This window comes from Lutjanus erythropterus, chromosome 5 (genome assembly GCF_056507025.1).
Source record: "Lutjanus erythropterus isolate fLutEry1 chromosome 5, fLutEry1.hap2, whole genome shotgun sequence".
NCBI lineage: Eukaryota > Metazoa > Chordata > Actinopteri > Lutjaniformes > Lutjanidae > Lutjanus > Lutjanus erythropterus.
In genome coordinates this window covers 25,225,799-25,369,977 of record NC_139321.1, presented here as the reverse complement: position 1 = coordinate 25,369,977, position 144,179 = coordinate 25,225,799, and the positions used below count along the sequence as shown (strand labels likewise).

Sequence of the window (144,179 nt, the reverse complement as noted above, 5' to 3'; positions counted from 1 at the left end):
ATCTTTGAGGAATCTGAGTTACATTATATGTATAGTAATAATTTAACATGCAGCATAAACACAACCAGAAGAAAGTTACTTGTTAGATTTGAGGCAAAATGGTTAAATGATATTTTGTTCAAACCAAAATTGCAAACATATATTCAAATCGAGCACAATTATGGACCTAAATCTTATGTTACAGCAAATCTTACAAGGAGTCAAAGGTCTTTAGTCAGACAGTCGAGAACAGAATCCTTGAAGTTGGCAGATTTAAAAACATCCAGGAGGATGACAGGCTATGTGAACTGTGTGATTTAGGAGAAGTTGAGAATGAATTACATGTTCTTCTGTATAGTCCTTTTTATGATGAGTCAAGAAAACTTTTATTCAATGAAATGTCTGTTCAAAATCCAGAAATGTTCTGGTGCTCTGATGATGATAGAATGGAATGGCTGTTTCATTCATTTATAAGTTGGCTAATTTTGTTTCTAAAGCTTGGAAAAAGCATCAGAATGTTTTTTTTTTAAGTAACATTAATTGTGATCTATATTACGTTTTTGTTTTGTTTTGTTTTGTTTTTCTGGTTTCTGATCTGTTTTGCTAAATAATGGTGTCTTATAAGCCTGTTTGGGCTGGACACATGCTTGAGCATGACACAATAAAAAAAAACATTCATTCATTCATTCATAAACACCAATCAAATTCATTGTTTACATTCACAGGTTTATTTGGCACATGATAGCTTAAATACATACAGTAACGGTAGAAAAGTTTTCTCTTCCACCATTAAAAATAACAGGTTGTTTAATTCAGGTCAACATACAGGTTAATTTAAATTAAATATATTTATGGGATTATTAATCATTTACAGCAGTCACTTCATAAAGTTTTATATTTGTTTACCAAACTTTAAGTTCTTACAATTTTGAGTTATACAGCTGAGAAACACAAACATTTGCCAAAACCTCCAGAGTTATATACACATGTACAACCACTAAAATCCCAGCTTTCACTCAGTTTTTCTCATTTGTTCATAAACTGTCCCTGAGATTGCTGACTGGACATGAGGGAGCTGAAGAAGCCGATCTTGCAGGGGACCAGTCATGAAGAGGCTCTCAGAAGGAGAGAAACAAGCCACAAGACCATCACACCATGGTGCTCTTCACTCTCTCAAAGATCTGTCGGACTTTTACTGCAGGGACACAGCCTTCCCTCACAATGGTAATGATCCCTGTGAAAAGAGTATGACAGGCTTGAGTTACAAAGTGCCCCTTAAACACAAAAAACAGAGAATGTAGGGGGAATATTCGTGCATTTTACCTTCATCAATCTTCAGGCAGTTGACTACAGAGGAGGCAACAACTTCATTTGAGTCCCCATCACACAGAACACCTTGGAGCTTGTGTCCCAGTCGACTATGGCAAACAAGATGGTAGAAAAGGATGTGTTAGTGAATGTGCATGTTACCACCCATTAGCACTAAGCTCAGACACACTGAGATTAAGTATGAGGCTTGAGGTAGTGGGTCAGTGGAATACCAGGAAACATGCGTTAGGACTAGTGTTATGTGATGAGACACTTACTTGATGACCATGCTGTGATGGGTGCTGTCTGCCTCTCCGCTGGGATTGGCTGACGTAATAGCAAGGGGTCCGGTGATGTCACACAGGTGGCTAGTCACCGTGTGGTCAGGGACTCGGATCATGATGCTGTCCTTAGTACCGACACGGTCATAAGCTGCTCCCACTCCTACACAAGAGAAATTGAAAGGTGAGGTGAATACTGATCATTTTTATTTATCTAAGACAAGGGGGAACAGTTGTAAATGGAATACAGTATCAGTGTGGTAAGGCAGCATTTAAACTGCTATGTCCAGTTTACCTAGTCTGAACAGCCAGTCTCCTTTGCTGACAATGCAGCTGATGCCTCCTGGATACACATTCCTCATAAATTCCCACAGCAGAGGACTGAAGGGAGGCTTGGCGGCCACCAGCTGCTCCACATTAGAGATGCAAATACAGATGGGCTTCTCTGCTGGTCTATCCTGGATGAGGCCACAGATAACAGGTGCATGGCTTTCATATGAGAACAAATGTTGAAAATAAAAATAAAAAATAAATGATCTGTCTCATATTACACTTCCAAGCAATTTTTCATTCTTACTTTAATATTGTAGATTTTCTCTATAGCTTGAGGATTCTTGCAGGAGGCAGCCAGGGCGTAGACTGTGTCTGTGGGGATACCACACACTCCTCCTTCCTCCAGAAGGCTGGCAATCTTCAGGAGACCACTAGTGAGTCGTGAATTGACCGCAGGACAGGGATACTCTGGAGCAGAGTCCTGCTTCATTTTCTCCTGAGACAGGCCATAGAGGGAGAGACATTTTTATGAATTGAACACAATGGAGTATGAAGACGACTGCAGGATTGGGGGAGAAATACAAAATGAGTCTCTTAACTGGTTACCTTTATTAAGGGGGGGCCCATAGGCAGCAGTCTCTGTGAGAAGATGCAGTTCACTAGTGATGCCAGAGCTCCATATATGCAAATTATTGAAAGTAGTGCAAGCATGGCCACTGTAAAAAAAAAATGTTGTCACAATATTTCAATAACTGGATGGATTTTTTAAGACATGCGATTTTAATTTTAATTCTATTGCTAGATTTAAAGCATCCTATGTAGCATTTTACTTTAATTACGGATAATGAACAAATACAGAAATGAAGAAAAAATCCTAATCTCTTAATCTTAGTTGATTAAGTGGAGTTGTTGAGGATTGAAGACTGTAAATAATCCAAGGCAGCCTCTCTTATCTACTAGTATTATTCAATACTTATACAACTGTAATACACAATCTATCCCTCTAATCTATACTCACATGTCACATCTCCAGCTTTTTTTTAACTATTTAATTGTTGTGCAATACTGTCACTGTTTGCTGCCTCATCCAAGTGCATTATTTACAATAAATACAGTAGAGTGAGGATGGTCTCTCATCTTATTTATACTGTTTATTCTTCTTTTATTCATCTTGTTGTAACTTGCTTTTGTTTTTATCTTTTTCCTGTTGTTTTCTTATCCTTTTTTTTTGTCTTGTTTTCATTTGTTACTGGTCCAAACATAATTTCACTGTATGACTACAATGACAAATAAAGTGTGTCATGTCTTATATGTATAGACAGAAAGGTCACTTGTTTGTGGCTGGAAATCACAACTTGACTCTCTTAAAACCCCAGAAAAGCTGATCACACAGAGCAAAATTGCCTTAATGCTTGATATTTGTAGAGCATTGTACTAAAATATAGAAACAAATGCTAAAAGCAAATTATACTACGTTTAAAGAGCATAAATATGCCATAAAGTACAGATGGCAAACTGCAAAGTCCTGCAAACTCACTTAAGTCAACTTTTAGTTCAATACTCTGAGGGATTTTTCTCTGAGAGATTTTTCTTTTCTTGTCTTATTTACCTAAAGCTTAAAGGAAAGCTGAGAGTTTTTGGCTCTGCCCCACTCATAAGCTTACCTGCTCTATGACTAGAAAACAGCAGGTGTCCACACAAGTAAGTATTTTATCCCCAAATAACAGACTGATATTTAACCAAAAGACAGGAACTGTGTATGATTTTGTAAGTTGTATTTTCAGAGCTTAAAATGTGGTATTCTCTGTTAATCTCATAAATAACTTTACAGTATAATATTTTTTCTGCCATAGAGCATCTTTCAACTAACTGTATATATTAATCTAATGTGAAAAGCAGGTTATCAGCATCAGTTCATTATGTAGCATTTTAAATGGTACATGTGATAAAGTCTTTGTTTCAGCTAGTAATCAGGAAAATTTAAATAAAGTCTTACCTGGTGAAGATGTTCACACAGGTGAACTGCTGAGTTGATCTGAAGCAGAGATGAAGGTTGGACATAAATAAGGCGTGAGTGGTGAGTGTGGGAGGAGTTCATGAAATTCCCCCACGCTATCCTACATTCTGCAACCTGAGATGAAGTGACATCGTGTCTCCTTACCTTAGAAAATCAATGACCACGCCTTACTCTGGAAGAAGAAGAGAAAGGTGATGTTAATTGACCACTTTGGAAAATCCTCCCCCTCATTTCTGTAGAGACATGGCTGGACTTCCCTGTTCCTGTCGGACCAGTATCAGCCGCCACTGTGACTCCTTGACTATATAAGGCAGGTGCTCTGTCCATCTCACAAGCATCAGCATCCTTCACAACCTGTTGGCTGCAAACTTACTGCATCAAAGAGCAAGACTACAGAAGACCAACAACTGACTGAAACCATGATCTCCACACTACAGGTAATGATTTAAAAATCATTTTGCGGGCCTATTTCTTTGTTATTTAATTTTTTATTGAGTGTTCCTTTAAAGAATGACATCAGTAGGCCTATTTCTGCTAAATTACAAGGGATCTATACACCCCAGACTGTAATAAAGGGCATAAATCTTGTTCTTGCTTGAGTAAGTCAAGTAGATTAGTTTGTCTGCTTAAAACTGTTATCCACAGTGTCAACTTTAATACAATACAGTATAAAATAAGAATATAGCTTGCACTGTGTAGGTGTTTTTCTGTGAGTACATGGTTAGGAAGAATTTAACAGAGCTCTTGTTAAATGCAGAGCAGAGCACACACTGTACCACACCTGTTACCAGCAGCATAATAGCTCTCTCAAAAGAGGCACACAGGTTGAGTAATATTCATAATAGTGATCCCAGTGTCCACTAAAAGGCTGAATTAATCAGTTCTGAGTTTGACAAAGAAAAGGTAGAAAATCACTGCACATCACAGCCTGTAATGGATCTGAGATGTAAAAACCCAACTATTTTATAGTTTTACACCAAATGTTATAGGTGTCAGTAAAGAGATTCTGTAATTTTGTGTCCTGCAGAAAACCATTAGACCAGTACTGGCTGTCAGAGGGCTGCACAAGTCTGCAGTGAAAGGTAAACTTAACTTTTCAATCAATCACACAAGAAGACATATTTCTTTCTGGTTCAGTTGTTACAAACAGCATTCTTACTTGCAGACAAATAAAATAAACATTTCTACTCTGACGTCTCTCCTCCTGCAGTCTTGAAGCACCCAGACCCTGAGGACACAGTCACAGCCAGTTATGGAAAGTTCATCAGTGGAATAAAGCCTCAGCATTTGTCCTCTGTTGTGCTCCATCGCAGCAAAAGAATGGTGCTTGACAGCATTGGAGTCGGTCTGATTGGCAGCACGACAGACGTGTTTGATTTGGCCCTTGAGCACTGTCAGGTGAGGCACGGAGTAAAGAGGAAAGAATAATTTATCTGATATGAGCCAATAAGACAGATGAAAGCAACTTTGACCTTATACAAACAGTAGTGGTAAGTCAGTGAAACAGCTGAGTGCAGAGAGATGAGTGAAAAAAAAGTCATATAACTTGGGAACAGGCAGGAGTTTTATGCCTTGTGACCTTTTTTCTCCAATTTCTGTTTGACTCACAAAGAAACTTATTCAGCTTTCAACTGAGGAGTGATGCAGGAGCTTTTTAAAGTTCATGAAACGCAATCTGAGGCTGCAAAATGTATTAAAAATATCCTTCTGACAACACCTTGTGTTTACCTGTCTCCATCTTTTCCCTTTCAGCACATGTATGCTCCTGATGACATCAGCACTGTGTATGGACGCAGAGGCACAAGGCTTTCCCCGACACTGGCAGCTTTTGTCAACGGCGTAGCTGTGAGTAAAAATAAGTGGAACAGATGGGTCACTGTTGTCTCGAGTACACAAGACAATTTCAGACACACCAAACCTATTACCACAACCAAACTGCAGCTATTTTATACTCTGCTATGGCATCATCTGGCCAGCCAATCACAGGAGGGCTTGGAGAAAATACTGAACTGACCCCACACTGCCCGTCTGCAGACATATCCAACATAGTGACTGGGCTGCACCAGCAAAAATTAATTTAATTTGGGGTTAGTTCTGTTGCACAATTAAAGTAATCTCAGTTGAGTACATTCAAGTTTTGTGATGTTAACAGAAATGAACAAATCAATCATATTGTTTGCTTGCTAGCTAAAAAGTTAAAACATTAAATTGTTTGATAGTTAGCTAAAAGGTTTACAAAATGTGAACTTGTTTGCTGACCAGCTAACAAGTTTTTATAATGTGATCTATATTATTTACTAACTAGCTTTAAAAATTACATTTATTTTAATTTTTTTTAGCTACAAAGTCAGTTAGCCTACTTGTGATGGCTCTGCTGGGAAGCTCTCATTTCTCTTTTGTTTTGAAAGAAGAAAAAGACACATCATAAAACTCACCTGGATTGAGTCTGTCCATTAACCTTCTTTAAGGAACGAAATTATTTATTTCAATCCATCTCAAAAAGGCAGCCATGTTAAAAATTAACCATCCTGAAGTGCAAGTTAATACTTGATCACAGTTTAAGTTTGACGTTTTAGTGCAGAAGCACTAAATTTAGTCTAAATCTAGTTTAAAGGTTTGGTGCAACATAATTTCATAATTTGATCAGGTTTAAAAATTAATCATTGTTGGTGCAACGCAATCAATGTCTGCAAACACTGTTTGGCTTCTATTTCTAAAGAAGCCATTAAAAAGTGAAGCTCGTTCCTCCAGCCTGCATTTGCCTCCAGCATTTGAGGCCTGATATGGCAATTAAAGGGATTTTCTAATTCAATGTTAAAGAAGCTAAATTGCATCTAATTATAAAAAACTGTTTACAGCTAGCTTCTATGTTGCATTGAAGTACAGCAATGTCATGTTCTTGCTGGTAACGTGGAACTCTATGTACTATTATGAACATCATTTAATTGCTAAAAACATGTTCTTGTTTGCTGCAGACTCACTCCATGGACTTTGATGATACATGGCACCCTGCCACTCACCCCTCAGGAGCAGTCCTTCCTGCTTTGTTAGCACTGAGCGACATGATACCTGCTAACAGCAAACCAAGTGGCCTGGACTTCCTGCTGGCATTCAACGTTGGCATTGAGATCCAGGGCCGATTGATGAGGTTCTCTAATGAGGCCCGGAATATCCCCAAGAGGTGAGTACCTCGAGTTCAATTCAGTGTAGGTACTGTCATTAATAGGCTAATAGCAACATTGCAGTAGCTTTTGCTCTTTTCTGGCTCTCCCTCTGTGATCACTTAAGAGGTATAAAGCTAGCTCCTCTTTTAAGAGTTTTTATTTGTATTCTGCGTGCAGAACAAGCATCCAAACGAGGCTAAAGAGATCCATGTTTGACTCTGCTGATCTCTGCAGTGTGGTTTACAAGGAGGCCAGTGCAGTGTAATGTGTGTGTCTCTCAGTGGTGTCAATGAGCTGTGAAAGGCGTGTTATTATGTTAATCTCAGGGACAGCAGAGACTCTGTGGGAAGTGTGTGAGCACAATTAGCCATGTGGAGGTAAATATCACACAGGACTCCATTTGGCAAGTGTTTACACCAAGTCAAATGACCAACTGCATTATTTGCTTGTTTATCAAATACAGAAATGACTGAAAATCTATTTGGTTTAAGCTGCCTCCGCATGTGGAGAGTCACGTAAAAGAGTAGCTGTCAGTACAAGATGCTATATCTGTAATGATGGAGTCACAAGAGTAAATTGTTCCACCTGACCAAAGTCCTCCTCTTCACCAGGTTTCACCCTCCCAGTGTGGTGGGGACCATGGGAAGTGCAGCGGCCTGTGCTCGCCTCTTGTCCTTGGATTCCTCCCAGTGCAGTCATGCCTTGGCTATAGCTGCTTCTCTCTCTGGAGCCCCAATGGCTAATGCTGCCACTCAGTCTAAACCCCTCCACATTGGTAACGCTTCACGGTTGGGGTTAGAGGCTGCTCTGCTGGCCTCCAGAGGCCTTGAGGCGAGTCCTCTTGTCCTGGACGCTGTGGCTGGGGTGGCTGGGTTCAGTGCTTTTTATGAAGACTATGTGCCGCAGCCTTTAGAATCACCCAATGATGATGGCCATATGTTCCTGCTAGAGGAGCAGGACATGGCCTTCAAGCGCTTCCCTGCCCATCTGGGGATGCACTGGGTGGCAGATGCCGCGGCCTCGGTCCATAACCTTCTTGGGGGTTCCGGTCCTGGCACTCTCTCCCCAGCTGAAGTCCAAGACATCGTGCTCAGAGTCCCCAAATCAAAGTATATCAACAGGCCTTTCCCTGACTCCGAGCATGAGGCACGCCACTCCTTCCAGTTCAACGCCTGCAGTGCTCTCCTGGACGGCGAGGTGACCGTGCAGTCCTTCATGCCCGCCGCCATGAGCCGCCCTGAACTTCTTGCTCTGCTGAGCCGCGTTCACGTGGAGCATCCCCACGACAACCCCGCCAATTTCAACCTCATGTATGGTGAAGTCCAGGTGACACATGTTGGGGGAGACATTCTGAAGGGACGCTGTGACACCTTCTACGGCCACTGGCGCAACCCGCTGACCAATGAGAGCCTCAAGAAGAAGTTCAGGAACAACGCTGGGGTGGTCCTTCCCTCCGAGAAGGTTGAGGGGCTGATTGATGTGGTGGAGGAGCTGGACAGACTCGGGGACTGCAGGCCCCTTCTCTCACAGCTGCAATGAACACTCACAGACACACAATAACAGGAAAAACATAATTTATTGTACAGAAACAAATAAATATTTACATTAAAATGGATTTAGAATCACACATTTGTCCAAATCAATTCTGTCACAACATTTTAAACTAATGTACATTGTGCTAAATCATTTTATTGTGTTATTTTATTCTATTTTATTTTATTAAGAAATTAATGTAAAATGTGATCTAGTTATATTGCAAAGGGGAAATGAAGGAATATTTATGTGTTGACTATTTTACAGTATTGACATTATACATATATGTAAGTAGTGTGTTGAGTTTTTTGTGCCATATCATGAACTGTTAAAATGTTAATTTAAACAACATGAATGCTGGATGCTTGTAATGCAACAGGATTTCCTCTTTGACATTCTAACATCCTGTTACACAAATGTAGTGTTTTTGTTGTGTGTTTTTGTTTTAATAAAACTACTGAAAAACAAACTGCCTGAGAAATTAAATTGTTGTGAGAAAACTAGAATGAATTCTTTGTGGCTCAGAAAAATGGTGGCATCTCTTCTAGTTAACCACATGTATTTAAACACGTTAATAATTAAAGCAAGACAAAGTGTATTAGAAAAGATTCTGTTGAGGAATTTGGAGCCTAATGAAGTCATAAAGTAAATACATTAGTCTGTCATCAGGTTATCACTGTCAGTAAATTATTGAAAGCAAAGTGGATATCTGCAGTCCTGTTTTTATGACAAACATTTGTGTATCCTTCAACTGACACAAGCAGGAAGTTTGCAGAGTAATAAAAAAAAAGTTATACCAGTAATCCAATAAAGGTTCTCTTGTTTCCCAGGTTTGTACACTGGGAGTGCAAACAGATTTTACTTTTAAATGTGGAGCAGTGATGGAAAGAAGAGAGCTGTTTCTCTCATCCCAGTGTGTTTTCCTTAAGTTAATGTGTGGCAAGAAGTTTGCACAGTCTGTCTAACTTTGTCCAAGACAGGACACAGGGAAACCACCACTTGCCCTGTCTGAGTGGAGTGCTTGTTCATTCATACCTCAAATAAGTGCTTAGTTATGTTAATGTTGTTATTCTCGTTTGTCATTATTATACTCCTGCTTATCTCAGTCCCTGTATTTTATACACACCATTTCACCCTGTCTGGTGAAGTGTGGACAGACAAACATGGTGTTGTCATGCAATGCTTAAAGTGTAGTCATGCAATTGTTGACACTGTGCTGTCTTTGTAGTGCATGTTTTATCTGCATATTTTCATTGATTGTATCTTATAAGATTTTATTCTTATTGCTTTCAACTGTTGCCTGCCCAGGGACTACAGGTGAAAGTTTGCCTTTCTGACTCTATTTTCAGAAATATTAATATGAAAATAAAGTAATAAATTAGACTAAATTAATTGCAAGGTTCTTCTTTGGCAAAACATTTTGGCCCAAGTTTTGTTCTTGATACAGTTTATAGCTCATGTTGGGATTGTCACAAAATCTGTGTTTGTCACCTCAAAAATATCACTAGCATGAAACCATTTCTCTCTCTGAGTGACACAGAGAAACTGATGCACACTCTTATATGAAGCAGACTGGACTACTGTAATTCTCTCCTATCTGGTCCACCCAAAAACAGCAGCAAAGCTTTGTTGAAGCAGCTTTTAGAACTTTATGCTCCAAGCCTCTGCAACAGTCAACAGCCTGAGGATCTGAGCGCAGGAGGAAGTGTTGACATTTTTAAACACAAACTTAAAACCTACCTCTTCAGTCTTTCTTATGATTAATAATTATTTATGAACATGAACTTTGCTTTCATTTATTTTATTTTATTTATTTTTGTATTATTTTATTTTATTTTATTTTTAGTCAACATTATCTGTTATTTCAGTCAATATTATATTTTATCATTATAAGCATGATTTTCATTTTCATTTTTTGATTGATTGATTGATTGATTGATTGATTGATTGATTGATTGATTGATATAATTCAAAAGTTAATCAGGGGTATGTCTATTTTAGGTTTAAAACTAGACAAAAGGAGAATCTTTAATGCATACTAGGCACCATTTAATTTTTTGTTTATAGTGGAAATACAGCACTGGATGAACACAGGTGACCACAAATGGAGTAAAACCATATGAATTATATTGGTGTTGTGTTTGATCATGTGAACATTATGTCTAAGTTGTGTTTTACTGTAAAAGCCCATGAATGTAAAGTTTTTGCTGTCACTGAAATTTCCCAGTGTGGTAAACAAAGCAACAAAGTCTTTCACAAGTACTACGGAAACAATGCCGTCAGTGACTGATGGAATTTTGACTAAAAAGGAAAAATGGAAAAGGTACTTAAAAACACTTTAGGGTAAGAAACTGATGTCACTGTGCAGCATGGAGACAAAAACACCCCCCATGAATACAGCAATGAGGAAACACTGGCACCGTTAAACACTGCAAGACAATGAAAACAAGCAAGACATGCTACAGCAATAAATGTGAGATTTTATCAATGGTGTGTTGAAATACTGAAAAAAAAATACCTGAGAATACTTCCTGCATTGCTGTGCTTTACCATACGGAAAGGTTCCCATTGTTAATATACCTGTGCAGCTAAAAATATCCCCCCAGAGGTGAATCATATACCTGGAGACTTTTGTGTTGACATACTCAACAACAAAGGAGTGACTTCGACGATAACAATCAATTACAGGTGTATAGTTTCGACACAACAGTGATGCAACTTCAGATATCACAGAAATCCAGCCTCTAGATCAGGGGTATTCAACTAAAATTCAAAGAGGTCCAGTTAGAGAAAATTTCCTAAAGCAAAGGTCTGGAACATCATAAGGTCTAACTTGTGTTATGATTTAGAGTGATATATACTGAAGCAGTGTCGTAGTTACAGGGGTGTCAAACTCATTTTGGTTCAGGGGCCACATACAGCCCAATTTGATTTCAAGTGGGTTTTCACTTTACTTTTTACTTTTCTTTTCAAGTGCAAAAGTAAAAGTAAAGGTAGTAATGTCTGCAGAAACCACAAACAGAAGATGGAACTAAGTCTTTTAACTGAAACAGTCAGCAGAATGTTTTGTTAATATGTTAAAATCACAACATTTTTCTTCTGGATGCTCCCAGACCCTCGACAGGGGACTGATTTACCAACATGCCACCTTTTTCTCCTCTTATGAGTTTGCAGGTCTGTATTTAGTAATAAAAAAAATATCGATAAGAATACCATTAAAGTACAACGACAGCAATAAAATGTAGATTTTTCAAAAAAGGAAACAATAACATGCAAAATTTTTAAATTGTAATTAAGTAAAAACACTAATACCATGATGTAAAAATACCTAAGTAAAGAATGTGAGTATTTTTTCCATCACAGCAGGACTACTGTAATTCTCTCCTATCTGGTCCACCCAAAAACAGCATAAATCAGCTTCATCTGTTCCACAGATCTATGACCTGCATGTTTACCAGGACCAGAATGAGAGAACACCTGATTTAAACCTTAGACCTGGTTTAAAGTGTTTACACTGGTTGACTGTCAGTTTCCGTACTGATTTAAAAATCATTTTTACTTGTTTCTGAAGCCCTTATGCATATTTGTCTCTCATCCTCACAGTGAATGAACCTGTATAACTCCTCAGGTCAACAGGCTCAAGTCTGTTGGTTGTTCCAAAGTGCCGGACTAAAAGCTTTGTTGAAGCAGCTTTTACAACTTTATGCTCCGAGTCTCTGCAACAGTCTGCCTGAGGATCTGAGCGCAGGAGGAAGTGTTGACATTTTTAAACACAAACTTAAAACCTACCTCTTCAGTCTTTCTTATGATTAATAATTATTTATGAACATGAACTTTGCTTTCATTTATTTTATTTTATTTATTTTTGTATTATTTTATTTTATTTTATTTTTAGTCAACATTATCTGTTATTTCAGTCAATATTATATTTTATCATTATCAGCATGATTTTCATTTTCATTTTTTGATTGATTGATTGATTGATTGATTGATTGATTGATTGATTGATTGATTGATTGATTGATTGATTGATTGATATAATTCAAAAGTTAATCAGGGGTATGTCTATTTTAGGTTTAAAACTAAACAAAAGGAGAATCTTTAATGCATACTAGGCACCATTTAATTTTTTGTTTATAGTGGAAATACAGCACTGGATGAACACAGGTGACCACAAATGGAGTAAAACCATATGAATTATATTGGTGTTGTGTTTGATCATGTGAACATTATGTCTAAGTTGTGTTTTACTGTAAAAGCCCATGAATGTAAAGTTTTTGCTGTCACTGAAATTTCCCAGTGTGGTAAACAAAGCAACAAAGTCTTTCACAAGTACTACGGAAACAATGCCGTCAGTGACTGATGGAATTTTGACTAAAAAGGAAAAATGGAAAAGGTACTTAAAAACACTTTAGGGTAAGAAACTGATGTCACTGTGCAGCATGGAGACAAAAACACCCCCCATGAATACAGCAATGAGGAAACACTGGCACCGTTAAACACTGCAAGACAATGAAAACAAGCAAGACATGCTACAGCAATAAATGTGAGATTTTATCAATGGTGTGTTGAAATACTGAAAAAAAAATACCTGAGAAAGTTTGAGAACCACTGGTACAAAATAATAATTTAACTTATTTGTTCACCTGTGCACAAAAACATGATATATACTTAAGAGATAAAATGTGACACAGAGGAGCAAAAGGCCCACAGAGAGGCTTGATCAGGGCTCTCTCCTAAATTAAAAAGGAGAAAAATATGTTTAAAAAATGGAAAAGAAAGAAAAGGGCAAAAGAAAACAAAAGGAGGAAGACAAATGATAAGACTGTACACACTAGCAGACATTATGTTCAAGTACACTAAATAATTAAACTGAATTAGAATGACTAATTATTAGAGACCAGTTTACAAAGATAATCTATAAGGATAATATTGCATATATAAAAACAAGTGTTTAATAGCTTTCTTAAATCGTACTAATGCTAATTGTGACTAAAGTTTAAAAAAATGACATAGCGGTATTCCATGTCACTGAACCTCTGTAAATTAAACCAAAGTAATCTCAATCTCTGTACCACAAAGTTAACAAGGAAAAAGTAGGTATTTAACTGTATTTGTAATAAAAATTGGAAAATTTCATTTATCTTCAAAGTTAACAGACACTTATGGCTTTAGTTTTTCACTCAAATTGATTAGCATTTTTTTTTTCTCTTTTCATTGGGCTAATTATTGTGTTTATTATTATTATTATTATTATTATTATTTATTATAACAGAGCCTTAAATACAAGGAATGAAATTTTATTTTCAGCTGAAAAAGCGATGATTCTTATAAGTGTTTAGGTTCTCTTAACAAAGTAAAAAAAAAATAAAAATCTCCCTAAGCATCCTTTTGGTCATATACAGTTGTGCTCATAAGTTTACATACCCTGGTAGAATTTGTGCTCTTTTGGCCATTTTTCAGAGAATACGAATGATAACAAAAAACTTTTTTTTTCACTCATGGTTAGTGGTTGGGTGAAGCCATTTATTGTCAAATAACTGTGTTTATTCTTTTTAAATCATAATGACAACAGAAACTACTCAAATGACCCTGATCAAAAGCTTACATACCCTGGAGATTTTGGCCTGATAACATGCACACAAGTTGACACAAACAGGTTTGAATGGCTACTAAAAGTAACCATCCTCACCTGTGATCTGTTTGCTTGTAATCAGTGTGTGTGTATAAAAGGTCAGTGTGTTTCTGGGCTCCTGACAGACCCTTGCATCTTTCATCCAGTGCTGCACTGACATTTCTGGATTCTGAGTCATGTGGAAAGCAAAAGAATTGTCAAAGGATCTGCAGGAAAAGGTAATTGAACTGTATAAAACAGGAAAGGGAATTGAGAATACCAATCAGCAGTGATCAAGCTCTAATTAAGAAGTGGAAAATGAGGGATTCTGTTGAAACCAAACCACGGTCAGGTAGACCAACAAAACTTTCAGCCACAACTGCCAGGAAAATTGTTCGGGATGCAAAGAAAAACCCACAAATAACTTAAGGTGAAATACAGGACTCTCTGAAAAAAAGTGGTGTGGCTGTTTCAAGATGCACAATAAGGAGGCACTTGAAGAAAAATGGGCTGCATGGTCGAGTCACCAGAAGAAAGCCATTACTACGCATCCCATTTACAATACGCCAAACAGCACAGAGACAAGCCTCAAAACTTCTGGAACAAAGTCATTTGGAGTGATGAGACCAAAATTGAACTTTTTGGCCACAACCATGAACGTTACATTTGGAGAGGCGTCAACAAGGCCTATGATGAAACTGTGAAACACGGAGGTGGATGATGTTGATGTTTTGGGGACGTGTGAGCTACAAAGGCACAGGAAACTTGGTGAAAATTGATGGCAAGATGAATGTAGCCTGTTATCAGAAAATACTGGAGGAAAATTTGCAATCATGATGGAGGCATCCATCATCCTGAAACACTGTTTTCCTGACCTGTCAACAGATATGGACAATAGTCTGCTTCACACAGGCACTGAGGTGTAGTCAGCAGGGTTATATTGGTCTTATAGAGCAGGTGGAACAAGGTGGTGCTCAGTGGGAAGGGCATATGTTCTTTTTATAAACAGCCAGAACACAATCTTAGACAGAATATATTCACACTTCACTTTCTCTCTCTGTTCTTCCCCCCTAACCTCCACCTACTCCACACAGACACAGTGTCTACCTTATAAATTTTGGAAGCAGAAGGCCTGAGGCGTCAGCAGTGAAAACAATCTAATGGACATGATGACTACATCCACGGCTAAACTGCAGGAGAACTACAACCAGCAGGGCTTCCTCTCACCGCTGCCGGTGTTGAATGAGACCGAGCTGAGGGAGGCCAGGCAGGCCTTTTCTGAGCTGGAGAGGGAATTCGGTAAGTGTCACTGGAGGATGAGGAGGGGAGGGATGAAAAGAGACACAAATTAGTTAGGAACAAGAGAGAGAATGCAGAAATGAAAATAATAATTAATGAGACCCAATTTAGTTATCAGGCCTGTGGTTTTCTGTCTTTATATTATTGTAATCCTCAAAATTAATGTTAGAATTAAGGCTGTCACAATATCACATTTTCACCACATGAGAGGTTTCCAGAGTGGGAGGCGGGCCTCCTCAGGGGGACTCCAAACAGTTTCAGGGGAGGCTAAATGAATGGAGGTGAAAAATTATTACATTAGTTATGAAAAATAGACTAAATGACCAAATGTGTGACATACAGTAGTTTAGGAATTTCACAATTTTTCCCACTTTATCAGAGTCAGTATTCATGTGGTGTAGTTTTAAGCAATGTCAAACAGAAATATTAGACTAACTGGGCTCAATTGTTTTCTGTCTGTGGCATCAGACTGATCACCTACAGGTGAACAAAAATAATCAAGCCAACTAAAGGGGGCTCTGAACTTTGAAAACCAACATATCAGTCAATCAATCAATAGATCCCAGGGAACTTTTCAGATAGATCAGGTCTGGGCTGTACTTTTTATAAACCCAGTGGTTTCCACCAAGTGTAACTGAGGTGACTGTGGGAAAAACTTCCTTTTAATAAACAGGAACCTCGAGTGGATCCAGGCTCAATTCAGGCATCCATTGGTGGCTTGATAATCAATTCATGGTTTGCAAAAATGGATTCAAAAGTAATTTTAAAATATGCTATTCAATATATATGCTATCCAAATTCATCTTGGCAGAAGTGAGTAAGATGAATCCGAACTGTTTCTAAACATATCAGGACATCAAATATCAATGTATGAGCTGCACATCAAAAAACCAAAAAAACAAAGAAAAAAAAACCAAAAAAAAAAAAAACCTACACATTGTTCTCTGTAGGAAAATGTTGCAGATATTACCTTTAACTTTGTTTATTGTGCATTTGGTCTATATGAGTGTTGGAAATTGTTTTCATTGTTGTTTTTTACAAAATATTATCATAGGTATATTATTAACGTAATATCAATGTTTTGTTTTTTTAAATATCGCTGTTATCCCTGCAGATGTGATATCCCTTGTTAGGATTAGGCCTGCATGATATGGTAAAATAGTCATACTGCAATTATTTTAACAGATATTACAATTGTGATATGATTCATTACTAGTGGTGATCATTTGTTGGAGTCTGTATCAAACAAACATGTTTTCTTACATCTGAAGAAGAATATTTGTAGACCAGGGCATCTCTGCAGTCTTTGTCAGTGAATATGTATATTATGTGTTTGTATGTTTCCAGGTAAGGAGTACACTCAGTACAGCCTCCACAATGTTCACCAGCAGTATCCGTGGGTGCGCGACCTGACCAGACACCCTCAAGTCTTAGAGGTGATCAAGGCCATCCTGATGGCTCATTGCATAGAGGGTGAGGGCCTGTAGTGCACCTTTATATAGCTGAGGCTGTGTGGAGATTCAGGACAGATGTCATTTTTACAGAGAGGAAAGGGATTACAGTGAAGTGTGTTATTTCAGCACCATGGACAGGGACCTGGATTTGTCAGTAAACTGCTTTTTTATTTGAATCGACCAATAAATTTGATCAAACCTCAGTCAGATAAATGATACTAAGTGAGGCAGACTAAACTAGCGGGTCAAGCAACCAAGGATAGAAGTCAAATGAACACACAGGATGACAGTCATGTGTGGTCAACTGTTACTACAATAAACAAACAAAGCTACTTTTGAAAAACAACCGACAGCAGCATCTATGACAGATCATCACAAATACTGAATCAGAAGCATCTTACCAATGGTGTTTTGGTTCTGCTCTGCAGAAGCCACAGATGTTATTTGAGACTAATTTTATATTTTTGCCACAGTCTAGATACACAGAGAAACTTTATTCAAAATATTCAACTTAAAAATAGAAGCGCATGTTCAGTCAGGCAGACTGGGCCAGAGGTGGGTCCTTTTGTAACTGGAGAGCACCATGGCCAGCTGCACACCATCCCAGGTGGTGGTATATTCTTTGTAATTAGGGTTTTGATAATACAAATACAAAATCTTGACAACCCAACACTTGGATTTATTGAGGCATAAACACATTGTTCCAGTGTGAAATCTGTAAAATATGTTGTGTCTGCTGATGAAGTAGTTAATTAGATGACTCAAGACTTTAATGTATTAGATTTGTGACTCACTCAATCGTCATACATTCAGACTGGACTTGATAGAAGATTTAATTTTTACCCAAAGCACTTCAAGTTTGTCTGTTTGCATATTTTGACAAAAGAAAGATTTTTTGAAAAGTTGTCAAAATGTAGCATGTAGCAATGAAATGTATACTATTGAGATAATAAATGTTACTTTTAACAACTAAGAAGACTAAGTTTTCCTGTTCTTATGGGGAAATCAGTTTTACTTCATGCAAAATGATTTCAAAAATAAGAAGTACAAGTATTAATAATAACAGGAACTATAACTGTGTATGTGTTAGTTGAATCTACCATTTCAAAGGGTTGTGGGTTTAAGTCAAGTCCATTTTATTTATAGTGTCATAACATAAGTTATCTCAGGGCACTTTTCATATAGAGGAGACCAAGACTGAACTCTTTATAATATTATTTACAGAGACCCAATAGTTGGTATTTGGCCCGGTTCTGGAAAACCTTGCAGTGCCAGATATAAATCACCTAAACATTTAGTCATGTAATGTTCTGGGGGTAAAAAATGTTAATTGTTCCTTCACATAAAGGTTCCTGCCTGGCTCACACACACACACACACACACACACACACACACACACACACACACACACACACACACACATACAAATAAAGCAAAAAGGCAAAAATTGTATTTTATAGATTAACTTTTATTGAAAAATGATGAACAACACACAGAGGATAAAACATTGGATGAAAGCTGTGAGACAAGTCTTGTAACTTGATAGAGACTTTATGTTTGTCTAGAAATCACACATCATTTGCTTTAAAGTACATAAATAAACATCCGGTATGTAATTAATTGTTAAGCTAATTTCAGTGTCTCTTTGACCATGACCCCTATTCCATCAAAGACTTGATGAATGGGAGCATTGCACATGAATGCACAGGTGGAGACCACCTTATTTTTGACATCAACGTGAGCTTTCTCCACATCTGTATTGACATGTTTGCAGCCCAACTCCTTCACAACACCTGTTGTCTGAGCGTACGGCCACCTACAGACGAAAAGAGAGCAAAAGTTAGAGATCTAAATTGAGATATTTTTTAGAATCATATAAATCTGATGAAGATAAATGATTCCACACACTTTTCACACTCTTTGTCCTGCCCCATAGTGAGCTCACAGCCTGGCAGGATTTTGGCAGCGAGGATGGGGGAGATGCAGCACATGCCCAGCGGCTTTCCAGCTTTGTGGAAATCCTTGATGAGCTTCTCTACATCTGGCCGGATGGTGAAGTCCTTATTGTTCAGTGCCCAGTCACTCAGGTTCTTTCCCACGCCAAAGCCGCCTGAAGGAGAACACACAGGACTCATTCAGCATATCACCAAAGTGTAGGCGCAAAAACAAAAAGAAATGTATAATATTTTATTCTATAGCATTTATTTATGGCTGGGTCAGCCTAACCTGGAACGATGACAGCATCAAATGCTGACACATCTAACTTGGCCAGATCAGTCACGTCACCCCTGGCGATGCGGGCACTCTCCTGCAGGATGTTTCTTTTCTCCTCTGTAGGTTTCCCCTCGCAGTGATTCACAACATGCAGCTGGTCTGCATCTGGAGCAAACATCTGCACCTGAAACGAAACACCAGCATGTAAATCTTTCTATATCAGATCAGCTCTCTCCAAAACCAGCAGGACTCCATAGGTGAAATCAGTCATTTTATCTCACATAAAATTTGTTGATCTACCGCTGCCAAAATCTGTAAATTAGTTTGTGTCATTGTGTGACTTTAGTGAATCCAAATGATCCTTTTAAAACACCAAAGTCAAACTAGCAAACAAACAAACAAACAAACTACCTTATTGAGGCAGTGATAGACCAGCAACCCCCATACTCTGTGACGTAAAATTACTGTTATGTCTATGGAGTTTGGTTGCTTTGGAGAGAGTGATATTTGGCTGATAATAATGGCTGCTTCCTGTCAGAAGGTTGTCTGATGGCCAAGTAAAGCGGTGAAAATGTTCTAAATATAGCATAAACTTAAATTAATATTGCTTTTTTAAGGGTGGCTTTTTTTTAAATGACTACCTTTTGATGCTTCTCTCTGCTTCTCCAAGCTGGGTGTGTGCCAACCATCATCTGCTATAAGTACTACAGGACAATGACCTCATACAACCTTACTTCAATTAATCCAAACGATCCCTTTAAGATCAGCTGTATGTTATGAGAATGCCCATGTGTTGCTAAATCTATGGACAGAAATGTTGATGTGAAAGCTGCAACGTCTCTCTAAATGAGACTGGATTGAGACGTTTGGTGTAAAATCACATATAAATACACTGTAATAAGTTTATTTCTCTTACTTTCGCTTCAGCCCGACTGAGGTGGACAAGGATGGCGGAGGCCTCGTGGATCTCTGTGCCGTCATAGACGCCACAGCCTGAGAGGATAACTGCAACACGCTTCACCATGATTTCTATGAAATGCACACATAAAGTACAGACTGTAAGGATATGTACAACAGATTATCTAGACTGCATAAGTTTTATTTATTTTTTAAGCATTAAGGGTCTCTTAATTGTTTGCCTGACATATGTTGTTGTCTGCACATTTACATACAAAATTAATAGAGCCAGGTGTCAGAGGAGTGCCAGGAAAGCTGCTGTTGCCAAGTAACACACTTGACACCAGTACAGAGAAGGCAGGAAGTGTTTTTAAGACTCCACTCACAGTCATAATATGATTTTGAAGTACTGTCAAATGTATACACAGTGTATCACACTAATATATTTTCCAGTGCTACTTTGCATTCAAACATAACATTGCTGTGGACATGTGTTCCAAATAATATAAGGAGAAACAAATGGTTAAATTTAGAAAGCAGTGAAGTAAAGACAGTGTAGATATTTCTCACCTTGTGTGTGTAGAAGTTGCGGCTTTACACTGTGTGTGAAGGAGCTGCTCAGCAGTGGTGTGCTGTCTGAGCTCTGAGGCTGACTCTTTATAGTCCTGCCTGTCTGTCTGTCTCCTCCCACCTGCTGTCAAGCCGGCTGGCCCATCAGGCAATATAGGCAAATGCTAAGGGCGCCGTGGCCTCCAGGGGGCGCCACAAAATCAGGAAAAAATTCACCTTCAATATAATTTTATTAAAACTACTTATTACTATTAACTCTTAAAATAGAAAAGCTAATATAGATTCAAATGTAAAGCAATGCCCAATTAGTATTACTACAAATGATAATACCAAATAAGTCCCCCCTCCTCCTCCTCCTCCTCTGGTGATCGATACCTGCTCGCTCTCTGTGGGGTGAGGGGTGCATTTATTGATGTGACCCCAGAGAACTTTGTTAACATGTCAAAACGACCGAAACTGTCCGGAGCACAAGGAAGAAAAACAAAAAGAAAAGAAGAGGAGGAAAAACGGGAGAAAGAAAGAGGTAAAGTAAAAATACAGTAATGAAATGAAGCATCAGTTGTCCTGCATCAGTTCTTTAGCACAGTGTACTGTTAAATTAATAACTTGCTTCTGAGTGATTAGCCTCAACATGGTATGCTAATCAGTAAATAATCAGTTTTATATTTCTGTAGCTGGGCGGCATGGAGGGGTCTTAAAGACAATGGTAAAAACAATACTATTCGGTTTCTTTTGTAAGCGTATGTAAATCACTGATGGAGGGGGCGCCATATTGGGTGAGAGGGACCCGTCTGCAGGGAAGATGCTACCTGATCGCACTATATCTACACATTATGGGAAATATTATTTAATAACTCAATTAAAAGGAAACATAGCTATATAAAGTATAAATTACTCAATTAGTCAATAAGAATGTGCTTGAATATAATTAGTCATGAATGAGATAAATTGGTGAGTATGGATGGTCTCAGAAATAATGTTCATCATTTGCAAAGCACCTTTCTCAACAAAGTAAAAAGGTTTGTTTCAGTTGCTAACAAGCATCTGCCAATACATTTTTACCACTTTTTCAAAACTCTTGATACAGTCTGCATTACCAACATGCATCACATGGCCAAATAGTTCATCTCACTTTTATCATCATTATTCTTTCACTGTAAAACTTATCTATATTTCGATTCCAACAACCTTTTTTGAATGTTTTTGCATTTGAAAAATGTGCTGCAAAAACAGTATTTTAAAGGTGGTGTAGTAAGAATGAGAAAATAGTTCATGGAAAATGTGGTCATTGAATGCATTTTGTATGAATGCCATGAAACTGATTCACAGTTTGGTCCACACACACTTCTGTTTTACTGACTGTGTGAAGAGTTTTGACAGTGTAACTTCAGTTATGATCGATGCATGTTAGCAGTAAAAAAAAAACTGTAGTATGATCTAACAGCAGTGCAGTTAACAGTTATACTATTGTTATTGCTCTCAGTTCATATTGATATAATCAGCCAGTTTAATTAGTCAGAGTGATTGAAAACACCTGTGTGGGTGTGCAGAGTGTAAACATAGAGACCATGAAATCACACATATCTAATTTCAAGTAACACAAAAGGCATCAACCAGTGATTATTGTAAAGGTAAAATGTCAGTTAAACCAGCACTTGAGACAACTTAAAATGAAATCATTTAAGTGTTCAAAGTCTGACAAACAGTTTCTGCCTCTCTGTTATGACTTGTATCAGGAATACCAATAAAGACCTCATGATAAAATGTTCAACACCTTGTAATTTATTCAAATGTGCAATAAAAACTATCGAGCTTCTATCACCTCCAAGATGTGCACAATATATCAGTTGTTTTGAGGCAATTCAATTCAATTCTTATTAGTAGCCATGAATTGAGAAAGTATTGTGTGTGGCCAATGAACCCCAGAGATTTTCCTGTTCGGCCTACTTGCTACTGAAGTTGAATAGCACTACGTCAGAAAGAGCTGTTCGTATCTCCAGAGGGAGACGGTCCTCTTGCATGGATTCTCCCTCCATGTTTCTACAGTAGCTTAAAACAGAAACTAAACTCTGGCACTAGGGAGGGTCTTTTGCATTTTTCACAAATTTCAAGGCCACATGAGTTCATCCTACATGTTTGAAAGGGGAGGCTGAGGCCAGCCACACACACTTTTCTTTCCCAATAGAAAGATGCTCATTTCAGTTTATACTAAAAGGATGATTTTAACACATGCTGCTCACTCCTTCTCTTCTTGGATACAGTGAATTATGTTTGTTTGTCATGAGTTCACAATAATGGGGATTGTCACCTATATAAATTAAGTGAAAATCAAGATTATATTATGATGCAAATTCGTATTAAGGTTATTGATTTGAAACACCCAGATTTTTATTAAACTTAATTTCATAATGATCACACAGTAGGTCTTAATGTGAACAATGGCACCTGAATATAAAGGATACATTCACAGTTTTTCAAGTCTGTCTTATAACAGCCAAGTTCATCTCTGAATACAGTGAAACAGTTTTTTCTTGCTATAATATAATAACACCTTAACAATCTTTATAATAACACCTGAATATTGTTTGAAGACTGACTAATGGTGGTGAGTATGTTGATTAGTTGTGATTGGAGTGTAAAATGTGCCATTATAACAATAAAATCTGCACCAGTATTAACGCTGCACATACAGATGTGGAAAACAGGTGTGTTGGTCATATGACAGGTGATGTCCAGTTATCTAACCGTCAAGTGTTGTTAAGAAACAGTGATACTCCCTCTTGTTTCCTTCTGCAGAGCCCATTAAAAAATGTTGTTTCCTGCTTCTTTGCTGGTAAACGCTCCTAAATACGTGACTCTTACTGCGTTTTCTGGTTTTGTTGTCCGTGTGGGGTTGTGTCACCCAGGAAGTTATTATTTGTTATTTGTTATTATCACCTATCCTTGAGAAATGAGACAAATCATGTTCTACCAAAAAAAAGGGAAAAAAAGACTTTAAAAATGATTACAGATTCATTGAAAATTTATTTTAAGTATTTATATGTATGAAATATATGTAATTGATAACTTCTTTGGTCTGCTTTCATTTTTTTCAATTTCACACAATTTGAATGAACAAAGTCTTTAAATCTGAAACTGGCAATACCTACTGATAAAAGCAAGTTACAGGGGGGCAACAAATGTGCTATTATAATCGTCTTTCTTTTAAAATATATTTATTATGAAAATGTATGAAAAACCTAAAAAGTGAAACACACTGACTCTGACCTCCTTTTCAGGATTGCAACACCTTATCTGAACCTTGACGTCTTTCCTGTCACCTCTAAATTGTCTCTCAAAACTAAGTGGCTGTGATGGCCAAAAAAAAATGGTAGTTGCAGGGTTACTTTAAAAATGTGTTGCAATACAGCTACTAAATAACTATTAAAAATGTCATCAATAACCTGGTTGTAAGAATGCAACAGTCTGGACTGTATCTTTCACTAGTTTTCATTTTTAACACAGCGTGTGTTTGAAAAATATTCCATGGGATATTTGCTGAACTTGGTTTTCTTCATCAGTATTTCGTGAAGGAAATCAGTCCAGCCACCAGTCAGCAAATATCACCCATCAAGATATAAAGAAACAGAGGGAGGACACACAGCAAAGAGCCACTGGAATCAAAGCCATGGAAACTGCTGAGGACTTACTTTGTGGATGGGGAACATGCAACTGATCTACAGGTGTGTCCAGATGTGAACACCCTTATAAGAATGTTGAACTGAAATTACAAAGACAGTTTTATATTACACTTTATTATATTATTTTAGGAGATTTTCTAAACTTTTTGCCTGTAAGTCTGTTCTCTGTTCCTCCTGCCGCATAACCAGTATGTGGTGTCTGTACATGAACGTGCTGAACTGGTTGACTGTAGGAACTAGCTGGAAGCCAGTCTGATGTTTCTGTGGTGTCTTTGTCGTGACCAAAACAATGAAACCAACAGAACCGGCCCTACCCAATGTGGTGCCCTGGGCGAGATTTTATATGGCGCCCCCCTCCATCAGCAATTTACACGAAACCGAATAGCATTGTTTTTACCATTGTCTTTAAGACCCCTCCATGCCGCCCAGCTACAGAAATATAAAACCGGTTATTTACTGATTAGCATACCATGTTGAGGCTAATCGCTCAGAAGCAAGATAGCAACTTAACAGTATTAATATTAATATTAATTGTAAGTAATATTAATTGGGTATTGCTTTACATTTGAATCTATGTTAGCTTTTCCATTTTAATAGTTAATAGTAATAACTCAGATATCACAATCAGGCAGGGATGTCAAAGAGTCAACATGATTTAAGAAAGGTCTCCAAGTCTTTTCAAATGAGTTTAGGGAGCCATTGAGGGAGAATCTCAGTTTTTCAAGTCTAATGGACAGTAACAACTCTTTCACCCACCTGTTGTACGATGGAGGTTGAGGGTGTTTCCAATTAAGGAGTATAAGTCACCTGGCCAACAGGGTGGTAAAGGCAAGAACAGTCTGCATGACTTTAGAGGCAATAGGCTGCAGGGGGGTTACTTTAAAAATGTGTTGCAATACAGCTACTAAATAACTATTAAAAATGTCATCAATAACCTAATCCAGGTATCTCAAAATTAAAGTAATGATTACTTTCTGTTACTTTTAGGTTGCCTCAATACCAAATATGGTGAAATTGTTTAGCCTAATATAATCTTTAATTTTTGTTGAAGGTTTAAAATTAGAAAATTAGTTTTGGAAGCTGCTTTTTATCTCCCTGCTGCTTCTTTCAATTCTGGCTTCTCAAACTTACTTTCGTGCTTGTATATTGCTTGTTTCTCACTTACTTGCTATCTTGTCATTTCACTCACTAACTTTCTGTTGGTTTTCCTTCACGGCAGTATCACGCATGTCCATAACTGCAATAACCCAGAATTCCTTGTGGGCACTCTTTGTGCATTCTCAAACATGAAATCGCTAATTAATCCTTATTTAAATTTAATTTAGAAACGTGACATAGATGTATGAGTCAATAAACTATAAGCTTGTATATGTAAAACTTGTGTTATAGTAATGTTTTTTATTTGGTGAATGACAGCAACTATGTTGCACCATGTCATAAGTGTCTGGACTAAATAAACACTACAAATACAATCCACACACTATCTGAAAATTGCATTTTAGTAAGTGGTCACTGCTGTAGTGTAATATAATGTTGTCTTGTGAAGTTTAAGGTCCTGATCAGTTTGGTGAATGATTAGAGGCTTGTGCACATGGGCCCCAGTCAGTCGGGGGCCCTAATGCAACTGCATCACCTGCATACATGGTACTTCTGCCTCTGATCCCAACATGCCTAACTGATTCACCAAACTGGCTGGAAACCAATCTGATGTTTAGACACTGTCTTTCCTGTCAAACTGCAGTTTCACTGAAACAATGAATCAAATGACAAATAAAACATATCAGTGACAGTAGTACACTCAATACATTTTCCATTAAGTGAGTATAATGTGCAATACCAAATGCCAAAATCACCCAAAAGGCAAACTGACAATAATCAATCTTAACTAATTTGGCAGTTTATGCGTTTCATCATGAGCCTGTATTTATTGTTTAAATGGGTAAAATCCCAATATATTAATCATTGTGGGTTTGGTATATATATTATATATTATGATCTACTCCAGTTACAACAAGAAGGAAAATTCATTTTTAGAGAAATCACAGTCTTTGAGTTGCTCTTTAAGATCATGTGTCAGGAAAATCATTTACTATAATACAAACAAGTAATCTGATTATAGTTAAAGGGATATTTCAGGACAGTAATATATATTATTATTATTATTATTATTATTATTATTATTATAATAAAAGTTAGTCTTTTTCCTAAATTTGTAAATGATATCACTGAAGAATTCTGTTTTTAAAACAGTTTTATGATGAGAACACAAATCATTTGGACATTTTGTCAGTATTTGCTCTATCATTAAGATCTAAATAACACTTTTTACTGACTTCTTTGTGGAAACATGTTGAGCTGTAGTCGGAAGTGTCCAAAGTCAAATCTTCTCTTGAGCAAATACTTTCTATCTGGTATCTTGTGTTTGTTGTTATGCTTCATACCAACGTTTGTAATAAAATTCCTGTGGGGAAAGTCAATCATGTCTGAAACACCATCAACAATGGAAGTTTAAACAAGTCAACAATCAAAAGAAGGGGTGTGTCATGCTGTTTGCACCACCGCCTTTACACTGGAACTCAAGTGTCTTTTTATCTTCACATCTTGTTGTTGATTTTATCTTCATTATGAAAGGGAACTCATGTGTGAAAAGTCACTGAGCTTTTACAACAAACCAACCATGATGCAAGTTGAAATGATTCGACATGTGTCATGTTGCCTGCACCACCAGCATTGCCCTGGAACTCAAATGTTCAGGAAGACACTTGTATAATCACACCTTCAAACGGAAACACTGTGACCTGACTTTCAGGATTGCAGCACCTTATCTGAACCTTGACTTAGAATTAAATTCAAAATGGAATAGGCTAAAACATGAAACAAAATAAAGCCATATGTAGTGTTATTTACGTAAATATATATGTATACACACAGGAAATAATTTCTCTAGTGTGTTTTTCAAATTTGCGTCAGGTTGAATGCAAACACAAGCAGCAAGGTGGTGATGATAATATGATCTTCACATTAAAGGTTCAACAAAAGTGGGAAACAGTGTCCATCAACTGTGACTGTAAACGCAGTCCTCCACCCCTCATCCTGCACACTGTGTCCTGTTAGCTGAGGAGTAAAATCCACCCCTCAGGTGCAACAGCTTGACCCTGTGATGGAGCAGGTGTCTTTGTGTGGGCACAAGAGTCTCTGGTCTCCCATTGTTTGACCTGCCTGCATCAAATTTCAGTCCGTTTCCTTTGCTGGACATTCACCAGGAGCAGCCTTAAATCCCAGCTGCAGTATGGCTCACCTCCTCTTCTCCCGGGGTGATCCGAGATGGTGCATCCAGCTGGTCCGACTGCATGTTCGCTTTAATATGTCAGATAACAGGATCAGTAAGACGTTTTTCTTTCTGTAGTAAATTGCTCAGTTCTCCTTGGGTTAAAGAGATGTATGATATCTTTGAGGAATCTGAGTTACATTATATGTATAGTAATAATTTAACATGCAGCATAAACACAACCAGAAGAAAGTTACTTGTTAGATTTGAGGCAAAATGGTTAAATGATATTTTGTTCAAACCAAAATTGCAAACATATATTCAAATCGAGCACAATTATGGACCTAAATCTTATGTTACAGCAAATCTTACAAGGAGTCAAAGGTCTTTAGTCAGACAGTCGAGAACAGAATCCTTCCTCTGAACCTTGAAGTTGGCAGATTTAAAAACATCCAGGAGGATGACAGGCTATGTGAACTGTGTGATTTAGGAGAAGTTGAGAATAAATTACATGTTCTTCTGTATAGTGCTTTTTATGATGAGTCAAGAAAACCTTTATTCAATGAAATGTCTGTTCAAAATCCAGAAATGTTCTGGTGCTCTGATGATGATAGAATGGAATGGCTGTTTCATTCATTTATAAGTTGGCTAATTTTGTTTCTAAAGCTTGGAAAAAGCATCAGAATGGGTTTTTTAAGTAACATTAATTGTGATCTATATTACGTTTTTGTTTTGTTTTGTTTTTCTGGTTTCTGATCTGTTTTGCTAAATAATGGTGTCTTATAAGCCTGTTTGGGCTGGACACATGCTTGAGCATGACACAATAAAAAAAAAAAACATTCATTCATTCATTCATAAACACCAATCAAATTCATTGTTTACATTCACAGGTTTATTTGGCACATGATAGCTTAAATACATACAGTAACGGTAGAAAAGTTTTCTCTTCCACCATTAAAAATAACAGGTTGTTTAATTCAGGTCAACATACAGGTTAATTTAAAATAAATATATTTATGGGATTATTAATCATTTACAGCAGTCACTTCATAAAGTTTTATATTTGTTTACCAAACTTTAAGTTCTTACAATTTTGAGTTATACAGCTGAGAAACAAACATTTGCCAAAACCTCCAGAGTTATATACACATGTACAACCAGTAAAATCCCAGCTTTCACTCATTTTTTCTCATTTGTTCATAAACTGTCCCTGAGATTGCTGACTGGACATGAGGGAGCTGAAGAAGCCGATCTTGCAGGGGACCAGTCATGAAGAGGCTCTCAGAAGGAGAGAAACAAGCCACAAGACCATCACACCATGGTGCTCTTCACTCTCTCAAAGATCTGTCGGACTTTTACTGCAGGGACACAGCCTTCCCTCACAATGGTAATGATCCCTGTGAAAAGAGTATGACAGGTTTGAGTTACAAAGTGCCCCTTAAACACAAAAAACAGAGAATGTAGGGGGAATATTCTTGCATTTTACCTTCGTCAATCTTCAGGCAGTTGACTACAGTGGAGGCAACAACTTCATTTGAGTCCCCATCACACAGAACACCTTGGAGCTTGTGTCCCAGTCGACTATGGCAAACAAGATGGTAGAAAAGGGTGTGTGAGTGAATGTGCATGTTACCACCCATTAGCACTAAGCTCAGACACACTGAGATTAAGTATGAGGCTTGAGGTAGTGGGTCAGTGGAATACCAGGAAACATGCGTTAGGACTAGTGTTATGTGACGAGACACTTACTTGATGACCATGCTGTGATGGGTGCTGTCTGCCTCTCCGCTGGGATTGGCTGACGTAATAGCAAGGGGTCCGGTGATGTCACACAGGTGGCCAGTCACCGTGTGGTCAGGGACTCGGATCATGATGCTGTCCTTAGTACCGACACGGTCATAAGCTGCTCCCACTCCTACACAAGAGAAATTGAAAGGTGAGGTGAATACTGATCATTGATATTTATCTAAGACAAGGGGGAACAGTTGTAAATGGAATACAGTATCAGTGTGGTAAGGCAGCATTTAAACTGCTATGTCCAGTTTACCTAGTCTGAACAGCCAGTCTCCTTTGCTGACAATGCAGCTGATGCCTCCTGGATACACATTCCTCATAAATTCCCACAGCAGAGGACTGAAGGGAGGCTTGGCGGCCACCAGCTGCTCCACATTAGAGATGCAAATACAGATGGGCTTCTCTGCTGGTCTATCCTGGATGAGGCCACAGATAACAGGTGCATGGCTTTCATATGAGAACAAGTGTTGAAAATAAAAATAAAAAATAAATGATCTGTCTCATATTACACTTCCGAGAAATTTTTCATTCTTACTTTAATATTGTAGATTTTCTCTATAGCTTGAGGATTCTTGCAGGAGGCAGCCAGGGCGTAGACTGTGTCAGTGGGGATACCACACACTCCTCCTTCCTCCAGAAGGCTGGCAATCTTCAGGAGACCACTAGTGAGTCGTGAATTGACCGCAGGACAGGGATACTCTGGAGCAGAGTCCTGCTTCATTTTCTCCTGAGACAGGCCATAGAGGGAGAGACATTTTTATGAATTGAACACAATGGAGTGTGACAACGACTGCAGGATTGGGGGAGAAATACAAAATGAGTCTCTTAACTGGTTACCTTTATTAAGGGGGGGCCCATAGGCAGCAGTCTCTGTGAGAAGATGCAGTTCACTAGTGATGCCAGAGCTCCATATATGCAAATTATTGAAAGTAGTGCAAGCATGGCCACTGTAAAAAAAAATGTTGTCACAATGTTTTAATAACTGGATGGATTTTTTAACACATGCAATTTTAATTTTAAGTCTGTTTCTAGATTTAAAGTATCCTATGTAGCATTTTCCTAAAAAAAAAAAAAAAAAAAAAGACAATGTGGTGTCTCTAAATCATCACCTAAGACTCACTAGATGTGCTCTGCATATTCTACCTTTATAACCATAAAAATGCATTCACAATTAGGCTTTGCTCTTACTTTCTAGGTCATATGGCAGTCGCTGCAGAGTGGAAAGCAGGAAACAGACAAGGACAACCTCCATGATTGTTGTTAGAAACAGCAAAACCAAGTTCCTATAGGCAGCTGAAATGAAAAAAATGGATTGATAAAGACAAGCTCAAAAACAAATATATGAATTTATTCTTCATAAAACAATAGTCCTGTTAATCTTACCAATCAGCATAAGGAAAGCATTAATGACCAGGAGAGCGATGGCCCCCGCTGTAAAACCGTAGGCTGTGTCTGTGGATAGCTGAAGCAGGTTACCTAGTAAGAAAGAAAAACTTGGGATAAGAATTTTGTGTAATTCAGTAAGAGAAAGTCACAACGTAAACATGTTTGTATCGACATACCTGCAAACCTAAACCAGGTCCAGGTTGCCCACACTACTACATAGATGGATGAGATGACAGACCCAAAACGACCACCTCCTGTGACCTGAAGCCGGCTGACGTAGGCCTGGATAATGGCTCCAGAGATAAGCACCCAGGGCACAGTCAGATGCAGGAAGGTAGGATTTGTACTGGTTAACTTTGCATGTAGAGCTGAGAGAGCTGCGACTCCATTTGAAAGGTAGAACAAGGCATCTGAAGCCTGGTCGGTTTGAGGCAGCGCCTCCTGGTCTCTGTGCTTGGCCCTGCTACAGTTCAGAGCCTTCTTCAACTGGTCAGTGGAGATGGGCTGTGGTCCTACAGGGATTAGAGACTTCTCTGCTATGGAGTTGATAAGACGCGAGAAGGTACCATACAAGGAGGCTGCTGTGAACAGGGAGCAAGATACTCCGAAGAAGATGTAGTATCCCTGGAGAGGGATCTGGGAGATTGTTGAGACTGTGAGCAGGACAAACAGCATGTTGTGGATCAGCTCCAAGACATCGGTGTTCAGACTTCCTACACAGAGCACCAAACCTGCCATCACAAAGAACCAGTTTCCCACCATTGATTCCTTCCCTGAGACCACTTTGCTGTCCTCCACAACCAGAGCAGACACTACAAATTCATCCCAAGCCTTGATCAGCCAATATGAGGCATGAAGGCCAAACTTAGTGGTGTGGTAGCAGTCTTGGCGCAGATGGGCATAGTAGCTGGAAAACAGCTGGGCAACTGTGATGATTGAGACCCATGCAACTCCTAACCCGAAGGACTTCATGTACCCAAAGCTGTAGAATGCAAAGATGAATGGGGCAACGGTGTCACAGAAGTAACCCAACGCCATAGGCTCTGCATATTTAGTGTTTTTCTTCTTCTCTTGGCCAATGTTCTGGGCGCTTGCTGAGTTGGTGGTCCCTAGCAGGAGAACATTAAAGAGGGGGGTACCGAAGCCTTTTAGGACTAGACGCTGTGTCAGACCTTTGACGAGCAGTGCAGCCGAACCGTAGATGGCAAAAACCAAAATGAGCAACTCCAGAACCCCAGAGACCACGAGAGCCCAGGAACCCGCTACCAGACTCACTGCTTCAAAGATTAAGGTGGCTGTGATGGCTCCAAAGACAAAAGGCATAATGTAGTTGACTGTGGCAGAGCAGAAGGCTAAGAGAAAGGACATAAGGATATAGGGGACCAGACCAGCAATTGCCGACTCTTTCATGGACAGACATAAATAGCAAACTGGGACGGTGGCATTTGAGGATATGTTGCTCATCATGTTAGTGGACAGGGATGAATCGTTCATCTGATGTGGCATTAATGCTGCTGTAGAATTTTCAGCTAAAGCGCCAAAGTAGATTCTGGTAGCACCATAACTGCCCCACAGAGCAGCATAGCCAATGAAGGCAGTGCCACTCAAATGATCGTATTTTCTAAAGGAAAGCAGTCCAGCCACCAGCTGGCATATACCACCAATCAGGATGAGATGAACACCTTTAAAAAACATAGAAGTGAAATTACTAAAACAATTTTATATGACATTTTACTATATTATTTTAGCAGATTTAGCAGAAAGTTTTACCTGCAAGTATGTTCTCCACTCCCACTGGTGCATTGCCAGTGTGTGCTGTACTGAAGTTCTGTAGAAGTACAAGGAATGCACTGATCCCATTGGATAACATGCCTAACACTCCTGGTTCACCATAGAAACTGGCTGGAAACCCATCTAATGTTGCCATAGTGTTTTTGTTGTCAATCTGTAATTTCAATGAAACAATTAAAGAAATGACATAATGTATTCATGAATGTATATTCATTCTCACAGTGCAGTGTGTACATTTTACTTTCATTATGGATAATGAACAAATACAGAAATGAAGAAAAAATCCTAATCTCTTCATCTTAGTTGATTAAGTGGAGTTGTTGAGGATTGAAGACTGTAAATAATCCAAGGCAGCCTCTCTTATCTACTAGTATTATTCAATACTTATACAACTGTAATACACAATCTATCCCTCTAATCTATGCTCACATGTCACATCTCCAGCTTTTTTAACTATTTAATTGTTGTGCAATACTGTCACTGTTTGCTGCCTCATCCAAGTGCATTATTTACAATAAATACAGTAGAGTGAGGATGGTCTCTCATCTTATTTATCCTGTTTATTCTTCTTTTATTCATCTTGTTGTAACTTGCTTTTGTTTTTATCTTTTTCCTGTTGTTTTCTTATGTATTTTATTCATATTTCTTTCATTTGTTACTAGGCCAAAATAATTTCACTGTATGACTACAGTGACAAATCAAGTGTGTCATGTCTTACATGCATAGACAGAGAGGTCACTTGTTTGTGGCTGGAAATCACAACTTGACTCTCTTAAAACCCCAGAAAAGCTGATCACACAGAGCAAAATTGCCTTAATGCTTGATATTTGTAGAGCATTGTACTAAAATATAGAAACAAGTGCTAAAAGCAAATTATACTACGTTTAAAGAGCATAAATATGCCATAAAGTACAGATGGCAAACTGCAAAGTCCTGCAAACTCAGTTAAGTCAACTTTTAGTTCAATTCTCTGAGGGATTTTTCTTTTCTTGTCTTATTTACCTAAAGCTTAAAGGAAACCTGAGAGTTTTTGGCTCTGCCCCACTCATAAATTGTTCCACTCTGACAGTAAGAGACACAGCAGAGCAGCTGTATTCAACTTACCTGCTCTATGACTAGAAAACAGCAGGTGTCCACACAAGTTAGTATTTTATCCCCAAATAACAGACTGATATTTAACCAAAAGACAGGAACTGTGTATGATTTTGTAAATTGTATTATGAAGTCTTACCTGGTGAAGATGTTCACACAGGTGAACTGCTGAGTTGATCTGAAGCAGAGATGAAGGTTGGACATAAATAAGGCGTGAGTGGTGAGTGTGGGAGGAGTTCATGAAATTCTCCTTACCTTAGATAATCAATGACCACGCCTTACTCTGAAAGAAGATGAGAAAGCTGATGTAAATTATGACAATGGCGATGATGACCACTTTGGAAAATCCTCCCCCTGATTTCCGTAGAGATATGGCTGGGTTTCTCTATTCCTGTCGGACCAGTATCAGCCGCCATTGTGACTCCTTGACTATATAAGGCAGGTGCTCTGTCCATCTGACAAGCATCAGCATCCTTCACAACCTGTTGGCTGCAAACTTACTGCATCAAAGAGCAAGACTACAGAAGACCAACAACTGACTGAAACCATGATCTCCACACTACAGGTAATGATTTAAAAATCATTTTGTGGGCCTATTTCTTTGTTATTTAATTTTTTATTGAGTGTTCCTTTAAAGAATGACATCAGTAGGCCTATTTCTGCTAAATTACAAGGGATCTATACACCCCAGACTGTAATAAAGGGCATAAATCTTGTTCTTGCTTGAGTAAGTCAAGCAGATTACTTGGTCTGCTTAAAACTGTTATCCACAGTGTCAACTTTAATACAATACAGTATAAAATAAGAATATAGCTTGCACTGTGTAGGTGTTTTTCTGTGAGTACATGGTTAGGAAGAATTTAACAGAGCTCTTGTTAAATGCAGAGCAGAGCACACACTGTACCACACCTGTTACCAGCAGCATAATAGCTCTCTCAAAAGAGGCACACAGGCTGAGTAATATTCATAATAGTGATCCCAGTGTCCACTAAAAGGCTGAATTAATCAGTTCTGAGTTTGACAAAGAAAAGGTAGAAAATCACTGCACATCACAGCCTGTAATGGATCTGAGATGTAAAAACCCAACTATTTTATAGTTTTACACCAAATGTTATAGGTGTCAGTAAAGAGATTCTGTAATTTTTTGTCCTGCAGAAAACCATTAGACCAGTACTGGCTGTCAGAGGGCTGCACAAGTCTGCAGTGAAAGGTAAACTTAACTTTTCAATCAATCACACAAGAAGACATATTTCTTTCTGGTTCAGTTGTTACAAACAGCATTCTTACTTGCAGACAAATAAAATAAACATTTCTACTCTGACCTCTCTCCTCCTGCAGTCTTGAAGCACCCAGACCCTGAGGACACAGTCACAGCTAGTTATGGAAAGTTCATCAGCGGAATAAAGCCTCAGCATTTGTCCTCTGTTGTGCTCCATCGCAGCAAAAGAATGGTGCTTGACAGCATTGGAGTCGGTCTGATTGGCAGCACGACAGACGTGTTTGATTTGGCCCTTGAGCACTGTCAGGTGAGGCACGGAGTAAAGAGGAAAGAATAATTTATCTGATATGAGCCAATAAGACAGATGAAAGCAACTTTGACCTTATACAAACAGTAGTGGTAAGTCAGTGAAACAGCTGAGTGCAGAGAGATGAGTGAAAAAAAAAGTCATATAACTTGGGAACAGGCAGGAGTTTTATGCCTTGTGACCTTTTTCTCCAATTTCTGTTTGACTCACTGTAATTGTAAATTGTAATTTTAATTTCAATATCTTATTTCTTTGTATTGAAACTGCTTGAGATTCCCCACCTCCCGCTGAGTACACCAAGATACCAGATCCTTTTGTGTTTTAAATTATCATGTCTAGACCTCTTAATGATGGGAGCATCTGAATACAAAACCCTGCAGAAACCCCTTATGTGAAACACACCCTCGGGAGTCGGTGCTGGTACCTGACAAAAGAGTGTGAAACACACCTTAGGGGGCGTTCCTCTGACATGAATGTTTAGGTCTCCCCATGTTCAGGGTCTTTCTTCACTCTGACCACTAATGTGCTGATTGACCTTTGCAAAGAAAATTAAAAAAAACCTTGTCAATCAAGAAACAAAGACACTTATTCAGCTTTCACTTGAGGAGTGATGCAGGAGCTTCTTAAAGTTCATGAGACACAATCTGTGTCTGCAAAATGTATTAAAAATACCCTTCTGACAACACCCTGTGTTTACCTGTCTCCATCTTTTCCCTTTCAGCACATGTATGCTCCTGATGACATCAGCACTGTGTATGGACGCAGAGGCACAAGGCTTTCCCCGACACTGGCAGCTTTTGTCAACGGCGTAGCTGTGAGTAAAAATAAGTGGAACAGATGGGTCACTGTAGTCTCGAGTACACAAGACAATTTCAGACACACCAAACCTATTACCACAACCAAACTGCAGCTATTTTATACTCTGCTATGGCATCATCTGGCCAGCCAATCACAGGAGGGCTTGGAGAAAATACTGAACTGACCCCACACTGCCCGTCTGCAGACATATCCAACATTGTGACTGGGCTGCACCAGCAAAAATTAATTTAATTTGGGGTTAGTTCTGTTGCACAATTAAAGTAATCTCAGTTGAGTACATTAAAGTTTTGTGATGTTAACAGAAATTAACAAATCAATCATATTGTTTGCTTGCTAGCTAAAAAGTTAAAACATTAAATTGTTTGATAGTTAGCTAAAAGGTTTACAAAATGTGAACTTGTTTGCTGACCAGCTAACAAGTTTTGTATATTATTACTATATTATTTACTAACTAACTACTAAAAGGCAGCCATGTTAAAAATTAACCATCCTGAAGTGCAAGTTAATACTTGATCACAGTTTAAGTTCGACGTTTTGGTGCAGAAGCATTAAATTTAGTCTAAATCTAGTTTAAAAGTTTGGTGCAACATAATTTCAGGTTAATTTGATCAGGTTTAAAAATTAATCATTGTTGGTGCAACGCAATCAATGTCTGCAAACACTGTTTGGCTTCTATTTCAAAAGAAGCCATTAAAAAGTGAAGCTCGTTCCTCCAGCCTGCGTTTGCCTCCAGTGTTTGAGGCCTGATATGGCAATTAAAGGGATTTTCTAATTCAATGTTAAAGAAGCTAAATTGCATCTAATTATAAAAACTGTTTACAGCTAGCTTCTATGTTGAATTGAAGTACAGCAATGTCATGTTCTTGCTGGTAACGTGGAACTCTATGTACTATTATGAACATCATTTAATTGCTAAAAACATGTTCTTGTTTGCTGCAGACTCACTCCATGGACTTTGATGATACATGGCACCCTGCCACTCACCCCTCAGGAGCAGTCCTTCCTGCTTTGTTAGCACTGAGCGACATGATACCTGCTCACAGCAAACCAAGTGGCCTGGACTTCCTGCTGGCATTCAACGTTGGCATTGAGATCCAGGGCCGATTGATGAGGTTCTCTAATGAGGCCCGGAATATCCCCAAGAGGTGAGTACCTCGAGTTCAATTCAGTGTAGGTACTGTCATTAATAGGCTAATAGCAACATTGCAGTAGCTTTTGCTCTTTTCTGGCTCTCCCTCTGTGATCACTTAAGAGGTATAAAGCTAGCTCCTCTTTTAAGAGTTTTTATTTGTATTCTGCGTGCAGAACAAGCATCCAAACGAGGCTAAAGAGATCCATATTTGACTCTGCTGATCTCTGCAGTGTGGTTTACAAGGAGGCCAGTGCAGTGTAATGTGTGTGTCTCTCAGTGGTGTCAATGAGCTGTGAAAGGCGTGTTATTATGTTAATCTCAGGGACAGCAGAGACTCTGTGGGAAGTGTGTGAGCACAATTAGCCATGTGGAGGTAAATATTACACAGGACTCCATTTGGCAAGTGTTTACACCAAGTCAAATGACCAACTGCATTATTTGCTTGTTTATCAGATACAGAAATGACTGAAAATCTATTTGGTTTAAGCTGCCTCCGCATGTGGAGAGTCACGTAAAAGAGTAGCTGTCAGTACAAGATGCTATATCTGTAATGATGGAGTCACAAGAGTAAATTGTTCCACCTGACCAAAGTCCTCCTCTTCACCAGGTTTCACCCTCCCAGTGTGGTGGGGACCATGGGAAGTGCAGCGGCCTGTGCTCGCCTCTTGTCCTTGGATTCCTCCCAGTGCAGTCATGCCTTGGCTATAGCTGCTTCTCTCTCTGGAGCCCCAATGGCTAATGCTGCCACTCAGTCTAAACCCCTCCACATTGGTAACGCTTCACGGTTGGGGTTAGAGGCTGCTCTGCTGGCCTCCAGAGGCCTTGAGGCGAGTCCTCTTGTCCTGGACGCTGTGGCTGGGGTGGCTGGGTTCAGTGCTTTTTATGAAGACTATGTGCCGCAGCCTTTAGAATCACCCAATGATGATGGCCATATGTTCCTGCTAGAGGAGCAGGACATGGCCTTCAAGCGCTTCCCTGCCCATCTGGGGATGCACTGGGTGGCAGATGCCGCGGCCTCGGTCCATAACCTTCTTGGGGGTTCCGGTCCTGGCACTCTCTCCCCAGCTCAAGTCCAAGACATCGTGCTCAGAGTCCCCAAATCAAAGTATATCAACAGGCCTTTCCCTGACTCCGAGCATGAGGCACGCCACTCCTTCCAGTTCAACGCCTGCAGTGCTCTCCTGGACGGCGAGGTGACCGTGCAGTCCTTCATGCCCGCCGCCATGAGCCGCCCTGAACTTCTTGCTCTGCTGAGCCGCGTTCACGTGGAGCATCCCCACGACAACCCCGCCAATTTCAACCTCATGTATGGCGAAGTCCAGGTGACACATGTTGGGGGAGACATTCTGAAGGGACGCTGTGACACCTTCTACGGCCACTGGCGCAACCCGCTGACCAATGAGAGCCTCAAGAAGAAGTTCAGGAACAACGCTGGGGTGGTCCTTCCCTCCGAGAAGGTTGAGGGGCTGATTGATGTGGTGGAGGAGCTGGACAGACTCGTGGACTGCAGGCCCCTTCTCTCACAGCTGCAATGAACACTCACAGACACACAATAACAGGAAAAACATAATTTATTGTACAGAAACAAATAAATATTTACATTAAAATGGATTTAGAACCACACATTTGTCAAAATCAATTCTGTCACATTTTAAACTAATGTACATTGTGCTAAATCATTTTATTGTGTTATTCTATTCTATTTTATTTTATTTTATTTTATTTTATTGTATTAAGAAATTAATGTAAAATGTCATCTAGTTATATTGCAAAGGGGAAATGAAGGAATATTTATGTGTTGACTATTTTACAGTATTGACATTATACATATATGTAAGTAGTGTGTTGAGTTTTTTGTGCCATATCATGAACTGTTAAAATGTTAATTTAAACAACATGAATGCTGGATGCTTGTAATGCAACAGGATTTCCTCTTTGACATTCTAACATCCTGTTACACAAATGTAGTGTTTTTGTTGTGTGTTTTTGTTTTAATAAAACTACTGAAAAACAAACTGCCTGAGAAATTAAATTGTTGTGAGAAAACTAGAATGAATTCTTTGTGGCTCAGAAAAATGGTGGCATCTCTTCTAGTTAACCACATGTATTTAAACACGTTAATAATTAAAGCAAGACAAAGTGTATTAGAAAAGATTCTGTTGAGGAATTTGGAGCCTAATGAAGTCATAAAGTAAATACATTAGTCTGTCATCAGGTTATCACTGTCAGTAAATTATTGAAAGCAAAGTGGATATCTGCAGTCCTGTTTTTATGACAAACATTTTTTGTGTATCCTTCAACTGACATAAGCAGGAACTTTGCAGAGTAATAAAAAAAAGGTTCTCTTGTTTCCCAGGTTTGTACACTGGGAGTGCAAAAAGATTTTACTTTTAAATGTGGAGCAGTGATGGATATTTCATATTATACACATAAAAATTACAGCATAGAACAACTGATAAACTGTACAATTAAACCAGATAATGAATGCCACAATGGCATGTAAAAGAAGCCATTTGGATGAATTCCATGCAGATTATTTCCTAACAACTGATAACACTAATTCAAAGATGAGTTTTCCTCTTTCTCTCTGATGATCTGGCCAATGTTCAGTTAGCTCTGGTTATTTTAGCTGTGTACTTTTCTAATGCACAATGTGGCTGTTAAGCAGAGTGAATGCTCTGTGAATGTAGCTTGTGTTCAGGTGCCCTGTTCAGTGTCCTTATCCATTGTTTATATCTTAAGTAACAGTATAGAATAGAATAGACCTTTATTGTCCATCAGTGTGTCTCACCAAACATAAAGCAACTACACCAGTTAGTAAAACAAACACATGTGAAAGTAGAAACGTGTCAAAAATCAGAAATAACAGAGCCTTAAATACAAGGAATGATCTTTTATTTTCAGATGAAAAAGCAACGATTCTTACAAGTGTTAAGGTTCTCTTAACAAAGTAAAAAAAAAAAAAAAAAATCTCCCTCAGCATCCTTTTGGTCATACACCTCAACAGCCTTTTCTGTATATAATTAACATAGGAACCATTGGTCAGCAGCAGAACTACACATGAACTGTGTCTCTGCACAGCTAACTGATGTTATCAAGCCCAATCTGAAAATAGAGTGTGAGTTGTTTGAGTAACCGTAATTTTTGGTCTCAAAAACCTATGACTGAAACTCTAATTGTACAAAATAGGTCCATCAGACAAGCCGGGTGCAACAACTACATGAATTTACACACACAAACAAGAAGTCTCAGGAGGATCCCTCTGATGTTGACTGGTTATAGTTTGACACTTCTATTAGATTGTGGTCTGGATCTCTGAAGTAAAGGGAGGTGATGGCTCCCACAGCTCCACTCCTCTCCACCGGACCCTCCTCTATCTCTACTCCACACACCTGCAGAAGAGAAGAGACAACACAAACTGACACTGAGCATTTCAATGGCACAGTTACCCAAAAATGATAATGGTTATGAAATGTGACACACAAAATCGAGTAGAGGTGAAGAGCTTTTAAAAGAGTTGGCCGTTTACAGGATTAAGACTGACATTAGTAATTCAAGGCAATATGGATGAAAATGGATGAAAGACCTTCAGATGTGCAGCTACTGTGGCCAGAGGGGTTTTGGTGATGAGGCACAGGTCTGCAGAGCCTGAGGTCGGATGTTTGGCTTTGGGCTCAAACTCCTGACCCAGCTGGTGAAGGTTAAACTTCTGCTGCCCAAATCCCAGAGCCTTACGGTTTCCCTGGAAAATGCAGAGATGGCATGTGTGGGTATGAAATGTGTGAAAGCTCAAGATCCCTCATACATCGAGTGGAGCCCTCTCCACTCAGTCAATGTATAGCAGCTAACGTGATCAAAGTCTGCCATCTAGTGGTTGATCTCTCAAACCAAAAGCACAAGGGTAGTTTATCTTTTCTGGTCCCTGTGTAAATAATATGATATTACTGACTATGGCTGCACAAACAATCAAAATGTTATCAAAAACGATTTCCTGCAATCCTATTGAATAATTAAATAACAATACATCTTTTTCACTGCAGCTATTTTGACATGAAACATTAGGGTAAACGCACTATCAATGATAGTAATTAAGGTTGCTCCATTTAGGTCAAACAGAGCCAGAGTGCTCATTTGAAGTGGAACGCTCCGTTTCACTAAATGGAATTAGCATCATTGGTAACGCCTGTGTTTACTCTATAATTTCATATCAATATAGCTGCCGGGAAGAAAGCATTTATAAAATACATTTATTTTACAAAGCACCTTGCATACCTTGAAAGTGATCACCTCCATGCCGAGGACTGAGGTGTAGAAGTTGACAGTGTCTGGCACACTTTTCACAGTTAGAACCAAATGATCCAAATGGCTCACTTCAACTGGACAGGCTGTTTTGAATCTGACAACACCAAGTGTTTGGATGGAGACTTTCTACGAGAGATACAACAAAGAAATTATAAGGATTTAAAAAAAAAAGATGTCGATGACTTGTACAGAAAGTATTACAATTCAATTCAGTATCAACAGCGCCGCTGCGTGGTCAAAGTGTACAGTACATACTGTACGTATCTAAACGGTGGAATTCTCCTGTAGTTATGGTGATTACCTAAAACGTCGAAGTAGCTTAGCAACGACTTAGTTAACTACCCTTATTTCTCGAACGTAAACTGAATCGGGTCATGTCATATGTTTCGTGCCGGTGGTTTAGCTGCCGTAGTTACTATTCTTCTACAGGAAGGTCAAAACTGTCGTTATACTTTAGCAATTTCAGCCCGTACAAAGTAAAACTGGAGTGTGACAAAAGATTTAACGATATCGGTTAGCTAATTTTACCCGGTAAAAACACAATTTACCTGTACCCAGTTCCTTTGAAAGTGCCATAAGTGACTCCCAACCGTCCGCAGCGCCATCCTTGCCCGTAGTGTGACACCGGTACTTCCTTGTTTTTCTACCTATGTGGACTGAGAAGAGAAGTGGCTGCAACACTACACTGGCCATATCCTGTTAAAGATATGCTGTCCTAATCCCGTGAAATGGAAAATATACTTGAGGCTGAAAAAAAAAAATTTGACTTGCAAATCATCCTAGGTGAGGTAAAAGAGGTGAACGTCAAAATATTACATCATTTTTTTTAAACCAACCAAGTCATTCTCAAAGTTGAGAATAAATTTTGATGCGATAACTGTATTCTGTTAAAGGGGAATAGAATGTTAGGACTATTTTTTAATTGTGAATCAGGGCAGTCCCTCTGAAATGACCTGCAGAGTTGACAACAGCCCAAATCCATGTCACCTTTGACACTGAAGACAAGTTTGGTACTTCTGTTCTTAATATTATATTGCTGTTGGGGACGTTTTTTATACATAATTGCAGATACTTTAAGACTAAATCCTGCCTGAACCATTGGAAGAATGAGCTATGAGCTATTCTTCAGTCACTCAAAGACATTTGTTAATGCTAAGATTCTTAAGTTGTTTTCATTTTTAAATTAATGAGATAAACCCTGTTACTTTATGCACTACAGGCTTTAAAAAATAATTATGTTTTTTTTTTTGCTAAACCTGAAAAAGATCTGTGTTGAATAAGACATGGAAATGTACTGTACTGGTTTGTATTTGTGTTCAATTTAAAAAACAAAACAAAACAAAACACTGAATAATGTTTCAAGAGAGCAAAACATACATTATCTATGTAAATGAATGTCTTACTGTTACCAGACGTCTCCAGTGTCTGTAATGTTACCTTCAACATCAACAACAGTAATATTAAACACACAGATTATTTGCTGGTTGTATTCAAATTACAAATTACACTGCTTCATGCTTCAGTAACTGTAGGTTAAATCTGGTTTAACACCCTGTCAATACCTGTTGTTAAACATATTTTGTATATAGAGCAAAATGGGTGTGATCTTTAATGTTGATAACACTGACAGGAAGGGGACACCAAGCATCCTTTACTGGCACTTTGCACCATGATTATGCTCATCATTATAAGTAGCTGGGATCAGCTTTAGAGAAAAATGTAATACATACGACATTTACAAAAGACCACATATGAACTGGTAAAGACAAATGTCAACGAACAGTCCAATCAAAGCAAAGATGGACATAAAAGTATATTTGAACCGTTGAACATATATATGTCATAATAACTAGCAGTGTGTGCACCTGGATGCAGAATATAATTACCCAAAAGCACACTGACTGTACAGAATGCATACCTGCAATGCATTTTGAAGCATAACAACTTTAATTCAATAGTTCAATAGTTTAATTCAGCGGTTAGTTTCATTTAACACCCAGTTAACATACTGCACTGGGTGGGTCACAGAACAAGGCCAAAACTAAAGCATGGCCAAATAGGGAACATACATTTCATTTACATTTTTATGGTATTAACAATGAAAACGTCTTGCATTGAAATTTTTATGCCCCACAAAGGGAGGTAATAATCGTGGCAAAGACATCAAACAGTGAAACAAGAAACATGACAGGATGGCATTGATAGTGCTGCCCTTTTTTTCCTTCTGCCAGTGTTCCTGTTCATCAATAGTGCTAGTAAAATCTACAGAACTTCTAAATAAAATAAAAATGAACTTCAAAACATTTTAAAAGGTTATAAGTCTTCATTTGAGATTTTAGCCATGAACAATAGTTTTTTAATAACAGCATACATTTATATCATGGTTTGTATTTCTCTACTTTCACTTTAGCATGTATTGCACACTGATATGGAGCGTCTGCTCATGAGGCAGGTTACAGTGGGCGAGCATGTTGACTTTTCTACTGGAGCCTTTTATGAGACAGGACAATTATGTCAATTCAAACCTGGTAAATATCAGACATCCAAACCTTTGGATTAATAACTTAAATTGTCACTTGAACATTAAGGTGGACCTACATGTAAAGGAAACTTGAGTAGGCAAGTTCATATAAGGTCAATTTATGGTAATTTCACTCCATAATACCAGCTTATAGAACATAATTTATCATTCAATAGTTAAAGACACCCCAATGTGTTTGTGGAAAAACAAAGAATCAGACCAGTAGCTAATGGATGACAGGACAAAGTGATTGTGAAATCATTGTTGTACATTAAAAAATAAATGAGCTTTTTACATGTGGGGGGGGGGAAAGCAACTATAATCAAATTTTTGACATGTCATGCCTGTTAGTTTAGTATTTTTCAGGTGAGAAAATTCACATGCCAAGTACTTGATATCAACCCCATATCTACTACCAATATTGAGGCATCCCTAATTTGTGGTATGATTACTACTCAATCATTTTAATGATCAAGAAAATAAAGATGCTATATGATCACTGCAAAAGTTATCTAGTTGGATTTATCTTTCCTTTATACCTGTACATTTTTTAACAATTTAGCACACATTTTCATGGTATATGCCACATCGAAGTAGTAGTTTGTGTCTTTCAGGTGAAGAAAAAAAGGGAGAGTACAAGTCACACTTTAAATGGCAAACCAATTAATGTCCTACATCCTTTGGACATCACAATCTTTAAATAATTCTGCTTTGTACACCGATACAACCTATTAAGGGATGCTTCTATAAAGAGTAATTGCGACCAACACCACCTTAATCTTCATATGAGATCATTTACAATCCAAAACCAATTCACTGATACAAAGTATGATTCAAAATTGTTTTTACAAGCTTATTTACAGCTAATACTTTGAACTGATTTAACTAGGAACTGTCCCAATACCCAACTTCTGGTATATAAGGCGCCATTTGGAGCTAATACAAAAGAGCACATGTGCCTGAACTGCCTGCAGATGTGCAGCATTTGTAACCAGAGGACTTGTTAGGAGTTACAGGTCTGCTTGTGAGCATGGCTTGATGCAATGCAACAAACTGCCTGGCCACTACAGGTTGATTCAGCATGCATTGCTTGTGCCTAACTTTGGACTGCAATGATAAATGTCTTAATGAATATGTCCCAATGTCACTGAATGGAGCACCCCAAATCAAACCTGTGACTGCATTATGATCAAACTCACAAATGGTATGAAGAGTGAACAGTGGAGACACATTTCCTCAAAGCCTTTCATAGACTTGGGATATTAGATTATGTGGGCTGAGACAAAGGACCTGCAGTCTTTTATAAACTACACCACACTCTCTCGGTTGGCCGATACCAAGACAGCCCTGCGGCAGATAGGGCAGGTGGAGTTTTCAGACAGCCAGCGATCGATGCAGTGCACATGGTACTCATGAGAACAAGGTAGCTTGCGTAGCTTGTTACCTTCTGCATACTCAGTTATGCAGACACTGCAAGTCTTCAAGGCATCACTTTCGCCAAAGTTGCGCATGGAGAGGTTGTCAATCTGCTCTTTGGTCAGCCCTTGGGGCTGGTCCTCATCATCATCGTTGAGGAGAAAGAAGTGGGCGAGCCGCAGGAACGGCAGTGAGCTGGGCTCCTCTAGGCTAATAGGTGGTCGAGGTCGAGCCCTGCCACCAGAGGCAGGTGGACCAGTGGCAAGGCCCTCATCCACATCAGTCTCAGCTGTCCTTGCTCTGCCTCCAGCAGCCACAGGTGGTTCTTCAACATCAGCAGTAGGAGCGGCAGCAGGAGTAGTATCTGGGTTGTTGAGGGCTTCAGCCAGATCCACAGGTGTGCTGGCTCCACGGTTTGAATCTGAAGAGTCAGAGTCTGAATCCATGAGGTAGCCGAGTTCGCCAAAACCAGTCATAATCTGCCGAATCATAGACTGGAGAGCCATTGAGGTTGCCTCACCCAAACCTGCATCAGAGATTCTACGGATAGGGATGCGAATTGTGCTGACGTATGTCCTCACACCAGCACGCTCAGAGCGTGAGAAAGTCCTACGAAATCCACCACGCTCACTCTCATAAAGAAATGTGTTGTTAGAGTTCTGCGAGCGTGACCGAGTACGACTAGCAATGCTGTCTCTTTGGCGATATTCGCCTGGGCGCACACGACGCACCTGGAGATCAAGCATAATAGTAGGGGGGCGGCGCCCTGCTGCACCCACTTCCCCCCCAGCAGCTTCTCCATCCTGAGATGCAACATTTTGGACCTCTGGGACCAGTTCTGCCCCAGCCCTAGGTTGCTGAATGTCACTATCAGCAGTGCTTTGCCTAGAAAGGACATGTTGTCGAGTCCGAGAACTGCCCTCCATTTGAGGCACAGGGGGGATGTTAGTGGCAGAGTGGGGACCTTGAGAGATGTGAGCATGACGAGGATGAGGGAGACCATCCAGCTGATCCAAGTTGAGAGGGGAGCGGCTCCTGGCTGTACGGGCCCTAGTCCTGCGTGGTTCTGGGCTGCGGCTGCGGGGTCTCCTTTGTCCTCTACGTGGAGAAGTAGAAAGTGGTGATTGTACCAGCAGGGCAGCAGGTGAGCTAGGTGGTTGCCCTAAAATCTCTTGTGAAACAACCTCTTCTAGTTCAGGCTCTGGTTCCACTATGACAGCCAACTCCTCTACAACTGGTTCTTCCACCACTTCTGTCTCCATGGGGACCTGTGGTTCAGCATTTGCCACAACTTCTTGACCCTCCGGAGCCTCCTCTGGAACCTCCTCTGGAACCTCCTCTGGAACCTCCTCTGGAGCATCCTCTGGAGCATCCTCTGGAGCATCCTCTGGAGCCTCCTCCGAAGCCTCCTCTGGAGCCTCCTCCAGAGTCTCCTCTGGAGTATCCTCTGGAGCTCTCTCCGGAGCTCCCTCCGGAGCCCCCTCCGGAGCCCCCTCCGGAGCCCCCTCCGGAGCCCCCTCCGGAGCCCCCTCTGGAGGCTCCTGCTCCCCTTCAGCAGCTGCCTGTTGTTCAGCCAGGTTGCGGTTCACACTGATTTCCAGGCTGAAGCGGAAATCGCCACTGTTTGGGTTGGTCTGGCTCACGGCCCGCCATGACTGGTTTCCACGATGACCAGTTCTGGTTGTGTTGCCTGTGCGCCTCACTGTGTTCAGCCAGTCCAAGAGACTATCCCCACTGGCAGGGTCCTCAGAGCTTTCAGGTGGTTCTGAAAATCAGTAGGGATAACCAGGGATAAATCACATCTGAATTTGACAGTAAATTAAAGAGTCAGAAATAAAGAAATCGTAAGCTCACCAGCTGGATCTTCTCCACTATCATTGCTGGCAGTGTTATTCTGCTGTTCTGGACCATCTTTGATTTGCTGAAGTCTACTAAACAGCTCATCCTCTGTTACCTCTCCTGTAGGAGACATTACAAAACAATACAGTCTGTTATTAATGAATACATTTTTGGCTATCCACATATTCCTTTCTTGAAGGTTATTAAGTGTTTAGGTGACTCCCTCTTCTCTAGTCTGACCACCAACGTAGGCTGGAAGGAAAACCTTGCAGGTGGCTGAGAGGGGCAGAAAGCTTAAACTCCCTACAATAAGAATGGGACATTTAATACATAGAAAGAAGAGAAGTCAGCAGATGGACACATTGCAACAGCTATATATCTGAAATCTTGTACTATACTGCATAAGTAATGTAAATGTGTCCAAAAAAGGAGAAAAGACCTGATTTGTAATACCTAATTTTTGCAGTGTATTGGCCCATAGAGCTGTTTGGTTTTCTTTGAACACAGCAACAGGACCATACTGAAAACCTCCAGACTTACCAGGGCATGCCACTGTCCATTCAATGCCCTCTCCTTGTAGGGTGCTCCACTAAAGGATGCTCCAAAATTCCCCCTCCCACTGTCCTGGGACAGAAACGGATTGGACGTCTTCAGTAGTCCATAGGCTGTTGCATTTTGAGCATTGTGACAAATCCAAAACTATAGATCGCTACCTAAGCTTAATTTTTCTCTAAAACTTATAATTCTTTTGGGCAAGTAGGATACTTGTTGGACTGTAAACTGTCTTACAGCACTTCTTTGTAGGGCTCAGCAATGTTATATAAATTCTAATGAGCACTACCTTTAAAGTAGAGATGCACAATGTTGGATTTTCACTGATATGCTAATATTTTCCTACTCATTTTGGTTGATGCAGATATACGTATATATTTCCTTTCACCTAATTGCAGAGAACATCAAGTCTCTCTAGCAGTGGACTTTAAATATTATCCCAACTTCTTATCGTGATGGACCCCTGGCAGATGCATAAAATACAATGCTTTTCAAAATGTACACAATCACTGGGCAAGATAAGAAAACTATTGCTTTTGTTGCTGGTGCCCCTTTTTCTTTGTTCTTCATAAATGTGACATAATTATTTGGAGACGGCTATTCAGATGGTCAATTAAATTTCTAATACTGAAGGAATGCAATTTGGCTCCTTGTCACATGAGGAACTGAGTAATCATTACAAATAGCATCTTTGCTATCTATTTCAGACATCATAAAAAGCCTTCAACCACAGAAATACTTGCAATGCATGTACATAATTTAAATGTCATGAGCCTGTCCCATTTTGGGCCAATACCAATGTTGCATTTCAAAGCATTTATTAGCCAACACCATTAACGTGGCAATATTATCGTACATCCCTACTTTGAAGTAACACCAACCTAAAATAAATACTGAAAATCTTTTCAAATCTAATAGTCAAAATCTAATTTTTAGAATTTATAAATGTATAACACTGTAGTAGATAAATTGCAGGACGGCACAATATAAAAGAAGATGTCATGTGATTTAGTTGTGAGTAATTAAGTGAGTAAAGTGAGCATGTCCACTTTTTCTTTACAACTTGAGACACTGTAGCTTACTTAATAGCCTTGCTGGATTACTTTTGACTATGAAGTACAGTACTTGACACACTGCGTGCATAAAGGTTTTTAGTAAGCTATGAGGTATTCCTCAAATAAAAATGTTTTAATATAAATTAGTCTGAAGCAGTATGAGCAGTTTTTTTTTTTTTTTTTTTTACCTTTTTGTCAGCCAATCGCTTAAAACTTTAAACAAAACAAGGGAGAAATGGAATTTTGTACAGCTCAGACTAAGAATGGAAAATGGGAGCAGATAAAATAACAATGAGGATTTAATTGTTGGATGAAAAGTAATACAAAAAAGACTAACAACCTTTTGAGATGGTCAAAATTATACATCAGCATTTTCAGCCACAGATTACTGAATAAAGACTAGTGTAAAGCAATTTAAGTTGTATTACCTGGGGTGCCCAGAAGATTGTTGTCTCTCATTAGACGATAGTCCTCATCACTGAGATTGTTGACAAACTGATAGAAGGCCTCCTCCCTGCCTAGACGGTCCTGCTGTCTTCTGCGCTGTGACTCTGGCTGGTCACTGCCACTCTGCTCCAAGCTGTCAGACCCCTCCATTGATTCAGAAGGGAGGGAGGTCGAGGGATGTTCTCCAATCTTCAGCAAGATCCAGCTGCAGAAGGAAATAAAACCATAAGATATACATAATAAACGGGTAGATACGAGCTACATGTTCACTGTACATCTACTTAGTAGAGTTAGTAAGACTGTACATCGTTAGAATATCAATATGCAACAAGCACTACCAAAGCCAATGTAAACGTCTCAAGTGACACCTTTAGGTGTTTGCACTCAGCCAGCCACGTTTGGATTAATGTAATGATCGATTCGGTGTTTTACCATTAACCAGAGAATTTGTCATCTGGAAAAATTCAGGTAAAAACAGAGAATCACACTCTATATATCAGGAAAACGTCGACCCAATAGCTAATGTTAGCATGGTTCACGTCAACTGGTTACAAAGCAAACTGACATGCTAAGTTATCTTAACACAACACTGGCTAACTGAGCTACTGCGCTTATCGTTACATACAGCGTACTACTCTTGAACACATGGTAAATGTGACTGTTTAATAGTTATAACTATTGCGAATAATTTAATGGTTCGTGTGTTTGTAACTCCTGTGGGAGAGCAGTATGTTGGTCAAAGTCGAGATAAAAACAAAATGGCATCATCTGGCTAAGCTTACGTTAGCTTGCTAGCTATTAGCATTGTACACGGCTGCTAACACTGACAACTTCAGTTAGTACTAGCTTTTGAGGTTTGGCCTTTTGTGTTTACAGTAATATGTGAGGCTAATACACGTCTGATGTTTGGGTGAGTATGATATCAAACCAAGCTTCTCAGATCACCAAACAGTCCCGGTGATATTGAACTTTCACTGCGCTAGCGATAGTTAGCTTCCATATTAGCTAGCCGAGTGGCTAAAGACATACGCTATCAACGGTGTTTCCAACGTTAGCTAACGCTAAGTTACCCAGTAACTTCGTGATGAGTATCCTCATCAACGTAAATATTGAGATTAACTGAGATGTCGATGATGTAATAAAACTGAATCTGAACTGGATATTCGTTTTGTTTATTGTTACTGGACAATTGTGAAAAACAAAGAGTTAGAGAAAAATTAAATTAACAATTCGGTTAGCATCACTGCAAGCTAACTAGCTAAGCAAGCAACGTCAACCAGTGACGTTCACAGCCAGTAGCTAACCAGAGCAAACAAGCTAAAATTAGCTAGCTAATGAAAATAAAGGTAATCAGAATGAACAAACAGCCTGTCACAAAATCCTTGTTACATTACCCGTTCAATGGTGTTAGACGTAATGTAATCGTGCAACCCAGTTGTTCTTCTAACGTTCTCTAATTAACGCCTGACTGTTTAGCGAAGTGCGATTTCAGGATTCCATTTTCTTTCTTTTAGGAAGGCTACAATAATCTTCCGGAAACTGAAAAAAATTAAATGTTTCTCCCCGAGTTTAACCTCGCAGGTACACAAAGGCATGGGCTAAATGGTTAGAGTTAACGTCCGCCAATCACTACGAGCGAGGCGGGGTGAGTTGTATTGAGCCAGATAAGTGGCGCTGCCTGAAAGACTATACTCAGGGCAACAAATACTCGGGTTCTCCAGAGCATAGCATTAGAAAAAGGATGTTTGTTTTGGACAGTGTAGATCTGTTCAGCTGTAGCGTCACGATGCGGTTGTAAATGCAAATACTCCTCTGCAGTATACAGACTATAAGACAAAGATCTGCACACACACACACACACCAGTATATCACATTATTAAAAGGCTGTTGATAAAATTATATGTCTTCCGTTTATAATCATGCATGGCATCTGCCCAATAGCATCCTATGGTTATGCACAATATAATTTCAAACAACTACTATGTTTTATAGTTAGGAGTATAATACCATAATTATTGTAATAGGGCTTTTAATCCCATTTTTACCGGAGGTGTGACTGATATATCAGCTGACCAAAAATTATTGGCCCAATATTGTTCTATCTTCCTATCTGCCTATATCTGCATATAGGCCTGTGTTGTCCGTTATGCACCTAAATATGTTTTTCACATAATGTAATGCATTTTTTTTTTATTTGTTAGTATTATAGGTAGCATTTTAAGTATATTTGAATATTTTTCTTGATGATATATTTTGCTCTATTTGTGTGGGGCATTTGTTTTTGTTTTTACATTTATAGTTATATATAATTATTAAGATATCATTTTAGTGGTGCTTGGATAGCACAGCTGATGACACACGCACCCCACGTAAGAGGCTGTGAGTCCTGTGCAGCAGCCGTTGGTTCAAATCCCACCTGTGGTCCTTTGCTGCATGTCATTCCCCCATTCTCTCTCCCCATTTCCTGTCATATCTTCAGCTTTTACTGTTAATTACTTTTCAACTAGCAGTGGGAACTTGTGAAAACTCAAATTCCATTGATGAACAGGCTGTTTCTGCTCTGCCATCATGCCGGTTCATCTATGGCTAACACTGCTGACAACACATTGTCAGACGATGAGCAATTTATCACGGCAAAAAGAAAAAAAAAACTTAAAAAGTACAGTATGTTGAAGTTACATTAATCATAACCTCAAAAGTTTTGCCAAAAGTCTGGAAGATTATCTTGAAGTGTATAAAAGAAAATGTACTACCTGAATCTAGTTGTTATAAAACCAGAAAGATAAGAATATTAATTCACTTTACACAATTTGACATTGAGGATTAATTTTCTCCCTAGTTGCAATAATAAAAAATATTGCCTGAAATGTTATTTTTGCTAAGCTATTTTAATTACTATGTTCCTAACCTGATACCTTCTGTCTGTTGTTGCTTTTTGGCCCAGTAACTTGTAGTAATAATAAATATTAAATTTTAGTAATCCAATTAAATTAACTTGAGTGCACAAAGTAATGTTTAAGAATTGCAACATCAGAAAATAGTTTCTGGAAACAGAAATCTGTCGCAATTTACAGTAACTGTATGTGAAATACTGCACAATGACGTGATGATGTAAGACATAGGAGTGTTGCTATATACCGGTGTTGATGATAACTGAGATGTTTAAAAACTGAAATACTGTTGAAATACTATTGATATCGTGACAATATCATAATCATGAAAATCTGACATTGTGACAGGCCTAGTAAGACATAATATAAAAACATGAATCATAATTTTTTTTTAACTATTTAACTAAATTCAATCTACAAACATTATCCCATAATGTCACAAGGATTTTTGTTTTCACTTTTACACATTAATAAATATGCTAGGAATAAATTATTTGTGTTGTAAATCCATTGCATCGACACTCTAAATGTACTTACAATCTATCTGAGTGAAAACATAAAAAGGTCCAATAACAGAGTTAAATTCAAGGCGAATGGTATGAAATCCTCTTTATGCTTAAAATTATCATTTTAAAAAACTAGAAACACCACAGGCATACAGCAGGCACTAGACTTGTGTGTGGGTGGAGGTGGGACAGTATTGATACAGCAGCATGCCAGAGCAGACCCAGTGGTGACCCTTTGGCAGTAGGTGGCATCTACTTACAGGCCATTTTGTAAACCAGTGTGCAAAAAACTAGCTAGCAGCCACAGTTGGGAAGTTGTTGAAAGCCTCTGCAATGGCTTAAAGCTGGCTACCACACAAAACAGGATTTACCTCTCAGCAGCACTGTGCCATCCTATTGAGCTGAACTCACCAGATTAGTCTATAAAGGTTTGTATTTAAAGAAGTTGCCTTCTTTTAGAACTAATCTGCCAAACATGAGTTTGAGTAATTGTGTTGTTTGTGGGTTCTTGTGACTCAATAAGTACACGCCTACATCACGAAAACAAGCAGAAATAGACATGCTGATTATTTAAAAATATTACTCTATAGTCCTCTCAGTAATGATGAAAAAAAACACACACACAAACAGTTGCCCTAATGACAAACAATTGTCCTAATGAGAGGCTCCATGGCGGCCTATGCAGCATAAGCATGCGCTGACAAAACAACCAGGATCTCATTTAATAACCACAGGTGTACCTGATCCATTGCACTAGACATTCCATCTTATAATTTGCCCGCTCCCTTATCTGCTATGGGTGACTAAAGAACAAAAACAATGCTAATACCACCTGACAATTTTGGAGGCATACATCACAGGATCTGTTTATGGTCTCAGACAGTATCTCCAGCTCCAATTAAGCATGCCAGAATGAGTTGCAGTGTGGACCACAGCAGCCCAGCTCAGAGTTATGGATGAGCAGTCACTCTAGCAATGCCTGACCCTGTGTGCTAATTAGATATGACATTAAAATAACATGAGCTGGAGCCAGACTTGTGCAGAAATTAAAATGCCTTTCGTCCAAGAATCTTTCAATATAACGAATAAGGACAGACTAATTGGAATTATCAAGGTAGTATTTACACTTACACATTTTTTGGCAAGAACAAATAAATGTAACAGATTATATTCATACTACTGTTATTGTAGTAGTACTACAGAGATGGGGGTCGAGGGTATTTGCCTAACAGATATGTTACTTACACTTCACTCCTGACATCTCAATAGGTGTTTTCACAAAACTGCATGCCGTAAGCTTTTTTAATTATTATTATTATTTTAATAGACTGAATTTGTTTACTGAGATATTAAGAGTGTGGAGATTTTATGTTTACTGTTTATACTGTAGTTACTGGCTAAAGCAATGGGTGGGCGTTAAAAAACACAACCCAACTCTCTTCAGAAAGCAGCATTCAAAATCTTATTTTAATTTGTATATTTACTCCATAAACATTATTACAAAACTCAGCAAGTTACCAATATTACATTATCACCATACAGGCTTGATCACAAATATTTAAAACCTTTGCAACAGTTACAACAAAACAAAAAACAAAATAATACTCAAATAATTTACATGAAAATCTATAAAACAGCAAATTGTTCACAAATTATATTTTTTTCCAAGTTTTCTTTTTTTTTCTTTGCTTATTTGTGTTTTGCACAGTAACACAACACTCTCACAACAAGATCATGGTCTTATTACAAAACTCCCAACAAAATGTAAATATTTCTAGTTTTCTGTTGATACTTTCATATTTTGGTTTTTAAAACCAGAAACTTGTCATTGTATATCCTTTCCACTGCCCATAGAGGCGCATAAAAGGTTACTCACACACACAAATACTTCACAGCACTTTCTAAGAAAAATATACACTTACAAAATATGTTACAAATTGGCACACAAAAAATATACAAGATTTTGTAGTGTCAAGAGTTCATTAAGATTCCTTCTGGTAACAACTCTAGACAGTATATATAAAGCTCGGTAATCTTTTAATGAAAAGAGCAAAAGTAATTCCAATCAATGTCAAAGAATCATGAAGTGAATACATCAAACATAACATTATAATATACATTCATAAAGAGGGTTAGGTACCTAATCTATTTTGCATTTCTTTTTTTGTTAACTCTGGGAAAACAAAAAAACCAAAACCCCAAAGAAAAAGAAAACAATTGTCAGCTTTCTTAGCACCATTAACATGAGGCAGCTCAACAGTGGCACATTTTAAAAAGAAAGAGAAGAAAAAAAGAAAAGAAAAGTATGAACTCAGAGAAGTACATTCAATTTGACAATAGGCAGAAATGAGAGAAGGCAGACTAAATGGGCTTGCAGCCCATGTGGAGCTTCCCATCAGCAGCTTGTCTTGGTCCTAACCCTGATACACTGGAGAAAAGAAACAAAGGATCATGGCAGAGAGGAGAGAAAAAAGAGACAGAGAAAGATTGATTATGATTCTTGCCATATGCAAGCAATCAATTACTATCACCTGTGCGTCAGAATTACCATATCCAGTGTGACAAGGCCTGTTTTTACATCAAGCTTCAATTTGTCCGCACATCTCCATGCAGTCTCATGTAATTACTGCTACGTTTAAAAATGATATTCAACATTCAGAGAAGAGAGAAAATAGAGGCCTATTTTTTGAGTATATATTTTTAAAAGATACTCTCGTAAGCAGTTGAAGGGGCTCTTCATTTCTCCTGAAATTCATTTAAATCAAGACATTTAAGAATTGATTAAACATGATTGTATGGTTCATTTTAAGGTGGATTTATCTCAGGGTAGTGAGGGAGTGAAGGAGCCCAAATTAATTAATATAAATAGCCTAGAACTACACTGAACCAGATAGCACCTACTTTTTTTTTTCAATTTGTGCCTTTTATTTGGCCTTGATTTTCTGCCAAGTTATTGACCCATCAAAACTGAGATGAGACTTAAAGACAACTTATAAAAGAAAGCACCTTCAAAATAAAGATGTTAAATTTAGACATTATGTGAAAAAAAATAACCAAAATAATCAGACTGACTACACCTGTGGAGCAACTTAAAGCATGGCAGTGTTTAAATGTACAAATTACATGAGAATGTCAAGAAAAATTACTGTTTAAATTACCATTTCAGGTAAGATAGAAGTAAGATTCCCACGTGGAGCTAATGCAAAGACATGCTTTCCTTCATTTACAAGATTACTGATTCCATTTGTACTGAAAACTGCTTTCACATTCACATTAAATCTAACTGCAAAAGTGTAATGTCCATTCACGACTGATGCGTGCACCAGAATCTCTATGAGTAATAAACTGCCTTGATTTTTCCAGTACAAAACAGCTATTCAGCGAGGCACAGCCCCAACTGACAAATAATTTCCTTGCTTACCCTCAAACATCTGCACTACACTTTCCTTGGTCCAGAGAAAGCTCGTTTGAACATCTCTTTTTTTTTCATCTTCTTCCTCTACAATAGCCTTCAGAGCAGATCTCCCCTTTGCCTCTCTTTTGTTGCTTCTCAGTGCCAGGCGATGTTGAGGTAAATTGAATTTGGCAAACAAAGTGGGGGAAACGAGGAGAATTCAGAGTCTTTCTGATTTGGTTTAGTGAGTGGTGGTGTACCACTGCCAGCTGTTGGTGCCTTTCATCAGAGAAGAGAGAAAAGTCCCAAATAAAGAATTCCTGTAGTGGCAAGTCTCTGTACGGAGTCTCCAACCCGAGCAGCCAATACTCCAATGGATAGAAAAGAGGAACAGCCAATATTCACACATATATAAGAGGTCATTTACACAGCATTGTTACTTTTGGCACATTGATTTTAAGATTATAATCATCTTTTTTTTGCAAATATTGCATGTCCCTGTACAACAACATTGACAAAAATACTCTGAGGGTGGAGCTTTTATGAATTTGCAAGGCGTAAAAATGTAAATTTAGATAACCAGTTCCTCTTAACTCCAGAAGAAAAAGAAACGTTTGATAAAAGGAAAATGGGGAGTCATTCCAACTTTCAGGGGGAAAAAGACAACGTCTGATATGTCATCAATACAAAATGGTCCCATCTTGTGTTTTCAAGATGTCTTGGGCTTAAATAGGGCTCATTAATCGTAGGTTTCCCTCTTGAAATGAGCCAGGCAGTGTATGAAGGACAGCAACAACAGGACATCCATATTCTGCATACAAAAACAGATGAGGAGGAGGGGTGCGTAGATGTCACTCAATGCATTTGTGTATATAGCTACATCTTTAGGGAAAAAGAGGGAATAAATACATAATTCAGGGGAGCTAGTTCTGCTGAGAAAATACAAAAACAAAGTTCCTCAAAAAGGCGACAGAACTGTTTTCAAGGCTTATTCTTTCTTTTTTTTTCAGACAAAAGTAAAACAAAAACGACTATAAGAAGAACAAACAAAGCAGAAACAACAAAAGCAAGAAAAATGCAGCCATGGTCGTTTCAAATCTCAATCAAGCTTGACACAATCACTCAATAGGTAGTTTGCAAAGTACAAGAAGTTTTTCATGCAGATATTAATTTCCTCTTCAGGGGGGTTAAAAGGAAGTGGGAGTAGTCAGGGGGAACGTAGTACTCATGCAGCTCTGGCATAGCGTCAGTGTAGGTATGCTTGGGAGGGAGGGCTGAGCAGGTAGTGGGGGGAAAGTGAGAAGGGGGTGCAACAGCAGCTGATAACAAAATATTACCTCAGTTTCTCAAAAGAGGTCATCAGTGCTATGTCCTTATTTGGGTCCCTCTCAGCTCGCTTCCCCTTCAGTGTCTCAATCCGAGGGAACTTTGCACTGGTCTTGTGGCGGTACAGCTTTTTGTGTGCAGGCCCAGGGTTAATAAAGTTGGGTTTGTCAAACATGTTACAGCCCAGAGCTAGTTGTGGGAATAAGGGATGAGAGGGGTTGAATTTGGCCTGGTTCTTTCCTCCCTTGCCCCCTGCCTTTCTGCCTCTCCCAGCCCCTGTTAGCACAGCTCCTTTTTTCTTCAGGTCGGCCTCGGTGCCTGCCAAGATTTTAAGGGTCTTTAGGTTGAGGCTGTTGGCCTCAGAGGGCATGCATGCCTCAGACATGGGATTCCACAGCGGCTCAATGGAAGCCATCATGAACCTTTGGACCTCAGCCATGCCAGATACAATGTTGGACAGAATATTGGAGGGCTCCTCAAATTCTCTCTGGTCGTCCCCAACCAGGCTGTTGCTCTCCGACCAGCCTGTGCCAGACCAGTCCCCAGTGCTACTACTGTCAGTCAGGCCTGTGCCACAGCCACCTGCCTGGTTCTTTGCTGCCTTACCCTCCAACATGGCCTTTATCTTTTTGGTGGAACGTGAGTTCTGTTTGGGTGTCTTGACCTTTTCTGACTTAGGAGCTCGGGGAGCCCGGACTTTCTTTGGGCTCTGTCCTGCAGCTGTCTGCTGTTTGCAACTGCCTTTCCTCTTTGTCTTAATGCTTTTTGCACACATCTCACCAGTCTGTTCATCAAACTCTGTAACTCCCAGCTCCTTTTTATCTAAACATAACACATCCTGACTGTTAAAGTTGTGCAGTGGAAACTGGCTGTCTTCGACTGTGTATGCATTTGCTGTGTGCTCTTGTTGCTGCATAACGTCACAGTTCCACTTTACCTCCCTATTGCAGTCCATAGTCATATCATTCACATCCTGGTATTCTCCAACATTCCCCGCCATCTTCATATCACGTCCCACCACCTGCGGGGACAGGTTGGGGGTCTCAGGAGGGGAAAGCTCTGACAGTGATGAGTGTCTAAACTTGTCAGGGGTGAAGTTGGAGATGTCCAGCAGGTCTGAGGACTCCCTGAGAGGGGTAAGGGCATCCACACTCTGCTGAATCACTACTTTGGGACTGCAGTGAGCTAAGAAGCTGTCTCGGCCCTCCTCCTCACCCTCTCGCTCACAGGACTTGAGGCTGAGGGAGCTGTAATTGCTGGAGGAGGCTGACAGAGAGCCCACTGAGTCATAGCTGATGAGCCTGCCATTGTCTGTGCACAGGGACCCTCTCTGGTATTGCACCTGGCCCTCCACACAGGCAGACTGACACACTTGCAGATCTGCCCCAGGCTGCAGCCCAGCCTCAGTCAGGTAGCTCTTCTCATAAAGTAGCCTGTCAGCCTCAGGGCTCAGCTGGCTGTAGTTAGACACTGGCAGGCTGTCATTCAGGGGCACCGCAGCAGCTGGGAAGTTGTTGGGTAAGATGGGAGTCTCAGGGGTCTCTGGCCCAAAGCTCTGGTTGTGGCTTGCACAGAGCTGTGGGTGCCACATCTGGGGGAAGCTGGGGCAGTTCTGGGGGGACTGCTGGAGCTCCGACTCAGAGGGAGGAGAGAGGACACAGCTCTGAGCAAGCTGTAGAGAAGAAAACTGTTTCTCCTCTAGGGTTAGCCCCAGAGGATACTGCTGCCTAGAGGGCTGCTGGGGGAAATAGGATATAGCTGCTCCTCCGGAGGAGTCTGTGGCATCTAACAGGGTCTGCAGGTAGCCCCCCGGGATGACAGGGACACCCGCCTCCACCTCCTCTGAGGAGGGAGCTTTGTCAGGAGAGCAGGTGGACGAAACAAAGGGGAATTTCTCCTCAGACGTGTGAGCAGTGGTGGTATTGTCAGAGAAATGGGGTTTGACTGTAGTTGAGCTAATGCCTGCCTCTTCTAACCCAGCAGTAGGGTCCTCAATCTGTGCCGCAGCGACACAGGCATCCGTTTCATTTGTCACGCTCCTCCCCTCCTCTCCTTCTGCCTCTTTCATTTTCTTGCTCCTCAGCCTGGCTTCGCTTTTGAATTTCCTTATCCTGACTGTTTTATTTCCTCCCAATCTCCTCCCCTCCCTCTCCTCCCTCTCCTGGGAGCGGCTCTTGGCTGTGACTGTGTGCGTGATGGAGTTTGTGTCTAATGTCACTGGGAGGCCTGGGGCTGCTATTATTCCCCCTACCGTGGGGGTGGCCTCTTCTTTAGTGACACCTCCCTGGCCCCGATCAGAGAGAGGGGAGCCCTGTGCTGTTGCTGATTGCTCCACAGTGTGAATCCTCTGAACCTTAAGCCTGTTTGCAATCTTGTATTTCCTTTTGGGATGACTAGAATTAAAAGGGCGATGATGGCGTCCGTTTAGATGAAAACCGCGTTGTTGTTTATCTCTGGCAGCCAGCTTAAGCTGTTCCTGTCTCTCTCTTTGCCTCTCCTGCCAGAAATCCTTCAGAGGAGCCAGTGTCTCATATTTGCTTACTGTGTCTGTGTTTAAGCTCACAGTAGCATCCACAGGGTCCAACTTGCCCAGTTTCACTGACATGAGTCTCTCTCCTTTAAACCTGTTGATGATGATGTACTTGATGACCACTGGCGGCTCCTTACGACAGGATTTCCGGCGTTTCTTGGGGCACCAGTCCACATCCTCCTCCTCTTTTTGACCGGAGGGAGCTTTCTCTTTTTTCTCTGCATTCTTCTCACTCTCAAGCGAGTCAACGTCATATAAGTAATCATCACTGTATCGAACTTTTCTCTTGGAGCGCAAACCATAGTTGAGAGGGTTAGAGGGGCTGAGCAATCTCTTTGAGTGGCCCTTCTTAAACTTGCCCTCCTGCAGGGTGTCTGAGGAGGAGCCAGTGCAGGAGCTGTCATCGCTGAATTCACCTGACTCCTCTGTGGAATTGAAGTCCATTAGGTAGTTGACTTTTGGAGTGGACATGGGTGATCCTTGGGAACCATCAAGTGGGCTCCGACCACTGCAGTCCCCAGCCTTTCCATCCTGCCCTGTCTCCAGGATGAGCTCATCAGTTTTGGGCTGAAGCTCCTCAGTACTCCTCCTCAAGACTCCCGCTCCCTCCTCTTTCTTTGCACAGTTGGCCAGGACACTAGGGAAGAAGTTGAACTGTGTCTCCTCCTGGAGCACATTTGTTTTCTCCCTCATGTTGTCCTGGAAAGACTCATAACGAATCTTCAGTGAACAGACATCACTGCTTAAAGTTGAATCATCGTCCTCATCATCAAATAGATTGTCAACATCTTCCTCAGAGAAGAGGTTGACTGACAGTTCATTCTTAGAACAAAGGTCCAGCAGTTCCATCTTACTTTCACTGATGAAGGACTCAAAGTAGCCCCAGTCCTGGCCTGCATTAGCCAGCAAAACCTCCTCTCCACTCACTTTGTCCAGTAACAGTCCCTCATACAAGTTCTTAGCTGTTGCGTCATCCTCTGGGTCATCACAGTCCTCCGATGTTTTGTTTCCATCTACTCTCTTGCCCTCACCTGGGGCCTTCGGCAGAGGAAAGCTAAGTAGCTGGTCAGAGAGGAGCTGTTCTCCATAGTGACTCACTGCCTCCCCCGCATGGCTCAGGCACTGGATGCTGATGTTGTTGATGTCAGAGAAGTCCTCTCGGCTCACGTCCCCTATCCTTACACTAAGCCCAGTCTCTGTGTCAGGGTTGCTGTTGGGGTCATGGGGCGGGTTCGGGATGGAGTTATGGTCAGTAGCATCGCGGGTCTCAATGAAGCAGCCAAGGCAGGTGCGGGTGGGCTGGAGAAGACACTCCTCTGTCAGGGCAGACACAGAGCCAGGCTCCATCATTGTAGCTGACAGAGGGAGGGCAACAGGCAGCAGAAGGGAAGTCTTCTGGGTGTCTCCTGTGGGACCCCAGGAGCTTACGGGTGGGGTGGGAAGTGATGTGGGAGTGGGAGTGGGAGTGTGACGAAGGTGAGGGACTACAGTTGGAGCGTCATCAGAGGGAGGGCAGGGGGCCGCTGTCAGTCCCAGAGAGGAGTCAGTGCCAAGGGACAGAGGGAGGGTTGGTGGTGATGTAGGTGTGGTCCTCTGGTGCGTCAGGCAGGCCTGCTGTGAAGTCTCTGCGGCAGGAGGAGGTGAGGATGGAGGGAGAGTAGCATCAACAAGCCCGCACAGACTCAGATCACCACTCTGTTCACATACCCCTGCAGGGAGAAAAAAGAAAAGATTTCAGCTCTTTGAACTGTAAGTCTGAAGTTAAATTACTTTGTTTTTGCTCTGTAGTTACACTGACATTTCTTCTGGGCTGCTGAAATGCAATTAGTGTCAATTAACCCCCTAGAGCTCCAAATGTCATTTTGTGATGCCAGCCTTAAACATTAATAATTTAGTTTTGGTACTAGATTGAATAAGAGGTATTAGCGATGTCAAGTTGGGTAAGGACAACTTCTTACCCATTACTGCTTGATGTTCAAATGTAAAAGTCTAGACAAGGCAAGAGGTAATACAGCTGTAAATGAGGAAGGGTGACTCACAAATGGAGTCACCTGCCTAATGTTAAGTTAACAAGGTGGCATAAGTAAGAGTGATAAAGAGCTTCTGGAAATGCATTTGCCCTACTTAATAGAGCAGAATAAGCAATTTTATCTTATGTTTACAGGAAGCAGTCCAAAGTTATTAGAAATAAAACCTCCAGGTCTTCTGAAAGTTGGTATTAATGATCAATGGGATGATTTCTGCAATTATGAAACCTTTCATGCCACAATTATGAAATTTTTGCTAAAAAAAAAAAAAAATGAATTCATAGACAGAGAAGTCACTCCAAAATGTTAAGATGACCCTTGGCTAAACCTCTCCCCCAAACAGCAAGTGTCAAAACATAGATTAGCAACTGTAGGCACAGCAGGACTGTCAAGCTTTGCATTTTTCTACATGTTGAAACAATGTGCAAGGGAGTCTAAGATGACCAATACTCTGTGTCTTATGAGTATGGACGGTTGCATCTTTTTGGTATTTTCTCAAAGACATGAAACATAAGAGCAAAAATCTGAGGACTGGATTAAACTTCGTCTTTACCCACTCTAATGTAAACTGCAAATGTTAGCATGCCCGGCTAACTAGCTTACTAACCACAGTAATTTTAACTCCTGCCAATCTTGTGGCAGAGGGTGTGGGTGCACAATGAAAGTGGGCTGGCAACAATGCATGGAACTCCCTAAAATCTTAATATTTCGTCTGGATGGGTGTGATTTTGCAGGATGTAGCAGTGCAGGCTTCTGTGAGCTTATGGATGAGCTCCCTAACCATCTCAGCCCCTGCTCTGAGTACACAAAAAAAGTTGGACTGAGTAGCAAAGTATAGGCTAATTTTATTTCTAAAACTTGAAAAATTAGGCAAGCAAGACAGAATAATACACACATACAATATGAGATCAGTTTATTTGGTGTCTTTAAATTTTGTTTGCCCGTTTGGGCAAGACACTACACTGATGTCAGAATACAAATCCCACATCCTTGTATATTTTTGTTGTTGGACATAATTTAGTTCATGTTGTGGATATATTTTAGCATTGATTAGTTCAGGGGCATTATGGGGGGTAAATCCAAATAAACTCTTATACATCTCTTTGAAATGAAGCTGAGAGTTTACTCATCAATTTACAAATCAACTGTATCAGTAAATGAGGGGAAACACAATTATTGTATTCTTGTTAGTTTAGCTCTCAAACTGGCCCTCTTCCTGGGGCGATAACAATCTGGCTAGTCTGTCTGGATGACATTTAATGGTCCTCTGCACTTAATCCAGTCCCTGCGCTTTCTTTTCCGACTTTAGTGAGTGTATTTCTATCGTCTATCGATATGCGTGACATATTTCACTATCTGAACAGTGTTTGCAAGGATGTAGCTTTAGTGTCTCAGCTGACTCAAGCAATTTCAGCATTAGCATTAACTTACATTAGCTACATTTATTAAATCAGCTAGCAAGAATCATCATTTCAGTCAACAAAATCCATGGTCGTCAGCTTGAAATGAGAAGTCTGTTTTGTTTACTACATTGTGGAATCGAAGACCACATGTTTAAACAATTACTCCTAGTTTCAGTGTTAAATCTTCCACTGTTATCCCCGTAAAGTGCATATGTGCGGTGTGAGAATGGAGAGCTTGGCAGACGTAGCAACAGTAACTCAGGAGGGCGGGGCTTAGCAAAGGATCAATTGGCTTACTGAAAATAATGTTCTCTCAGAAATCACCTACTTTAACATAATAACGTACAATAATAATACTATGGTATTATTTGCCTTCCTTTCCCAACCCAAGAGCAATATATGAGATCAAATTAGTGCAGTCATCTTGCATTGCCTGCCCTTCCCTCTAGCATTTCATCTGTATAGATACAGATCTAACTTAGCTCTAAGGTAACACGATACCATAAAATTGCACAGATTGGCAGCAACAATAGCAGTAATGACTAAATTGAAAGTAGGTTTTAGTGATTTTCTTCAGGTCGATTGTGACAATGTCTTAATCACTTGAAGACATCCATCTGATGAGTAACAATCAAAACCCACAGAAGCGGGCTTGTAGCAGCAGGCAGATAGCTTTGTTTGCTCTGCATAATTAGATGACAGCAGCGGAGGCAGGTACGTACACATGGGACACGACAGGCCCATATGTTGGAGACTGTATAACCAATATCATCTACACCTGCCTCCCTCTACAATCCCAAGCTGCTACCTCACACATTTTCTTTAAAATCATGCCAGAAAAAAATTAAAACTGAAAAACATACCGCAGCAATTAATGTGTTCACAGAGGTTAACTAGCAACGTCCCCCATTTTAGAATGGATGCACCTAATCATTATTGAGGTACTGATAAATGCTTGAGGGGAAGACTGCTTAACAAACAGTATTCAACATGGCTGTATTGATGGTGAGTAAATCTCTGAATATGGATATGATTTGAGAGTGATTTCAACGAGGTAATGAAATTTGTGAGCAGGTCTCTCTGGGTCTGCGGCCTGCAGACACACTGGAGCAACCACAACGCCTACTAAAAGCATACAACTGCGCTACTGTCATCCTTAATGAAGAAATCCTCAGGAGAAATAATGCATCTTCTCTCAGAAAACTGTTATAGCAGCAACTCGTCAGAGGCTGCAGAAGCGTTGCAGCAAGGCGTTTGCCATCAGTTCCCTTCAATCTGTGAGCAAAAATGACCTCAGAGCAAAAACATGTTACTGGCACATGCCCTCTGCGGAGAGTCAGAAATTATATCCATTTCTGCATTTAAAGGGTAAAGTCGCCACTTTTCATGTGGATGTTCAGTTAGTGTTGATGATAAAAGCAATTGAAGCAATGAATTCCTCAATGTGTGTGCTGTATTGGCCAAGAACAAATACAAATACAGTGTGTTTCACTACAAAATCAACTGTAACTGGCGTAATCCTGAACTGATTTTCATTAAATTGGGTTTGGTATAAACCCGAATAATTAAAAATGATACTGGCTACTTTAAATTCAGTCACTGGGGGGGGGGGGGGCAAACAAATCAGCTATATGCCAAAACATTAACCCTCTAAATAACAACAATAACAACTTCCACTGGGAGTTGAAGGCTCTGGCCTAGGAATAGGCATCATCAAAGGTAAAGTGTTATTATATTTCTCTGAAAAATAAATAAATAAATAAATAAATAAATAAATAATAATAATAATAATAATAATAATAATAATAATAATAATAATAATAATAATAATAATTAATATATACATATACACACACACACACATATATATATATAAATCAACATTTTTTGGAGAAACTTGGCTGGTTGGAGCCTACATGTCCCAGTGGAAGTTATGGCTATTTAGATGGTTAATGTTTTGTCATAGAGCTGATTAGATCGCCCCCGGTAACTGGATTTAATTCCAACAAGTAACCAGTATCATGTTCAATTTCTCACGTTTATAACAAAGCAAATTTCATGAAAATCAGTTCAGAATTAAGCGAGTTAGAGTCTATTTTGTGGTGAAATTTGAATCTGTCAGTACACGCTGTATTGTTTACTAGGAGAACTCTGCTTTCTCTGTCAATGGAGCACACACTAAGGAATTTTTTTGCTTTAACTGACTACATTTATCATCAACAGTGACTGGACATCTGTTCAATGTATGGTGAGACTGAAAAGTGAAGAGAGGAGCCTAGGAGGACTGCAACAATGTTTTTTTCCGATCGTGGACACAATTCATTTGTATTTATTTGGAATTATATGTAAACAGTGCCAGTGCTTGAAATCTACCAAGTAATTTTCCAGCACTCACAGATAAGGCAAATATAAAGAAATGATTACTTATCTCTTTCATTAGCCCCACAAAGAAGCAAATCCACCAAGGGAGGGAAATTACAAAAAAGGGGAGAAATTAACTTCCTTTATCCCCCCGTGCTCGCATGAAACCTAAGCTGCCACCTAATATTGCCAAAAGATTGTTCAAAATTGCTGTGAAACATTAAACTCATATTGAAAAATGTGTTTCCTCAGGGTTTATAATGGATTAACAATCTATTCTATCCAATGTGTGTGTGTGCATGCGCGGATGCATGCGTGTGTTCATGCATGTGTGTGTGTGTGTGTGTGTGTGTCTGTGTGTATGAGAGGGAGAGTGATAGAGTGTGAGTATTGGCTTGGGGGTATAGTGTTATCGAGAGGCCATCTGTCTCCAGCTGGACCATTAGCTCTTCAGCTGTTCAGAATGTGCCACAGATCAGTCAGTCAGACAGGTACACAAACACACACACACTCTCACACACATGCAGGGTCTCACAGCGATGACTGTAGATGACAAATCAAGTTTGACATTAGAGGTCAAAGGGGGCTCAGCAGCCTCATATTCACTGATACGGTACAGCATAATGTTACTACTGCATCTGAGCTGGCAAATGTAAACAAGATAAAGATCCAAAATACTCACTGCTGCCAGAATTCAATATCTAGCAAGAGGAAGAGCAGCTCATATATGAATAAAAAACAAGCTGAGATCATCCTAGCAGCACGGTTGTAGTTTTGTAATTGTGTTATCAGGAGAGGTCCTCCTTGAATAGAAACCGAGGCTGGATGTGACACAGCTCATGCAAGCTGGCATGGACGTTCACCACTGAGCATATGGAAGGACCCCGGCTGCTGGCAGGAGGTGGTGATCTTCTGATCCCCGGCCCTGCCAAGCCCAGCCATGCTAGACAGCCCGACCACCGCCAAACTAGCCCAGACCAGACCAGACCAGTTAGCACTCAGAGCTCTCAGAGTCTCGCCTATCTTCGTAGCCATGACATTCAGAGCTTCGTCCACCTGAGGTAAGCCTGAGCTGCTCGGTGCCAGGCGGCTCTGTGGGGAGATGAGCCCATGCCGAGGGACATGGTCACGGACATGAGGAGAGAGACAAGTTGGCGTCTGTGGCCTCATCTATTAGTGTGTCAGATGCCACACATGCACACACGGCCACACATGCACACACATACATCCGTGCTTTGTCTCTCTTCACTTACAATACACTTTCAGTCACTTTATTAACAAAAACAGAAAATGGTGCCCCATTCTATGACACCCGTGCCACTAATGCATTATAAACATACTTATAATGTGTGTACTGTGCTTATAGCAACATAAAGCTATAGTTATAAGTGATCAGAAATATTCATAATGATTTTAAACAATATTAAGAAAATATTACAAAAGACTTTATAATAACTCATATCATAATACCTTTAACTGCTGCTCAGTCACTGATTGCTATAAGATATACTTATAATGTGTTATGCTGTGCCTATAGCAATGTATAATTATAGTTGTAAGCATAATCATATAAGTCATAAATATTAATAATGCTTTATAACAAGCATTTAATGACGACTTGAGGTCAAGTATCATGATACTTTAGATTTAGTCTGTCATTTGGCAAATATCACAGTGAATCATAATTCTCATAGTTGTAATACATAACCATAACCATTGTATAATGGTTTGTAATTACTGTTATAATGCAGTATAACATGATTATTAGTTATTTTAAGTAAATCACTGGGTGCTTTAAGTAAAGTGATGAAATTCCTGAGGTATAGATACAATGCAATAAAAAGTGGTTCTAAGTCACTATAAGGGATGATTGTTTGCAATAAAGTAAAGTGAAAGTTAGTAAAGTGGGGAAAAAAAACTGTGCAAGAACAACACACAAATGTTGTAATGGATCATAACAGAAATTGAGAACAGATACTCCATAAATATTCATAAGGCTTCATACCAAGCATTTTATTATGACTTCAAGTATGAGGTCAAGTGTCATATTACTTAATAATTGTTGGTCACTTGCTGAGTGTGTATGTAAGTCTCATTCTTATAATCCATTACAATCATTTTATAATGTATTATAATCACTGCTATAATGCTTTATAATGTGATTATATGTTACTCAATGTGCTTTAAGTAATATAATGTGTAAAATATAAAGTAGTCATTGTAAGCCTTACATGAAGTGAAAAAACTCTATGCAAGGACACAAAATGTTGTAGAATTAATGTATTTGTTTAATGGAGCATAACAGAAATTGAGTACTGCAATTTGAAACAACTTTTTAATGATGACCAAATGAATGACGGCCATTTACATTTCATTAATGTAATGTTTCCCTTAAGAAAACATTGCTGTAATACATTATAATCATGTCATAATTCATTATAACCACATTGTACTGCATTATAATCATTGTTTTGGTTATAATGTGTTACAACTATAAGAATTATAATCCACTATTATCCTTTCCAAAACAGGAATAGATAGCAATTATGATGTATTATGATACTTGTTCTTAAAAATCATTCTAAAATGCATATAATAAAGCATTATGAATATGTATGACTTATATGATGACCATCTGTTATACATACATCCATGTGGCAGAGGGAGTAAAACAGCTCAAATATCACAATACGATGTACAATGCAAATGAAAACAGCTGACATGGCCTTTTCTTCCTTTTAATGGCTTTTCGAAATCATTTCTCACTCCCATCCCCCTTTTCCATCCCCTTTTTACTCCCTTTCCTGCTCGCTATCTTCTTCCCCTCCAACTTCCCTGCTCCTTATCCCTGTTATATGGAGGCTTTTACATTTGTAAAATGCCGAGCTAGCCGTTCTGCAGCTCAGCCACCCGGGGCGTTCACTCATCCAGCTGGTAGGCCAGCCACAGAAGCTGCTCACTACCTCTTGCTCTATCTTCACTATATGACATTTTGTGAATGGTGGGGGGGAAATCAATCCAGCCAGTACAGGATGTTCATAATAAGTGGTGAGTAACTGCAGCATGATTCATGGCCATCCTCCTCAGAGAGCTGCCCGATTCCTGCTCAATGGAGCCGCTTTCACCCTTTCCTCTACCGCTCTTTTTCCTACTCTCATTCTCCATCCTGTCTGTCTTCCTCTTTTCCTCTTGGAGCCTACCAAGGAACAGGCCAGTGCTACGGATAATCTGTGTGATTCTCACAGTGGGGGCCAGTCAGTCCCCACTGAGCCTGACCAGAGCTGAAACACTAAGATAAACCTCATCTGAGGATCAGTGGTGCTTGGTAGAGGTAGACTTTAGGGGGCAGCAGGTAGTGGCTGAATGAATCTTGGAAAACACTGGTAAGGCCAGTTACTGGTCCAGTAAAAAGAAAGGATTACACTGCAGGTGTAGATAGATTAACTTGAATTAAGAGTTAAGAGTTTACATCATGGAAATATCATTATTATGCATGGTATATTACTTGTACAAAATATTCACGTTTTGCCCTTACTCCAAAAAAGACAATATTCCTACCAAGTTCTTTACATGACTACTGAAAATTAATATTCCACCAATACTGTCTTACACATACAGCTGTGCATACTCTGATTACCATTACATCATATCATATTGACATACGATTGACATTATATAACAAATATCATATTGCTATAATATACAATATGTGTGCATATCCAAAAACCTGTTGATATCGTAGGTATGCTCCTTCTTCTGACCAGAAATTTGGGCTTTTGTTTATGCATGCACCTCTACTCCAGCTCATAGACAGCAGAATAACTTGAGGACGGAGCCACCATTATGTCATCTATTGGTTTGTGGACTACCATTTTTAAGCCTCAAATTTGGCATTATGGGGGGTCACCATCTTGGGTTTTTTGCAGCTAGAGCATGTGCAGTACTGTCCAACAGCAAGTAATGGCAAACTGCCTGCAATCTTTCTCGTAATACAACTAAACAGCACACTATAATATCTATAATAAATGGATCCTATTGTATCAATAATGTCTAGTTTGACAGTTTAATCTGAGTTTCACAAGCCCTGTGTGTTGCACTGGACAGGCTAACTAAGACTGAATTGTGACACGGTAGCCCCACCCTAAAGCATAAACTGCTTCATCATCTATTTTACTCTAAATAGGACCATTATTTGCTAAATGAACATCATACTGTATAGATGAAGACTTGAAACTAACAATTAGTATCTTAATCAGAAAATTCTACAATCAGAGTAAGACCTAATTTGGATAACCAAACGGAATATCCTCATCAAATTATAATATTATAATATATATAACAAATATTGGCATTTTCTGAAGAAAAGTAGAAAATTAGTGTGCATGTAAATGTAGTCACTGAGAATTCAGAAAGACAGCAGGTACGATCCAAAATAAAAACTTCATAAATACACAAATAAGGCTGAATAAACAGTATTTTACACACACACACACACACACACACACACACACACACACACACACACACCGTCTTTTGCTTATGTTAATGAATGTGAATGAGTGTGAGAGAATTAATGGCTGCGCCCTCTTTCACATTTGCACCTTTTTATGAGAAAAGGTAGATGTCATATTTCAGAGTTGTGGAAGCATTGGGGAAGAGGATTAACAATAGCTTAAAAAGCTTCATTTAATGTTTCTTTTCCACTTTTCATTTAAAAAAGACAGGGTGTGTTTCACGTTCCCCGTATCTTGTCAAGGAGCTTAGAACCGAGGGTGAAAAGCTAATTTGAGAAAGTTAGTTCCATGGTGGTATGTCCTAATACTAATTGTCTTTTCAAAGTTTTTAAGATGTTGTGAGAGAAACTGTTGTCATTAAGCTTTCATTTATTCTAACAAATGCTTCATTATTCTTGGGAAAATTTCAATTTCTGCTCTTAGGTCAACAACCAAGTATCTCTAAATGTTCAAAGCAGAGTTCAAAGAATTACGAAACAGAATTAACATTTTTATGTGCATTTCTTATTTAAAAAAATACATTTAATGAATACTATGTTTACAGACTATGAAAATGAAAAAAGTGAATAGTTTTCACCTGTGCTCTCCACTACATTTGCATTCTCTGGTCCTGAAGTCTTCACGATCAATGTGAGACTGCTGTCTGTTAACACATCCATCAATACGGCTCAACGCTTCACCTCCTACGCATCATTTTGACTGTCCCACCTGTTGAAAGAGATAGCCAGAGAGAAACAGAGAGGACACAGAGAGAAATAAAAAGAGACGTGAGAATACGGAAGGGATCGTTAAAGGGTGACTGCCATGTGCCTAATGCAGAATAACAGCTGTATATATTAGATTTCATTACAACAAAGATGAGACAAACACCAAGTTGCAGTAATTATAGAAAAAGCACCACATGTGATAGAGACATCAAAGAAACCCTTGGGGCACCAAACAATCACTCAATTCTTCTCTGTATCACAGATTCGTGTCTAAGATTAATTTAAACTTTACCAACCAACAAAGTACACAAAGAATCACAGCTGAAATCACTATGGCAACTGTATGCCATACTATCCTATTTTAAGCTTCATTTAACATTTATAGCAGAGTTGTTAACCTATGCGAACCTTACATAGGCGGCTCTGAGCATATTTGTTTATTGTAATTAGCTGACTCCCTCCCTTCTGTGTGCCTCGGCAGCATGAAAACCAACCCGGCTCAAAGAGGACAGATTAAAGAGATGTGATTGAGGCGGTGACAGCAAACTGTGAACACTGACAATACTTTTTACTGTAGCGAGTGATGGTGAAAGTGGGGGTGGGGATGACTGAGTGTTTATGTGTGTAGCAGGATGCAGTGTGCTGGGTGCAATGTAAAAACAAGCACTACATAGTATGGGGGGGGGGGATATTTGTCTGCCTGGGTGCATTCTCAGGAACAAGGGTTCCAAAAGGGTTCTTCTTGAAGGGCTAAAGTTCTACCCAGAACCATTTGCTTCTGAAGAACTGTTTTTTTTTTTGGAAGAAAGGGTTCATCAAAGGTTCTTTGTAATACAAAAGGTTAAGAACCTTTTTCACCCAAGGAACCCATTTTAGAAAAAGCATGGATGTTAAAAGATCCGCCTTAAAATCTTTCAAATGTAACTCATGTTCAAAGTGTTATATTAAGCCTAGATTTAGATTTTCCTGAGTTGGTTCTTGATAGAACCCTTGGAATACGTAAGTGATTTGGTTGAACCCTATGGGTGGGTTCCTATTAGGAACCCTTGGAATGTGGAAAGCCTATAGGGACTCTGGGAAGAAGATTTCGCAGATGGTTCCAGATGTAACCTTTTGTGTTGGGCTCTAGATAGAACCCACTGAAATGGTTTCGGGTGGAACTTGTCTAAAAGGCTCTACCATGAACCCAGTAGGGTTCTCTTATAGGGACAAGTGTGTGGGGTGGCACGGAGAAGAAACAGCACATTAACCTGGTGTGATTCCTGAAAGACTAATGATGATATGAGAGACTCAGGGCCAGTAAATGATGAACATTTGATGTTGTGGCCTCCTGCTTGTTTATATTGTTTTCTTTTTTCAGCTCCTGCAGTCCTCCTCAGGAGGAGTGGTGCTGCAGGATGACAAATGAGCCAGGGGAGGGGATCTAATAACATGATCTCCTTGTGGTGTGAAAACGGTGGCTGGGAGATTAAGACAGACGGCAGACAATAAGACAAAGGTAGTGTGTGGCTGACTACAAACAACTGCCATCTCTTTCATCCTATTGCTTCTAAATGTCATTAGCTGTTCACTGACCTGAGCAGGAGAGCTACCTGAAGGGAACCCCTGCTTCAGCTTACAGTTGCATACACACCCGGCTCAGTGGGTAATTATCTCATGAGCCATCACATCTGCTCATGTGTGCAGCAGGTACAAGGACCCTGTAGGTAGACTCAGCCGGACCCCGTCCTCCTCTTCATAGGGAAACGCTATTACGCCTAAAGCCGAGGCTTAAGTGCACATGGCATTTACAGAGCTAAGAGATGTTTTTGAGGTCATCTTGTATCAATTCGGCACACTGAGAAATTGAAATTCTACATCTGGCAATAAAAACATCCCCTTCGACAAAGCATGAATTGGAATTGGATACCCCCTCCTGAACTGTCTGACCCAGATGAGCTAAGCCCATACTTATCAAACGCAACAATCCCAGAGACACAGAAAAAGTGAAGTCACTGCAGCACCCTATTAGACATCAGCTATAGCCACCGAGCAATGTGTCTCCAGAGTGGCAGTGACAAAACACACAGCTGGGACACTGGTGAGGCTACAGAGGTCCTGCCAGAGCTCAGCGCCTGGAGCTGCTTGTGTATGTGTAGCAGGGGAGATGCATGTGTGTGTGTGTGTGTGTATTTATGGCCAATTGCATGTGTGTTAGACAAAGCCCCAAGGCTGAGGATCCACAGCATCAGCATCCACTGGCAGAAGCTGCACATACAATCACAGGAAGAGAGAAAGAGGGGCATTTCACAACACTCCCAACACCCCTAATGCCAGCCAGCTCCAGTGCCTCGAATGTGTTTATTTTCCACATTATTCATGATTCTCCTGTACGCTCCCCCTCTCCCTCCTTTTACCGTCTCCACTACTCTGTCAAGACCTGACGAGAGGCCATTTCAATAATGAAGATGGACTAACTGCAATAGAGAGTGCACATAAATTGGAGCTACAGCCAACAAGCATGTCCAATTTGCCAAGCGGTTAAGCCTGATGTCTGGGTGCAGCTTTAAGAGAGCGCCGCGGCAGCCGTCAACAGGTTTGTGCCGACCTGATTCATCCATCCACATCATTAATACTTCACAGAGGGCACCATCATTTAACTCTCCTGCAGGAAACCGCTCTTTAAACACCACACATTAGGGCACGTAATCACGGTGCACTCATTTCTGGAGCATTCAGCAGGTGCGGGAAAATCGCTCGTACTTCTGACCCCGCCATTGTTCTTGCATGTGTGCCGAGGTTCTTTGCACGATGAGAAACAGAAACAGAGACAAAGAGCGGAGAGTGGGAAAAGCCAAACAGAATGATTAGGATTTGATTTATCCTTTTAAGCCCTCCTCCACCTCCTCCACACACCATGTGTTAATGTGCAAGCTGGATAACAAGATAAGAACATGTTTACTCGCTCTATATGGAACTTATCAGCACCACAATCTAATTCCTGCAAGCCTCTTCCCGCATCCCCGTTTCACTGCATTTCCCCTCGATTCGATTGCATTTCTCTCCAATGAAGCAGCAACAAGAGGCATGGCTGGAGTGGGATTGCGCATAATTGCCGAAAATACGAAGCAAGGTCCCACAGCAGCAGTATATGTTGGTACAAAGGGCCCATTGTGACAACAGAGGGAAAGAGTCAGGGGCCAGGGAATAGATCCCCAACAGAGGAGCTCTCAAAGAGGGCATAGCGCCACAGGGAACACTGATCCAAACAGACAGCGCTGAAATGGCGACTCCTCTTTTCAGCACAGGTATATGGTTTCAGAGCAGGTTCACTGCCTGGCTGCAGACAGGCTGAGTAACCTGCCTCACACGCAACTCATGGCAATACTCTTGAGCTTGTAAGCTCGCAGCAATACGTGGTAGGAGTACAGAGAAACACAAATCCAATACAGACGCATGCACACTGTTTTGACTGACAGACACACGTTAGAAGCTATGAATGTATCTTAAAGGCCAGAATTTCTAAATCTGGGAAGAAAGCCATCACTCAGGACTACAGTACGAGTGGTAGTGAGGGTGTAGGATCCTTTAAATAGAAGTGGAGACTCTCTCGTGTCAAGTGCATGAATTTAACCTGTCCTACTATTGTGAAAAGGGCAAATATTCTTCAACAATCAGAGACGAGCTGCAGAATTAAAATTACAGAGCAGTACTCTGATTGAGGGAGAACATGCATACTCCACACTCCATTCATACCTGAACCAATACGGTACTGTACTGTTATATACAGTACCTTTTATCGGTACTTAATGAAAAGGAGTAGACAAAAATGTAATTTCAATTTGAAAAAAAAGTCCAAACTTCACAATTTCAATGTTGTTACATATTTAGAACATTTTGTTATTTATTTATCGAAAATGTTAAACACTGCAGGAAATAAAATTCCTCCCTGCCTCCTGCCTGACAGTCCATCACTGGGGCATTTAACACTGTTGTTTATGTCTCAGAGGAAGCACATGCAATATCCTTCCTGTTATGTTGTGGTTGTTACTATTGTAGTGCTTGCATACTGTAATACCTCCCTGTCATTGGTATGCAGTTCATGAATTTTGGTTTCATCCTAAAGTTTCAGACATACTGACAAATCTCATCTATTGTTGTAAAATAGTAAATATCATGTTGGTAAGGAATTTTGGACACAGCCAGTTGCTGAGTGTTGGCCAACACGAGTAAAAATACTAAGCCAACGGTAGAAAAACGCCCAGTCCAACAACAACTTATCCAACTAGCTCATGTCCATGGAGGGTTAAGTTAAACTTTTTTGTTTTTAGGGGCTAGCTGCAGAAGCATGCTAACATTAGCTGCAGCTACTGTGGCAGTGAGCACTACTTGGCTTTCACGTAGGCTGAAGAGGATGAAGAGGACCATGGTACTGTAAAATATGATTTTCTGACGTGGTTTACAAAGTTATGCTACTTAGTATCCAATTTTAGAATTTGTATGAATGGTCAAAATACAAGAAACGGGAATTGTCCCTCTTTTTATTTCATTATCGGATATTTTAATAATATACTGACAGCCAAATTGAAAATGTCCCTGCTTCTCATTTCAGAAAACTGGTTGTCTTACTTTCAGGCTGTCAAATACAGTAAACTCTTCAGCTTTTAGATATATTTTGTTTTCAAATTTCATATTACAAATATTGCAGTGAGTGTTGTCTTCAGCTCCCTATTGCCCCGTGACTTGAACAAGTTGCAAGGGTAACATCAATTTATCTCTCTTTTTCTCTATATATTTTAAGTTACTCACTCCCCCAGATGTGCTCCCGGGTACCAAAATGTAGCACCGATTGAATTAACCTGAATTAGTACTCAGTAGTACCAACATAAGTTGGTCAGTACCCTTGAACGTACTGATTTTGGTACCCAACCATTCTTCATACACAGGCCCCCTGCTGTCTTGATATCTGACAACAGTGCTAGCCACTAATCCATCATGTCACTTCATCTGTTTCTCTATCCCTGTCATTAACTAGTTGTTGACATTCTGTTGTTAACTGATAGGTGGACTGTAGAGCTCTCCTCATAGTGCTGCTATTGTCTGTATTGTGTACACCATCATGTCTCTGTTCCTTCTATGTTGGAGTAGAAGCAGTAACTCTCTGGTTCTCCCCCCTCCATCTCTTTTCACTTCTCCCTCACAAACATGAGCATTGTTCTGCCCAAGGTCAACTGGCCTCGTCACAGCTGATATGTCAGAGCTTTCCTCTTCTGAGGGCACCGATGGTCTGAGCCCACCTCAAAGATGCAACACTGGCAGATCAAACACTTTGCATCACCTCACGTCTATTAAATGTTTCGCTTGAACATCTCGCACAGACCACAGCGGACAGCCAACATGCTTATGTGCCTGCATGTGTGAAAATAACAAGTGAGTTGTCAGTTTTTGTAATTATACCTGGTTGATATGGTTGAAATCAATAGCAAAATATTAGTAACAGTTTTTTTCTGTATCAATACACGCAGACAAATCTCTTCACACATGTAAAACAAGAACCCCAACCTGTATTAACTAATTATCTTTGGCCACTTATGGGCTGTGCAACAACCACCTTATGAAAACCTGTGATAGTAAACTTTAACACATCCAGTTGACATGAAACAGAAACAGCGGTCATTTGGAGTTGTGTCTGTGGTTACCAAAATCCAAGTCCAATACTCATTATCCTTTTAGCTCTGTTTTGGTCTTCACCAGCTCCTGAGGGAAATATCTGTCTCTTTTGCTACTAAATGCCCCAGTATGTTAACCAGCTAGTCATTAACGTTGTCTGCTATTCAGTGTTTGTCTGAATAGCATACAATGATTTTATCAGAGCATTTTTTTTTCTGTGAATAAAGTCAACCAAAACACCTAAGTAATGAGCCATGAAACCAAAACAACGAGTTAAAGGTAATATGAAGCTCTATCAAGCTTTAGTAATAGTTGATCATTGTTATTAATATTTCATACTGAATTATTTGTATCCCTATTTATAATTACAAAAAACATTCCAGGAAGATTTTTACAAAAATGGCCACACATGCTCAGCAACATATTAACACCTGCCTCAATTGGTGACTAATGTGTAAGGACCAGAGTTGGGTCAGATTATTTTGAAATTTAGCCAGTGACTGAATACAAATGGAAATTTTTGTTATTTGTAACATAATCCATTGGCTTATATAAAACTGTAATTAATCCAAATACTTTTGGATTACATTGTTTTGAAAATACTGCATCTTATACTTAAAAGTGGATGCAGCTACAAAAATTTGAGTTCCACAAATATTCTTTTTTTTCTCTATAAACATCTCAAAAGACGGGGTGAGCATGGTTCTTTTTTCTCCTGCCAGGTCCACCATGAAGTGGAGCACTTAAAAAACACGGTTTGTCAGATGCACTTTTCATAAGATAATCGAGCACTGGTTATCATGAAAAAAGTTTCAGAATTTTAGAAATACTAAATATTAAAGACGTAATCAAAAAAAGTACTCAAGTAATCCTTGACAATGTAACTATCATCTAATTACACTTTATTTTTTTTAGAATGTATTCTGTGCTGATTATAGTTACTTATTTTTTGTAATCTGGTTACATAATCCATTACTGTGCAACCCTGGTCAGGACTATTAATGATCTAAAGTATTTACAGGTAGGTGTTTCCTGAGTCATGCCTATGTTTTTGTTTCAAACAAAGCTCTGATTGGCTGACTCTGCCGTGCAGCTTGCTTGTCAGGTAGTATTTGTGCAGCAGCTGAAGACAAATCTCAATAATTTTGTCTCTGACACATGAGGAGAGAGAGAAAAAAAACATTCTTTATCTGTATATCTTAATTCAATGGTGCTTTCTACATGTGCTTCTGCTGCTGTGCGTCTCCTCTGTCAGCTGTTTGGTGCTGTATTTGATCAAACACCCTCACCTAAAATCCCTGACATGGCCACGGCGATGGCAGAGATATGGTATCCGCTTGAGATAATCATCGTCAATCACAGGCTGCTGAAGAGCCCACGAAGCATCTGATAGGCAGAGATTCACCATGAATCAGGATTATAGAGCTGGATCTTTATCAGCACAGCACAACCTGCAGAGCCAGATCTTGACAAATGTAACCACTGTTACCTCTGAGGACTCAGTCTGCCTCTGAATACAGGTGCAGGCCTTTTAATGTATGTCAAAATCCAGCTTCTTCAGCACACCGTACAGTCAATTAGTCTTTTGTTCTTAATGAGATCATAGTTCTGCTGAGGTGCATTATATGACAGACACTTCTGGTAGGATTTAATCCTAGCTAAGTATGTGGCCTCAGAGATGAGTGGATTTTAATTTTCATTTACCTTTTATCTTATATTTGCTTTTGGTCATTAACTTACAGCAAATAGTTGCACAGCATGTACTGTAATGTTGTTCAGGTTATAACATCAAACTTTCCCAAATTTTCCATGAGTCATTTGCCTTTAATACATCTTTTGAAATCACAGACTTCGGTCAGGTGACAACAACTAAATCATCATCTCCATGACAACGAAGCCATGCCCTGAGACGTGGAAGCAACAATGAAGTTGGACCTTGGAACTGTATTGTCCAGTTTATATGACACTAAGAGTGCCAGCATTCATTTTATTCTATTCTCCACTATGGACAAAATGCACCAACATTAACATCTTCTTGTTGAATTGTGTTGTACTGTATTGCATGACATTGCAGGCTGTTTGCTACTCTGTCTTCATAGGGGCATTACTGATGACACATAGTAACTATTGCATTAGATTGCATTGCATTTTTCAAATGTATTTTTGAGGTGTTTGTGGTATTGTGTCAATCATTCTAATTTAATGGAGGGAAACCTTTACAGATTAATCTTCATGTGTATGTAGGCCTTTAAATATTTAACAGGTAAGAACTTGAAGGGATACTATGCAGGATTTTCCTAAAAAAAACAATGTATAGACTAAAAATAATCCCTCTCACACATCACCAGAGGTGAGCGGTGGTGTATTTTCTTATTTTAGAAGGTAATATTAAAGTTTTATTCCTAATATGGTTTGTCACTTTTTGACTTATTTGACGTAACCTGTCTTTTCATGGAAATCAAAGCAACTGGCGACTAGCAGGAAATGCACCATTACCTTGAAATCTTACATATTAGAGTTTTAATTTAGTTTTCATGTACATAATGCCTTAAGAGACGCATGCTGTATGTGAGATATAATTTTTAAATTGTTATATATAACTGCTAACTCTGTCTGTTTCTCTGTTTATCATTTGTGCAACCTGGACTCTTCAACAGTGAGGAGAAGAGGACAGAGCGAGATAAGGAGAGCAGAGAAATAAGCAGAGGGAAGGTCAAGAGTGTGGAAAGAGACAGCCGATTACAATGCATCACATGTATGCACGCCTCCAGAGACTGCTCCATGTACTGCTGCATGTGTTTACAATGCTGCTTCATTCATACACGTACCAGTGATCAGTAAAAACAAGGGTCCTGCTTAAAACAAAAAAGTGATAGAGTCTAAATGGGGATGAGGCCCTTGCTGTGGGTGAATGGCAGAGAGAAGAATGGCAATAAGGCAGGCAGTAGGCGAGGTGTTAAAAGTTGATTAGGTTGTTAAAGGTCACATAGTCAGGCCTCATCAGCTGTCCCAATGGAGCACAAGAAGCAGCTCAGGGCCTCAGCACTGCTGCTAATGAGACAAGCAATGCAATGGCATCCTCACTAACATATGGATATATCCCGCTTCCATGTACAGCAATCTACTTATGGTACATGAGAGTGCACGCCAGTACCCGGTTAATGTGATGACGATAACAAAAACCATCTTGACTAGCCCGAGGTTGCTGTAACAAGAACGCACAGTGCAGAGGAAGACTTGGTGAGGCATGTAAAGCTAAATTATTCGATCACAGAAATTTTATGTTTTTCACATGTCTTCGTACACACACTGGACACACACACGGGCTAACACACCATAAACTTTCACATTACAGATTCATTTGCAAATCTATGTTTGGTCCACCCACTGCTCTTGAAGGGTCAGTCTTATGAAACGATTGCGTATTTAATGAGGCTCTGCATACAAGCTCGTTCACACACACACACACACATACACACACACACACACACACACACACACACACACACACACACACACACACACACACACACATTCCCTTACACACTCATTACATACACACACTGCTCCCACTCACAACAGTTAAAAAGATGCTGATGTATGAGTAACTGCTGATAAAAACAGAAGATGCATCCACCGCCCAGAAACACACAGAGCCAAAAACTACCAATCATGACGAACCCTGCAAACTCGTGAGTGATACACACACATATGCACACATATTTGCATGGCATGCATCAAATAATCTTTACTGCAACAGCGTGAAAAAAAGGTCTGCCATCAGAGATGCAATTATCATATTTCTAACAGGTGCATTTATTAGAGCTACGCTTGGTTTGCTTTGCTGAATCTAAATCAGGCTGGGGGGGGCGGGGGGGATCAGGGGCGCAGTGATCAGTGATAATACAGTGACATAATGTCCTGCAGGTTTACATCCCTGTGAAGGCACTCTGTCAATGCCTGTTTCTGCCACAACAATGCCTGTCAGACACATTATGGGTTGAAGTGATCAATATTTTTTATTACCACCACTTTGTTCTACCTCTCTCTCACATAAGCTGCAGAATAATTGACATTTATGCAATTTTCAGGGCCACTGCCTTTCTTTTCTTCACAAATGAGCATATGTGTGTGTTTGTGCATGTGTCGAACAAGCACGTGGTAGCTTCTGGCTCCCCTTAGTGTGTTTGTGTACTGATCTGTGTGTGTCTGTGTGCTTGTCTTTGTGTCATATATACATGTTAGATATTGTAAAAGGAGGCAAATATCGGAACGGCCTACCTCTTGCAATAAGGCAGTGCCCTACATGTAGTTTCCCTACCCATTTCAAACAATGGCTTAAAGCAAACCAAAACTGTGTTCACCTGTGTTTTGTGTTTTTGTACATTGTCATCGTAATGTCTGTTTTTTACCTGCCTATCAATGAAAATGAGCTTATTTGCTATGATCCGCATATTTATGTCTTCTAATTTTATACTGATGTTCATTAATGTGTGCGGTCTCTATCAAATAAACAAATAAAGTAAAGATATTATTTGTACGCTGTCTGCACATGTGCACACTGCATGCACAGCTGTTCGTGTAAGGAGTTAAAGTTAGAGCCCTTCATAATGAGAAGCCCTTAAAGGTGAGGCTGGATCACAGAGAAAGGGCATCAGAAGAAGAAGTGATGATGGTCGCTATGGTTGCTGGCCTCCATGGTAGCCAATCACAACTGAGAAAGAAAAAAGAAACAGCAGCACATGTAGAGACACATTTATACTGTATCCATTTTAATTTAACCTCTGCAAGAACAGACCTGCCTATTACGGAGGCACTGGAAAAAAAGGCAAGATCACACTCAATATCAGTGTTGGCTACAACTGCCATCAATGGCTAATCAATAGAGTGGTACACCTTTGGGAGACATGTTCCATTAAGTGTGCGGGTCAGTGTGTTTGCCAGCAGATAGCACTGGTTTATTTTATCCCCAGCCCTATGTAGCCCACATGCTTTATTAGCTTGCCCCTGCTTGGCTCCATTGATGTGTATCAGCGGTCACCCCTGGAGGCCTATCAGTCAGTGACTCCCAGAAGGCAGAGGGTGAACACATGTGACTCCTGATCTCTGCCCTCTGACCTGGCATGACCCTCAGTTAATTAGGTGTGTGTGTTTACCAAGCATCTGCTCTACTAGAAAGTCTGAAAAAAAAAACAGAATCACATCTACAACACAGACACAAATACTATAAATGAGTTATGATGCAGAGGTGGGCTAAATATTGAGCGAGATAACTAACAGAGGAAAAACTGCAGCCAAATTTCAAATATGTTATTGGCTGCTCGAATGAAACAGTGAAAATGTGGGTTTAATTTCCACATCAGGTCCTTTTTTTCATTCTCTCTTCTCTTTTGTCAGCACACACATGTCATCACTACACAGACTGACAAACAGAATGTGAGAACACGTACGTAACACAAGAGCTAGTAATTAATGAAATGACCTCTGAATGCTGCACCTACAGCAGCAGCCCCCCTTCTTTTCACAGCTACACACACACACACACAAACACACACACACACACACAAGTACTAGAATAGAAGGTCTGCCTGTAGCCGGTGGAACCTGCCAATTATTCTGTACTTTACTGGACCCTCGCTGCATCGGAGGTGTGATTGGAATAACAACCATCCTCTGAACCACGCAATTCTCCATTCCCTGTAGGGCAGCACACTGAACCAGCAGGGGAGGGAGGAAGGAAGCGTGACGAGATGCTGGCGACGATGAGGAAGAGGATAGGTACGAGACAGAGGAAGAGGAGAAAGCAAAAAAAAAAAAGCCAAGGATTACATGATGAAGCAGAGGAAGGAGGAGGAGAGAGGGGTAGAAGTCAAAGCCGGGGCTCCCTGGCAACATGCAGAGGCAGAGGCAGTGTGAGAGTGAGTGCTGTCTGAGTGACACTCACTCTCATATCCCCCCCTCTGGGGAAATAACCCCCTTAATCCAGCATGCTCTTTCAGATAGACAAGATCACCCTTCTTCTCCCAGCAAGGATATGAAACGCTCCCCCTTGTGATTCAAATACCAGGGATGAGGGCTGGAAATCGAATAGACAACAATGTGACGTGGCGCAGCTAGAGAAAGACATCAACGTCCCCATCCCCTCCTCTCTGGCTGCTGACTCGCTGCCACGCGAGGAGACACCAAGTCATTGGTTAATGCTGGAGGAAATGGCCTGCCATTGGCTCGTTTGTTGGGAGGTGGCATAACATTGGTAGAGAGAGGCACAGTTCTTGATGGTGAGGTGCTTTTTACCAGCTTCTTATAAGGCAAAGAAATCTTATTTTATGAAGAAAAAAATCTTATATCACTCTCACAGTGCTGCATGTTTTGTTGTTGTCATGACATTTCAACTCTGTATTTTGACCAATTTAAGGGTGATTCATCATGAGCTCTGTCATATTGCAGGGTGCTATTTATATTATTGTTATCTTATAGCAGCAACTCTCAACCTGAGGTGTATGGATCTACATTTTTTCAGTAGCACTGAATACAGTTCAATATCTAAATTTGAATATCTGCTGATACAGATACCAGAGCATTTTCCTCTTGATGTTTGTTATCATTATTATTATTATTATTATTATTATTATTATTATAAGTATTAGTAGTAGTAGTAGTAGTAAGACTACATGAGGCTGAAAGCTTCAATCTGGAAAGCTTGTGTCATTTGTATAATGTAACTTGTGTAACAGTGTCCTTCAACCATGGTGGGGCGCTATAAGATTCTGGCTTGTGACATTCGCATGTGCAGCTGATCAACTGAGAGACGACCCTCATTTGCATAATTCCCTATGGTGCATTGCTGAGAGTTTAGGTTTTTTATTTTCTTCCAGAGTGATAATGTTACTGTTGTTGGTGTTTCTAATATCTTTGACATGATTTGTGATGTGTTTGTCGTGCATTTGTTCAGAACATGGTGGTTTATGTTGGTAATTGTCATTTTTGTCCTGGTTTACTATTACACCATGAGTGAGGTGGCTAGTACATTTCTTTGCTCCAGCTGTATCAAATCAGAGAAATTTGGAACACTTTCCCTCATATTATATGCAAATTTAGAGTAGAAGCTATTAAGCTGTCAATTCATACTGCGTAGCAAAGTGTTTACAAATAGAAAACACATGGCAAATACATGGCATTATGAAGTTAGACAGGAATGTGCTTCAGTACCGCAAGTCCAACACATAATGATTGCCTTACATCAGTATCAAGCCTCACTACCAATACTGGATCGAACTGGGTCACAAAATAATTTCAGTTGCAAGCACAGTTGATGACTGTAGACAAAAAATAAATTAAATAACATATTGTCACTAGCAGCAGGGCATAAGAGCCAGGAATCAGCTATCAGTGACATCAGCCCCTTCAAGATTATCAACATGAAGTTCAAGCCCCAAAATATGACATGAAATGTAACAGCCAACACATAACCATAGTTAAAACCATAAACCAGCACAAAAACGACAATGACAAACATAAACTACCATGTTCTGACACAAGCACAGTTGCATTTTGCAACATAAAATAGCAAACCACTCAGTCAAGCACCAGGCATGAAGGGAAATGAGGGCCATACTTTAGACTGCGGTATTTTCCGCCTGTACAAGTGATATAATTTGCCTTAAAATAGATTGTATCAAGAGTATTTGCGCAAATTGAAGCAATGGTCTTAATGTTTGAGATTCCTGGGCAGATGGGGTTATTCTGGGGGAGTTTTAGAGTAATGTATATCACAATTCGTGTGTCCTTAATTTTTAGTTTGTGATAGTATTTTTATTTTTATTTCCCTCTCTCTTCAGTTGACATGCATGTTTGGTTGTTATATATTAATACTTTTGTTGTTTCCATTGTTATGTTTTGTGTAGTTTTCTAAAGTGGCAGAGCGAGCATGTCATGTGACCAGGTCACATGACCACTTGATGAGTTTTTAAATACAGCGCTGTTTGTCATTGCATCTTATGCCTTGATGAAAACACTGTGAATGCTGGCTTATTCATTAACAACATGCAACATGTAACAATTTTGCATCCAAAAATGAGTACAGCAGTCCAAATAGCGAGTTGGAGCTATAGATGGTGTATTAAATAGATTGGAATCCTATTAAAGATACAGTCTATGATTGAGGGGAGTTTCTCTCCGTCCCGTCCTCCCCAGACTCGACAAAGTTCAGTCAGGCTGCAGGAACATTGCAGGGACACAAGAAGAATTCAGCATTGTGAATTAACAAGAAAAAGCAATGTCAAGTCCTGAAATGTAAGTTGATCAGCTGTTTATGCAAGTCAGTTGGCTGTTAATGTAAAGCTAAACCCGTTATCCTGAAATCAAAAGCCCACTGCTCTGAAAACACACAGCTGGAGTTCAGTGACTGTCAGCTTTACTGCCAGCCAGACTTCATTAACATATTGCTCAGTTTAACCATTTTACACATCTACTCCTTCTAAAAGGAGTTGGCTATTAATAATTTCTTATTAATTCTTATTAATGACTCATAAACAGACACTAATTCATTCAGCAAACGTTCTGCATTAATTTGAACTTTAATTAACATGGACAGGAACTCAAAAATACAAGTTACAAACTGTAATATGTTTTAATATTGTCAGAGAAGCGAGTACTTAAACTTAGCGTGTTTTCTTAATCTCTGATGACACATCATGGTAATTTTTTGATTTATTAAAGTAAATATATTACAGATTTCTCCTTTAATAAAGGATCACAATTAGAGTGCCTATCACTTTACAGACTGCAAACTAATAATTTTATACTTTCATTATTCATTAGTAAGCTGGACAGTCATTGTTTGTTTTATTTAAATCTTATTTATGTTACAATATTGTGTTAAATATTACAATGTAGTATGCAGGGGGTTTTGTAACGTAACTGGCCTAAATACGCAGCTCCTTTGCCTTGGTCTCTGAAAATCACTTACTCTATTCTTCCTGCTGTTTTTAATGCCTAGTCCCTCTTAGTAATATCCTTTTTAATAAGCACACACAATGTGACAAACACTCGCAGACAGAGTTAATTAACAGTACACAGCACTGGACGGACCGAGGAATCAATAAAGTGAAGGCGGGCCCGGTCGCAGCAGGCCAAGCGGCAGGACCCGCCAACCACGCAGCCTTTCAGTGTAAACCGAGGGAGGTCTTTTTCTCCCCATACTGGTAAATCACTCCACAGCCAGGCTGCTTGGCACACAGAGCGAACTGCAGTGCTAGGCCGACACAGTGTGATATTATATTAGCATTACAAAGGCTTTCCCACCATCTGTGACACGCAGTGGAAAAAAATCACTTTTCTGTTTCCAAGCCCCAAGTGCTGATGTTTCCATAGGTTCTGTGAAGAGGGCTGATGGGAGTGTGGCTGGGGGGATGACAAATGAAACATGCATTTATTACAGTTGTACAGCCTCTCTGGCACGTGTGATTCACCTCTGGTACAGTACAGTACGTACAGTGCAGTACACGCAGCGCACTCAAAGCCTCACGGTTATTCTAAGCCTTTTAACTTCAGCTCAGGGTTAACAAATATGGATATTCACCGCCATTATAAACCTATTAATGTTACAACACTGCACTCTGTGGCATTTCTACTCTGATTCAAAGAAGATAGGCCAGGTTTATGATCATTTCTAGCCCAGTGTATGATAAAAAAAAAATCCATAAAGTGCTGTGTTCTCCTCAGCGAGAGTAGATAGAGTTCTGTGCTTCACTCAGCGGCCTAAGGGAATGAATAGACTTGGCTCATCCACACAGCTCTCCTTGCTTTCCACTGTAGCCTGTTGTCACTAGCCCCTGGTCGTACGCCAGTCGCCTACTTGGCAGGGAGAGGTGCTGTACAAAGCAACTGGCAGGTCTGGTAAATAATGCTGATGGAGTGTGATAGAGAGAGAAGCATCTCCTTTATTCCACACAGCTACTCTATCTGTTTCAGCATGGAGAGAGGAGAGACAAATGCCGCCTGCTTTTTTTTTTTTCTCCAATCCATTCGACTGGAGAAGCAGGGAAAAAAAACGACCTACCTACCTAGCTCCTCTTTGTGTTATCTTTCATGATGTTTGCCAGCTTAAGAAAAACCAATAGCCCTCAGCCAATGGCTTACCAGAATACAGAGCACTGCAGGAGCAGACAACCTGCCAACAGCTGGGATTTACAGTCGAAACTTCATGCATACAATTACACAGATGAAGGAGGGACAAGTGGACAATAGCGATGCAGCGTTGAGGGGAAACACTCAGCCAGGCAATCATGCAAAGCCCTCTACTTAGTTAGTGAAACAGGAAAGAGGGAGAGTGGAAGAGACAGAGACACACTGTATGACTGACTGCAGAGTTCAAGCTTCAGCATCAACACAGAAACATGATCACACTCCTCCTGTGTGAATACTCTGACTCCTTCAACAATGCCGTCTGAATTAGGGGAGCAAGCAAAAACAACCTTAAAGAGACAGTTCAACCCAACATCAAAAAGACATATTTGTCGTCTTACCTATATTGCTGTCTGCACATTAAGATTGTTGTGGTATGAGTTCTGGAGATATCAACCATTGAAATGTCTGCCATCTCTGAAATATAATGGAACTAGATTGTACTTGGCTTGTGGTGCTAAAAGCACCAAAAAAATATGTTTGAAAAATTCAGCAGGACTGTTTCTTTCTAGAAATCATGAACCGTTTACTCAAGATAATCCATAGGCCTTGTTGTGAGCAGTTTCATGTAGGAGCTACTTTCTCTCTACCAAATGTCAACTGCATCACTGCACAGAGGGAAGCGTGTATCTACTCATGGATGAAAGGCTGTTGCTTGTGACAGTGCAGGATGTAAAGATCAATGGCGTCATTCGATACTAAATTTCGACACCAATGTCATCACCATCACCGAGCCATTAAGTATGGAGCATGCTTGTGCCAAGATGTAATAATGCTGGTGATTGGCTTTCAAACATTACACATCACAGGAGCTTGCAGAAAAATCACTACGTTATACCTAAAAACAGGATTTTTTTTTTTTTTTTTAACCACCACATTCTTCCTTTAAAATCAGTAATTATACTGGCATGTCTAATGTCTTTTTCTTTTTGTTGAAATGAATTTGGAAAAAAAAGTACTGTTCAGGTGCCAGTATCAAAGCCAAAGTATCAGTACCAATACCTGTATTGAAAATCTTTGAATGATGCCCCATTATATGCAGTACTGAGTCTTTGTTGCTTTTTTAGTATTGTTATTGATGTGTATTTTTTATGTAGCACTGCATGCTGCAAATCAACTGCCCTTTGGCAGAAATGAAGGTGAACTTGAAACTTGAGCTGTAATCTCTTTTCCCTGAGTACAGAGAGAAGGCAGTCATCTCTATGACTGATACCTCCAAAACTCTGCAACTCACACCAAAACAATCTTAATGGATAAATAACACTATACAGACAAGAGGAAAAATGTATTTTTTGATTTTGGGCTGGACTGTCTCTTTAAGTTCACACGCTGCAGCAAAGTTCTGCAGTATATTTTATATATGTGGCTTCATGTATGCTGAGGCTTAGGCAAAGCTGAACCATGACCAGAAATGCCCCATTAACACTGTTCATTATCATTAAAATGATGTCCTACCATCACACTTTCATCATTTGAAAGGAGCGAACCAATATTATATTTTGTGGTACTGTATCAGTTCTCAAAAACACTGTATTGTAACATCGTGATACATGCAAAGATTCATGACAGTGGTTCATATTGTGTTGTTTTTAAACCCACAACCACAAGGTAACAGAGTTGTCTGTCTTCATTGTTCTGACTGCATAAAAAAGCAAACTTTTAAAATTAAGATTTTAACTTTGATTTTGACACATATAGTGGTGTATTCTTTATACTACATTCTCAGAAATAAGGGTTCCAAAAGGGCTGAGGCTCTACCTAGAACCATTTGCTTCTGAGGAACCCATTTTTAAAAAAAGTGTGTTCGTTAAGAATCTTTTTCATTCAAAGAACCCTTTTTGGAAGCAGAGTTCTCCCAGGATTTTGACAATGCTGGGAGAACTCTTCTGTCCATGATTTGTCAAGGGTGCTTTGTAACTTAATATAAAAGGGTTCTCGGGTTTTTATAAAACCATTGGAATATTAAAGCATTCTCAGTAGAACTCCCTGCGTGGGTTCCAAATTAAACCCTTGGAATGTGAACAGGTTCTCAGCCTTTGGTTGAGTTCTTGTGAGCACCCTTAGAATGTGGCAAGTTCTAGACAGAACCCCAGGAAAGGGTTCTGGAACCATTACACCATATAAGGGTTCTCTGTAGAACCTCTCATAAGGAGTTGTGGGTGAAACCTGTCACAGATGGTTATAGGCACCTTTGTAAAAGGTTCAACCTTTTACCATCTATATAAGGTTCCACTTCGAACCCTTTCAGTGACTTCTACACAGAACCCAACATAAATATTGTTCTACCACAAACTAAAAAGGTTCTCTTATGAGGAAAAACCAAAGAACCATTAATTTCTATGAGTGTGTGACAATTTTCCTGAAATTTTATTAAAAGTAAGCAATATATCACCTTGCTTACTTTATATATATTCATATATATGTATATGTATATGTATATGTATATATATATATATATATATATATATATACATCACTAAATCTTCTTGCATGATTCTTGCATGTAAACAACTCTACTACAGAGTGTTTAGACACATGCTCAGTGGGCTTCAGTAGGTGAAGAAAGGAAGCATGGGCACTTATCTGAGGAAGGGAAACAACACTCTGTAAATGACAGCACATGATCCCATATCAAGGCTCTCTGCCAACCTGTAATCCATATATTTTGATGAATACGGTGCACTTATGGCCCTCTGTCATCTGATGTGGATATTAACTGGGCGTATTACTGCATATAAAGACCATATATGGCTCAGTGGCGATATATACTGACACTCTCATCCCTGTGGAAGTGAGGAAAGGTCAATGAGGTTTCCAGCCCGGTGTAATATTCCTGTCATCGAGTCTAATTCTGAAAACACCTGTAGATGCATCCGGCCTCCTCCCTTTCACTAGGCCTAATTCGCATTAGCATATGGCCCAGAATATCCAGCCTGGTGAAGCAGTCAGGAAGACAGCCCGGTGAGAGCGAAGGTAGCGGGGTTAGCTCTCTTGTCAAAACCAATATCCACCTCTTGAAGACTAGACTGGGGAGCGGCAGCCAAAATCATCTGCATAAAGGAGAGGCACTAAAATCACCTCTCATAAAATACGACAGGGGAGCCAGCTCACACTGGTTAAAGCATGATGAAAGGAATGGAATCCAGCACAGCTCCCTGTCTGTGGATAATCAAACAACCCTGGCGCTAAAAGCATGGCATTCAAATTCAATTGTGAAAGCTGCTGCTGTCTGAGAAAAAGGAAAAAGACGCGAGAGAAAAATACATCCCTGTTGTTTTGAACTCGGTGGGAGCTTAAAAGATGTGTTTTATAATGCCTCCCATTAGAAATAAACACACAAACCCTAAAACCAGAAAAATAGTTAACAGTACACTTGGCATACACTGAAATAAATAAAGGAAAAAAAATGCAGCAGCAGTAATTGCATCAAATGATGATTGATTGGTAATGCAATGAACACAATAAAGATTTATTAAAGCGCAGGCAGCAGCGTGATCTCATGATGCCTTCAACCTGGAGCATGACAGCCACGTCTAATCCCCAAGGAAACAGCAGTACATATTAACAGCAGACGAAGACAATATATCACATGGATTATCACATAATGTCAATGCACAACAGATCCTTGTCGCTACAAGCCCATCACCTTGTACAGCTGAAGTGAAGGACTGAAAGGAAAAAAATATACTTGTAAGCAGTGGCTCTCACACAAGGGGCCCAGGGACCCCCAGGTGTCTGTGACACTCATTTTAGCCTGCATTTATTGATTAAATTTTTACAAGTTAATAAGTCATTACTTATTAATACAAACTGTTTTGTTTGCACAAACAATTTGGTTGCACTTCATTTTATTGAACACTAATAAGATGTTACAAGCCGTACAAATTAGATGAAAACAAGAAATAATATTTTCATTATTAGACAATGTTAGGTCCCTTTTTAGAATCTTATTAGAGGATAATTACAGACACATTACAACAAAACTGTAAACTAAAGTGAAATGTGTCCCTAATTACCCTAGAATAAAGCTTAATAAGGGTCTAATCAAGGGTCTAATACTCTGTAATGATGAACATATATTTGTAGTTTTTGTTTAATTTGATACAAAGTCAAGCTTGCAATGTTTTATTAGTGTACCATTAAGTGTATAGTGTCTACTTAGGGTATTGCTGTGTTGGTTTGCTGTCTACCTTACCCTGTAGGGCTGTACATTTTTTCAAAAAATATCTATTTATGTCTATTTATTATTTTGATTGATATTGCAATTGCAATATGATTTGTGATAGAGGGAATGATACATCTTTCAATGAAAATGAGAATAATGGTATAAAACACATTAAAATGATTATGCTGTGTCTTGTGCAGGGATCTGTACCAAACAAAGATATTTTCTTCAAGGAGAAATGTGTAAGAACCCAGCGTTCAAAAATACGTGCTGAAGTTGAAATAGGAAGTTGAAGGCAGATGGTACATTAAATATCTTGAATCTCTATTTTATAATACAATCTATGGTTGAAGCCAGCTGTTTCCCCACGCACCCTCCTCCCAGGCTGCAGGGACACTGAACCTACACAAACACGAGATGAGCACAACTCTGACAATACCAATCTAGAAGTTGATCGGCTGTTTCTAACTGTCAGTTACCCGTTGATGTTAATGTGTTGTTATGGTTTATTTACATAAATATATTACATATTTTTCCTTTAAGTCTGTGGAATATGGTTTTTAGCCCAGGAAATTAAAAATGGTATTTTGACACACAATTTGCCTTTATCAAACATTGCACTTAATACAATTTGAAAATTTAAGTAGACCAATTTTGATTAAATTTCAGTTTCTGTCTTGTTAGGGGTCTTTGGCTGAGAAAAACAGGAGAATCGTTGCTTTAAAAGAACGTCTTTAATCCTTAAAATGTAGCTGGTTAACATATATGTATGTATCTATGGGGTAAAATAACATCAAATCACATCAAAGAGCTGCACACGTTCACTGACACAACAGCAGGCTTTTACACTTGGACTGCAATGTAGTGGTGCGGCAAAGCAGCTGAGGCACCAGAGAGACAGTATGAATGCCTTATTACAGTGTGTGAAGTGGAGCTGGGAGCGAGGAGGGAGGGAGAGAAAGAGGGGAACGTCTCAGTGACAGAGGCAGAGGCTGATGAAAGCCCCGCACAGAGCAGTCGAAAGCGCCAACACATGACACAGCTCATAACTGCTCACCATCCAGGACAGGATCGCATTCATGTAGCCCCCTCTCCTTCATGTATATTTAAACACTCGCAGCTCCAGTTCAATTTCAGCTAAAAACAACACACAGATATATATATATTTATATGCGAAATGCCAGAGCATAGCTGCGAGCTGAAAACGGCGAAGAAGAAGGAGCCGCGAATGACCCCAACATGGAGAGATTTGTCTTTACGTCATTGTTTCGTTTTAATTAATAGAAAAACTGAGCAGGCTGTAGTGGCTCTGACACATTAAGACTGTGTGATCTTCACACATGGGTGTATCTTCAAGGCCCTCAGTGTGTTTGTGTATGGGTGTCAATGTGAGAAAGTGTGTGGGCGTATTTGCTTGACTATATCTTTGTGTAAGAGAGAAAGGGAATGACGACGGTGATGAGAGCGACTGAGCGAGAAAAGAGTACGGACACGAGGGCTGAGAGAGAGAGAGAACATGGTGCTGATGGCAGACAGAGAGAGAATGAGGTGGTGGGGGGTTCTCTGTGAGCCCAGGGGGTAGGTAAGATTACAGATGTACACACAATGTTCTGGAGCACAGGCCAAGGGCTGAATAACAGAGTGTTGCTGTTTCTCCAGAGCTGCTTGCTTCAGCTCACTCTGTGCCGTGTTCTGCTCAATGCCCAGGGCAGCCATTCAGAGACGCTCCCCCCGTCGCAGCACAGATCCACTCTCATATCCCAAATAGTTCCTCCAACAGGACAGAACGGCACTGCTGCTGTTGTCGATGATCACCCAGGGTAGAGAAATCCAATGAGAAGGCTCACATTTTTCTCCACTGCAACATTATTTGTCATCTCCAGCTAGCTCTTTCTTTATGACATATACCGTAGGTTTCTCTATTACTGCTATTATTACGTTCAAATGTAGGGCAGTAGGTAATTGCTCCTCCTCACCCTCTTTCCATTATCATTGTCATTACAAACAGACCACAGTAATGCTACAATTATCTCAACTGAATGTAAACATCCAGGCTCATGTTCGTCAAGTTAAGGTTGAAATAACCCGATTAACCCAGATTACATGTCAGTCTTGTAAAATACTGTCTGTCTGCGCACATGAGCATAAAGTGTCTCTCCACACACGAACATTAGGTGCATTTACATGGCCTCTAATGCTTCACAAATAATCAGAATAAAAGTCCATCATGTAAACATGTCAGTCAGAAGACACCAGACGATCAGTAGGAATTTTCAATCGGATTGAGAGGGGTGGTGTAAAAATTTGATAATCTGTTCAATAGGAAAATCATGTAAACGCTCGTTCCAATTGTTTCTCTTTTCTCTTAGAAATGTTCAAAGATTTAAAGATGCTAATATTCTTGCCAGGATATGATGTAGGCCCATCTTGAAAATTTAAACATTTCACTTTTTTTTTTCTTTTGCTTACTGGCGGTTGGCAAACCAGAACAACAACAACAGGTGGAGGAAGTTTTTGCTTGACAAAAAGGTTATATTCTGATTAATGCTTTGGCGCATGTAAATGCACATGTTACATCTGATCACTGTTTTTAGCATCCATGTAAGATGGAATTTCTAATCGCAGTGATTTCATTCAGATTAATTAAAGAAATACTGTCAATGTAAATGTAGCTACATACAGGGGTGTTGGCCTTTTTTGAGTAACAGCCAAAAATCACCAACACATTAAGGCATGTATGTGATGTCACAGTATTTAGAAGTCACAGTGGTTACACCCACTGAGTGGCATAAAGACTACTGAGTGGCAGCATTCAGCTTGAATGCTACAAAAAGACAAGAAACACATCTAAAATGGGAAAGAGCTGTTGTGCCATTTACTACAAATAGATTAAACAAGAACCCTGAGCTATATTTTTACAGACTGCCAAAAGCTAAAGAGAAGAGAAGTAAATCAGGCACAAACAGAATCCAGGCATTGAAATGTGGATTTGCGGTTGCCATTTTATGTAAGGTTTTATTTTTGGGTAAAATCGTATCTTAAAGGACCAGTGTGTAATAATTACAGGAATTTATGTACATAAATTAGATATATTATAAGTATGTTATTTATTATTATCAATCAACGTAAACTCATAATCTATATGTTCCCGTTACTTTAGAAATAGCCATTACATTACATACGTTACATACTGTCGGGTCGACTTACGGAGATCATCATCCTGCGCCATCTACGGCAGTGCAGAGCGGACAAACTGCACTAACAGTGAGTCTTGGGAAGCCCATGGCGACCTTACGTAGACGCCGCATCGTAAACACGGAAGTAGACGGGGAGGATAGACACGGGTGATTGCTGGCAGATCATTTAGCGTTGTGAACCTTGACTGGCACAGTTTTGACAAATGGAGGATCATACATACACTGTACCAGAACACAAAGCAGCGGACAGTGAATCCCCGTCATCCAAGAAGCGGAGACGCGAAGAAAGTAAACGCAAGCATGACAGGAACCAGCAAAAACACGAATCAACATCGGCATAGCGTTTATACGATGGAAATCGCTGATGAAGGACAAACGTTTTCACAGTGATGCCGAGGTTGCCTGTTTTCTGCTGGACAGGTAATTCATCCTACACACATAATTGTAGTTTGTTGTGAGATAGCTTTCGCTCGCCATTTTGTCCGCTGACGGCCACCGTACTCTTGGTGAGAGAGGGGCGGTGTCGGGGTAAATCCTCTTAGTTGCAATCTAAGGTTTAAAAGTTAGATGTCACTGGAAATCACACACTTCTCCTTTAAGGTATATACTATATTGATTAACATTCATAGGAGCCACTTTTTTATTCTCCAATAGTGGAAACAGAATATTCACAGTTCACATAATCCATTTTTTTAACCACTTGAAGACTGACTCATCACTAAAGTGTATGGCCCAGCAATGCATTCTCATCCCAGCTCATTACATACCAACGACATGTCACCACCCTTTAGCTGCTGCATCTGATGTGGTCAGAAAGCAGGTTTTAACACGTGATTCACGCTGTGAAAAGGTTGCGGTTTGGTTGGGTTTTGGCACAAAAACTACATGGTAAGGTAGCCTTGTGTTCTACAATCGCGCATTGTATCATCCATCCTCTGTCAACTGCAAATATCATCACTGCTCTGTTTGAACATGTCTTTACAATTATGTAATAAAATAGAAATATTTGTACAGACCTGTCTACATATAACCACAATATCCTTTGGTGTATTCATCACTCAAATTTCACCAGCATATCCCACTTTGAAGTAATGTTATGACCAAACATTGAGGCCTTTGTATGCCTTCTTTGCTTTCTGTGTTTCCCGGCATCAAAATCAGGTACATATAAATGTCAGGAAGCCTTATTTCTGGCCTCATGTCAATGTCAATGGACCACTGTGTCTTTGGTAAACTGTAATGATCACTGTCGAGTCCAGCTGCCCTTAGTTTATGCAGACAATTGATTTTACCCATTTTTCCTGCTAAAGTCAGCAATGGTGCAGGATGTTTTGCCGCTGAGTCTGACTGAGGGGGCGGTTATCGAAGGTACGCATTATCGTAGGTGCCCACCCTCTATAAACAACACAACAACAATATTAATCTTTCTTATTTTAATTTGTGACACTAAAAAGATATATTCTGCAGACTGCAGCAAACTATTCTACCACCAATCCTGATCATCAAAAAATAAAAGTGATGCACAGAGGAACTCTGCTATCAGTCATGTGAGGCTTTAATTGCTTCCCCCATTAATTGAGTTATAATGTGCATGTAAATACAGACTGTCTCCAACTATTGTTTGAATTTTGAACATATTCACTAAGTATTGGAGGTGGTACAATGTCAAAAAACAGGGTACAAAAACTTTTGTCACTGTGGCTGTCAGTTTGACAGTAATGTACTGTGCAGTGACAAAAGGGACAAATTCTGTACAGTGTTTTCTCTGGGTGGTAATGGCAGAGGTAGTGATATCAAAATATGGCTTTTGCATACTTGTAGAAACACTGCTGTCGGCAAGTTCTTTTGCAAATGAAATATGTCAAGTGGCTTGACTGTTAATTTATTTTTTGTACTTTCCATTCTCTCTCCAATCTGCATTTTGTTTATAATTTATCTGACAATAAACTGAGAGAAAATCTACACCTATTGTTGTGAGGCGCTCACAGACAGACAACCAAAAAAAAGAGAATGTAAAACTCATTTCGCTGACACAATTATTTACTTGAAATTATAGAGATCAACACTTCAAACAGTTACCTGACTGCAGATCATGCTGACAGAACAGGTGTTTCAAATCAGTGCAATGGACCTAAGAGGCCTAGATATAAATATCCACATATGAAGAAACCAACATGCACAAATTAGAAAAATACAGACTGAAAGTCAAATTGGGGTAGGAATCCACAATAATTATTTTACTTAAGGGTTAATTTGAGCTCAAGCATTGAACTAAGGGCCCAGTGAGTGAGATTTGGGGGTTTTATTTGCAGAATATGGCAGAAATTGAATATAATATTCACAAATAAATTTCCATTAGTGTATAATCACCTGAAAATAAGAATAGTTGAGTTTTCATTACCTTAGAATGAGCCATTTATATCTGCAGAGAGCCCAGGTCTTCTTCATGTAGAATGCCATGTTGCACCCCCATGTTTCTACAATAGCTCAGAACACACAAACCAAACAACACTGGCTCTAGATACAGCCTTTGGCATTTTTCACAAGTTTTGTGGCCAGCGTAGTTTCTCCTTTGCATGGAAAGGGATAGTGAGTTGAGGTGTTTGTAATCTGCAAGCTCACACCCAGATGCAACTAAATCCTTCACCAAGTGAGCACCGGCGGTTACAACACCAACGTGTTAAAAAATACAGATTTCATCTTAGGAATTTGTTCAATTGTAAATTAAAAGAGACATGATATTGATTGGTGTAAAGGTTTTTTTTTTAAAGTCATATTTCACTGGTAGATAAAATCTGGTCTAAACAAAAACATAATTTCAATGCATTTAATTTTTCATATAAAATATCTTAAATGCAAACTATCAGGCTGTGTGCTGCCAACAAGAAGCTCTCAGGACATCGTAATGGGAGAAGTTCTTAATGTAAAGTAAAGGAATTGCACTTCTCGTTGTAGCCTAATGCACAACTACCTGGGCATACTGATTACAGCTTCGACTACTTGGGGATATAAATATGCATCAGGACATGAAGAACAACAAAGATGGTAAATTTAACCTGAAGATGAGGTGGATGAGTGAAGTAAACACAGTGAACTAAGAAATATGGGTTTACTTTCTTAATGAGGATCCAAAGCAATGATAGGTTATTATTACACATGGTAGAAGATGGAAAATGTCACAGCTGCAAATCTCGGTGAAATGTGGCCTAAATGTTCTACATTCAATCAACGTCTTCATATGTCCATGAAAAAACTTTTGAAACTATTCTGAATGTCATTTAAGCAGTGACCATAGTTGTTTTTTTTTTTTACATTTCCTTTCTATGGAAAAATGCACACTTGGCATATTGGTCCTTTAAAGCATTATATATGTAGATGTAGATTTGTCTTTGTGTGGATTCTTTTTAACCTGTATTTTTCTAGTTTTGCGTGTTGGTATCTTGCCATGCAGACATGGTTTTATTTCAGAGTGTCCTTGGATCGGCCTCTCAAGTCGACTGTCCTGATCTGACGCACCAGACCTACATGGTACAAACGTCAGTTGACTGTTGCATAAACTGGGCATGAGATTATTCCAACGTGGATGAAGTCATAATTAAAAAGGGCGTGTCAGCGAACAGGCCTGTTGCTGTGTAAGTGCCACAGAACATCTGACACACAAAAAAGCTGAGCCCAACACAAGCATGATCACTAGCTGCTCAGAAAAAAAAAACAGTTTATAGCATCAGAGCAGCATGAGCTTGGCAGCTGCTCCAAACAGCCTCACTTCTTACTGACTGATAACATCACAGGTCAGAGCCAAGTGGAAAACACCAAGTCAGTTCAGTTCAGAAGAGCTTCAACGTACAGACCTCTGACCAGTTAGCTGTAATGCCATGGGATAAAGTAATATAACTTGATCACTTTCCAATACTGTTGGTTTATCTTAATATAAAATTTGCTGTTCAGCCAAATATCGTGTTTTTAGGGCTGCAACTAACAAATATTTTTATCATTGATTAATCACTTGATTATTTTTTCCATTAATCCATTAGTTGTTTGGTCCATGAAATATCAGAAAATGGTGAAAAATGTTGATCAAAGCTCAAGTTGACGTCTTCATTACTTGTTTTGTCCACAACTGAAAAATATTCAGTTTAATGTCAGAGAGGAGTAAAGAAACCAGAAAATATTCGCAGTTAAGAAGCTGGAATCTGAGATTTTTCGCCTTTTTTTTTTTTTTTTTAAATGATTCAAAATGATGAATTCAGTTGTCAAAATAGATGCAAATTAATTTATTAGTTGATTAATAATAGATTAATCATTGCAACTCTGAGTGTTTTATGTTTGTCGTTAAATTTATTAGTTTGTCCAGCTGTTTCTTTGTCTGTTGTGTGCAAGTGATTGATTGATTGATTAACTGATTGATTGATTGATTGATTGATTGATTTAAAGACAAAAAATGGCTCCACCCAATGGAGCATTTTTTCACTAGAGGCCATGATAATAAACTGGCAACTGTGAGTGCATTCTGCAGTCCTATTAATAATCCCCATTTTTACTAAATGTATTTGTAATCTGGAAATGACGGGCTAACCAAGCTAATGGCATTGAGCAGTTAGTTTAGTTATCTTAGCGACAAAGAAGTTATCTTTCCTTCAGGAGACTCTATGAACGACCTCAGTACCGTATTCCCTGTCCGTCTCAGAGGCTGTTTGTCCCGGTGACCCGTCGTGTTCACTGGAAGGCTGCTGAGCCCAATTCTGTTGCCTGTTAACAGCAGCTAACAGTCACTGCTAGTAAGCTAAAGCCATTTGTCCATCAGGAAACTGTAGTTAAAAAAACAAGAGTTGATGAATACATCAGAGGGGAAACCTGAAAATATTTTCTCCATTAAATGATCCAGTCTGATGCAAATCAGTGAATAAAGCCTGGACCCCAGAAACACTCCAGTCCGCTCTGAACAGGTGAATTCTCCTCCCATGCTCTGCTGTGTCAGTGCCTATTTTCATGTTGCACTGCAGAAAACAAATTTATTATGTTGTCCATGAACATTTTACTGACAAATTTTCCTCATTTTAGAAATAGAAAACAGTTGGCATTATGTTCTCCTCAAGACATATTTGCTGGTGAAAATGAGTTCTATTTACTGTAGTTTATAGGAGACAGGGCTGCTGGTCTAGCATGAAATTCTACTTGTGTTTCTGCATTGTCTGTTAATTTACTATTAAAAAATATATAACACAAGGCTACAGGTCTTTTTTCATGGCATTTGTTTGGCACAAATGCAAACCTCTCCAGAATCACATAAACATCATTGATGTATGTCAAGTCTTCACAGTTAATATTTAATTTGGTTCATGCTCATCAAAAGTCTATTTTTAATGTATTTATTACATCTGTCTGGTGTCTGGTCAGGTCAGGTCATTGAACTCCTGATAGGATGTGCGAGGGTCTTTTACTTAATCACAACAATCAGGTGGCAGCAGGACAAGTGTGAGGAACGTTCTGCACATTTCCAAAGCATCGTACAACCATGCACATCCCATCCAGGAAAATGAAAACACAAACCTATGCACTTTTCTGCACACTGCATCTGCTCCAACAAGCTCATATTGTGCAGATCGCAATCAGTGTTGCAGTCACAAAAAACGTCAGGACAACTTTCCTCAGACACAAAACTACAAACATCATTTCTTATAGATAAAAGAAATAATATATTCCGAGATGAAAATTGATTTGTTATGGGACAAGCAGAAATGCAATCATGTCAACTGCAACAGTAAGACGGATGCTGCTGCTGTTGTGTCTTGTACTGTATTCTTATTATGTAATTGTGCATAAGTGGTGTTGATTAGTTTTGTCACTATGTATATTTTTTTATAAACCCTGGAGGCTGGTGTGACCAACAGACAGAATATTATGATATGACTAAGTGAATGAAGACTGCTTGTTAATCATTTTAATAATCAAAAACTACAGACAGCAACCGTGAGGGCTTCCCTCTCTTTTAAAATATTGCATCATAATGCATGGGAAAAACATCATCTGTTCATTGAAGTTTATTCAGGGTGTTTATATTCCTCAGTTCTCTCATAAGACCAGCCAACCTGGACAGTCCTCAGGAAACTATCGCCTGCTTTTGAATGGGATGAGAGGAGCTGATTTGATTGGCTGTTACTGAAGCTTCCCTGCTGATAATTCATTCCTTACCAACAATCATCCTGTTGCAACCCTCTGTGGACTATGTGGCGCTGATCTCTGGCAGGAGTGGTAATGAAATACAACTACTCAAATTCCTGTAATCAAGTCATTTCTTTTGGTACTTGTACTTTATTTGCATTACTTGTTACTTTTAAAATCAAAATTGACAACTGAGTAGGCCTATAATTGACTCATCCTAACTTCAGTCTCTCTTGGTCTGTGCTCCAATGACAGTTCATAAAGCTTGATGCCTTGGCCAGCTTTCTCCTTTCCTGTTTTCTGTACTTTGACATGTTATGTGCGAGGCTCATCTATGTTGAAAAGGAAATGTCATTTTGAGGCTGGTTAAGAGATGTCGCTGGGGGACTTGTAAGCATACTTGCCAACAATCCTGATTTTCACAGGAGATTCACAATTCTCCTGTATTTCTCACATTTCTCACATCTCATTTTCATTAATACAGCCTGTTTCTGACACTGTACAATTTGTATAAGCCCTATACAATTCGTTTACAACTGTTTGCACCAGATAACGATACAGCTACACCAAACCAGAATTCCTTAGAAGAATACCTGTTGTGTACATGTTTTAAAGGAAAAGGGCGTGCATTTTATAAAATCTGCCACATCAATTTTCTTTTAGAGGCTGAAAGGCTAAATAAGAAAGAAAGAAAACTGATGATTATTAGCTTATACCAGTGATTTATGCAAGCTCAAGCTAGAGAGATGAATTATTCTGTATTCTTTCCTGAGAATTAAAAGTAAAATCAACCTATTCAGCATAAAAATGCTTTTGCAGTGTACTTATTTATTATTTTGCCATCTTCATTCTTAAAAAGTCACCAGAATGCAGGAAACAAAGTCTCTGAAACTCAGTGTCTTTGGTATCAAAATCCCCCCTATTTTTGTGGTTTTAACGTTGGCAAGTGTGCCTGTAAAAGTGACGACTGTAGATTAGATTTCTAGTTAGCTGGTGTTTTACTGACATTAGCTAACTTAAGATGTGACCCTCACCCTATATTTCATTTTTATAGTCAAAAAAAAAGTTGTCTGAGGTAGAAAGCTTGTTCAACTTTATTAGTGCACAGAGCCAAAGGGGTCAGTTTGAATTTTTACTTGTACGTGTTTGGAGAGGTGACAGTGACCACTGAGCTGAACAGTGCAGGAGCTTTGGATAAACAGGAACCTCTTTCTATTGAACCGTTGCTATTAATAATGCATTAAACCTCAACAGGTAAAAAAGCAACTAATACTCTGAGTAGTTTTTGAAAAGAATAGCTTGTATTGTCATTTAAACAATTATAACACCAGCAGTTTTACTTGTCGTTGAGTAATATTTTATTTTATTTTAATATTTTACTATTGTACTTGAGTGCAGTTTTTCAGTTTCCATCATTGATCTCTGGTCACCCAGTGCTAATATGGACCACACCCATGGGTATTTTGAATTTGCACTTTTGTGTTTGAGTTTCCACCCAGTTTCACAAAAAAAAACTGATTTGCTGCGAGGGAAAATAGGTTCCACTTTATTCTTTCTCACTTGAGTATCCTGAGTAGCTTTTAAAACTGCATTTCTAAAAAAAACAGTTTAAAGGTGTATGGCTGCATGTCACAATCTTTGGCATGTAAAATGATAAAAAATGAATGAGTATTTACAATTTCTTCCATCTATTTCATTGAATTTCTCTCTAAGTGATCCAACGGAGGACCCTCACAGCTCACACTGACCTGTAGGCCCGCCCCCTGATCATGAATATGTATGAGAAAACGAAGAGAGAAAAGACATCCATGATAATATCACGCAGACCTTGAATATGTCTCAATTAAATGCTGCAAAGTCAGAAACCTTGACCCTAATCATCTCAGGTCAAAGCATCAGTGTTAATGCTGGCCTGTCAATTCAAATTCACCTCTGGACAAAAAAAAAACATGAACTTAATGAAAGAGCAGGAAAATGATTCATCACTATATTTCATACGGGAGTAAGCTGTTTTTAGCAGGTATTCATACCAGGAAAATCAACTTTCACACTGCTTCACAGGTTGTATAATCACAGTTTCCAGTGCAACACCTCTACAGTCAGAGTGATGCATTGACCTGGTATAAACCCACATTGGCCGTCAGTCTAAACGGCTCAGCATCCATGACGTTGCTCCCAAACTGGATTCAACAGGACCCGGCTCTGGAGCGGAAGGATCAACATGAGTTTCAAGCATATAATGATAAATGCCTTATTAGCCTAGATAAGGATGTAACAATACCCAAAATTCAATGTACCACAATAACCACGAAAAAAAAATACACAGTACAATATTTGTCTTGATATTAAAACTATTACAAGGAACTTCAATATTTTGTTGATTGTGAAGCCACCTGTGGACAAAAGTGGTACTGTTTCCACTGTAACAATAATAACAAAATATGATATCAAAAATAAAATTACCAAAATAAAAATCTCCTCCTGCCTCTTTTAACTGGCAAACATACTACTTTGGCCGAACCTTTGGCTGAGAAAATGTAAACACGGGCTGTTTTCATCTGATTTCAAGGAGAATCTGAACAGGTAACAGGCATCAAGAATCATTATACATTGTCAGAAATGTCTTCTCGTGGACAGTCTTATTAACTCATGTAGGTCATAGACAGGCATCAGTATACATTACTGATGAAGATTGTTTCATAAGAGTTGTAGTAGCTCTAAAAAACAAAGAAAAATGAACTTTACCTTTATTAAATTAATACATCTGAGCACAACTTTTTTTGTATATATTATTTTTTCCTACTAAAATCATTTCAAGTTTTATACTGAAAACCTCTCAACAATATAAATATTTTTGCAAATAACTGACGCAAAACAGAACCATATTATATGCTGTGCATCTCAGAGACTGTTGCTAACTTCCGTTAGTGCTGGGCAGTGTGCCAAAGTGTGATAATCAAACATGGTTTTAATGGTAATTCAAATTTGAAATTGTTATACTAATCACTAATGTTACAGTGGTTAATCATGAAATCAGTAACCCTGTGATACTCAACTTTTAGGACAAATCACCTGCAGGGTGCTGGATGGCCCGCCAACCATATTTTAATTCACAGTGAAACTGATTCACATTGGGATCTATTTGGTAGTTTGTTAATTTACACAAATTAGTAAATGCTCAATAATGTCCCTTGGCTGTTGGTTGGTAAGATGCATATTACACTAAAAGAGTTTAAATATGTTCTCCATTTCTGTCCCCAGTAGGCACAGTTTATGTTTATGGTTTATGTTTATGATTCATTCCAACATTTCAGTGACTGCATGATAGCAGAGGTTCCAGCTATGTTAAATGTTATATAAACTCTTTCAAATGTTACCAAAACATTTACAGCAACACAACACGCAGAATCTATTTAATACAGTAAAATATCTGGTTTACTTGTCATATAGGCCTAATGTCAATCCTTACACAAACTTAATTTACTTAAAAAAAAAAAAAAAATTAGAATACACAACGAGTAATTCTGGGCCTTTTAATGTTTATTCATTTAAGCTCATAAATATTATTCATATTTGTTTATTAACTGAAAGTGGTCACTGGGCAGTTTCATTAAATTCACATCAAGAAAATATCAACATAATTTTAGATTTGAAGTATAAAGTTAAGTTTGATTTGTAGTGTAAACTTTGCATCAACTGTTAATTAAGTAACAGCTTATCAGGTTTACTTGTGGTATTTATGGCAGTGCAGCTGCTGACCTGTGAATGGTGACAAGCGGGGATATCAGCAGGCTGAAGAGGTCAAACGCAGGTGGAGCGTGTGTTCATTATCTTGTGAAAAACATGAGGTTTGTGTGTGAAACTGCTGTGAGGGAGGAGAGACAGACACAAAGCACCTCCACCAACCAGGCTTTTAGACTGGAAACTCTCTGAACAAAAACTCGCTTCTTAGACCTCTAGGCTGCAGCAGCAGCTTATTATGTTTTCTGAATAAGATCAACATTTCTGTAAAAACACCTCTTTGCTTCTTGGTTCAAAACAAGTTCAACGATGAGGATTACATCACCGAAAACCCTCTAATATCTGCTGTAAGAGTCACACTGAGGTGGATATTTGCTAAAATTGGTTTGTGACTAAGAGCAATAAAAAAAAAATATACATACTAATCTGTACATATGTGGGGCATTCACTCGACAGGTGACACAACCTAACTGCCCTCCAGCCTTCAGCAGACTGCAGACAGATGAGAAACCTGTCTGAGTCAAACTCAACAGTACTGCTGATATACGCAATTCATCACATCATATACTAAATGTTACGCATTTCCTACAGTTTTAAAATTCTTCTCATGTACCAGGTCATTGATATTAATATTACACAGAGTAATATACAGATTAGGGATCGATTGATATGTTTTTTTCAGGGCCAGTACTGATTATTAGTAACCAAAGAAACCAATAATATACAACATTATACGACAATATACATTAGCATTAAAAATCAGAAACACAAACTTTGTTTGAATGCCTTTAAGCAAAATGTTGTAATTAAAATAGAACATTCAAACATTCCATCAATCAGATAGTGTTGTGGGCGTAACACTGAGTGAAAACCACACTCACAGACCACAGACATGAGAGAGACGGCTGCATCACAGCCAAAGTGGTGCATTTTTAATTTATTTATCTTACTGGCGATCAGAATAAAGATTCTGATAATCAATAAAATGAAGAAAATCAGATCTGATAATCAGCCGTGCCAATAAATGGTCAATCTGTCGCCCAAAACAAAGAGGATAGACTGTGACATGCAAAATAAAGCATTTGTTAGGCTGAAATTAACAATTATTTCAATTATCGAAAAATCTGACTATTAATTTCTTATTTAATTAATTTTCCTGATCAGTTAATCAGTTGTTTTATAAATTGTCAGAAAATACTGAATCATTCCTAAAGCTCAACAGTCCAAAACCAAAATGCATTCAGTTTAATATCACAGAAAACTACAAAATCGGAGAGCCCTGATGGAGGCGGTTAAACCACAGAATCCCTAGTTTCCGCTTCTCTCCCTACTGTCGCTGTCTAACAAAGTCAAAAAAGGCTCTAAAAATAATAATTAACAAAAGAAAGAAACTATCACAATGAGCACATATTCACGTCTGAGAAGCTGAAACCAGTGCCATTTGATCATTGTAGCGAAAAACAACAGAATTCATTATCAAAGTTGTTGCAGATTAATTTCCTGTGGTTTGACAAAATCAATTAATTGACTCAGTGTATGATCAAAAAATAATACGTTAGGTGACCCTAAAATACAGAGCAGTAGTGAATATATGCAGCACAATGTTGACATTAGTCCATGTTTCTATTATTAATATCCCCCATTTTATTTGTTTTTCTTGTATTGTGAGTCTCCGTGTTACATGTTTTAGTACCTGACAGTGTAGTATAAGGTGATGTTTCTATTAACATTAATATTCTCTTTTCTTTTTATGTTCTTTTTGTCCTAGATCCTTATAAATGATAAATGATGAATAACTTTGTAATTTCAATCCTATATTATGGTTTTTAGGGTGACTTTCTAGCACCAGTCCAGGGACTATAGATGAAAAATGGCTGCTTAGCTCATTTACAGCAATGTTTATTCATGTGCACTGTTCCTATAAAATAAACACACAAATAAAAATAAATTAAATCAATAAAATACTTCCTGTATCATAGTAAGTGTTAGTTAGTGGTATAGTGGAGTCCAGGTCAAATTAATCACTATAAGCTATAAATTGTTGTTGTTTTTTTTCTGTCTCTGTGTTTCTCATACAGATCACCATCTAATTGTACAACTGTATCTTTATCACATAAATATAAAGTAATGAAACGGACAGCTTCACAATTTACTGAATTGTATTGACTGTACAAATGAAATTACTGTAATTTAAATACACTATAACACATCTTATGAGAAAAACCACATGAATTTCACATCAAAAGCAAAATCACATGTGAAATATGTGAAACACGTTTTTTACATGTTAAACGTTCTTTGCACATGGGAAACTTGTGGTTTTAGAACATTTTTATGGTGTTAATCGAGAAAATGATCTGACAGGTAATGAAAATAATCACTGGTTGCAGCCCTATCGATATGTTTTGCATTTGCATGCATGCCGGGAAATATGGTCAGAATCAAATATCACCATATTTTTGACCAAATGCATTGATATCAAGATTTATAATATTGTAGCAATGAACATTGGTGCTTTCACAAATGAGATTTTAGATAAATAATCATCAGTGCTGCAACATAATGACAAAGTGAGTAAAAGGAAAAAAAACAGAACAGCTAGAAAAGTCTAGTGAGTTCAGAAAATTACACAATTACTGTAATGCAGCCTTTAAAACCAGAACAAGACAACAGTTATGTCATATCACAATATAACGATATCCAAAATCTTAGGCAACACTAAGTCTCAAATAATGATACTGACATAATATCGACCTTGCCAAGCCCTACAACCGTGTTTTATTGAGGATCTGAATATAACACTAGGGCTGCAACTAACTATTATTTTCATGATCAATTAATATGTTCATGATTTTGTTGATTAATTTATTAGTTCTTTGGTCTATAAATGTCAGACTATGGTAAAAAATGTTGATCACTGTTTTCCAAGATGATGTCCACACAGATATTCAATTTACTGTCACAAAGGAACAAAGAAACCAGAAAATAGTCATATTTGAGAATCTGAAATCAGACACATGGACATATTTTTTTTTAAATAAATGCCTCAGATTTATCAAGTAACAAAATAGTTGACCACGCATCAACTAATCGTTGCAGCTCTGTGTAGTAAGCTATTATATAATTTCATTCTATTCACAGATCTCAGGGTACATCTGAGATGAGTTTTCACATTATCAACCAACCAATGTGAGATATATGAAAATATTATCATCATTTTTGTTGAAAGTGCATTTGCTGATCCAAATCAAGGCTACAGCATGGTTTTGTCGTTGGAACAGTGCATCAACTTCGCCCCAGCATTTCTCTGACCTTGTTAGACGCCCCTTTTTTCCTGACAATTACAGCCCAGTATTAGGCTTTTGTCCTGTGCCATGCTGTGGTGGCCTTGCAGCCTGTATCCAGCTTCTCCCGTGTGAATGACAGCTGATAAAAGCCCTGGGCTTTTGCTGGCGTCACCGCCACTATGTAATTCCACTGCAGGGGAGTGTGCTTTTAGCTATGAAGCCCACTGCCACAAGAGCACTAAAGACACAGGCACAAACCCTCGCCAAATTGCCCTTAAGCTCTAGTAACATTTCATCTGACATTTTATTGACAGAGACAATTGTCACTATTCTAGCCGTGTGTTATTTCTTGTATTGCATCAGTAGCCCTGCATATATACCACCATCACTGGCACCAACACTGGAGCACAACAGCGAGAGATAAGGCTGCGAGCTGCATCAAATACAGCCACCCTAATTATGAGGGTCCGCATTAAAATTTCATAACAAAAAACAAGATGACAATAAAGCCTCTCAAGTCAATAATGCACCACGGCGGCACAATACAAAATTATTTTCAACAACCCAGAAACCTCAAGTAAAATACTGAACCCAGCTTATTTATGCTTGCAAAAGTGCATGTGTGCGCGTGTGTGTTTGTGTGCGTGCATGAGCGCCTGTGTATGTGTGTAAGAGAGAGAAAAGAGAAAGAGACCTTGAGTGCAATGGGAGGAGTAGCTGCTGCAGCATTCAGGGAGGGATAGCAAAGCTAACTGTGAGTCAGACGCTCTCTTTCTCCCTCTCCGGCCCTTACCTCCCTCCTTCCACTTCCACTCTCCCCTTCTCCTCCCTCTCGCAGCACTTAAGCAGCTGCCTCCACTTATGCAGGGCACATTTCAGATGACAGGAGGGAGGGAGGGAAAGGGGAGGAAAGGAGGGGAATGATGTGAGGGGGGTAGCAGGAGGAGCAAAAAGGGGGGGGAGGGAAACAAAAGGTTGCACGATGATTGCACAACGATTCAAAAGCTGCTGAAGGGGGACATTCCAGCCAAGCTAGGTGAGGATGCTTCCCTCTCCTCCTCCACCTCCTCCTCCCGCTTTAAAAACCCACGCTGCTATACATCAAAGAGGAGAAGGTTAACCGCTAGACACAGTAACCTCTGTAATAGAACTGTTTTCTAATGACCATCAAAGAGTGTTTACTACCTCTGGGCCTGTGATTAATGGCCGAATGCACGGGCGGCCTCCTATTTCTCATCCGTGCTCAGAGATGGTGAAAGAGATGTGGAGAAAATGACAGCTGGGATGAAGATCTGTGGGATCTTTTAGAACGTGACCAGCTTGATCCCATGACCCTTTCTTTGACAAAAACAGAGGACTTCCTGTCCTGCGAAAACACTATTATTGTGCTTTTGCAGGTTTAATGAATGGCTGGTGATGCAGCAGGTTCAGGTTAGTTTTACGTAAATTAAATTAGCTTTAACTAAAAATGTAATTTCTGATAAATTGTTCACTTTTACATTTAATGTTCCATGTCATAATATGCACACATTCAACAATAAATGCCATATATGCAACAAAATTATTATTTTTTATTTTCTTTTATCAAAATATCACTGCATTCATATTCACTATCTTTACTTCAAGCTGTTCTAGGTGTCGTCATACATTCTGACTAATTACCGCCACATTATGTTAATATATCTTCACATCAACTTTTCATGAGTAAAGAAAAACAGCTCTATTTTCAATTACCCCACATTTTGATAGTCCAATTTAGGGGTGGTGGGAAAAACACAGTTTTTAGATGCATCAGGATTCTCCCTTGAAAGACTATGAATCAATGCAGAAAAGTCAATAACTGGAAATTTAATACTCACTTCTCGACATCATGTTTACTTGTAATATTTTCTTATGTACGTTCCTTATGGTTGAACCAATTGGATGGTGAGATGTAATGGATGTAAACCTGTGCACCACTGTGTCATGCTTACACTCTAAGCTAGGCTTTGCGTTATTGTTGTTTAAATGTAGCAGGTAGTCACTCAGTGATAAAAATAAAGAATTCATAGAAATAAAAATGTTGATGCATCAAGACACAACACTAATTGTTTTATAATCACATCATAGACATCTGCATCAAAATTGAATCAACTTGTGAGGTGCTAAGAGATTCCCAACCCTAGTCCAATTGATTTTTAAAGTTGACATGAAACGAAAAATGCCTTTATAATAGATCCCATCCTTGCACATATTATGCAAAATCCATTTCTTTAGATAAAACTCCATTTGTGTTTTTTCCTTTAAAGCAAAATATGATGCATGCTAATATAAGCTTGAACCAACCAAATTCAACCAACTTTTAGCTGCACAAAGCTATGATTCATCAGTTAGCTCATAATTAACAGAATGGTACATCAGAATATGATGAGCGCACTTTATAATGTTCAAAACTAATTCCTCCTAACATTATGTACCGCCTTTCCATCCTGTTTCACTTGAAAATACACCATAATACAGTAGCTAGGTGCTCTCAAAATGCTTTAAATAGTTTATAAAAAAAATGAATGGAAAGTTTCACAGCAATAAAAATAAGATTGTTGAATAATCCTGGCCTTCCACTCTTCTCATCAAACAAAACTGCTTTTCTTCATCATAACTGAACACAAAATACATTAAATTAACGGCGGCAAAAGCTCCCAAATGCTGCATGACATGTTAATGATGATGTGACAGCGATGGCTAAACTCTGGTTAGGTTTAGGAACAAAATTAACTTGGTTACATATGTTGACAGTGGATCAGTTTGAAATATTGCAGGGAGTAATGAGACAGTGAGGTGCAGCTACAGTGAGCTGTTAGATGAAGACAACAGGCTGCACCCCTCCAACTTCTCAGCCACGATCAACTCCTTTCACTGAGCCCTGATGTTTACAGACTCATGCTGTGTGCAGCATAAAATCAGACCACAGTTGCTCACAGGATGATGGAATAAGGTCAATTATTGCCTGACATCTTTATCAAAATGACGATAGTTTGTTTTGCTGCACCAGAATTCTGTGACCTGTAGTATTAAACCATATTTGCTGTTACCACCAGTTACAAACACGTGTCACCAAATGAAAAAGAACGATTCTGCCACTTTAAAAGAAACAAAGTTAACTGTCACTGCTAACATAAATCCGTCTCCCATGTCAAGTCAGATGTTTTGTTGACTCGTCCGGCTTTAACAATATCATCTAACTTCTTATTTTTCTCCCATCATAATACCTACAGCCTCTAGCAGGCTTTGTATGAGAATGTCATTTCGGGGTTCCTGCTGAAATAACTGATGTGTTGTTTGTCTTGAGAGGACAATCTTATTATGTCTCATCATACTACCTCTTTCGCCAAATGACTACAGCCAATTCATTTAAGATAAAGAAAAATCTAATGCCAGACATTAAATAAACATTTTACAGGAGATTTGTGTATAAACAGCTGAAATCGTCTGCAATGAGCACAAGACATTAATGTAATTACTATTCATGACTGACTGCTCTAAAATGAAGAAAAACATGTAACTTACGCTTTACACAGTGCAATGCCGATTTAAACCAAACTGAAGGCGCAAACATCCATTGTCTCACTAATAGATTTCAGATCATGTGTTAATTGTGCTGAGGATACTTTTCAATTAGTAATTATTAATTAGCTTTTAAAACACTGACTGGCAGTAGACCCGTATCAGTGCGAAATGCAATAAATACAACCTTGTATTTTAAAGCCGTGTATCTTTTGTCCAGTTGTAAACAATGTGGTAAAAATTTCAGCGCAGAATCCTGTGAAATAGCTAGTGACAAAAAAGATAGTAAAGTTGTTATACTGTTTCCCCTGACAGCTGTGTTGATGGATGAGAATTAAAGATGACTAACACTGCGACTGTAGCAGCTACCACAGAGGAAGCTGAGGTCATCCCCCCAATGACTCTATCAGCTTTATCAAAGCTGGTGTCAAGGGGAAGGAGGCTGCAGGAGAGATGCAGGACAGACTGCTGCTGCTGCTGCTGGTTACAGAGTGAGATTAGAGCATTAGCTCCACAAAGCATCAAGTCTGTCTGATTAGCATTTCATTTAGAGGTTCAATAAGTGAGATTTTCACTGTTTCATAACACAAAATAACACAACTGATCTGTGGGGGTTATGTTGGTTTTTACTTTACTCACTTACTATGAGTGTGTTGAATTTTTTTCTGTTTTTATTTCATTTTCTGCCACTCAACGTAGGTGTAATGTTGTTCTCTTATTTTTCAAACTGCAACATCTTCCTTCTCTCATTTTGCTAATAATCTTGTGTACAATAAAGAAGTCAAGAAAATAAACTTTGCATTTTGGTGCTATGATATCAATCATGGTCAAATGGTATGACCCTCCAACTTTCTGAACACATCTTCTCTGCTAACACTTAGTTCATTGCTTTGGTTTTACCATTTGCACAGTTATTTCATGGTTTGGCTCGAGCTGCTCTCATCAACCCTCGTAGGCTGATTATTCAAGCTAAAAAGCTCCGACAATGTTAGCATATAGCAGGTAAACAAAGCCAGGCATCAAGCAAGCTCAGGACATTTTTCTCAAGACCTGAAACCACAGCTAAAACAGGACTGAATGTCATACTGACAGGTCAGCTGGACAGAAACACGAATCCAGATCAATGTTGCTCCAGTGTCTGCTGGATGTGAAAATAGGTTGTGTTTGCTAACTTGCTATCAACTTATGAATCTGCTATTTTTCTGCCCCTCGTGGCCAAAAATTGATTCATGAAGCGGCTTTCGGAATTATTTATTTATTTTGTCTGTTGTTGTGAAAGGACTGGTGCATTTACTGAGTAAGAAAATGAGCAGGTGTTGTAACTGTCCAGCCCAAATGAACCACACACAACACAACATCACTGAAACGGCAGCATAACAAGTGTGACACAAAATAAGCTAACAATACAACTGGCAAGTCACAACATCAATAACGTGTAAAAATCCTTTCAGCTCTTCGTCTACATCCTGTGTAAAGGTCATGAGGCAAAGAAACCACTTTCACTTTCCACAGTCGCTCATCAGTCAGAGTGTCCAGTTATGTAAAGTGTAAAGAAGAAGAAGATTTGAGATTTGCAGCATCATTACAGCCAACAAGTGATAAACTGAAAAGGGTCATTAAACCCTACTTGAGCACACTACTTCACTTTCTTAAGAAATAATTGTAAATGTTATTTTTCAAATATTTTTGATGATTTAATGACAGGCACTTTCAGGTAACTTTAAGAATCTGAAACACTGAAGGGTCACTGATTGATTTATCCATTCAAGTAGCCTAATAGAGGCACTTTTTAAAAAAGCTGAGCAATTTCTATTGTAAAATTAATTTATTTTCGTCAAGAGATGGACCTTGTTTTTGGGGTGGGTTCTTCATTTTTCTTTCAAAAGCAAGCTAAGTTCAGTGCAGAAAAAGACAGCAGCACATTGGCTGCTATGGCTATGAAGCTCTTATAGGCCCTGTCCAGGGGTGGAAGTAAAAACTTACAAACTACTCACATTACTGTAATTAAAGGTAAGTAGGATTTGTCTGTTGCTGTTTGCAAATGCAGAAAGACTGTTGATTGTTGAGTCACATATCCAGGATGTCACATACTGACGTTTTGTTTTTTTAATTCTTCCTGAGCTGAGAATAAGATGAAAATAAGGAGGTATGGGCATAGAATGGGGTCTCAGTGGATGCAGGCACCGCCACACACAGTGATGACTGTCAGGGATTATTTTCAGATATGCATTGTTTTTTGGGGAGGAAATCCAGCAGGGTTTGCTATAAGTTTTTGGGGGGCACTTGTACTTTTATGAATATATTTTTTGAGTAATTTTACTCTTACTTAAACACGCAATATGTAAGTTCTGCTGCTAGCGTTCTATCTTACATTAAAACAATAACAAAAGAGGTAGTTTGATGACATCCAGAGGTAGTACAGGATCATGGGATTTGTTGTTTTCATTGTTTAAGCAAAAATATTACAAATGAAAATCTATCTGACATGGCTCAAGCAGACATCATGTTCATGGACAAGGTAATGTATTAATAGGAAATGCAACGTTATATTGAATACATTATGGATTTCTCTGGGTTTTGAGTACAGATTTTTGGTACTATTTTGGGCCCTACTATACGATGGTATAAAAAAATTAAATAACTTAATGAGATAAGGAGCCACAAGAAATCTACACAGCTTGACTCATCAAGTGATAAAAAAAAATTATTTGTTGAGGAGACTAACGAGTGAGTGTTCAGTGGAAGGATCAGCTGCATCTTTGGCTTCCCAATTCCTCCTTTTCTTGCACAATAAATGTCCTGCTAATGCGTCCGCAGTCTCTTGAGCCGAGACAAAAGGAGCTCATTGATGACAGCTCAATAAGTGAACACGGAGGTCTGTCGAGGGCTTTGAGGAATTTTCAGTCAATACATGGCCAAAATGGATTGCACATGGCGCTTTAAAAAACTATATTTTAGCCTTTAAATTGCTGTAGCTGCAATTTGCCATCTTCTACGACACCGCTAACCCCACCAAAATACAATAACAATGACGAAAACAGAATGGAGTTAAATAATAAGGAGCTGATAAATGCACACCGGTGATTTTTCTTCTTTAAATCTAATAATAATGATCCCGAAAGAGAGATGTACAGTATTTTATCCATCACACATTACACCCCTATTATTTCTGTCTTTAAATCGCAATCTTTTATCAGCACTTTGTTTTTCAAAATGAGAGCCTAAATTGAAGACAGTTTTCATCCACATCACAAAAATCCATTCCATTACTCTCACAGTAAAGATTTCCCTTTGTTCTCAGAGCCACAAATTATTTCCCCGTCGCTTCAGAAGGCGACTCCTTTACTTGGCTTCAAAACCAAAGGACAGGGGCAGGTGGGGCGGAGGGAGGGGGGTAGCAGAGGACAGAAGGAGAAGAAAGGAGATACACAGGGAAAAAGAGGGGAGAACGAGGGGAGGGCAGAGGGACAAGACAGAAAAATGCAGCGAGGGGTGTCAGTCAGAGAAACAATGTGTCCGTATGTGTTGGAGGGTAATAATGAGAAGGGCACGGGACAAAACAACGGCCCCGCTCTGCCCTTCAGACCGTCTACAAACTCAAATCTCAATATTCACGCGCCATCTCTGGGTGCTAATACGCTGCCTTCCTTTTATATTTGTTTTCCCTTTTAAAGTCATTGATGTTATTAGTTTTTGAAACCCGGCTTAGAGGCTTTTTGATAGGCTGTGCAGATGGAAATATAAATGGCCCCAGAATCTGTGATGAGAGAGAACAATAATTCTTGTCTGTTGCTCGTGTGAAGCTGCGGCACAAACCGCGCCTCGAGGGGTATTTTCCTGCATCGAGACACTCCTGTCATAGTATGTTGCAGTTTGGTCACTGAGAAATGTTCCCAATAATAAATAAAAACCCACCTTTTCCTGTGAAACACTTAATCAGGCTGTGTGGAATCAGTGAGAGCAGTAAAAGGAGCACACTGTCACGGCTTTAATGTGTGTCTCTCTGTGTTCAGTAGGAGGGGGTAGTGGGGGGGGTTAGCCTCTCTGATGTGCCACAGCTGAAATTGGCAGGCTATCAGTCACAACCCTGTAACACAATGTACAGCATTTCTAAACAGTATAAAGAGATATGACAGCCAAGAAGGCAGAGAAAGACAGATTGAGGGAGGGAGAGACAGAGAGAGGAGAGGGATGGAGACAGAGTGCTGAGCAGGAGAGTGAGAGTGAGAGAAATGCCATTTTTAGAAGGCTGATGTGTAAGTCTAAATGTTTTCTTTACAACTGGGTCAGAACACCACATTATTCTACCAGACTCCGAGAACAAGCGTTTAGACGCCATCAGATTCCAGGTGCATCGGGTCAAATTTGTCATCACAATAACAGAAACATCACTTCGCAGCCTTTAGAGGGATAGTTTAGATTATTTGAAGTGGGGTTGTGTGAGGTATTCGTAGTCCGTGTGTTTTAGCTACAGCGGATACAGGTTGGTGTGGCTCCAGTTTGGAAAAGCAGCAGGAGTAACATGTTAGAGCTGCAATGATTAATCGGTTGTTAGATGCAGCCCTACACTGAGCTGCTTTGGACAGGGTCAGCAACGAAAGGTATTTTAGCCACTTCAAAAAGGTCCACCTAATAAACTCAATATTAGTTTAAGTGTGCGCTACATTTAGAATATTTTCACTGCTTTACTTTACCATCAGACAGTCTTTTCTGACAGGAAACTGCTGTTATAGAAGCCAAATATCACCCTCTCCAAACCAACCAAACTCCATCAGCGAAATCAGTAATTTTACCTCTCAGAACACAGGAGTTGCTGGTTTACTGCTGCTTCGATCGGTTAATGTGTTTGTATTATTGTTTGTATTGTTTGAAAGGATGGTTCAGATTCACCAAAGTCAAACTAATAGATGGAGGCAGCAGCAGACAAGCAACTCCTGTGTTCTGTGAGGTAAAATGACTGATTCCATATATATGGAGTGTGGTATGTTTGGAAAGAGAACATTTCCCGTCAGAAAAGTTTGTCTGACAGCAAAGTAGTGAAAATGTTCTATATATAATGTGCACTTAAACCAGGAGTGGAATTGTACGTGTATTCATCCTGAATTGTTTGGTACAGGGTGGGCTGGGTGCGGACTTTGTTCCGCTGAAGTCAGGTTTTTCTGTCTAAACGCTTCAAACATGTCATTTACGATGGTGTCACCCAAATGTGTTGATTAGCAGAACAAGACCAGAACAGAGTGGAAATTGAGTTCTTCTTCCCACAGCGATCAGACAGCCTCTTACTATAGATTCAAGACCAAAGTAGTGTTTAACTCTGTGGATATCTGGTTGAAATGCTTATTTCTGGTCAGACAATGAGCCATTTGAATGTTGACATTTTTCAAACTAAATTGCACAAATGTCATGTGTTACATTTTCTTTGCTTGTTGTTGTTGCTCATGACCCCTATACTGAGGTACATACCAAACCGTGAATTTTGTGTTTCACCCGTTTTGCCCCTGATGTTGATTTTTTGAGGTATATCTTTTTTAAATGACTAAAATACCTTTTGCTGCTAACCCTCTCCACAGCACTTCATTGCTTAGCTTCAGTACTGGTGCCCCTCTCTGCTTCTCCAAACTGGGGACATGCAGACTGTAATCTACTGTAGCTAATAAACCCACCATCAATAAGTGCATCATACAACCTTACACTAAATAATTTGAACTATCCCTTTGGATGATTCCATGTCATGTCTAAACGAGGGGGAAGTTGCCAAGATGCTTGGAAGTGGGGGACGAGCTTTTTTCTATGGACAAACGAGAACAAAGCCCACTCTGCCTCCCTGTTGGTAATCAGGCCTATTGATTAGTGGCTGTGTGGGTCTGTGAGGGGCCGCAGAAGCCTGGGAGCCAGTGGCTGTGTGCATATGCACAGGGGTATTAGCAGCGCTTATTCTCTGGGCCTGTGGGACAATGCAGCCTCTGAGCGAGGTGATTAAAAGGCCCAAGCTATTGAGCTCCTCCAATCAATGCCCTCCTGTGCTGCTGGACAGAGCCGGAGGCCGCTTCCTGAACAACACACACACACATGCTAACATACTATCACTTCCCCAAACCTGCATTTCTCCTCTCCCTCCCCCCCCAAATCTCAAGCTTTGTTAAGTGTCGGGGCCAAATTGGACCAAATCCCCATTGCCCTGCTGTATGGCTTGCCTTGACCACACCACATTGCAAAGGGGCTTGCCATTTTCATCATGTGCAAGGGCCAATTAAACAAATCTAATACTGCAGAAAAGAAGGGGGTGTGGGATAAAACTAGGAGCTTTTCATTTAAATGGATAAGGTTAATGAGTTATTTGTATGGTTGACGTATTCCGATGGTTTAAAAGGTTAGGCGCATCTACACAGCTGCCCTTTGGAGTGATCTCCTCCCTTTCACGCTCCCTCAAGCAGTGGTAATGAGAGGTCACCGTGCACCATGAGGGCCCTGGGAGCCAGCGGGCCCCGGCCAGACAACCACACACACACACACACGCCACCATCATATTACTATTTCCTCCAAAATAAACAGGCCTTGAAGAGAGGAACAGGTCATTTCAGCCCTTTCTCTTAACCTGCCTCTCTCTTTCTCTCTTTCAATATCCCGACAAGTGGTCTGCTCTCAGCTCGCCGTGACCGGAGAACACTCCTCCCTCTTGTTTTTTTGGAACATCCACTTTCATATTTTCAATAACGGCAGAATCCTATTTTTGTGTCCTAATGGAGCTGCTCTCTCTCTGCCTCTTTTCCTCTAAATTCAGATGAGAACTGGCCTGTCTTCTTTACATCCGCCGCCATAAGCAGACCTGCTATTTTTTGTCGCCTCGTGTCTCATCAACACCTCGGTTAATCCAGTCAAATATATCACATATTGCTGACATATAATTAGTCATGGAAAATATAACTCAATCACAGCTTGATTATGGAATAACATACATGCGAGCCAATGCTCATACATACTGCTCCTGTTGGAGGCATGAACTTGGTCTTGTGCAGGGGGAGAACGTGAGAAAAAAAAATCCTCGCTTCGCTTAATTCACAGCTATTGATTTGGTAATTATTTCATAAGCCGGTATGTCCAAATACTCGCAGGCACAGAAAAGCCCATATCACAGGCGGCCAGGCAGCCTGGGGTGTGTTGCTGTCAGGTTTGCCAGTGTGAGCGGACAGAGGCGGTGGGCTCTGCTTAAGACAGAGTATTGGACAAACACAAACAAACGAGGCAGCGGCCACTGTGACTCAGTGCTCTAATGAACCAGCGTATTGACTTGCTGGCTTTCTCTTTCTCTCTGCCTCCATGTCTCCCTCTCTCTCACGCACACACACTCTGCCTCGCTCGCTCTCTCCCCCTGTCTGCTGTGTTTGTATGGATCCCAGCTGCCACTCGGAATACCAATTACTGTAGGCCTGGGAGAGGGGGGAGGATGGAGGGAAGGAGGGATGGTGCACTCTTCAGAAATAAGGGTTCCAAAATGGTTCTTCCTAAATGGCTTAAGTTCTACCCAGAGCCTTTTGCTTCTGAGCAACCTTATGAATATTGTATTCCATCTCTGGCATATTCTGCCAATAAATCTCTGTAAATCTTACACTCTGGACCTTTAATGAAACCTTTAGTCTTAAGTTTTCATTAGTGTATCACCAGAAAATAAGAACTGTTTTGTTTCTGTAACCCTAAAATGAGCCCTGTATACCTACAGAGTTCTCTTGCACAACGGCTGCCATGTTGTACTACTATGTTGCTACAGTAGCCGAGAATGGGCAAACCAAACACTGGCTCCAGAGAGGCAATCTTAGGTTCTCCTACATGCTAGGTTCTTTAAGAACCCTTTTCATCTAACCAACAATTTTTTGAAAGAAAGAGTTTCTCCAAGGGCTGTTGAAATCCTCTTTTGTCAAGGGTTCTTTGTACCAAAATACAAAAGTTTGTCATTATAACCCCACGGATGGGTCCCTGATATCACCCTTGGAATATAAAATCTTCCTGGTAGAACCCCCTAAGAGATAAAAACCTTGGCATTTAAAAAGATTCTTGGTAGAACCCCCTGGATGGGTTCTAGATAAGGCCCTTGGAATATAAAAATGTTCTCAGTAGAACCTCCTTAGGTTCTAAATAAAAACCTTGGAATATAAAAAGTTTCTTGGTAGAACCCTCTGAGTGTGTTCTAGATAAAAGCCTTGCAATATAAAAAGGTTCCTCCTGGGTGGCCTCTTGTGTGCACCCTTCTGGATAGAACCCCCAAACAGGGTTCTTGGTGGAAACATTACACCATAAAAGGTTTCTCTGCAGAACCTCTCATAGGGGGTTCTAGGTGAAACTTTTCATTAGATATTACTTTATAATTGGTTGTAGGTAGAACTCTCTGAAAGGGTACCTTTACAGAATGTTCCACCAGGAACCAAAAGGGGTTGATCCTATGGGGATAAGCATAAGAACCCTTTATAGTTCTAGTTAGAACCTTTATTTCTCAGAGTGTAGGGAGGCAATGAGAAAAAGGAAGGAGACGACAGAAGGGAAAGGAAGAGGAGAGGAGGGAGGTCACTGTCATGCAATACAGGAGGCTTGTCCTCTTGTCCTCACTTGGTGGCCAGGAGAAGAAGCTCAGAGTCGTGGGTGATGGCAAGCGGAGGGGAGGGGGGGGGGTCCTTCATCCCTGATGCTGTGGCAGCTCGCAAGGAGGGAAAATCAAAAAGTGTCTCCATGTGAGACACTTACATCCCTGATGCTGTGACACTTATGCAGCTGACGCACAAGGAAGGAGAATCAAAGGGGACCTTTTTGTGGTCTGCCACAAATAGGTGCACCCCTGCTCAGGCAGGAAGGGAGGGGAGGGCGGCGTGGAGCGTTTCACAGGCTGAAGAAGGAACATTTTCCCTGTGAATTCCTGGGACGAAGCTGGGCACTACATCTCCCGTTACAAGCTACTTGTGTGTTTGATAAAGGGATTTGGACCGAGGAGAGCTTTTGGTTCCAATGACACTCCTTCTCTCCCTCTCTCTTTCTCTTTCTCCTCTCAAACCACCGCAACAATTCTCATGACAACCATAATGAGCATGCTCACATTCTGCACGATACCACTAATTTGAGAAATTTCCAGCACAAAGACATAATTAGACAAACTAATTAGACGAAGACTTCGCTGCACAGAGATCCTCCGCAGTTCAACTCATCCGCCTACCTGCCGATGACTAAAATAGGAAGCAGCCGTCAAGCCCATCCATGCTTATTCCCCTCAGTTAGTGCGGTGAGATGTTTGTGAGATGGCGCACGAGGGAGAATAACATGATCTCTCCCCGGGGCTGCAGCCGCTCCTCAGCAGCAGTACAGCAGAGTCTTTGTTGTGGCTTTAGTGTCACATAGGGCTAACAGGTCTTACCCAGCCACAGATTGTCTTCCTATTTATATCTGAGGCAGCGGCATCGTCTAGATCCTCCGAAAAAAAAAAACGGCTGAGAACAATGTGTGCAGGCCGATAGCTAAGACATATTAATAAATCAGAGAGAGGCACTCAAATGTGCCACGAACACTTAAATATACACAGAGTTCCGATTGAGGTGTTCGCGGCGAGCTATAGGTGAAGTGGTGGGTTTTCTAATGAAGAATATGAGGAGAGTACTTAGAGAGGAGTTGAAAAGGCGAGGGAGGTAGAAAGGTAATTGATTTTAAAAGTGATGGGAAAACCCACAGGTCTCAGGAGGGAGCAGCAAACCGTCTCGACGGATACAGGAGCCCCAGCTGCCTCCAAGAATAATGGAATTAATTCTTAGTCTAACTTAAATACATTTCATAATGGGAACTTAAATTAACATTTCCTAAAGCCCCAAGAGATGGAGTCAAAGTGTAAATTGTTACAAAATTTCTTACTCCTCTCCCGACAATGGAGCCTTTGTCCTCTGAATGTGTGTTCCTTGTAGGCGCTCTGAGTTATCCAAACAACAGTGCTTGCTCGTTATCATTTTTGTACAATGTAAGATGAAAAAAAAAACCACATAAATAATTTCATTATTATATGAATGCTGAATGACTCGTGCATACACAAAAACAAACTTCCATGCCCACATAAAAACTCAGGGGGCCAAGTAAGCATGTGCACATGCGTACGTACACATTCATAGTTTCACTGCTTGGCAGGCTGTTGCTGCATTCACTGTGGAGTCTCAGTAGTTGTAGGCAGAGAATAAGAGAAAAAGAGACTGACTGGTGTTTGTTATTGCTAATTTTCTGTGAGGTTGCTAAAAATAAAATATGTGCAAAGTAGAAACATATACTTAAGGGTTCCTCAGCTTGTTCCCATCAGAGAACCCTTTTTGATTCCTGTTAGAACCTTTTATAAAGGATCTAAGTTCTGGTTCTTGAACCTGTTCAGTTCAAAATTCTTAAAAAAAAAAATCAAAAACTTTGCTACTATCTGATGATCTAGCCCACGTTTCCACCAGTTTTTAACAGAATCCTAGTAATCATGGATGTCGTCAAAAGAAAGCCTTCTGTCTTTTGGTTTCCCCTAGGAACCAACTTTTCAGGTTCTGAACCTTTTTTGTGTGGAAATGCTCAGAATGGTTCAAAATTCCTTAAACTAGAAACTTCAATTTCCATTCCATGCTGTTGAGAAAGGCCTATCAAGTTGATTTTCTGCCAAATTAGCTCTAATCTTGAAGTGGTTCCATTCGAGATTGTTGGAACTTTGATGCTATCAAGTGAACCAGCCCGCGTTTCTAACAAGTTTTTAGTGGAACCATTTTAATCAAAGATCTTCATTATATAGCACAACAACCTGTAGAATATGACACATCCACTTTGTCCCAAGGACAACTTGCTAGTTTTTTGTCCAAGATGGGACCCAACCTTTCAGGTTTCTTGACCAATTTAGATTTGGTAGAAATGCTTGGAAAGTTCCATGTTGGTGTAAAAGGCTTATTAGATTATTTTACCTAGAACCCCATTTAAAAGGTAATGACTAGAACTATCTGTGACAGGTTTCATCCAGAACCCCCTATCAGGAGTTTTCCATCAGCATGGAACTGGCCCCTTTACAGTTCCTGCACCTAATTTCAAACTGTTTTGAGCATTTCCGCCAAAAATACAGGTTGGGAACCAAAAAGTTCGTTCTTAGCTGGAACTTAAAAATAGCAGGTTTTCCTTGGGAACCAAGGTGGGTGTGTCATATTCTATAGGATGGTTGCCCTCTGTTGATGACATCCTTTATTACAATGATTCCACTCAAGGGTAGTTGGTTTACTAGATAACACCAAGGTTCCTAGAATCTTGAACAACTGGTTCAAGAACTAGAACTTATTTGTTGGGAAAGGGCTTGATGAGAGGTTCTACAAAGAACCCTTCTATCGGTTCAATCCAGAACCCTCTCTGGGGTTCTATCCAGAACCTTTCCATCTTCTAAGGGGGCCAACAAGAACCGACCCCGGGGCTTTGACAAAGAACCCTTTAATATTCAAACCGTTTCATGTAGATCCTATCCAGAAGGATCTTAATACGTATTTTGTGAAGGTTTCATCTATAACCTCTTTTTCTTCAGAAGGTTCTACTATGTTACAAATACCACTGTTTAAACTTAGAATGCATCTTTTAAGAGCCACGCTTTTAACAACCCTTCCTTCAGAAAAGGGCTCTTTGGAAGCAAATGGTACTGGGTAGAACCTCAGCCCTTCAGGAAGAACCCTTTAGGAACCTTTATTTTTAAGAGTGGGAGTCCAGGTAGACTCCATGCACCTCAGGATTAACAGTCACACAGCAGGCTTGTGTAAGCACTGGCCGCCCCTAAAACAGATAATTCATAAACACACACACACACACACACACACACACACACACACACACACAGTAGTACATACACTATGCACATAGATATCGTACCCCTCCTCTCCAGAGGCCTCATCACTGGAGCCAAAACACTGCAGCAGCATACATCTTTGATACAGAGTTTTAAACCTATTAGATCATATGGCTATAAAGTATGCATGCAGACTGTACACTGGCTCTCCGCTGACAAAGAGTTTCTCTCAATGGAATTACCTGCATAAATAAACCATAAGCCAATCCCCAAATAGTGCACACAAAAGGCAGAAAAGAGCACTCACACACGAGTACTTATACACACCTCAGAGACAGATCTCAAAGGAGAAGGTTATACACAACGTCATTTGAATATAAAAGGAAAATACCTGATGTTGTGATACTCCCAAAGTATTTAGCCCATACTGACGGAAGGAAACATCGCTGTATCAAAACAGTGATAGAAATGGCAAAAAGAAATGCTCACACTGGTAGACAGATTAGTGGACAGCACAAATGATGAGCAGGTTTGTACTTTCTGCTGTATATTCAAGACAGTTACGTCTTCTGTTACAATACGTAGTGTGTGGATCAGAGGTTTGACGCCAATGGCAAAGCTTATTACTTACTTCGAGGAATATAAACTGGTTATTCCTCAAAAAACACTTTATCTTTGTCAAAAAAATCATCGAATTCCACGGTGCTTACATCTGTCTTAACTAAGACTACAATTAATGAATATTCTCTCAGTTATTTTCCAGGTTTTTCAAATGAAACCTCCCACTCAGCCGTTAACAAAAAGCAAAAAAGTGGTGATGTAGGTTAAAGCACTGATGCCCTCCCCTCCGCTCCCCTCCCCCAAAGTAGGGGTTTACACGTTAATTTAATGTCTGTAATGAGAAACATTAATGAAGCACAAACAATTCAAACAAACAGAAGAAAATAAAACAATAAGGCTCTCTCTCAAAATGCCCGCTCTTGTCTGCCTGTTCTTATTTTACATATGGCTCCACCAAACAAATGCAATGTCAAATCAGGTGTAATTACTGACATTTGTAAAAGGCAGATCAAACCAAGAAATGTAACAGAAAATATACAATGTCGGTTAATAAATTTGTCATCAATTAAATTTTTAACAATTAATCAATAACATCCCTCATAGAGTCATCATGCAAACCTATGTCAGGTCATGTGGGAGAATATTTTTAGGACGGCTTGGAAAAATATACATATTTCAACCAAAATTTGTTCAGATTTGAACACATTAGGGACACTACTAGGAAGCTGGAGAAAGATCTTAATTATACGAAAAACAAACTATCAGATTTGTCTGTCTAACAGTCATTTTACTATAAAATTAGGGAACAAAAAGCAGCAGATCCTCACAGTTTTGGTGTGATCCCTGGAAATATTTGGTAATTTTGCTTTTAAAAGGGATTATTTTCAACTTTACTTCAAGGAAATACAGTCTAAAATTAGCTTAGGTACAACTGTAATCAGGAAATAAACAATAAACATGATTAGAAAATAACAATGAGGATCTGTCTAATCATTCAGTGTCAGCCTTGGATACTTGACATCTTGGTCAGCACTCAAAAAGTTAAAAGTTTAACTCTAACTAAAATAGTTGGGATACCTATCAGGGGTGAGCGATACCACAAAATGTTCCTATACCACGATCCTGTTTCTCACTATACTACCCTGAAATTAACCAAACACAAGGCATTTCTTTTAATGTTCTCTGTGAATAATTTAATCACATGTATTTTTAAACATACATTTCAGTTTTATGTGAATGATCACTGCACACATGCACACAACAACAGCAGCGATACAAATACTGCAACACAATGATGTGATTAAGATCTAATCTAATATTTGATGGATCAGTTTTTTGTATCGATCCTATTGAAGACTTTTTAATACTCTGAGACTTACTTCATCTTTTTTGGAAAAAAAAAATACACATGCAACAACTTCTAGCAAAATTAAATATTATATACATATACTGACAAATAAATATAGTACTTTATTCAAAAGCAAATCTAAATACTCTCTCCAAACAAATTGATATTGCACAGAAAGCCAGAAAATTGTTGAGAAAATCCAGATCTCCTGAGTTCAAACAGTATACAAAGAATCTCTGAGGCTTTGAGTGACTAAATGATGAATTAGCTCTTTTATCAGCGGCGGCTACACTGAGGTGCATATTTGACTCCTTCTGGAGAGCATTTTACTGGCTCAACTGTGATGTATGTGGGCTGTATTCTGACAGTGTCGCTGAATGATGACTTGGGGAAATGGGTTAGAAGAGCACTGAGAGATAGTGAGCTGAAAAATGTCTATTTGCACATGACAGAGCATCAGTACGTCACCGAGCGCCGCTGCTGTCAGGGGCGAGCCCAGAATAAACGTGGAGCAGGCATCCTGGCCCTTCATGTCTCTTTATGCTACAATTAGCTACTCCTTTATGACAGCAAAGACTGGGTCACTGTCAACATGCAAAACATGTTTGTGTGTTTGTGTGTGTGTGTGTGTGTGTGAATATGACAAATAACAGGAGTCACAAAACTAAAGAAAACCCAGAGCCAGCAGAAATTCTTACTCTGGGGTGTGCTGAAGACAACACACACACACACTCTTAGAAATAAAGGTTCTAAAATGGTTCTTCTTGAAGAGTCAATGTTCTATCCAGAACTATTTGCTTCTGAAGAACCCTTTTTGAAGAAAAGGGTTCAGACTAATGGAAGACTACTTCCATTTAGAACCCTTTCATCCACAGATCCCTGTTTGGAAGAAAAAGTTTTATCAAGGGTTCTTTGTACCATAATATAAAAGAGTGGGTGGGATCGAGATAAAACACTTGGAATGTAAAAGGGTTCTCAGTACAACCCCCTGGGAGGGTTCACAATGAAACCATTGGCATGTAAATGGGTTTTTGGGTTCTTATCAGCACACTTAGGAGGTGGAGAGACTGTGGACAGAACCCCAGAGAGGGTTCTTGAATAACTTGCTGAACTCTTTCATCAAGGGTACCATAATGAAAAAGGTTTTTTTTGTAGAACCCAGATAAAACCCTTGGTATACAAAAGGGTTCTAGGTCAAACCCCATGGGTGTGCTCTTGTCAGCACCCTTAGAAGGTAGACAAATTCTGGATAGAATCCCCAGAGTGGGTTCATGGTGGAACCATTACAAATGGTTCTTGATAACCCTATATGTTAGTTTCTAGGTAGAACCTTCTGAAAGGACTCCAAGTGAAACCTTTATGAAAGGTTCTACTAGGAACCAAAAAGGGTTCTCCTATGGGGACAAGCTGAAGAGGCCTTTATGGTTCTAGTTAGCACCTTTATTTCTCAAAGTGCATGGAAACAAGCGAGTATACACACAGCTGTACATCCTAGAAGTCAAAGAGCCACAATACACACTTCATACACTCTTCTGTAATGCATCTGAAATGAGAAGTCCTAATTATTATTTCCATTGTGCCCCACTCCTGTGACAAGGACCACTAGCTGTGAATGATTATAATTATTACTCATAGTAGAATAGCAGTCATGCTGTTGTATCATCAGCAACATCATACAACAGATCAGGGTCAAATCCAACTTGAAATTCATGTATGCAATTCGATTCACATTCTCTGTGTTAAGATATTCAAAAACATTTCTCATTTGACTTCTGCTTAGATGTGTCGCACATTGGATTATGTTTTGCCTCTGGCATGCTGTGGTAAATGGAAAGTAAAGCACCATTCGTCAGCTGACAGGAAGACTATTGCATCTGCTCAACAGGCTTTTGTCACTCTGCTCTCGACATCAGCCGCAACATATGATAAAATAGCTCGATTCAATTATTGCTAATGTTTGATTAGGGCACAAATGGCTCAGACTCCACAAACAGCAGCACAATTAAAGTGAAATGAATTACAACAAATCTCAGACCCAAATTTCAAACAGTGAAAAGATTTACAGCAAAATATAGCCTGTCTCTTATTTGTACATAAATTCACAACATCGTTTAGAGTAGCAAACAAGCCTGTCTTGAATGGCTGGTAATTATGTACAGCAGCAAATAAAGCGTGGTTCCTTTCTGAGGCTCTGGTGCCTTGTTAAGTGGTGAACAGACAAAACAGCATTTAGAAAATGAAAGGTGCAGGGAAACATCCAGGGCACAGCGAGCTTCTCTCCCATTAGAAACAACACTGTCTTTCTCACGGCCGTTTGTTTGTTCCAACTGGCTGTGCTGGGAGGACGCACCCTGAACCCCCACCACCAACAGTAACTATGTCTCTCCCTTTTTTCTGTCCCCCCTCTCCCTCTGTCCGTCCAGCCCTTCCTCTAATCTTCCCACCACGTTCAACCCCCCCTCCTCTGCAGCTCCTCTGTTTTTCTCCTCTCTCTCACAGAACATCCTACCCTATGATTTCTCCCTTTCTCATCATCAACCCCCCCTCCACACCTCCCCTTCCCTCCCCCTTTTCCATCCACCAAATCAAAGATAAGGCTAATGAAGGTGGCTTATTATTCCAGCATTCAGGACCCTGACAGTATACACGTCCAGCGTTAACATGGATATGCGGCTCCAACATGAGGAATAAAAAAAAACGTTCAAATTAGACAAGGGACGATGAATCTATTAGTGATATTATATAACAAAAACCAGAGCTGTTATTGCCACTGTGTGTGCCATTACAAAGGGAACAATACATGGGAGCACACTGTGTGAAACCAATTAAAATCCAGCCCCGTCATATAGCTTCCTCCCTCCCGAGTCATGTTGTGAATATGTCGCTTTCACACCATTCATGTTGGTGCACCTGTGTCTGCTGCATTAAATCCCCACCTCTTTCGGCTCCTTCTCAAATTTCCCAGCATCCCATCTCGCTATCTGTTTCAAGAATCCCATGAGTTGAAATACAAGGGGGCCCGGGAGAGTGTGTGAGCAGAACGGGGGGAAATTTCACATTATCTATCCATCTGCAATATAAGGGTCTGATGTAGAAGCAGGAAATGAGCTATGAACGTCAAGCCCGCATGCTCGTGGTCCCAGCGGCCACCAGCCTACATATTGAGATCAAGTAGGCAATGTGGAAAGTGGTTTAATAGACCCCAGTTTAATTGGACTTTTATTTGTTAATGGCAGAAATCCTGATGCATTACTTTAATTATCCTGGCAGAACTAATTCATGAACACGGTGCAAAAACGTGGCTGGACTCGGCATTCAAATACACTCTTATAAATAAAAGTGCTATCTAGAACCATATAGGGTTGTCTTGTGTTGTGTCCAACTCTTTTGGTTCCTGGTAGAACCCATGATAAAGGCTCCACCTGGAAGCCTTTCGAAGGGTTTTACCAAGAACCCAATATAAAGGGTTATACGCAGAACCATCTGTGAAAGGTTCCATCCAGAACCCTCTGTAGGCATTTTCCACTAAGATAAGGCACATTTCCTTTGTTCAGTACTGCCCTACTCAACTCAACTCTTTTGTTACCTGGTACTTTATTTTACATAGTACCCCCTCAACATAGGCAGGGTCATCACAGTGCGGTGGCACAAAACTGCTGCAACATCCTTTTAAACTTGACACAAACACACAAACACAGGAATGATGGAGGACACGGAGGTGACGGTGTACTTGGTTCTCGGTTTGTGGCTTTTTGTAACAGCAAGGAGACAAGTTTGGTTCAGAGAAAGCTACATGCAGCATGACAAAGCAACGTTGAAAAGTACAGGAGAGTTTGGGAAGTCTTACAGCAGTACAACACAGGCGAGAAGAGGACTCAAGCTGCTCAGAGACAACATATCAGGGTAAGCTAATGCTAGCATGCTAGCAGTCACCAGACGTACTAAGTTCCATGTACTACATTTTTAATCATCTTTAGCTATTGTTATTAAGTATTAAAATGTGTATGCTGTGTATATGTGTTTCAGATCTTTCATTCCTTGGAAAGTTGCTGCCACAGACACAGTCTGTCTGGGTGGTCAAACGTGCTTCCAACTGCTGGGATGTGATTGTTCCCAGCTTCTTAAATGCTCAGTGGGTGCAGAACTTTAGGATCTCTAAAGAAACGTTTAGCTTTGTGTGCAACAACAGAAGCCCTGTTCCAGGTCCCACACCTAATTTTAAACCATTCTGAACATTTCCACCAAGCTGTTTCCCAGCTAGAACTAAAAAATTGCAGGTTTTACTTGGGAGTGAATGTGGATGTGTCATGTTATAGAGTATGGTCTTAAATGCAGCTGAAGACAATAGAGAACTAAATCCCAAATCCTACCAACTTAACTTAACCATAAAGAAACTTGTTACTGTGGGCCTCCCAATCCAGATACACTATCTTACTTGACCAAAATGTTAACATTTCAGGTTCCACTTAAAACTGGTAGCAATGCAGGATGGTTCGCTAGATAGCACCAAGCTTCCAAGACTCTTGAACATTTTGAGCTAAACCATTGCAATGTTATCAACAGAGGACCCTGCACAACGCACAACAACCTGTAGAATATGACATGCCCACTTTGTTTCCAAAGGAAAACCTGCTATTCTTTGGTTCTAGCTGGAAACCAACTTTTCAGGTTCTGAAACCAGTTTATTTTGGGTGGAAATGCTTAAAATGGCTCAGAATTTGGTACATGAACGTCAGAGGATTTTACCTAGAACCAGATATAAAGGGTTATACCTAGAACCATCTGTGAAAGCTTCCATCCAGAACTCCCAATCAGAAATTTTCCACCAACATAGAATCAGCCTGGCATCTAATTTTAAACCACCCTGAGCATTTCCACCAAAAGTAAACCTGAAAACCTGAAACCTGGCAACGTGAAACGTTGGTTCCCATCTGGAACAAAAAAAATAGCAGATTTTCTTTAACATCCTTGTCCATCCCACAAAACTGGTGGAACTACAGGCAGGTTTGCTAGATAGCACTAAGCTTCCAAGATGCTTTAAAGGAACAAGTTCAAGAACCAAAGCTAAACTGGTGGAAAAGGGTCTTGTTAGTGTTGGGCAGTATGACGGTATATACCATGTGATGGCAGTAATGTGTCAGCCGGTAGAGTTTGGGCAATACATGAGCTGTTCTTGCACATTTATCAAATCTTAAACATTCTCTTTTGGAAGACTATTAGTTTTAATGTTTTGAGTTGTTCGTTTTTAACTCAAGTGTCTCATGTGAAGCAGCTGTTTTTGTTTGTATGGAAGTTTCAAATATAAAAAGAAAAAAGTCAAATATGATGAAGTACTATACCCTATAATCAATTTTAAATTTTCTTAAATAAATTTACAGAACAATCACTGAATCATGATATCATCACTGTGATATAAAATTACATCTACTGTTATAGAGGATTTTGGTCGTATCACCAAGTGTAATGGTTCCACTCCTTCAGTGAGGGTTCTACATCAGCTGCCCCCATGGGGTCAGACCCCATACATATGGAATATGTAGGGTGGGGAGGTTGTCTCGACACAATATGGAAGATTTCCATCTTCTAAGGCAGCTAACAAGAAACCATCCAGGAGGTTCTACCCAGAACCCTTTTATATCTCAAGGGTTTCACGTAGGACCCACCAAGGGGGATCTAAATATATATTTTATAATACTTTACATTATTGTTTTCTAGGTTCTATGAAAAACCATGCTGTATTCTACATATTTAATAATCTACATCACAATTACCAGTTTTTAAAGTGAGAAAACATCTTTTATGACCCATGCTTTCAACAATCCTTTCTTCAAATGAGTTCTTCAAAAGCAAACCTCAGCCCTTACGAAACCTTTATTTATAAAAGTGTAGTGTAGTGTGCTTAAAAAAACACCTTCTATCCTCAAAGTGCTTGTTCCTTTCCAGGGGAATCTTTCTGATAGGACTTGTAAGGCATGTGACGGTTTAAACCCTCAGTGTGCTTAAACCAGCCAGCTGTCATGAATGAATTCAGAGAAAGAGGAGAGAGCAGAGCACTGAGGCCATTTTTTCCCCTAAAAGCGCTGGGGCCCACCCAGATCCTATATATGAGCATGTCTGTGTTTGCCAGGCCCTCAGAGTGAGCAGAGCAGAGCCCTCCTCGGTTTGGCTGCTGCTATAGAGGGAGGCAGAAAGGGAGGGGAGGGGAGGTGAGGCACAGCTCCCCCTGCAGAGCGCTGGTCCAAGACAACCACAGGCAGCCTCTGCTCACATCCACACTCAGCTCCAATCACACGTCAACTGCTCTGTCAATGCCGAGCAAGCAGCCAATGGAGGCAGAGATCCTTAATGTCTTTCTGATCGCGCTGATTTTAATTCATTACATGACTACGCTGTAACAGTTTTGCCTCAGTGCCTCACGCCTCGTACTGACACATATTTTCTAAAACGGGGCATTCTTTAAAGTAGATTAGCACAGTTTGCCTGTCAGCCACAGATGTAATTTTTGCCTCTCTCAGCCACTCTGTATGTTGGTGTGTGTGTGCGAGCATGAGTATGCCAGTAGCGTGCGACTACAAATGTGTGTGTCTTCCTGGAACAGCTCCCGTCTGGGGGGCAGAGCAGGCAGCAAAGAGCTCAGCAGCGCCTCAGTCCCTCAGGACACGCTGCAGCTCTCTCCTCGCGGCCATGAAAAGCAATCAGAGCCCAGCCTTCTCCCCTGGACTTACCTCTGCCTTTAATTACAGAACTCAGCAGCGGCGGCAGCAGCAGCAGCACAGAGAAAGACTGCCTCCCTCCGCTGGGCCACAGCCAGCGTGTCACAGCCCAAACGCAGGGCCAGGTCGACGCAGCAGCAGGCCTCTGCATACAGTGGCACTGACATAAACACAGTGTGCTTAAACATACAGCCGGCCCTGATGGGCTCGGCGTGGTCCTACATCGGCTGGGGCAGAGACAAGGTACTTCCATACTGTAAAGACACAATGTGCAGAGAAAACTGCAGCGCTGCACTCATATAAAACACAGCAGGGCAGGATATAGGCAGGGGAAGCCCTTTTTATGTGCCTAACAAGGTGCTCTCCTGTGAATTCTCCCATTTGTCAAAGTCAGAACTTATAGTACAAGCCAGACAATACCTGATGGCTAAAAAATAATCAATCATGTAAATAAACATTTCCAATACCTCAGTGCTGTATCCTGATTATTGATTCTTTTCTTTTATTGATTATTTTTCTTTAGTCTGCTTTATAGTGACTCAGGCTGCACAATTACTCAATATATCGAAATCACAATATGGTCAAGTGCAATATCCAGATCAAAGACGTTCCAAAGTTGTGTCACAAAACTGCATCGTAATGAAGTACTGTAGTGCTCAAGAGATGACCTGTACTGCAAATCTTGTTTTTTTGTAAGATCACGTTTGTTTAATACAGACTCCAACAAATGTCACATCATCATCATTTTAACAGTTTTTTTCAGTGAAGATGAAAATTGTGATGCAAAATGATCATTCTCACTAATCCTGAATCATATTGCAATATCTGACAAAATAATGACAATATTTTTTAACATAGTCATTCCAGAACTTTGCAGGACTTTTTTGGGATTGTTACGGCGTAAAATGGCTGATTTCGTAGCAGTTTGTCTTTTAAAAAATGTGATGCATGTTGCAATGCTTTTAGGTGTTTTTTGCAAAGAAATTGCAGGAGCAAGTGAAAATTGCAAAAAAAAAAAAAAGAAAAAAAAAAAAAAAAAAGAATACATATATATATATATATACATATTGTCATTATTTTTGACAGATGTTGCAATATGATTCAGGATTAGTGGGAATTATCATTTTGCATCACAATTTTCATCTGCACTGAAAAAAACTGTTAAAAAATGATGATGATGATGAGACATTTGTTGGAGTCTGTACCAAACAAACATGTTTTCTTACACCTGGAGAACAACAAAAAAAAAATGTTTTGTTTGTATTGTTTTTGTTTTTATTAAAAATCAAAGCCATTTTTTCCTGGTAAGAATAAAGTCACACTCTGTTAGGACTGTTCTAAGTAACCTACTAAAAAGGCTCAGAATTACAAAAATTCTGAGAAAATATGTTTAATATGTAAATGATGGGTGGTATTCCACAATGACCAACTCTCTGTGGAGCTCAAACTGCAAGCACAAAATTATAGAATGAAAATGCTCAACCAATGATAAATTTTGATAACAATAACAAACCTCGTGTTCTTTTCAGTAACCATGACAAAATAAGAACACAAAAATACTAAAAAAAATTAGTAAATAATAAAATACTGAATCTGTCCATTGCTATGTAAATGTAAGCTACAGTGACAGGTCTAATTTGTGAAAAATTGCAGCAATTGGACAAAATTGCAAACCAGTTCAGAATTCCTGGGTGTTGGTTGAATTTGTGTTAATTGTTGAGATTGCAGCAACACAAGTTCATGGAGGGACAGCCTAACAATGGGGTGTAAAGGTGGGGGTGTCACAATTTCAATTCTGAATTGACAACAGATCAAAATCAATAGTAGTATTATTTTCTCTGCACTCTATTTTCTCTTCTTCAGTGTGTCCGAAGAAAAACAAAAACAACACTTCAAAGACAACATGACATAGCTTAGCGTCCGCAGCGGCGCTTCTGTATCTTTTTAAAGTGGAATTTGAAAATGTATATGACACTTGTCAGGGCAATCCGATCTGTCCATCTTTACAAATTAAGTGTCTGTAGTCCAACAATGGCATAGCTGTCAGTGCTAAAATAAAATGTTTTAATTGAAAATAGAATCAAAACATGGATTTGGGGAATTGTGACACCCCTTTGTAAAAGGTGTGAAAAGGTGTAAAATATGAATCAGAGACATGATGTAGGGTTGGGCGACTGGACGACTATATTGTCTATCGGCGATGGGCTGAATCCATCACGATTGCTTTTTTTGGACAACTTTTATGACGATATTTGTCATTTTATTTTGCTAATGTAATAGTCTGCAGAGTGACAGCCTCTTTTCTGCATCTCTCCAGCGGTGCAGTACACACCCACTCAGCCGACTATGAGTGATCTGAGCTGGGTGACGAGTGAGAGGAAAACAGCCTGCAGAATCAGACTTTTTAAACTCTTTCCATGCGGTAAAGTGAGGATTTATTTTGACCAAACCAGAGTTGGTGATTGTTGGAAGAGTGGACAGACTAACAAAGATGGTTTTGGTGAGTTTTACTTGTTTTTCTGTCAAGTTTAAATGAAGTGTGTCTTTGGAGGAGTTAATGAGCCAACTAAGGTCGTCTTAGTTCGGTAACAGAGAGAAACTTGAATTCGTAAGGTGAACGATTGTATTTCTCTATTTAAAATGCAAAGTAAGGGTGAGAACATGTAATTTCTGGACACTTTGTGAATTTATTTTGTCTATTGGAAGCAGCGAATGTACGCAGCATGCGTAACATACTGAATTCGCTGTTTGCTCACATCTCTGAGACCCGAGAGGACGGGAGAAGGTGGGTGGGGGGACGGAGATATCACCAATCACCAATGGATGGGCTGACGATGATTCGTTCGGAAAATTTTAGCATATCGCTCAACTCTAACATGATCCTTACGTGTCCACCGGTGAGAAAAAGCATGATTGATGAGGACCGGTTCATTCCGTATATCTGAGACGCTCTCCCATTCGACAGACAGACATTGTAGTAGTGGGCCCAACACATGTGCCCGAAGGCTGAAGCAGAGGAGAAGCCACAGAGCACACATGGGCAGGGGAAGATAAGAGACTATGTACACAAGCTGCTGGTTTTATTGCTGCAACATAACGCTCGGATAGCATTTTAAACACATTTTCACAAAAACCTTCCAGCGCTGTCCTTCCTACTGTGGAACAGAGCCACGGTGTTGAAATGTGTCATTGGGCCCAATTTCTCACCCAATTTCAAACTGAATGGAGTGAACGGCACTTTAGCGAAAGCAATGAGACTGACCAGGAGGAGACGTGAATGGCAAATGCTGTTGAGACAACCTCCATGACGAGCATCGCAGAATGAAGACACAGTTTAATATGATGGCTCTTGTTAGCTTCTGCATCTATGATCTTCAAACAAGGCTAGGCGGCCGGAGCAGGAGGCCCTCTCCCCCACAACACGTCATGTGGCCACTGGCCCCAGGCCCAATGGTGTGACGGCACACATGATAACACATGATAATGACTCCCACATCAACATGTCAACTCAATTTGGCCCTCCTATAGGTTCTCTTTGACTCGATCAATGCATGGCTTTCCATCTGGTTTCCACTGCTGTCTTCACATTAGAGGTGGAGAGGAGCAGTGACAGGCATTTTTACTAACAGCTCACCACAACTGCCTCCATCAGTTCAACACTATATTTCATTTTCTTTAAGGTCCGGTGTGTAAGACTTATGGGCATTCATTGAGTTTGGCAGAAATGGAATATAATATTCATAAATATGTTTTTATTGGTGTATAATCACCTGAAAATAAGAATCATTTTGTTTTCGTTACCTTAGAGTTGAGATGGTTATATGTACAGAGGAAGCAGGTCCTCTGCTATGGAGGCCACCATGTTGGATCATCATGTTTCTACCGTAGCCCAGGATGGCTGAAATAAAAATTACCAGACATGACCTTTTGTGTTTTCTGTGTTTTTTGAGTTTCTTGTGTTTCTTGCAATCTTTGCGTGTTTTGGTCACCACTGGTTGCCCTACACGCTTGGAAAGGGAGGGTAAAGACAGAAATCTAAATGCCCAAAGTTGCCCCTGTACAAATTGTTTTATTTATTAGTGGTTATCAAATAACAGCCAAGACTAAAGTTAATTGTCATATTTCACCTAGGGCTGCAACGTCTATAAAAGGTCATAAAATACTGAAAAATCTCCATCACAATTTTTCAAAGTCCAAGGTGATGTCTCTAAATGTCTTGTTTTGTCAGTCTTAAATCCAAAGATATTCAGTTTAATATAATAATAAACAAAGAAAAGCAGGAAACTCCATGTCTGAGCGGCTGAAAACAGCATTTTCTGGCATTTTGCATTACTTAAAACATTAATCGATTATCAAAATATTTTAACAGATTAATTCAGGGGTTTCAAACTGGCAGCGTCTTCACTTCGGCCTGCAACGTGATGTCCAAAATATAATATAATCCAGCCGAAATTTTTTGTCAAGTTGTTTCAACTTAAACTATCCCTTTGTATACAATTGAAATAAAAACATACATCTGCTTTTGATGAAAATACAGATAACACTGTCAATGCTCAGCTGTCCTTTTTCATCAGGAGTGTTTATGACCAGTTCGAAGTGACACAAGAGTTGCTGAGTTTATGTTCAATGCATGGATTACTAAAAAAAAAAAAAGTATAGAGACTACTGTTTGTTAAGTGTGACAAAAATTTGTTAGGAATGGAAATAAAAAATGTAAGACTTCAGAAACTGCACTTTCTTGTAGTACCTGAATATTGAAGTGCCCCCCTATGAGGTGATAATACCAGCAGTGGCCCCAAGCCAGTTTGAATTTGAGACTCCTGGTTGAATTCTTCTTTATCATTTGACCAGCCGGGCAGGTGAGTTGCAAGATTTACTTGCCCAAGATGGCATGGCAAGTTACTAACCCCAGGCATGCAGGAAAACCTTATTACTGAGCTCTGGCTGTGTTTGCACGTTCACTGATAGATGCAACTAAACCCTGGTCCTTTAAAGCCACTCTTCCAACAAGTACCCAGTGCATGCTGCAAAGTCCAAAAACACCCTGTCAGATCAGCTAATAATAAAAGCTCCAACACATAAATCAAACCAAGTCATATCAGGTCAATAACTGCACTGTGGCGATAAATCCACCAGGTTCTTACTTTGAAAATCCCATCTTATTGTACAAGTCATTCCGATAAACATCAGCCAGGCAAATTTCTAGCTCGTTAAAATTTAATCCAATTAAAATCCTATTTAAAACAAAGTTAACAAGTGATTCTAACACCTCCACAGAAGCACACAGCACACAGAGGCTGTTATTATTATTATGGGCTGCAGCTCATTATTCTCTAGCATGGCTTGTCTGGCTCGCAGTGTGGCTGACTGGGACATCCAGTAAACATCTGTCATAAGGGGAGCACAGACACAGTAAGCTACTGATCCAGTGACCCGACAGGGCATTCACACATCACGCCTCGGTGCACCTGTGTGTGTGTGCCATGATGATGTTTAGGCCAATTTCTTAAAGAATTTTGTGCATTTATGAATCATTTATTCGCCCTATCACAGTGGAGGGGCCTAGCTGTAAGATGATGTGTTATCCCATTGGGTTTCAATAGCCCATTCATGAATCATTCATTAGTTTGGACTATAGATTATTCCCCTTTATTCATTTCTTATTCATTTTGGGGGGCAGCAGCACTACTCGGGATTCAAAATGACGTCCACACACACACACGCACACACACATACACACACACACACACAGGCCACTGTTTGTCTCCAAAACATGCAAACAGTGCTCCAATATGACCAACCACACGTGGCATCTATATTTGTGTTGAATATGCGAGCCTAACGCGAGCGGCTCCGTGCCTGTGCTGTAAAGAAGTGGGGGTATTTTTCGCAGGGAATGGGGTAATCGATGGAGCAGAGACGGATGAATGTAGGCTACGACAGCTGTCCCAAGGAGGCAGGGCAGGCAGGCAGGCAGGCAGGCAGGCAGCTACTACACCGCATGCTTGGTGTGTGAATAAAATGTCCGATCAGATCAAATCAGGGTTATAATCCAGAGCGTGTATGTGTGAATCAAGCTGTCATGTGCATACCTAAAAGAGAAAGAGAGCTCCTTCTTCAAATACAGCAGCATAATAACGATGAGACTGCCTACCTCCAGAGCGTGTGCGCCCGAACTGCGTTTTTTTCCCCCGCCGCAATGTGCTCCTTCTCAGCTGCTTTGGACAGTATCAGAGATGCGTCTCTTTTCCCCCGAAATGCAAACACTTCCCCTGCATGTCTCCCCCCCACCCTCCCCGCCGCCACCACCACCACCACCACCACCAGCAGCAGCAGCAGCAGCAGCAGCCCGGGCCTCCTCCTCCAGTAATAGCAGGTGGACGCGCCTCTCAATGATGGAGACAGCGCGACTCTCCTCTCCCCCGCCGCTCCATTTTCAATTACGGAAGAATTCGTATTCCAGGAAACGCGCTATCATCGGGCAGCCAGCATGTCCTAATATCGCCTCTTTTCCTGGGACAAACAGGGGCTGTCCGTCGCCTCTCAAACTCCCCGATCCGCGGCGCCCCCTCCGCTTCTCCTCCACCTTTCAGGAGATGCTTGATGTTGCCATTGTCACGGCGTATTTTTCCTACCTATTTTTTTTTTTCTTTTTTTTTTTTTTCTTTTTTTTTTTTTTTGCAGCTGGACCTCTCCCCCTCCTTGCGGGCGGCGCGCAGTCTCGTAGGCGCGCACTTCTCCTTCGCCTGCTCCCCCCACCCCCCCTCCGATTCTTCTCGGGCCGACCTATGAGCGCGCAGCCAGCCGACGCAGGGCCACGCACCGCTTTGACGGACGCGCTGAGCAAATCAGGTAGCCCACTCCAAACAGGACTGTATCATAACAGGGCAACTGCAATGACATGAATAATGAATATGCTACTCATGTTAGTGTGCCTGTGCTGGATGATGATAGGCCCACTCATAACACTCACCGGACTGGAGGCAATGTTTGTAGAGAGGAGGTCTCTGTCTCTCTGCCTCTGTAAAAGAAGAAACATCAGTGACAAATCAATGGGAAATCAATGAAATAGGGGAGACCAGGAGCAAAAGAGACATTCTTTATATTTTTACTCTCATTCTCAGAAATATATTTATGTGCAATAATTAATAGTACACTTAATATATTTTTTTAAGTAAGGATAAGACTATAATATTACATTTAATGCAAGAAGTAGGGGTAATGTTAATTTATTTAATTTTAATAGTCCTTAGGGACAATTGTAACACTGAAAAAAATAGGTAATTACAGCCCCTTCTCATTCCAAAGTTGTCACATATTGGCAATTTGTCACCACCCATTGGCAACTCATACAGACGCAGGGCGCCATTAACACCTGAAAGCAACACTAGGCTTTTCAAGTGACTTAAATGTGAAACCATCCATGGATGTATGAGACGCACCAGACTGGTGACACAGTATAAAGACGGGGAAGTCCACACATGGAGGACGTGGGGTTGACGGAAACCAAAATGTTAATAAAAGTTCTAAGGCACATAACTTAAGGAGCATCACATCACTTCAGTCATCTGGCTTTTGTCTTGTGATTCGCTTAAGTGACACCAGGTGACATACATACTTATTGTAACCCTGAACGGGTTTTGTCCCAAATCTACCCAAGTTATTTTTTGTGCCTAAACTTTGACAAACTGTGACTGTTTCACAGCATTAAGCACATGTTCTGGCCGTGTCGGATACAGCTGCTAATGTATACCTTGTATGTCAGTATGAGATGCTGCACAGCAGTGACACAGTGTTGGTATGCAATGAGTTGGGGTAAGAACGGATTTGTCATGTTAATGTACGGATACAAGGCAAAAGTTTATTTGTTTTTCAGAAAACAAGGAAACTAATGTAGTGGCTAATGATGACTAGTAATTAGATTTTAATTATCTGAATTGAGTTATTTTACATTTAAATTTCTAACAAAAAAGGGCAATTGTAATTGTTAAAAATATAATTGTTAAAACTGCTAAATTAATTGCAGACATAGTAAAATCTTATATGCTAGTTAGCAACACCTTTATTAGCATAGAGCATAAATAAGCATGAATTAGCATAAAAAAATCTGAATTAAAATTTGCAGTTATTTAAACTTTAGACAACAGAAGAAAAATACTGTCCATTCAAAAAGCTACCTTTATAGCCCAAAATACTTCTTTGTTGTTGTTGAAAATAAGTGTCATCATTAAAGCTTGTTTCTGATTGAAAGAATTAAGTGTGTTACAGTTGGCTCCTGTTACAGTTTCCCCAGTCTCCCCTACATTCAAATAATTTGAATTCAAAATACAGTGGGGAAATTTCTGGCTGAATGGTGACTTGATGGATGTGTATCAGTTAATAGTCGGTGGATCCTGTCACATTTTCTGAAGTTACAATGCAGAGTTATGTCAGAGCTCACAGTGCAGCCTAACGATAAACATAAACATGTCAGTCAGTGGATCACAGGCCTGTACACAAACACCAGCATCTGGCTGCACGTGGTACTGTCCTTCAAAATTAATGATTGAGAGCAAAAATCTTAAAATACTATTAGTTTGTTATACTATACATCGTAAATACACATTTAATAGCCTCTCTATTCATAGGCAGACATTGATAGCCTATAAATATGTACATATCTATTGTTTATTAATAGAGTGTTTATAATCATGTTCACTCACTCAGTTTGTCAGTTCCATTCAAATCACTGTGTTTTATTGGCAAGAGTGTCTTGTGAACAATATTGCCAAAGTGTGAAGAGCAATATTAGACCATACAAAGTGCAATACAGTTCATTATCACTATAATAATAATAGCATATAGTATAGATATATAGCTATAGATATACACATATCATTACTACCACAATGACTTAAACATATGCTTATGACTTCTATAACAATGATAAAATTATATAATAAGACTGACAGTCATTGATCTCTTTAAAAAAGAACAGTCTAATATCATACAATTCATGTGATTAGAGTAAAAGGAGAATGCAATTTATAAAAAAAAAATACGATTCATTAAGACTTTAAATACAATAAATACACAAAAAGAGCAAGAAAACTCACTGTTGACTTTGTTTTTATATTCTTATTTTTACTATTATTCATATTATTCTTTATTGTTATTATTCTTTGTATCTTGTTTTGGTTCTGTACTCTTACCTCTCCTGTGTTTCATCCTCACTGCTGTTGCTGCTGTGACACCTGAATTTACAGTCAAAGATTTATAAAGGTTTAATTGTTGATCAAATGATTATCAAGCAAAATATGAAACATCTGCTGGTCTCACAATGTGATGACTCTTTCACATCATCGTACAATAAAAAATCTTTGGGGTTTTTGACTGTCGGACAAAACAAGACACTTGAAGACTTTAAAATGAGCTCTGGGAAGTTATGACCGGCATTTTTATCTATTCCCTGATTTGACCACAAGGTTTGCTGTATTCATTATTGACTATTATTTTCTCCATTCATTGATTAATTTATTGGTTTAAAAAGGCAGACAGCAGCGAAAACTTTGCCATCACATTTTCTAAAAGCCCAAGTTGACATATTTAATCAGCCTGTTTTGTCGGACCTGCAGTCTGTCGCCCAAAGATAATCAGTTTACTATCATAGAAGTAAAAGAAAAAACAAAACAAAACAGAAAACGTTCAAATCTTTACATGTTAAGTCTGTAAGTCTGTGTGTAATATAATAATACCATGGGTGAAGATCTTCAGTTCACAAACACTCTTGGAGCTTCAGCGGAAAACAGCTTCGCAGCCAAATCCAGTACAATTGAAATGAATGGTGACCAGTTTTAAAATGGCTACAGTTGAGATTTAGGCTAAAAACATGGTGTAAATGGTCTCTTTTTGGGTCACATTTTAATGTTGTGGCATATGGACATTTGTACTACACCACACAAGCAGTATGGAGACAGTTTGTGTGTTTTTTGTGTTCTTTTTTTTTACATTTTAAAACTGGTCACCGTTCGCTTCAATTGTACTGGATTTGGCTGCAGTGCTGTTTTCCACTGAAGCTCTGGGAGTGTTTTGTGAACTGGAGATCTTCACCCATCCTCACATCAGCACAGGGGTGAGTAGATATTGAGTGAAATTTCATTTTTGGGTGAACTATCGCTTTAAAGAGATCAAAAGTACACATTTTTCCTTTTACCTGAAAAGCTATTTATTAATCTGGACTGTTCTGGGGTGAGTTGCCACATTCTGGAGTTGTCTGCCCTACCAATGTCTGCCTTCTCTCAAAAATAATGGAATTGGATGTCGCTCAGCTTGTGGTGCTCAATGTGCCACAAAATGCATTTGAAAAATCTTGACAGCAACATCTCTTTCAGGAATCATGACCCAGTTACTCAAGATAATCCCCAGACCTTGTTGTGAACAAGGTTATAAATTGAGAGGTGTGTTTGTACACCAATGACAAGTCTGTGCATATCAATCTGTGGGGTGAATTTGTTGGATGGTTTGGAGCTGGAGCTAAAACAAAGAACAAAGATAAACCAGTTTTAAAAAGATGAACAAAAAAACATTTCAAAACACGCATGTGGATAAGACTGTGTGTTAACTGTTTAAGTTTTATTTTACTGACACCAGGTGGATATTTGGGTTGTATATTAAATTGGGATAGTTGTCATAAACTTCATATCACAAGCCTCTCACTCATGAGTAGATCCCTGCTTCCTACTGTGTGATGATTTCTGGAAAGAGACATTGCTTTTGAATATTCCTAATGTATATATTTGGCAATTTGAGCACCACAAGCAGATTGACATCTAGCCCCATTTACATTGGAGAGAAAGCAGATATCCATTCAGCTGATAGCTCCCAAACTCTGCAACTCACACCAAAACAGTCCAGGTGAATAAGTAGCACTACAGATAAAAAAAAAAAAATGTATATTTGATTTTGGGGTGAACTCTCCATTTAAGTCTATGCATGTAAATAATGAGCACTTGCATGTATTTGTGTTCTTGATCTGCAGTATCTATCTGTAACTCTCTCACACAAACATGCACACACACACACACAGCAGATTACCTTGGAAACAGATGAGTAGCATTTATGTTATTAACTATATTTTCAGTTTCCATGTAAAGTACACGAAGACTCAGTAGTGATTCCATAGTAACAGAAATTATCCCCACGCCTCTTAAAATACCTTTTCAACTGCTGTCATCATCACAGATGTTTCATGGAGGAGAAAAGTTGGTTTAGAGCTTCTCTGGTTGATAACCAAACTCAAGGCTGACAAGAGTATAACATTTTCATGCTGCTATAATTACAGAGTTTCTTCATGTCTTTACAGTAAACAGAGGTAATCATTACTGCAGAGCGATGAGTGTAATATGAAATGATGGGCTCAACCATACAAATTATCACTGAAGATGGCAGCCATCCATCATCTGTGTTTATAAAGCCCTGATCTCCACAGATAATGTCATTATCATAAAGGCTGTCATAACATTTATTGCAGCAAATGTACACCAACTTTCAGATAACTTAAAATATCGACAGTGAACTAAAGGTAAGTAACATATTTAAAATATTTTCACATCAACCTCATGAGTGACTGTAGCTATAAAGCAAATACTCTCTGTAAAATTTAAATAAAATAAAGATGTTTTAATGTAAAAATACAATGCTAAATAACTACAAGGAGTTTTTCACTGGTTATGAAACAGTATCAGTTTAATACTGATGCTGGTCCTCCAAAATCAACACAATATGAAAGTTCCTAACTGCTTTATATTTCTTATTTAGCTGCTTTATATTGGTGCAAACAAATTCGTTTTTAAAACTAGTATTTTTCACTCACTAAATTAACTTTTGCAGCCAGCTGGTGCAAAAAAAATTCTAATACATTTTTAAATGTTTGACTCAAAATGAATTTATTAAAGGTAGAAAAAGAAGGATTTGTCAGTTGCTGTTTGCAAAAATACCAGATATTTGATTAGTGAGACTCATTCCCACGCAGGTGCCATCACACACTTCTGGTGGGTCACTGGAGATGACTGAGAGGGATTATTTTTTTATGAATCTATGCATTGTTTTTTTTGGGGGGGAAACATAGTTTTCCTTTAAAATGCCATAAAGTGTTTATGCAGTTAAACAACCTACACATTCTTCCCCCAAACCAGTGTATATACCATTTATCAACTCTTAAAAAAAAACTCAAAATACAAACTCACCGTTAACAGCTGTTTGCAGTGCACATATTTATAGGATTTAAAAAAAAAAAAACATACTTGATGTAAAGTCAGAAAAAGTAGAAACAAAGAGTGAAACAGTGTTTGCATTTCTGCTTTTCAGAGAAACAGCATCCCTAACAAGTCCAAACAGCTGTCCACAACAGCTGGAAGCTTTGCAGGTCCAAATTCTCTTTACACAGCTGTGAATTCATCATATACTGTCCATGTACCTGTGTTTTTGGTTTTGCAGGATTTCTGTTGTGTATAACTGAATTATATACATAATTTTCTTCCAAAAGCCCCCATGTTATGTTGCCTTCACTTGTTTTACAGTATGGGAAATATAAGTAACTATAAGTATAGTTTTACCTTGCTGATTCTCAGCACAGATAATTGGATCAGTATGTACTACTAGACCAAATGCTCTACACTTCATGAATTATTGGTTAATCTATTTTAGGTACCTGCCTATTATATTTTGTGTCTCATTATTTTCATGACAACAGCCATTCAGTTGAGTTTTCATCATATTAGGTGCGGTAAGACATCTGAAAGTAAGGCAAGACTGAACTTGAAATTCAGGAAAATGTTGAATAGAGTTCATGTCAAGGTAAGGATATGCACTGAAAAGCATTACAAGCCTGTACAGAATGACAGAAGCATATACTGACAGACTTGGCATGGTGATAAAATGTTCTACATTATAATAATAAAGTGAG

General features: G+C 39.6%; 8 protein-coding genes and 2 long non-coding RNA genes across 12 annotated transcripts; 3 read left to right on the top strand and 7 right to left on the bottom strand.

Annotated features, from left to right (window-relative positions):
• Positions 1 to 684: 684 nt before the first annotated feature.
• Positions 685 to 3,871, bottom strand: LOC146326999 (uncharacterized). Its single transcript, XM_084719374.1, has 7 exons — positions 3,838 to 3,871; positions 2,448 to 2,557; positions 2,146 to 2,337; positions 1,864 to 2,026; positions 1,566 to 1,731; positions 1,303 to 1,397; positions 685 to 1,213 (listed from the first exon to the last, which is right to left on the bottom strand). Exons 2-7 carry the CDS (start codon positions 2,550 to 2,552, stop codon positions 1,128 to 1,130), a joined length of 807 nt encoding a protein of 268 aa, XP_084575500.1. The 5' UTR covers positions 2,553 to 2,557; positions 3,838 to 3,871; the 3' UTR covers positions 685 to 1,127.
• Positions 3,872 to 4,179: 308 nt separating this feature from the next.
• LOC146326998 (cis-aconitate decarboxylase-like) lies at positions 4,180 to 9,024 on the top strand. The gene is made up of 6 exons (XM_084719373.1): positions 4,180 to 4,295; positions 4,886 to 4,940; positions 5,069 to 5,256; positions 5,611 to 5,703; positions 6,834 to 7,039; positions 7,634 to 9,024. The coding sequence occupies exons 1-6, from the start codon at positions 4,278 to 4,280 to the stop codon at positions 8,559 to 8,561; spliced, it is 1,488 nt and encodes a 495-aa protein (XP_084575499.1). The 5' UTR covers positions 4,180 to 4,277; the 3' UTR covers positions 8,562 to 9,024.
• Positions 9,025 to 14,179: 5,155 nt separating this feature from the next.
• On the top strand, positions 14,180 to 16,955 carry LOC146326997 (uncharacterized). The gene is made up of 3 exons (XR_014770566.1): positions 14,180 to 14,408; positions 15,264 to 15,468; positions 16,816 to 16,955. It is a non-coding gene; the product is annotated as an uncharacterized LOC146326997 (long non-coding RNA).
• A 1,414-nt stretch (positions 16,956 to 18,369) lies between these two features.
• On the bottom strand, positions 18,370 to 20,758 carry LOC146326996 (glutamine amidotransferase-like class 1 domain-containing protein 3, mitochondrial). Of its 2 annotated transcripts, XM_084718423.1 has the most exons (5): positions 20,604 to 20,758; positions 20,053 to 20,165; positions 19,149 to 19,320; positions 18,831 to 19,032; positions 18,370 to 18,738 (listed from the first exon to the last, which is right to left on the bottom strand). In XM_084718423.1, exons 2-5 carry the CDS (start codon positions 20,158 to 20,160, stop codon positions 18,546 to 18,548), a joined length of 675 nt encoding a protein of 224 aa, XP_084574549.1. In that variant the 5' UTR covers positions 20,161 to 20,165; positions 20,604 to 20,758; the 3' UTR covers positions 18,370 to 18,545. The 2 variants fall into 2 exon arrangements, with proteins under 2 accessions (XP_084574549.1, XP_084574550.1); XM_084718424.1 differs by lacking the exons at positions 20,053 to 20,165; positions 20,604 to 20,758 and adding an exon at positions 19,778 to 19,840.
• A 7,663-nt stretch (positions 20,759 to 28,421) lies between these two features.
• On the bottom strand, positions 28,422 to 33,885 carry LOC146326995 (uncharacterized). Its single transcript, XM_084719368.1, has 11 exons — positions 33,754 to 33,885; positions 32,502 to 32,676; positions 30,908 to 32,413; positions 30,729 to 30,821; positions 30,534 to 30,638; positions 30,183 to 30,292; positions 29,881 to 30,072; positions 29,599 to 29,761; positions 29,301 to 29,466; positions 29,038 to 29,132; positions 28,422 to 28,948 (listed from the first exon to the last, which is right to left on the bottom strand). The coding sequence occupies exons 1-11, from the start codon at positions 33,853 to 33,855 to the stop codon at positions 28,863 to 28,865; spliced, it is 2,793 nt and encodes a 930-aa protein (XP_084575494.1). The 5' UTR covers positions 33,856 to 33,885; the 3' UTR covers positions 28,422 to 28,862.
• Positions 33,886 to 34,037: 152 nt separating this feature from the next.
• Positions 34,038 to 39,106, top strand: LOC146326994 (cis-aconitate decarboxylase-like). The gene is made up of 6 exons (XM_084719369.1): positions 34,038 to 34,179; positions 34,770 to 34,824; positions 34,953 to 35,140; positions 35,862 to 35,954; positions 36,899 to 37,104; positions 37,699 to 39,106. The coding sequence occupies exons 1-6, from the start codon at positions 34,162 to 34,164 to the stop codon at positions 38,624 to 38,626; spliced, it is 1,488 nt and encodes a 495-aa protein (XP_084575495.1). The 5' UTR covers positions 34,038 to 34,161; the 3' UTR covers positions 38,627 to 39,106.
• Positions 39,107 to 39,969: 863 nt separating this feature from the next.
• LOC146326993 (glyoxalase domain-containing protein 5-like) lies at positions 39,970 to 42,040 on the bottom strand. The gene is made up of 4 exons (XM_084719370.1): positions 41,942 to 42,040; positions 41,364 to 41,519; positions 40,678 to 40,833; positions 39,970 to 40,483 (listed from the first exon to the last, which is right to left on the bottom strand). Exons 1-4 carry the CDS (start codon positions 41,996 to 41,998, stop codon positions 40,340 to 40,342), a joined length of 513 nt encoding a protein of 170 aa, XP_084575496.1. The 5' UTR covers positions 41,999 to 42,040; the 3' UTR covers positions 39,970 to 40,339.
• A 1,281-nt stretch (positions 42,041 to 43,321) lies between these two features.
• Positions 43,322 to 50,888, bottom strand: rlim (ring finger protein, LIM domain interacting). Of its 2 annotated transcripts, XM_084719371.1 has the most exons (5): positions 50,618 to 50,888; positions 49,205 to 49,428; positions 47,185 to 47,289; positions 46,845 to 47,095; positions 43,322 to 46,775 (listed from the first exon to the last, which is right to left on the bottom strand). In XM_084719371.1, exons 2-5 carry the CDS (start codon positions 49,371 to 49,373, stop codon positions 45,222 to 45,224), a joined length of 2,079 nt encoding a protein of 692 aa, XP_084575497.1. In that variant the 5' UTR covers positions 49,374 to 49,428; positions 50,618 to 50,888; the 3' UTR covers positions 43,322 to 45,221. The 2 variants fall into 2 exon arrangements, with proteins under 2 accessions (XP_084575497.1, XP_084575498.1); XM_084719372.1 differs by lacking the exon at positions 50,618 to 50,888 and having other exon boundaries at positions 43,322 to 46,640; positions 49,205 to 49,399.
• A 3,180-nt stretch (positions 50,889 to 54,068) lies between these two features.
• Positions 54,069 to 56,660, bottom strand: LOC146326991 (uncharacterized). Its single transcript, XR_014770620.1, has 2 exons — positions 56,042 to 56,660; positions 54,069 to 55,048 (listed from the first exon to the last, which is right to left on the bottom strand). It is a non-coding gene; the product is annotated as an uncharacterized LOC146326991 (long non-coding RNA).
• A 162-nt stretch (positions 56,661 to 56,822) lies between these two features.
• nexmifb (neurite extension and migration factor b) lies at positions 56,823 to 137,527 on the bottom strand. Its single transcript, XM_084719366.1, has 3 exons — positions 137,391 to 137,527; positions 70,753 to 70,883; positions 56,823 to 61,579 (listed from the first exon to the last, which is right to left on the bottom strand). Exons 2-3 carry the CDS (start codon positions 70,832 to 70,834, stop codon positions 57,348 to 57,350), a joined length of 4,314 nt encoding a protein of 1,437 aa, XP_084575492.1. The 5' UTR covers positions 70,835 to 70,883; positions 137,391 to 137,527; the 3' UTR covers positions 56,823 to 57,347.
• Between the last annotated feature and the right edge of the window lie 6,652 nt (positions 137,528 to 144,179).

Bases quoted from the DNA above. Each gene is read 5' to 3' on its own strand.
- rlim (XM_084719371.1), bottom strand. From the start codon at position 49,373: ATGGAGGGGTCTGACAGCTTGGAGCAGAGTGGCAGTGACCAGCCAGAG. The intron at 47,096-47,184 runs GTGAGCTTACGA...ACTGATTTTCAG, and splicing joins TAGTGGAGAAGATCCAGCTG to AACCACCTGAAAGCTCTGAG. The intron at 46,776-46,844 runs GCTCCGGAGGGG...AGAGCTCCAGAG, and splicing joins CAGAGGGGGCTCCGGAGGGG to GATACTCCAGAGGAGACTCT.
- LOC146326995 (XM_084719368.1), bottom strand. From the start codon at position 33,855: ATGAACTCCTCCCACACTCACCACTCACGCCTTATTTATGTCCAACCT. The intron at 30,073-30,182 runs GTAACCAGTTAA...GGCCTGTCTCAG, and splicing joins TGGGCCCCCCCTTAATAAAG to GAGAAAATGAAGCAGGACTC. The intron at 29,762-29,880 runs GTAAGAATGAAA...GGCCTCATCCAG, and splicing joins AGAAAATCTACAATATTAAA to GATAGACCAGCAGAGAAGCC.
- LOC146326999 (XM_084719374.1), bottom strand. From the start codon at position 2,552: ATGCTTGCACTACTTTCAATAATTTGCATATATGGAGCTCTGGCATCA. The intron at 2,338-2,447 runs GTAACCAGTTAA...GGCCTGTCTCAG, and splicing joins TGGGCCCCCCCTTAATAAAG to GAGAAAATGAAGCAGGACTC. The intron at 1,214-1,302 runs GTAAAATGCACG...CTCTTTTCACAG, and splicing joins CTGCCTGAAGATTGATGAAG to GGATCATTACCATTGTGAGG.
- LOC146326996 (XM_084718423.1), bottom strand. From the start codon at position 20,160: ATGGTGAAGCGTGTTGCAGTTATCCTCTCAGGCTGTGGCGTCTATGAC. The intron at 19,321-20,052 runs GTAAGAGAAATA...GTTTCGTTTCAG, and splicing joins TCAGTCGGGCTGAAGCGAAA to GTGCAGATGTTTGCTCCAGA. The intron at 19,033-19,148 runs GTTAGGCTGACC...GTTCTCCTTCAG, and splicing joins TGATGCTGTCATCGTTCCAG to GCGGCTTTGGCGTGGGAAAG.
- nexmifb (XM_084719366.1), bottom strand. From the start codon at position 70,834: ATGGATGTGTTAACAGACAGCAGTCTCACATTGATCGTGAAGACTTCA. The intron at 61,580-70,752 runs GTGAAAACTATT...TTCTCCCTGCAG, and splicing joins AAATGTAGTGGAGAGCACAG to GGGTATGTGAACAGAGTGGT.
- LOC146326998 (XM_084719373.1), top strand. The intron at 5,257-5,610 runs GTGAGGCACGGA...TTTCCCTTTCAG, and splicing joins TGGCCCTTGAGCACTGTCAG to CACATGTATGCTCCTGATGA. The intron at 7,040-7,633 runs GTGAGTACCTCG...CCTCTTCACCAG, and splicing joins GCCCGGAATATCCCCAAGAG to GTTTCACCCTCCCAGTGTGG.
- LOC146326994 (XM_084719369.1), top strand. The intron at 34,825-34,952 runs GTAAACTTAACT...CTCCTCCTGCAG, and splicing joins GCACAAGTCTGCAGTGAAAG to TCTTGAAGCACCCAGACCCT. The intron at 37,105-37,698 runs GTGAGTACCTCG...CCTCTTCACCAG, and splicing joins GCCCGGAATATCCCCAAGAG to GTTTCACCCTCCCAGTGTGG.
- LOC146326993 (XM_084719370.1), bottom strand. From the start codon at position 41,998: ATGGCGCTGCGGACGGTTGGGAGTCACTTATGGCACTTTCAAAGGAAC. The intron at 41,520-41,941 runs GTAAATTGTGTT...TATCTCTCGTAG, and splicing joins TTCAAAGGAACTGGGTACAG to AAAGTCTCCATCCAAACACT. The intron at 40,484-40,677 runs GTCTTTCATCCA...TCTCTTCTGCAG, and splicing joins CAGTAGCTGCACATCTGAAG to GTGTGTGGAGTAGAGATAGA.